The following is a 144179-nucleotide window of genomic DNA, read 5'->3' as shown; positions in this document are numbered from 1 at the left end:
AGGACATGCATAGATGATATAAAAAAGCCCAAAGTGGAAATGTCAAAAGCAACCATAAATAGATCCAAGAGATTATGTAGATTCCTGAGCATGACTAGATTAATGGTAACAACTTCCATGAATCAAGTGCCTAGTATTTGCCAATTTTCAAATATTATTTATACTTCTCACTATAGCCCAAAAATGTAGCTATGGTGTCTATATGAAAAAAATTAAGTAATTTGCCTATGTTCACTCAGGCAGCAAATGGAAGAGTAGGGACTCAAAACCACACTTTCCCTCAAAGCCTGTGATCTTTAACCACATTATGCTGTCATCTCCAAAATATCATAGGGTCATAATTGTAATAGAAAGATGAACCAAGTCATATCAGGTATGTTCACAAGGCATGGCCTAGACTTTCATTTTTAGAAGCTCTTATAAGATAAATGTAAATTACTCATCTAACTTATATTTAGAGGTACATATTAAAAATTGCATGTGGTTGACTAAATTTAATAGTAAGTGGTTCTCTATCTTTGATGGGTGATCAAAGGAAAAGGTGAGAAAGGAAAGAAGAAAGGAGCATTACACAACAGGAACGATGTCTGAAGGGAAATTGAAACTTAAAGAAGAGCTTGAGATTGGTTCTTATAAGATCTTGAGAAAGCATAACTTATCTGAAATTTTGAACTGTAATAATTGTTTCTTTGGCTAAATTATAATGAGAGCACTTATCAGAATTCTATTTTTTTTTTAATAAATCTTTATTCAGATTATTACAATTATTTCTCCTTTTCCCCCCCCATAGCTCCCCTCCACCCAGTTCCCACCCCACCTTCTGCCCTTACCTCCCCCACACTGTCCTCATCCATAGGTGTATGATTTTTGTCCATTCTCTTCATGAACCCCCCATACCCCTTTCCCCCTGAGAATTATCAGTCCACTCCCTTTCTATGCCCCTGATTCTATTATATTCACCAGATTATTCTGTTCCTCAGGTTTTTAATTCACTTGATTTTTAGGTTCGCTTGTTGATAGATATGTATTTGTTGTTCATAATTTTTCTCTTTACTTTTTTCTTCTTCCTCTTCTTTAAGAATACCTTTCAGCATTTCATATAATACTGGTTTGGTGGTGATGAACTCCTTCAGCTTTTTCTTATCTGTGAAGCTCTTTATCTGACCTTCAATTCTGAATGATAGCTTTGCTGGGTAGAGTAATCTTGGTTGTAGGTTCTTGCTATTCATCACATTGAAAATTTCTTGCCACTCCCGTCTGGCCTGCATAGTTTCTGTTGAGAAGTCAGCTGACAGTCGTATGGGTGCTCCCTTGTAGGTAATTAACTGTTTTTCTCTTGCTGCTTTTAATATTCTCTCTTTGTCTTTTGCTCTTGGCATTTTAATTATGATGTGTCTTGGTGTGGTCCTCTTTGGATTCCTTTTGTTTGGGGTTCTGTGGGCTTCCTGGACTTGTAAGTCTATTTCTTTCACCAGGTGGGGGAAGTTTTTGGTCATTATTTCTTCAAATAGGTTTTCAGTATCTTGCTCTCTCTCTTCTTCTGGCACCCCCATAATTCTGATGTTGGTACGCTTGAAGTTGTCCCAGAGTCTTCTTACATTATCTTCAACTTTTTGGATTTTTTTTTTTGCTTTTTGCTTTTTCGGTTGAGTGTTTTTTGCTTCTTTGTATTTCAATTCTTTGACTTGATTCTTGGGTTCCTCTATTCTGTTTCTGGGTCTCTGTATAATATTTTTTATTTCAGTCAGTGTATGTTTAATTTCTAGTTGGTCCTTTTTCATATCTTCGAGGGTCTCGTTATATTTATCGGCCTTTTCTAGGATATTCTTAAAAAGTCTTATAACCGTGGTTTTGAATTCTATATCCAGTCGTTTGTTTTCCTCCATTTCTTTCGTTTGTGATCTGATTCTTTGACCCCGCATTTTCACTGATTCCCTGAGTTGGTAAGGTAGATATTTGTGCTAGGTTTCCAATATGGCCCAGTGGGTCTGCTTCCCCAGTTAACCTGAGGCGGACACTCTTGGTGCACCCCTTTGTGGACTGTGTGTACAGCCTTGTTGTAATTAAGTCTTTATTGTTGTTGGTATCACTGGGAAGAATTGACCTCCGGGCCAGTTGGCTGTAAGGATCAGCTGTGTCTATGCTGGGAGAAGTTCGGTGCTGGAGACAGCCTTATAGGATTAGACTTGCCAAATTGCAATAGCCTCTGTGCTCAGCTTGGATGGGGTGGAGTCTCAGTTTTGGCTTCCTGTCAGCCTTGCCCTTGCGCGCATGTGCGCTTTCAGTCCTCCGCCTTCCCCAGCTCGAGTCTCCGCCTGAGAGTCCAGACACCCCCCACAAGAGTGTGGGTCCCCAGGGGCTCGCCTGGAACTGGGGTTTGCTGCAGTCAGAACTGGGGCTCAGTGCAGTCAGGAGCCTCTGACTCCCTTTCACTAGGGAAAGCCTGTGGCAACCTCCGCAGCCTTTGTGCACACTGGCACGCGCACGCGCGCTTTCAGTCCTCCACCTTCCCCGGCTCCCGAGTCTCCGCCCGAGAGTTCAGACTCCCCCACAAGAGCGTGGGTCCCCAGGGGCTCGCCTGGAACTGGGGTTCACTGCAGTCAGAACTGGGGCTCAGTGCAGTCAGAATCCTCTGACTCCCTTTCACTAGGGAAAGCCTGTGGCAACCTCCGCAGCCTTTGTGCGCACTGGCACGTGCACGCGCGCTTTCAGTCCTCCACCTTCCCCGGCTCCCGAGTCTCCGCCCGAGAGTCCAGACTCCCCCACAAGATCGTGGGTCCCCAGGGGCTCGCCTGGAACTGGGGTTCACTGCAGTCAGAACTGGGGCTCAGTGCAGTCAGAATCCTCTGACTCCCTTCCACTAGGGAAAGCCTGTGGCAACTTCCGCAGCCTTTGTGCGCACTGGCGCGTGCGCGCGGGCACTTTCAGTCCTCCGCCTTCCCCGGCTCCCGAGTCTCCGCCCGAGAGTCCAGACTCCCCCCGTAAGAGCGTGGGTCCCCAGGGGTTCGCCCGGAACTGGGGTTCAGTGCTGTCAGAACTGGGGTTCAGTGCGGTCGGAAGCTTCCTTCCCCCTTCCGCCAGAGAAAGTCAGCCAGGCTCTCAGCCGCCCTTCCTCTCTGCGCACACAAAGCCCCTTTGCCGTACCTCCAATTCTCTGTGAGCTTTCCTCTTTCCTTCTAGTTGTAGAATTTTCACTCAGCCAGCTTTCCTGTGGTTCTGGATGGTGTCCGTTCTGTCTTTTAGTTGTAGTTTTGAAATTGTTGTGCGAGGCAGCAGGTTAGGTGTTTACCTATGCCGCCATCTTGGTTTCTCCTCAGAATTCTATTTTTTTATACTAAATTCATTTGATCAGCAAGCAAATATGCAATACTTATTTAGCAAAGGAAAGGTAGGTGCTCAGTAACTGTGAATGAGTGAATGTCTGCTTTGCTGTGTGTTTTTGTGTAGTGGTATAGGATTTAAACAGAAGTTAAGGAGAGGGACAGTGAGACACTGATTTGGTTTTTTCATGCTGGAATGCCGAATAACCAAGTGTCTGATATTTGATATTATTATGGGTCTATTTCCAAATGAAGCAAGCCAATCAAATAAACTATTTTGGGAAGGTCATAGGGCTATCAGTACCGTGTATATTTGTTGTGTCTAAAGATTCCATGGAACAGGGAAGGGAAAAGTGATGGAGAGGGAGCAAGGAGAATGCTGCTCCTGAATGCCAGTACCTAGCACAGTGGCATGTGGAAGCCATGTGTCTTCAACTCAGCTTTCTGGGACTGCATTTTACTTTATATCCAAATAATACCCTTCAAACCCTCATCCTCCTTGATGACAAGGAAATTCTCAAGAGCAGAGGCCAGTCTCCTTTTGCTCAGCATTTTATCCCCAACACTAACAAGGTACTTGGCATATGACAGGTGTTCGATGAATGTTGTCAGGTGAGTGAATGAACCCTGCAGCATTAACGATTCTGTCTCCGGGCATTTCCGAGGACACCCAGGTAGTCCTGGTTTTCACTGTCATCTCAGATCAAGACTGGTGATCAATCTTTGCTGGGTAGCCATTGCTTCTCTTGGCTGCTATGATCTCCTCTTCAGCTCCTGGATGGCAGCAAGTGGCTGGGGTATATTTCCTCCCACTGATGAGAGTTCCAGTTGACTCTGTCTTTTGTGGGTTGACTAGTACCCTCTCCAAAATTCATGTCTACCCAGACATTTTTTTGGAATAGGGTTTTTACAGATGCAATCAAGTTAAGATGAGGTCATATTTGATTAGGGTAGGTCCTAAATCCAATGACAAGTGTCTTCATAAAAAGAGGGACATTTGGACACAGAGACACAGAGGAAATACAGGGGAGAAGACATAGGAAGACTGAGACAGGGATTTAAGTTATGTTGCCACAAGTCCAAGCACACCCACAATCACTGGCAACCACCAGAGCTATGAAGTGGCAAAGAAGAATCCTTCCCTAGTACAGAGGGAACGTGACCCTGCCATCACCTTAATTTTGAACATTTAGCCTCTAGAACTGTGAGAGAATGTTTCTGTTTCAAGCCACCCAGTTTGTGATAATTTGCTATGGCGGCTGCCTGCTTCCTGATATCCAAGGTACTGACATCTCTCTTGGCTCCAACCAAAAGAAATGGGGGGAACATTAGTTCACATCAAAAGGATCTCTCTAAGATTATTTCCCATCCCTACTACCAACGAAGAAGGCTTTAGCATATTACATAGAAACGTTTTACTTGTTTTCTCAATTCCTCCTTGTCAGACCAGGAGAGGAGTGACATCAAGACTACAGTATCCCCCAGGCATTCTTTAGGATATTACTGGGTTATATATTCTTCATAGCAATACCTGAAATTACCTTGTTCACTCATTTTTTTATTGACTGAATCATCACTTCTTAAAAATTTAAGGTCCATGAGAATTTGCCTTGTTTCTTTGGTTCATGGCTAAATCTAAAGTTCCCAGGACAATGTCTGAAACATAGCAAGTGTTCAAAAATTTTTATTGACTAAATGAATGAATAACATTGCCAAAACAGCATAGTAATGTCAATTTCCAATACAGAGTGGAGATCTTCACTCAGGAAAGAAACTCTACATCTTTCCTAGAAAGGGAATACAGTACTGGTAGTGGGCAGTGTTTGTTTAATAGGCTATGAAATGAGGACTCAGGAAGATGGCTTTCTACCAACACATTGTGAATAAAGTTGATTCTAAAGGATCTCCTTCCTTCCACCTGGCCAGCATGGCTCAGTGGTTGAGCATCAACCTATGAACCTGGAAGTCACAGTTTAATTCCCGGTCAGGGATGTGCCCAGGTTTTGGGTTCAATCTCCATTGAGCTGGTGTGCAGGAGGCAGCCTATCAAAGATCTCTCATCATTGATGTTTCTATCTTTCTCTCCCTTCCTCTCTGAAATCAATAAAAATATGTTTAAAAAATAAAATAAAGGATCTCTTTCCTCCTAAAAGTGAAATGTCGACCTATACACAGCCATCCAAATATATCTTGGGTTTAAGGCAATATGATATTTTAGTTCAAAGTTTATTGTTCCCTAAAATATTAGGCATGTGAAAATTGTCAATGATGTGTTAAATATATGCAGATAATTCAAATGAATTATTAACATTCAGACCTGATATGATGCTGAATTTACTAAGTATTGTCCAGGATCTATTCTTGCTTTTGCAGGTCAGAATTTTAAAAACAATTCTGAATGTAGGGACATTTTTATCCCATAGTGTCTTATAGCATAGGATATCTTATCAATCAGCTCTTAGAGCTCTGTATGCTGGAGTGCTTCAAAAAGACAGAAATAAGCCGAAACCGGTTTGGCTCAGTGGATAGAGCATCGGCCTGCAGACTGAAGGGTCCCGGGTTCAATTCCGGTCAAGGGCATGTACCTTGGTTGCGGGCACATCTCCAGTAGGAGGCATGCAGGAGGCAGCTGATCGATGTTTCTCTCTCATCAATGTTTCTAGCTCTCTATCCCTCTCCCTTCCTCTCTGTGAAATATCAATAAAATATATATATTTTTTAAAAAAAGACAGAAATAAGATGGTTGGCACACCTAGTTGATATGGCTGGATTCATTAGGAGTTAACATCTTATAAGGAGACCCATTCACTTACTTAGAAAACACATCTCATCTTTGCCTGACATGAATAAGATACGTTCAGAGTCACATGAGCTTTTACCTGCCTTTATGTTTTTCTCTAATAAATTTCTGCTTATTGCACCAAAATCAACCTGGTATATTTTTTGAAAAACTGTATCTTCCTAATGAAAAATGATTATTGTATTGCTGAAAACTGGGAAATCATGTACATCAAATGTATGTATTTTTCCACAGCATTTTCTAATATTGAGAAATCATCTTAACTAATGACTATCACATATTACCAAAAATTGAATGAGGGAAAATCAAAGTATGAAGAAGTTAAATGAAAGAAAGCAATACAATTAACAAAGGAGGAAAAGTCACAAAGACTCTGATTTTAGTCAATAGAAGCACACCATTTATTTTATCTAATGACATATAACAAACCATCCTCAAACTTTGTAGCTTAAAACAATGTTAATTATTTATTTGTTTATGATTTTGCAATTTGGCCAGGAGTTGGTAGGCATTGCTTATCTTTCTGTTCCATTTGATGTTATCCTAATGGCTCAACTACTGAAAGATTGGAGAACCCACTTTCAAGATTGTTCATTCACATGAATGTCAGCTGCTGCTAGCTAAGGTTGTCATTATCTTCCACATGGACTTTCCATGTCTGCTTGGTCCAGACATCACACTAAGATAGCTGTGGAAATTCATTCAAAGTTCCATAAGACATGCTTTCTACTTTCAATTACTTGGCAACCTAGTGGAGGTGGGGCAGATACATAAAAAGACAATGTGCAATGATAGAGGGAACTTGGAGTTCAGAGGGATCACAGAGAAAGAATGTTTCATGTAACCTTTTCTGGGGAGGTGGGGGGATATTCTAGGGGATGTGCATTCTGGTCTGAGTCTCCAATGATGAGATAAAGAAGGGATAATGGGAGGCAGATGGGGTCATGCTATATAGGGATAGCTCCTTAGCAAAAGCACCGATTCTAGAAACAGTGTGATGCAGGATGGGAAAGCGGTCCTTTGTAACGGGAGAGAAGAAAGTACCAGAAGATAAAGATGGAGTTGTTTGGTTTTTATTCTGTGATCAGAAAAAACAAATACACAGAAGAAGGGATGCCACTCTTTCTCCCCTTGCCAAAAACAGAGAAAATGGAAGAGCATCAAGATTTATGGAGTGAACAGTAGAAGAGGTCTAAGGTGGCCAAGGAGAAATGGTTAGAAAGGCTTAAGGAGCATCAGGAAAGTATGGTGTCACCAAAGCCAAGGGTTGAGAATGTCAGGAAAGAAGTAGCCCCCAGTATTATATTCAGCAGAAAGATCCACTAAAATAAAGACAAGGAGTGATTATTTCTCAATAGAAGGTTCCCAGTCACTCTTGCAAACCATGTTTTGGTGGAGTGGTTTGGACAGAGCTCTGTTGCAAACTACCAACTGAGTCAGAGGTTGGTCCAGCAAGTGTAGACCATTCTCAAAAGTCTGAATGGGCAGAGGAAGAGAGAGACCTTAAAAGGGAGAAGGGAGGGTACAAGATAAAAAAAAAGGTTTTGGGTTTTTAACACAGTTTTAGTAGGAAACAATTGTTTTCTTCCCAATTTTGAGCAAAGAAAATCAAGTATCACTAAGTAACTCAAAACTATGCCAGTGCATTGTTTCCTTCTGTTAAAAATCTTTTTTATAATCTACACACACACACACACACACACACACACACACACACACACACACATCTTTCTTTCATTGGATTTCACTGGACATGTAAGAAACTCAAATGTTCTTATTATGTTCTATTACATTTTACTAGAGGCCTGGTGCACAAAATTTGTGCATGGGAGAGGGGTGCCTCAGCTCAGCCTGCACCCTCTCACAATCTGGGACCGCTGGCTCCTAACCACTTGCCTGCCTGCCTGCCTGCCTGGTCACCCCTAACCACTCGCCTGCATGCCTCATCGCCCCTAACCACTTGCCTGCCTGCCTCATCGCCCCTAACCACTCTGCCTGCCTGCCTGATGCCCCTAACTGTTCACCTGCCTGCCTGAAGCTCCTAACTGTTCACCTGTCTGCTTGATCGCCCCTAACCACTCTGCCTGCCTGTTTGATTTCCCCTAACTGCTCGCCTGCCTGCCTGATCGCCCCTAACCACCTCTGCCTGCCTCACTATTGTCTGTGTCCACAGGTTATGCATATATGCATATAAATTATTTGGTTAATCTCTTCTCACCCATTAATCCACCATAACCTTTCCTCTGAGATTCATCATAGTTTTTAATTTAAACCAGATAATTCATAGTTTTAATTTAAACAAGATAATACTCAGGTCAGGTGTAAGTTTGGTGTAATATAAATTGTTAGAGCCCTTCTGTATCAGAACCTTTAAAATTACAATTCTTTAACCTAACAATTCTAAGAATTAAGCTAGTGAAATAATTACAAAATTTCACAAACATTTAAGTACAAGATTCTATTGAATCTTGGAGAAACAATCAAAATATCTACTAATGTAGACTCATTAATAAGGTATGGTAAATCTATATGCTATAGCCAGTAAACATATTTTTCAACAATATTTAATAACTTATAATAATGTTTATGATATAATAAAAATCCAGGCTGTATTTTTTTCAGTGTGATCTGAATTTTGTAAAAAAGGAAGCACACACACATTAATATGATATACATTTAAAACTTACTGGAACTAAAATACATTTAATAATGCAGTAAGATGCTAGTAGTTTTATATCTAAGTGGTTCTATTATGGGTGATTTGTATTTTCTTGTGCAGTTTTCTATATTCCTAAATTTTCTTACAATGACATGCACTGTTTTTAATAATCAGAAAAATGTTAGTAATAAAAATGACACTGTATCTGGTGTCTCAATTGTAAATTCTGATGACTATAGGCCCAAACCTATTGAAATATGGTTTATTTTCAGTCAAACAATAGTCTTTGAAGTCTTTTAAAGATCCCCAAAGATCTGAAATGCTATAGTGTCATTCTGTGATTAATGCTTTCCTTGAGAGCAATTCAAGCCATAGTCCAAGCGTTTGGCAAACAGCCTTTATAGGGGCCAACTTTAAGAAATTTAGATTGTCCTGACTAAAAATGGTAGGGTATTGGTATTTCAATTAGTTATGTATACCATGGTCAATTAAAAAAATCATTATGACATATGTTTGCAGTTACCTCAAAACCAGAGACACCTGACCAGTTTGGCTCAGTGGATAGAGCGTCAGCCTGCGGACTGAAAGGTCCCGGGTTCGATTCCGGTCAAGGGCATGTACCTTGGTTGCGGGCACATCCTCAGTGGGAGGTGTGCAGGAGGCAGCTAATCGACGTTTCTCTCTCATCGATGTTTCTAGCTCTCTATCCCTCTCCCTTCCTCTCTGTGAAATATCAATAAAATATATTTAAAAAAAAAAACAAAATCAAAAACAAAAAACCAGAGACAAATCAGGTGTGGTGGTAACTTATTATTGTAAACTAAAGGCCTGGTGCACAAAATTCATGCATGGGTAGGGTCCCTAGGCCTGGCCAGCGATCAGGGTCGATTGGGGCCTTCTGGCTGCCGTCCGGGGCCTTCCTTTGTTCCGTGCTGCCCCCAAGTGGTCTGTGCACGTCATAGCAAGAGGTCAAACTTGTGGTCGGTCAAACTCCTGAGGGGACAATTTGCATATTAGCCTTTTACTAGTATTATATAGGATGTTGACATTTTTTACTTCTATGGGTAGAGTGCTCATGAGTCTGGATATCTGTGAAAAATGGCGTGAATTTCCTTAGAATCACAGCCACTCCCTGTGTCTGATTTTTTCCTTAATCCTTTAAATTTGGGTAGACATTTTTCTCTAGAATTTTATTTCATTTAGAAATCTATAGTGAGAAAGCATGTGTCTCAATTCTGAGACCTATATATATATGGGTGGATAAGCATGTGTTTCTTGTTTCTGAGCCACATTATCGAAGACAAAGCAAGGGAACAACTTTACGGGAGCCCTGTACGTACAAGGCACTGTGCCAGGTGCTGAGCCAAGGTGCCAGTCATTGGCCCCCAAGGCCTGGGATCCCAGCTCACCTGGTGGAAGTGTCAGCCTACAACCTGGAGAGAAGCCTGGTCGGACCAACAGAAGTTGCTTTGATTCAACAAACCTTTTAATCGCCTGGAATCAGGTCCTGATCTTCTGCAAGCCCGGCCCTCCATGGGTTGTGTTGGAAATTACAGTCATCCCCAGCTTGAGGCCACTTTGTAGCATTTTCTCACAGACTACCCTATCCTTGATGATGCCCAGGAACATTCAACGCCTCCCCAATTCTAGATCTCTCTCAGGTCTTTGTCCATTAGCTGCTAGGCCTGCCACTCTACCCTGTTCGTATTAGTTTCCTATTGCGACTGTAACAAACTGCCATAAACTTGACAGTTTCAAAACAACCCAGATTTATTCTCTTATCATTCTGGAGGCCAGACGTGCAAAATTTCATTGGGCTAAAGCAAGGTGTCAGCAGGGCTGCTTTTTTTCTGGAAACTGTAGGGAAGAATCTTGCCTGGAGCTTCTAGAGATGTATTTCTTAGCTCACAAACCTTTCTTCAAAGTTCAATCTCCACTTCCATCTTTACATTATCTTCTCTGTTATAAGAATCCTTGTGATTGTATCGGGCCCAGAGGGCTAATCCAGGACCATCTTCCAATCTTAAGATCCCCAATGGAGTCACATCTGCAAAATCCCTTTTGCCATCGAATGTAACAGTCACAGGTTCCAGAGATGAGGATACGGACATCCTAATGTCCGTGGGAGTGGGGCAGAGGGGGACCATGTAGCCTACCATACCACTTTATGTTTGCCAGCTGCTACTGCCATAAAGCTCCCTAAGTCAACACGCCGGTGCTTCTCAAGCCTGCTTTGTAATAGAATCCATATTTGAGGTGGAATTTTTATCCTACTGTAATAGAGCATGAGAGCAGACCACTTAGCAGGCTCTGGAGTCAGACTGTCTTGATTTCAATCCTGGTCTCTGTCCTTTAACCACTTACAAACCACATGACCCTGGGGAAGTTACTTGATCTCTCTAAATCTAGACTCCTCTGCAAAATGACATCTATCACCCAGAGTTCTCGTGACAGCTAAATGAGATAATGCTTGTGAAGTGATGAGTACAGGGCCTGGCATATAAAAAAAGAATAAGTATTAGCTGATATTAGTATTATTAGTCTACTTCCTTACTGTACAGATAAAAACAAGAGGCTTAGAAATGTTAAATAAATTATCTTTGCCTCACACCCTTGACCTCAGAATCTATAGACAGGGGAACAACAAGTGAGACACTGGAGCTATTTAAGTCTTGTTAAGAACCCCCTTCCCCTCCCTGCCCAAATGCTGCCACTGTCACTTCGCTAGTACAGTCCTCCACACCAGTCCAGAAGGGCCTCTGAGCCTTCAGTCCTCTTCTTTGGCAAAGTGGCTCCTATCTTCTATCCTGCTACTCAAACGTCTCAGGAAATGCTTGCTGCAGTCACAATTAATGTCCCACTATAAATTCTCATTGTTTCTGCCCAGTGGATTTGGATGTGTAATTTGTATTTCAAAATCAACATGTCCAAGACCAAACTTTTGCATATACCCACCCCCACTCCAACAGCTCCTTGCTGAATGACGCTTATCTCAGTGAATGGGGACACCATTCTCCCAAGTTGTTCAAACACTTTAGTGATTCCTCTTTCTCTAACACCTTGTGTTCAACCTGACAACAAGACTTACAACTTCTTCCTTCAAATCCAACTTCTTCTCACTGTCTCTACTGACACTGTCTAAGGCTCCAGCATCTCACATCTGGAGTATTGCCACCTAGAAACTCTCCTAGCTTTCTTTCTTACCCTCACGATCCTTCTACAGATGATTCAGATAATGCCACTTTCCTGCCCAATGACTTATAACTAATCTAAACAAAACCATCGCCTGCAAGACTCTGTGATCTGGCCCTGCCTACTTCTGTGATTTCATTTCCTACCATATTCCCTTACACCTCTGGAGCCACACTCGCCTTCTTGCTTTCTTGGGAACACCCCAGCATGATTCTGCCTCTATACCATTATATATGCTATTTCCTTTGCCTAGAATACTCTTCCCACTAGATAAACTTATGATTTGTGTCCTCACCCTTGCAGATCTTTGTCAAGTATCAGTTCCTCATAGAGGCCTTTCCTTCCCACCCCACATAAAAAAGCATTCTCATCACTTTATTTTCTTTGGAGTGCTTATTATTGCATGCCATTGTATTATATGCTGTGTTGTTTATTGGCTTACTAGAGGCCCAGTGCACAAAATTCGTGCACAGGGGAAGGGGTGTCTGTCCCTCAGACCAGCCTGCACCCTCTCCAATCTGGGACATCCCTCTCACAATCCAGGACTGCTGGCTCCCAACGGCTCGCCTGCCTGCCTGCCTGCCTGATTGCCCCTAACCGCTTCTGCCTGCCAGCCTAATCACCCCCTAACCACTCCCCTGCCAGCCTGATCGATGCCTTACTGCTCCCCTGCTGGCCCGATTGCCCCTAACTGCTCTCCCCTGCAGGCCTGATCGCCCCCAACTGTCCTCCTCTGCTGGCCCCAGTCACCCCTAACTTCCCTCCCTGCAGGCCTGATTGCCCCCAACTGCCGTCCCTTGCAGGCCTGGTCCCTCCCAACTGCCTTCCCCTGCTGGCCTGATCGCCCACAACTGGCCTCCCCTGCTGGCCATCTTGTGGTGGCCATCTTGTGTCCACATGGGGTTGGCCATCTTTGACCACATGGGGACAGCCATTTTGTGTTGGAGTGATAGTCAGTTTGCATATTACCTCTTTATTATATAGGATTATTATATAGGATTATCTCTTATTCCACTGGGATAGTACTTTAAATGCCTAAAACAGCATTTGGTTCATAGTTGGCACTTGATACATGTTTTTTAATTTAAAAATAAAAAGCTTCTTATGTTTTTCCCATTAGTTTAAAAATGTACATATACACGGAGAGTCTTCCTTTCTCCCTACCATCCTCCCTATTTCGGTTGTGTATTGGCTTTGGCTCCAGAGACATTGTGGATTGTAAGACCTCTCAGCTTGGCTAGGATACTCTGGCAACAAAGAAAGAAGCCCTAAAAGGTCAGCAACCATAACGGAACTTTAATGTACAGGGCACGGAAGTCAGGAGGTCAGAACAAGGTGGCTGCTGTGGGGCACTGGTGGGCATGTGGTGGGCAGGCTCCCTGTCTCCAAGATGGCTCTCCTGGGGTTCTGGTTAGGTAGTGTTCTACATGGTTTATAAGTATTAATTATCTTAATCTTCCTAATGGTCTTATGAGATAGGTACTATTATTATCTTTTCTTAGAGACAGAGGGACAGTTACCCTTCCTAACAGCTTGATCTGAAAGCTTCCATCGTTACACAATCACCTTCTCTGTAAGTATGCAGAACAATGTACAGCAGGTCCTTGTGAATAGATCTGTCTGGTCTCAGCCTAAGTATGCTTTCCTAGGGGGAGATATTTGGGGGGTTGTGAACTCTGCTACTTCCATGCTGTAAGGTTCCGCCAATAAACTGTATTTTGCATTTGTGCAGCGTAGCCCTATAGGGCATATGTTCATACCTCCTTTGTACAACAATTAGATATTTCTGTATTGAGTTAGCTTTGTCATTCAAAGAGAAAGCATGACTGCAAACCAACAGAGTGTCATGAGGGTAATTACTGTGTCGATGAAGTTCTCACAATGTATTTCAACCCACTGGTACTTTGTCTCTCTTCTCTATGCCAGAGCCTCTAACCAGCACTATTTTTCCTGGAAGAGTAGCTGGTAACAGAGCCTGGGGCTTGACTCTAAAACCACCTGTCTCACTGAGTGGACCTTGCTGGAAGTTCTAACTGCTTTGCTTCCCACCTGGGGACCAGGGAACACTAACTTTACCAGAAGAAGATGCTATGAGGAAAAGTCAAAACCCCGTCCTTTCTAAGAGACCAATACATCTGAATGAGATACTGATATTCTTTGTCCTTTTCATATATGCTAGAGTTTCCCTTTCTGGAAATTTCTTCTGAAAGTTCCATTCCATTTTGTTGGTTTTTTTTTTCCTCCCACCGTCTTAGATTTTGCTTGAAATCCTTCATTTTTATTTGATGTAAAAATATGGGGCAAAGAATTCCACATTCCAGATATGCTCCCGTCATCTGTTTGCTTCATGGGCCAGTGTATTCTTTTTTTAAGATACCAAGTCTTTTTAGAGGTGATGATGTCATTCCTTGGTTTTTCTGTAGACAGTTTACGTTCTTTGGTATTTCTTAGAACCATTTACCATTTCCTGTTGGGTGGGACTTTGTCCTGCTGGAATTCTATTTATAGTCTTTTTCTCATTAGTTTAAAAATACACATATACACAGAGAGTCTTTCTTTCTCTCTACCATCCACCCTCTTGCGGTTGTATATTAGCTGTGGTTCCAGAGACACTCTAGAGTGTAAGACCTCTCAGCTTGGTTAGGATGCTCAGGCAATAGAGGAAAAAGCCCTGAAAGGTCAGCTACCACAACGGAACTTTAATGTAGGGGGCACAGAAGTCAGGACGTCACAAGGTGGCTGCTGTGCTGGCACTGGTGGGCACGTGGTGAACAGGTTCCCTGTCTCTAGGACGGCTCTCCCGGGGTTCTGGTTTGTCACAGCTGCCGCAGGCCAGGCGGGAGAGTGGAAGTCAGAAGGGGAGGTGGGGGCAGTGACTTGGAAGTGGGGCAATTAGCAACCCAAATCCAGTCCTGACACAAATGATAATTGGATGTTTTACTTTTCTTCTCACTTTTCCTCTACTTGAAACTCACACTGCTTCAGTAGCTTTCTTCTTTAGCATAGAGGACAATGCTAGCATGAAAATACACTATTCAAAGAGTAAAATTAATAATTGCAGCAGAATATCTGGTGTTGGTCAAGGGTAAAAGTGGCAGCATGGCAGAGCTGTCCCCTTGAGTTCTGCTCTTCAAGGAAGGTCATGACCCTGCTCTGCCTCCCTTCTCCTCTATGCGAGTTCTGACCATTGTAAGGAAATAAGAAGTAGAGGGTGAGAAATATTGTTGGGATACAAGCAAGGTTAGTCACAGGACCCATCTCTGCTTTCTCAAACCTCGTCCATGGGGAGGCCCTGCTTCTTTCTTTCTTCTTACTATGTGTCCACTATGTCCCAAGTATGAGTCCTGGGGATTTAGTGGTAGTCAATACAAAAACAGTCCTTTGTACCAGCAAGGAAAAAATGTCATTGAAGTAATTGCAAGTATGATAAGCGTTAACCCCAAAGCATATTAAGGACACCATGAAAACACACAATGAGGGGGCCAATCTGATTCCCTTTACCTACAGGCTTATCCCTGCCTAGGATATAATCCCTTTCCCATCAGTTATGAATCCTTAGAATTAGACTTGCTAAGAATGCGTAGAAAGCTGGATTCCTGAGGTACCTGTGCAGATCTATGAGATTACAGCCATCCCCAGTCATCTACCATGTTAGTCTAGTAAGTTTGGGCTTTACTCTTAGTTGCATTGTCGTGCATTCTAGTTTTTTGCTGGTATTTGGACCTTTTCACCCTGCTTAGTTTTTTCCCAGTGCCTCCCCTATAAGACCAAATCCTTTCTCTTGTTAGCTTCAGTCACTGACTGAGTTCTGCTAGGACTGGACTGCTCTCCATCCACTATGACTTTGATTCTAGCCTGTCCCTGGGGCTCCCACTGTCATGCCCCACCCTTCAGATTAGACCAACCCACGCTGGGCCTGGACCATAGATAGTTTCCAGAGCTAAGTAGGTTGTCCCCTCTGTCCTTATTCTCCTGATTCCTGGTTTCTCCCCCGCTCTATTTCATTTTGTTGTGACCAAGTAGACTGTGTGACTAAGTCCGAGTGTGACATTGTTACCCAGAGTGCCCTGGAATTATTGACAATTGAATACCTATTGATTTCTTCTTTCTCCTTTGCACACAGTTTAAGTACTGACAATTTAGTCAACAAAAATTTTCTGAGAGCTCGCCATGTGCCAGCCACTATTCTGAGCACTGAGGAAATACCAGGGAACAAAGCAAGATCCCCGTCATAAATGTATCCATTCTGTGTATGCTCCCTGCAAATATGAATCTTTAAAATCAAACTCACTCTGATGTGAGATCAATTGGGTCCTCCACTCAAGACACACTGAACTTCCAAACACCCAGATCTCCCCAGATGAAGGAGCCTTGGTATTGCTTTAATTCTATGCCTCTCACTTTCTTCACTGAAAATGAATCCCCATATGGCTGGATCGTTTCCAAGCCACCCTGTTGAAAGTATTACGTTAGTTTCACAAATTGCGTCACCAAGTTTATAAACTACAACTGATAAATGAGTTTGAGGCTTGGAAATCAAATAATTGCTTTTTGAGGCTTGCAGGCTAGACAACACAAGTTGCTCATTGTTGACACAAAGATTCCAAGCTAATGTTTCTCACTTCAGAGACTTTAACCATACTATTTAAGGCAACACAAATTTGACTTTTGCTCTGATTAAAACCTATTGTAATAATAAACTGAATCATTGTTGGATGAATAGTCCCTTATGTCTCCTTCTAAAAGGAATAAAAGCTTGGTGGTAAACACACACACACACACACACACACACACACACACACATACACACACACCACCCCCACCCCCACCACACATTTTATGTGGGGTGGCTATAGCTATGAACTATGTATAATTGTTATGCAGTTTCATTGTTTTCTTCTGTGTTTTGCCTTTCTTTCCAATTTCAGAGTTCACCTATTGACTATCATATTTATGGAGCAAAGGAGAACTATTACCTATCTATCAAGAGCAATTACAATTAAGCAGAGTTTTGAAATCATGCTCTAGGACTGATTACTTTCTTCAGACAAATATCACCACACACTCTAGCTGAGTAGCAGACAAGCTAAAGTCAGAATGGTCTCCCTGGCTCTTCCAGCAAGCACAGGATGTGCCAATGATATGAGGCAGAGTCCAGCAGACATCAGCTGGGTGGAGTGGGTAACTGGCCATGTGGAGTGATGTGACAGATTCCCAAAAAAGGTACTGGATTGAGAAAGCCCTTCCTCTTTGCTACAGATAGGGGCTGTTTTTATTGGAATTACTGTTAGATAAGTCTCACCACTCTGACTCTCCCTCCATCTGCCAACATCTCTTCTCAACAAAGGTTAAAGGAAGCTTAAAGACTTGGCCAAACTGACAGAATTGAGTGTCTGCGTTAAGCAAATGCATATTTAGGTCTGGAGTTCAGCAGAGAAATCTGGGCTTTTTCTGTAAATCTAGGAGTCCTCCACCTTGGCATGGTAATTGGAAGTGTGGAAGTGGATGAGACAACTGATGGAGAATATTGGAGAGCTGTGAACAGCAGCGTTTAAGAGACAAATACAGACACTGAGGGGATGTAGCCAGAAAGAAAGAGAAAACCTAAAAGAATTAGATATCATGGAAGCTCAAGGGTGGAACTAATCTGCAGAGTCAGATGTTGCTGAGAAGGCAAGATCCAATTGCCTGTCATGGACTTCAAAGAATCAATAGTTGAAGCCATCCTTCTGCATCTATATAGATTTACATTATTCTTTTTAAGAGCTGCATAGTATTTCCTGGATGCTGTACCACATGTACGTAACCACTCCTTACCTGGCAACACTCTCCTGTTTTTTCAAAATTATAAACAAGTGTGAATACATCGTTTCAAATTTGTGTAGTATCTCCTTGAAGTAAAGTTCTACAAATAGAATTGTTGCCACAAAGAGTATGTACATCTTATGTCTTAAGAGTTCTTGTCAGATTACCCTCTGGAAAAGTTGTTCTATTTTACAGTGCCCTCAGGAAGAACACAAAGTAGATAGTTCTCCCAGTCTTGTCAATGTGTGAGTCTGAGCAATTTAAAAAAATCTTTGCCATTCTGATAGGTGAAAATCATCTGATTGTTTTAATTTGCCTCTTTCAATATTAGTGTAGTTGAACTTTTTTTTTCATGTATTTATTGACCATTTACATTTTAATTACCTGTTTGTCACTTTTGCCCATTATTTTCTATTGGAGTTTTAATTTTTCTTTATTTGTACAACTCTATTAATGTTATATTACTGTTGTTAATATTTTCTTCAGTTTGTCTTTCAACCTTATATGTGATTATTTTTTTTTTTGCCACACAGAAGTCTTCAATTGTTTTTACTCATCATTATTTATTTATTTATTTATTTATTTATTTTCCTGTTTTCTTTTACTTTTATGTGTTAAAGTATTTGCATTTAAATCTTTGGCCTGCCTACATTTACTTAGATGAAGTGAGTCAAGGATCTAATATTTTCCCTCTAGTTGCTAGTCAATTTTAACAACATTTTTTGATCAATCTGTTCTTTTCTCCAGTGATTTGAATGTCACTTTTTGTCACATACATAACTAGTACCGGGTTCATTTCTATTTCCCCGCCACCTGCAAACCTGGAGCTCCATTGTGGCCTCAGAGTGTGAGACCCCACCCAAATGCTAATTCATACCCAGCCAGGGGAATTGGTGAGCAGTGTCTCAGATGGAGTCCAGGAAGCAGGGGGAGAGCATTTCAGCAGCTCTTGGGGAACAAGAATCTGACTCATGCAGTGACTGGAACATCATGGGCGGCTCCTTGGAAGCACAAAAATAAACGGGGATCTGACAGCACAGTGGCAGGCTGCCTGGGCATTTAGTCCCTGGACTGCAGCCCTGGGATGATGGTTTCTCTATTCTGGCCACTGCTTTAGGTGCTGGCATGGTGCCCACTCACAGGAGAACTGTACCTAACACAGGGTTCGGGGTGATCTGCACCTCCAGGATAAATGCTGATCTCCAACGGGTATGAGAAGGCACACCCAGATTCTGTTGTCCCCTCCCCAGATGCTGACCCCCACCAGTTTCCCTCTCTCTAGTCCTGCTTCAGGGTGCCATTGCTTTTCTTTTGGGCACACACCCCAAATGTACCGATTCCTCCCTCTTTTGAGCCAATGAGGATACGGCTTCTTTTCTGAGAGTGGCTACCCTATGAGTTTGAATACAACCTTATAAAAATGGCATTCCTATGTCCTCATGTTACTTTTTTTTCTTCTTCTTTTTCTTAATCCTCATCCAAGGATATTTTTCCATTGATTTTTAGAGAAAGTGGAAGAGAGAGGGAAAGAGAGAGAGAAATATTGATTTCTGCACACGCCCAGACCAGGTACGTGTCATTGACCGGAATAGAACCCAGGACCCTTCTGTCTGCAGGCCGATGCTTTATCCATTGAGCCACACCAGCTAGGGTGGAACAAACCCTGCTTTTAACTGGGGGAGACAAGCATGGATCCTCATCATTCTGGCTCCTTGAATCGTTCCAGGAGCCTCAGAAGCTGGGGCTGCTTCTGCTCTTGCTCAGCCCTGGGGTTTGCCTTTAGTCTTTCTACTCCCAGAGATGCCCCCATGGTTTCAATCCCTGCAGGATGGGTTGAGTTTTTTGAATTCAGCCATTGTTGTTTCCATTCCTGCTATTGTCTTCTATCACTAAGCCCATTCTATTATCTAAGTCTCACTTTCACTGATGTTGGACGTCCTTGCTTTTGGAGAAGGGATAGCCTGCCTACTCATAGATACCTCTGCAGTTGGGACCCTGTCTGGCTGAGAGGTAAATTCAGGCTGAAATTCAAAGCTCACCACAGGAGTCCTGGCATGGTGCTAGGGAAGTGGGCGGGTGCTGGTCTGCCTTGAGGAAGGCTTGCCTTTCTAAGTTGCACAAAGGCACTGTAGGGGCTGGCAGAAGTCTTGGCTGTGACAGGACTTGGGGAAACCATGAGTTAGTCCAGAGTTATGGCCTTTTGCATTAGGAAAATAGAGAGACTCCTCACAGTATTTACTGGGATGATCCATTACAGGTGCTTCTTGTCAGTTACTCTCAACGTCCTCCAGTGGGAAGCCTATTGTGATGGACTACACTTCAAATGAATGTGAACATTTCACCTCTTCTTCCTTCAGCTTAGGGGTACCTTTGCTACTTTGATGGAAGTCTGTTCTCTGAGGTGAAGTATCCAGGGCGTGGCTCTTCACTAGCCTTCTCTCTTTCCTTCTTTTTTTAATCCTCACCCAAGGATATTTTTCCATTGATTTTTAGAGAAAGTGGAAGCCCCCGACCCCCTTTCTATAAGCTTAGACATTTGTTGGTAAGTAGGACAGACCATGGTCTCAAAAAAAGCAAAGAACATCTGTGGAATTGTCAACCCAATACCCTTCCAATTCCCTTATCCTAGGAACTGTCCTCCATCCTCCCTCTTTCTTTCCCTCCCTCTTTATCACCATGATTATATCAGGAGTGCCATTTTCTTATATGACACATCTCCTGTTAGCCTTGATCCAACTTGGGCCCAAAGGCTATCCCTAGAATTTTTTAAAATTAAAATTGAGAGGGACTGCTTCTCTCTAGGAATAAAGCTGTAAGATTTTAAAAAGTAAAATGAAGGACTTGTATATGGTTAGGTACCCTCCAGGTAGAGAAGGTTGAGCCACACCCAACAAGGGGGGCATGTAGAGAAACAGAGATTCCAAATGCAGAAGGAGAAAGTTCTAGCAGCTTTCCGGCCCCTGGTTCCCATTGTTCCAGAGGCTCAGCTGCATTCCAACTTTCCCCTTCAACGGTTATACACATCCTTCTTGGATTTTGTGACCCAGAAATCTCTGTCTCCATCCCCTTCTTTGGGCTAATTCAAGCTGTTTCTATTACCTTGCCACCAAGAGCTTTATGTATACAAAGGCAAATAAAATATCTTAGGAATGCTTTGCTTTTCCAGTTAAACTTCACTGGGCCTGGACTATAAATATTATTTCACATAGATGGAAACCAGAGGTCTGTTGAATCATCTGTTTCTTGGACTGCTAAATAGGATTCATTTCCCACTGAAGGGTAACAGTGAAGTGCATAGTTAAGGAAACAAAGTCTAGAAGGGGTTTCCGGTTCGCAATAATTCTAATTTCCTGAGAAAATTGCTTGACCCCAGATGAGGCATTTATGAGAATTGCTTTGTTTTAAACTACAGAGCTCTATTGTATAGTAGACATTCCTGAGATGACTTACTTTCTATAACATATATGAGCAAATTAAACAGGGATATAAACAGAATAAACAGGATTTAAAATGTGTATGCGTGAAACACAGTTTGAAGAATTTCTGCCAGGATTTCATAAGATCAATGTTATTGTAAACTTATTTCTCATGTTTGCATTAATGACATTCATTCATTCATACCTGCTTTGGGAAAACACTGTGGAGGCTACAGGGTTGGACAAAAGAGTTTCTTACTACAGGGTGTTCATAACCTTAGTCTGGAAGTACACGCATGAAAGGGAATTAATGCAAGGCCAATTGACATGGATGCATTAACAGAGACAATGAAGTATTCTGGAAGCATTGAGGAAGGAGAGACAAACTCCAGCTGTGGTGAACACAAATGGCAGATTTATATTCTCCAAGCTCACAGAAAATTATCCCTAAGTCTAAAATGTCAGCTTACTATTTTTCAATGATAACTATTGATCTCAAGTTTGCAGACATTTCTTGGGTTGTACATGAGCTTACTACAGGATCTTTAACTGACACCTGATACTTCCCAAACTGAGATTCTATTTTATGATGACTATTTCTCAAAATACTTCACAATTCTAATATTTGCAAATTTTATAAGGTGAGAGGCAAAGCAGTGAGTGGTTTAATGGATTAAGTCCAAGGAGCAAATCTCATTTCCTACTAAAAATGAGCAAGGGTTGGCAAGCCTTTTTTATAAAGGGCCAGATAATAAACATTTTCTGCTTTGCATGCTGTAAAGACTCTGTTGCAACTACTCAACATTGCCGTTTTAAAGAGAGAGAGAGAACAGCTATAGGCAATACATAACCGACGAACATGGCTGCGTCCCAATAAAACTTTATTTCCAAAAACATTTGAACTTTTCAGGAAAGGCCACCATGATGAATTAGCAGTGTCCGCCATGGCTGAAAGGAATGATGAAGAGAACAGTAGCATGTATACCACATATTTGCCATCCCTGCTGTAGACCAAGAGGTCCTATCCTGAGTTGTGTGTGTAGAATGGGGAGGGGGCAAGATGCTGCAGTAGGGCCTCAGGGAGCAGCAGTAGCATCCCCCGTGGGTCTCAGGACCTTCATGTGAATCATGGGTACCTCACCCAGTATCATAAGAGCATTTCCCGCTTGAGAGCCTGTAGAAGGTCACTGGGGTTGTCAGTTGAGATCATTTTGAAATATAATTTAGCAAGATAGATTCAAATAACAAAGATTGATCTTCCCCTCTTAGCAGTTTTATTCCAAGTGGGCCTAAATGCATTTTGTAGCCTAGCATAACCAGAATGAAAAGATTCTGTATTGATATTCTCTCAATATCACCTACTTCTCATAAGTATTCTTGCCCCAAATAACCTGAAATCTCAAATATTAAAGCAAAGGAATGCAATGTGAGAAAAGCTTAATCACTGCGTGAGGCCATAGTCCATAGGAAGCAGGAGAGCTCTGAATTCTCTAGGCAGGATTCCCTGCTGTGCTGAGTGTTTACTCCAGTCCTCTTCTCAGAGGACAGTATTAACAACAAAGGTTGGCTTTATCTTATCATCTACTAGTGACCCAGTGCACAAAATTTGTGCCCAGGAGGGGGTCCCCTCAGCCCAGCCTTCACCCTCTCACAATCTGGGATGGCTGGCTCCTAACTGCTCACCTGCCTGCCAGCCTGATCAACCCTAACTGCCCCCCGCTGCTGGCCAGGTTGCCCCCAACTGCCCCCTCCCTGCCTGCATGGTTGCTCCTAACTGCCCCCCTTCCGCTGGCCTAGTCACCCCTTGCTGCCCCCCCAGCCAGCCTGGTTGCCCCAACTTCCCCCCTCTGCTGGCCCAGTCACCCCCAACTGCCCCCACTGCCAGCCTGGTCACCCCTCATGGCCCTCCCTCTGGCCTGGTCACCCCACGCAGCCTGTTGTTCAGTCATTTGGTCGTCCTTCACTAAACCCCCTCCTGGCCTGGTCGCCACACCAGCCTGCTGTTCAGTTGTTTGGTCGTCCCTCACTAAACCCCCTGCTGGCCTGGTCGCCCCATGCAGCCTGCTTATTCAGTCGTTTGGTCATCCCTCTCTAACCCCCCTGCCAGCCTGGTCGTAGGCAACCATCTTGTGAGGTCATGATGGTCAATTTGCATATTACCTCTTTATTATATAGGATAATAATCTACAATAATAAAAGAGAAACATGCAAATTAACCATCACTCTGCTACACCCACCAGCCAATCAGGAGCGAGTATGCAAATTAACTCAACAAAGATGGTGGCGGCCATGGAGCTGGAGTGAGCAGGAGGCTTAGGTTGCCCCCAGCGATGAGGAAGCCAAGCTTCCCATCCGCCCTGGCCGGCCCTGGCCTCTGCTCAAGGCTACAAAGTTTCAATTATAGAAGATAAATAAATTCCAGATACCTGCTTCCAGCCGGGCCTGGCCTCCACTCAAGGAGGCGCTGAAAAAGAAAAAAAGGAGGGACTGGGAGCCTGGATTGCCGGGGGGCATGGCCAGCCTAAAAACAGCTCTCATCTCCTCACCCAGGCTGGCCACACTCCCATGGGGTGAGGGTCCCCACTGGGGGGCTTGGCCAATCTGCAAAGCACCATCAGCCCCTCACCCAGGCTGACCAGGCACCCCAGTAGGGACCCCCACCCTGAAGGGGGTGTGGCCAGCCTGCAAACCACCACAGGCCCCTCGCCCAGGCCGCCCCATGCCCCAAGGGAACCCCCACTCTGATCCGGGACACCCTTCAGGGCGAACCAGCTGGCCCCCACCCCTGCACCAGGCCTCTACCTATACTAATAAAAGGGTAATATGCTGATGGGAGAACCCAAATGGCGGCGGAATAGAAAGACATGTCCTGAGCCTTGTCCCGGAGCAGATAGAAAGAACAGCTGAGGGTCGCACGAGGAGTGTCTGTTGGAGAGTTAAGGGACAGCTATACTCCAGGAGAAGGTGGGGGACTGCTGGACAGGGTTCCCCTGACCGGGCAGCCCCCACTGCAGCTGGGTTCCCTCCCAGAGCCACCAGCTCAGACGCGGAGACCACTCCATCTTAAAGGGGAAAGTGGATGTTATTGGAAACCTGAAAATCTACAACTGCGGCACCCACAGAACAGCTGCGAACCCCAGAACACTGGTCCCCAATTGGTGCAAACAGGCGGATTCAGAGGAGCTCTACACTCCACCACAGAAAGGTCAGATTTTGCCTGGGATAAGGTGAGGTCTCTGGTCCTGGCAGGACAGAGAAATGCATGCACTGTGGGAGCTGGAGGACCGGGGGAAGTCTGCACCTAGAAAAACCCATGGCTGTTGGGGCTGGCGTGATCCGTGAATGTGGAAGGGGGTCCTCAGAGCTGCTAACAGAAGGGATCTCTAAAAAGCAACCCATTTTGATGTGACACAGAAGGACAGCCTAAAAACTCTGGGAATGTGCCACCTGTTTGGACACAAGGGGGAAATGGGGATTGCACAGGCTTAGGAGCAAACCCGGAGTTCGTACACTCGCGCTTTCTCCTCTTTGAATCCTTGTTTCTGATTACTGAGCCCAATACATAGGATCACCCAGTTGGGGACACCCTAGGAGACTGCAGGGGAAAGTTGTGTTTCTGGAACCTGGGGATCAGAGCAGGGAGTGACCATCAGAGAACCAGCTCTGGGGCAGCCCACTCCCACAAACCGGTATTGAATGCCACAGGGAAAGCAGGATCTAAGCACAGGCTAGAGAGGACCTATAGACCTGGAAGTCAACCCAGAAACACTGCCACCAGGGGCTGAATCACAAATTGACTTCTGTGTAATCACAAATTAAGGAATACAAGAAAGTAAGACACACCACCTGCTTAAAAATCAGGACTGGCTTACAACACTGAGGAGCAGTGGAATGCAGGGAACTGCAATACTGTCCTGACTGGGAAACAGGTGTGCTAAAGAGAACAATAGAGGAAGTGAATGACCTTCACTACTGCACATTTTATTTTTATTTTTTTTATTTTTTATTTTTTTATTATTTTTTTCATCTTTTACTTAAGAAACTAATTTTTTTCTTTTTTCCTCACTTGATTTTACCTTTTTAATTATTACATTTTTATTTTTAATCAGTATTATTACTGCTACTATTTTACCTTTTTTTTTAAAAAAAAAAGTGTCATTTTATTTTCTCTTTATTTGACTTTGAGATTAGTGTTCTACATTCTATTTTCATCTTTCCTTTAGCATCATTCTACTCTATCCCAACTCTACCTTTAGGCCATCACTCTCTTCCTAACTTTTCCCCTTTTGTTGTCCTGTTTCTCTTACCCTTTTCTTGCCTTAGATTTTCCCTATTCTTTCTTTTTACCCCCAGTTAAAATTTCACCCTACTTACATATCTAATTTCCAATCCCATGCTCTGAGTTCATACACACCTCTCTCTTCTCTGTCTTCACTATCCAAAAATTGTTTTTCTCTCTGTCCTTTTGTTGTTATTTGCTCGAATGTTGATTATATCGTTTTTTTATGCCCGTTTGTGAGATTCTTTTGCTTATTCTTTTTTGTTTGGTTTTCTTGTTTGCTTTGTTTTTGTTTGTTTTATGCATCTGTTTTTCCTCGCCTCGCTTGATATTAATTGTGGTTTGTAGTTTGTATTCATCTCCAGGTACTTGTTGCTGGCATTTGCTGGGATTAGTGGCTGTTCTGTTGGAGTTTTTCCCCCCATATATACAGTTTGTTCCCCTTTTCTTCTTATTCTCTTTCTTTTCCCTCTTACTTTTTTTTTCTTTTTCCTTTTCCCAATTTCATTTTGGCACTCCTTTTTTTCTTTTTTTTTCCCTCTCTTCTTCTTTCTCTCCTATCCCCTAATTTGCTTTTCTCTGGTGGTCACCTTTATTTGGGGTTATTAATATTGTGAATACATTTCTGTTCAGTGCCTTGTGTGTGGTACTTGGTTGTGTTGTATTTTGTGCCTTTAAATCAACACAGGAGAGAGAGAACTACATAACCAGACACCAGGAGAAGCAGAGACCATGGGGAGAAAAAGAAACAGCCCGCATATGAAAGAAAACAGGCATCACCAGAAAAGGAAGTAAACGAAATGGAGGCAAGCAACCTGCCAGGGAAAGAATTCAGAGAAATGGTCATAAGGTGGCTGAAAAGAATGGAAGACAAATTTGACAATATGAGTAAGAACCAAGAGGAAATGAAGAAGAACCAAGAAGAAATGAAAAATGACATCGCTGCTGTAAAGAACTCAATAAAAAGCATCAAGAGTAGACTAGAAGAAGCAGAGGACCACATCAGTGAGCTAGAAGACAAGGTAGGAAAAAATACCCAAGTAGAACAGCTTCTAGAAAAAAAAAAATTAAAAAGCAGGAGGAGAGCCTAAGGGAACTTTGGAACAACACGAAACAAAACAACATCCACATAATAGGGGTTCCAGAAGGAGAGGAAATGGAGCAAGGAATAGAAAACTTGTTTGAAGAAATAATGACAGAAAACTTCCCTGATATAGGTAAGAAAAAAACCCACACAAATCCAAGAAACTCACAGAGTCCCAAGCAAGATGAACCCCAAAAGATTGACAGCAAGGCACATTATAATTAAACTGGCAAACACAAACGACAAAGTAAGAACCTTAAGAGCGGCAAGAGAGAGACAGACAGTTACCTACAAAGGAACCCCCATCAGACTAGTGATTGATTTCTCAACAGAAACTCATCAGGCCAGAGGAATGGAATAAAATATACAAAGTCATGCAAAAGAAGGGTCTGAATCCGAGAATACTGTACCCAGCAAGGCTATCAATCAAAATTGAAGGTGAAATCATGAGCTTCACAGACAAAAAAGGACTAAGGGAATTTATTACCACCAAACCAGCAATGCAAGAAATGCTAAAGGGTCTGCTGTAAAAAAAAAAAAAAAATAGGAAGCAAAGAAGGAACACAGGGGTAAAGAATAAAAATGGTGACCAATAAGCACCTGTCAATAATAACTTTAAATGTAAATGAATTAAATGCCCCAATCAAAAGACATAGGGTAATGGAATAGATAAGAAAACACGACCCATATATCTGCTGTCTACAAGAAACCCACCTCAGAAAAAAACATGCACACAGACTGAGAGTGAAGGGATGGAAAAAGGTTTTTCAGGCGAATGGAAATGAAAAAAAAAGCTGGGGTAGCAATACTTATATCTGACAAATTAGATCTCAAAGTGAAGGACATAACAAGAGATAAGAAAAGTCACTTCATAATACTAAAGGTAGCAATCCAACAAGAAGAAATAACTCTGGTAAACATATACACACCCAATACAGGAGCAACCAAATACATAAAAAAACTCCTGGAGGATATCAAGGCAGAGATTGACAGCAATACAATCATAGTAGGAGACTTTAATACTCCACTATCACCATTGGACAAACCCTCTAAACAAAAAATCAGCAAAAAAACATCAATCCTAAATGAGTCACTAGACCAGATGGAATTAATTGACATCTTCAGAACATTTAACCCTAAAGCTACAGAATATACATTCTTCTTAAGTGCACATGGGTAATTTTTTTTAATATATATTTTATTGATATTTTACAGAGAGGAAGGGAGAGGGATAGAGAGCTAGAAACATCGATCAGCTGCCTCCTGCACACCTCCCACTGGGGATGTGCCCGCAACCAAGGTACATGCCCTTGACCGGAATCGAACCTGGGACCCTTCAGTCCGCAGGCCGACGCTCTATCCACTGAGCCAAACCGGTTTTGGCCACATGGGTAATTTTCAACGATAGACCATATGTTGGCTCATAGGCAAAGTCTCTTCAAATTCAAGAAGATAGAAATCATATCAAGCATCTTCTCAGATTACAGTGGCATAAAACTGGAAATCAACTACAATAAAAACAATCCAAAAAAATCAAACACATGGAGACTAAACAGCATGCTATTAAAGAATGACTGGGATACCAGAGAGATCAAAGAAGAAATAAAAAATATCATGGCAACAAATGACAATGAAAACACAACAATCCAAAATCTATGGGACACAGCGAAAGCAGTCTTGAGAGGGAAATTCATAGCTCTACAAGCCTACTGCAAAAAAAAAAAAAGAAACAATGGAAATAAATTACCTAACCTTACAACTCAAAGAGTTAGAAAGAGAGCAACAAGAAAAGCCCAGTGTAAGTAGAAGGAAGGAAATAATAAAGATCAGAGCGGAGATAAATGACATTGAAACCAAAAAAACAATACAAAAGATCAACAAAACCAAGAGCTGGTTCTTTGAAAGGATGAACAAGACTGATGAACCTCTAGCCAGGCTCACCAAGAAGCAAAGAGAGAGGACCCAAATCAACAAAATCAGAAATGAAAGAGGTGAAATAACAACAGACCCCACCGAAATACAAAGGATTGTTAAACAATACTATGAACAACTCTATTCCAACCAGCTGGACAACCTGGAGGAAATGGACATATTCCTAGAAAAATATAACCCTCCAAAACTCAATCAGGAAGAATCTAAACATCTCAATAGGCCAATAACTATGGAAGAAATTGAAGCAGTCATCAAAAAGCTTCCAGCAAACAAAAGCCCAGGGCCAGATGGCTTCACAGGGGAGTTTTACCAAACATTCAAGGAAGAACTAAAACCTATCCTCCTCAGACTATTCCAAAAAAAGTCAAGAGGAAGGAACACTTCCAAGCTCCTTTTATGAAGCCAGCATCACCCTAATACCAAAACCAGATAAAGACAACACAATGAAAGAGAATTACAGGCCAATATCCCTCATGAACATAGGTGCCAAAATCCTCAACAAAATTCTAGCAAATCGGATCCAGCAGTACATCAGAAAGATCATACACCATGACCAAGTAGGATTTATCCCAGGAATGGAAGGATGGTACAATATTCACAAATCAATAAACGTGATACATCACATAAACAAATTGAGAGATAAAAATCACATAGTCATATCAATTGATGCACAAAAAGCATTTGACAAAATCCAACACCTTTTCTTGATAAAAACTCTCAACAAGGTGGGAATAGAAGGATCATACCTTAACATAATAAAAGCTATATATGATAAACCCACAGCTAACATCATACTTAATGGGGAAAAACTAAAACCATTTCCCCTAAGAACAGGAACAAGACAGGATGCTCACTCTCACCACTCCTGTTCGACATAGTACTGGAAGTATTAGCCATTGCAATTAGACAAGAAGAAGAAATAAAAGGCATCCAAATTGGAAAAGAAGAAGTAAAACTGTCCTTATTTGCAGATGACATGATATTGTACATAAAAAACCCGAAAGACTCCATAAAAAAACTAATAGACTTAATAAAAGAATTCAGCAATGTAGTACGATACAAAATTAACGCCAAGAAATCTATGGCATTTCTATACACCAATAGTGAACATACAGAAAGAGAGACTAAAAAAGCAATCTCATTTACCATCGCACCAAAAAAATTAAGATACCTAGGAATAAACTTAACCAAGGAGGTAAAAGACCTATACGTGGAAAACTACACGACACTGGAAAAAGAGATAGAGGAAGAAATAAACAGATGGAAGAACATACCATGTTCATGGATTGGTAGAATCAACATCATCAAAATGTCCATACTACCAAAGCAATCTATAAATTCACTGTAATTCCCATTAAAATGCCAACGGCATATTTCACAGACATAGAAAGAACTCTCCAAAAATTCATCTGGAATAAAAAAAGACCCTGAATAGCCACAGCAATCCTGAGAAGGAACAAAGTAGGGGGATCTCAATACCAGATATCAAGCTGTATTACAAAGCCACTGTTCTTAAAACAGCCTGGTACTGGCACAAGAACAGACATATAGATCAATGGATTAGAATAGAGAACCCAGAAATCGACCCAAACCACTATCCCCAATTAATATTTGACAAAGGAGGCATGAACATACAATGGAGTCAACACAGTCTATTCAACAAATGGTGTTGGGAAAATTGGACAGATACATGTAAAAAAAAAATGAAACTAGATCACCAACTTTCACCATACACAAAAATAAACTCAAAATGGATAAAGGACTTAAACATAAGATGGGGAACCATAAAAATACTGGAGGAATCCACAGGCAGAAAAATCTCAGATATATGCCGAAGGAACTTCTTCACTGATACTGCCCCTAGGGCAATGGAAACTAAAGAGAAAATAAACAAATGGGACTACATGAAAATAAAAAGCTTTTGCACAGCAAAGGAAACCATCAATAAAACAACAAGAAAGCCCACTGCATGGGAGAACGTATTTGCCAATGATATCAACAATAAGGGTTTAATCTCCAACATTTACAGAGAACTCATATAACTTAACAAAAAGAAGATAAACAACCCAATCAAAAAATGGGTAACTGATCTAAATAGACACTTTTCAAAAGAAGACAGAAGGAAGGCCAAGAGACATATGAAAACCTGCTCAAAGTCACTAATCATCAGAGAGATGCAAATCAAAACAACAATGCCATACCATCTTACACCTGTCAGAATGGCTATCATCAACAAATCAGCAAACGACAAGTGTTGGAGAGGATGGGGAAAAAAAGGAACTCTTTTGCACTGCTGGTGGGAATGCAGACTGGTGCAGCCACTGTGGAGAAAAGTATGGAGTTTCCTCAAAAAACTAAAAATGGAACTCCCATTTGACCCAATGATCCCCCTTCTAGGAATATATCCCAAGAAACTAGAAACACGAATCAGAAAGGATATATGCACCCCTATGTTCATAGCAGCACAATTCACCATAGCTAAGATTTGGAAACAGCCTAAATACCCATCAGCAGATGAGTGGATTAAAAAAACTGTGGTATATCTACACAATGGAATAGTACGCTGTGGTAAAAAAGGAGTTCCTACCATTTGCAACAACATGGATGGAGATGGAGAGTATTATGTTAAGTGAAATAAGCCAGGCAGAGAAAGATAAACATCACATGATCTCACTCATTTGTGGAATATAATGAATGGCATAGACTGATGAACAAGAACAGAACCAGAGACTGAGAAACGTCAATCAGAACCTCAAACCTCAGGGAAGGAGGGGCTCGATGGGAGTAAGGGGAAGAGATCAACCAAGGGACTTGTGTGCATGCATATGAGCCTAATCAATGGACACAGACAACAGGTGGGTATGGCATGAGTGGGGGTTGGGGGGTAATGGGGGAATAAGGACACATGTGAATAAAAATAATAAAATAAAAAAATGATTAAAAAAAATAGAAAAGAAATTGTGAGGTAACCAGAACCCCAAGAACGCCTGAGGACATCTTTCTTGCCATGCTAGCAGTCATCAGCTGTACGGTAATATTACCTGGGGCAAAAGGGGAAGTATTTTGGACTTAATGTTCCTGACCCTTCATGGGTAAGAGCCCTTACGTGGGCTGATCCCCCGCCTAATGTAGTCGCCAATAATACCAAACACCTTGGTCATCCAGGAGGACCATGGGTGGGGCTAGGAAGTATAATTACACAGGGGTCACCACCCAGCTTCCCTTTTGTGTGTCACAAAATCAAACCACTGCTCCTTTGTGTGTAAAATTAAAGAGAGGTTTCTGGCTTGCATGGACACCAAAGGAAGGGGCTATCACTACTTGCTCCTGGGAGAGATGCAGAAAATGTAACTAAGACCTTGTCTATACGAAAAGAAATTGACAGCCAGTTTGAAATGGAATTGCCATGGCCTAGAGCAAAGAATATCCTTACATGATATTATTCTACAATCTCATTATAATTTTTTCCCAGATTTGTATTACCCCCATTACCTATAATAGTACCTTGCACTCTTGGGAATCAATAAAAAATCATCTTTTTGGTGCTTGGAGACAAAGGTAACACATCTCTTGATATTTTAGAATTACAACAGCATAATGTACAATTATCCCAAACAAACTTACAAACTAATTCTTTGAATGTCTGGCAGCAATTTAAAAAGGACACGAAGGAATTTAATCCCTTCCACTGTATAGAGGGCCCCCTGGTAAGGCACCAGAGCATTCTATATTGACCCCTCTTGCCCCTTTGGCCAAGAGGGACCCTCTTTTCACAATCCAATTGCCCACAGCTGTTGCCTGAGCTTTCTGTTCATCCTGAGGTTGAAGCCTCGTGGTGGCTGGTACCATGGATCTGTCTCTTGCCCAGTGGGGTGAGCTGGGCCCTCCCCGGAGAAGAAACCTGGGTTCCCCAAGATATGTGATCAGTGCTGGGGCCCCGCCAGCAGGCAAGAGGATCCCAAGGCAGGTGCTGGGTGTGGAGGCCACGGGGGCATAGGCCACCAAGGAGATAGAACTGAACCTCACATCACCCTGCTTGGCCCTGGAGGATGGCTGGTTAGCCAGAGACGGGTAAGATTCCTCAAAGAAGGAACAACCTAAGACAGGCACAGTCGCAGAGGGGCCATTAGGAGAGAACTTGGGAGTCAACAGAGGTGGGGCACAGACCCTCACTCCCCCCCCCAACAACTTTGCAGGGGCCTGAACCCTCAACCCCTTCTGAGGGAGGTCTCCTGCCCCCATGGCTGCTTCGCTTCCCATGCCCAGCTCAAATCGGGACCCAGGTAACAGACAGAGACTTGGCCGACAGCAGCTGCCCTCTCACTGCAACAAGACTTGTTTGAGTTGTCTTGTAACCATGGTATGGGGAAGTGGGTTTTCGATATCTAAATCCAGCCTAGCACCAGGAATGCTCGGGGCCTACTCCAGAAGGCAAGTAATCCTTTCCACTAATATTTACAGGGTAAAATAAGATTGCTGATAGAGTATTAAATTTGACAGTAAAATAGTAGTCAAGTTCTCAGACTAATTTAAATTGGCTAATTGAAATAAGTGAATACTCTAGAAAAATTAATGGTACTGGACAAAAAGCTGTTCCTAAAGCGTTAACTAAAATTCTTTTTGGTAGTTCATCTCATGGTAAAATTGGTAGTTCATCTCATGGTAACATGTAATGTACCTAAAGCAGTTATATTTTAGTGCAAAAGAATTAAAATTTAAAAGCTATCAAGACTACATTATAAAATTTCCAAAAGGCTCCTAATATTTAAATCAAAAGGGGGGGGCAGTAGAAGAATATCATGTAAGGAAAAATATCCTGTAAGTAAATTACATCTAGAAAATTTTTACTTTAGAAAATTAACTTTCATTTGTAATGCTAACAGCAAGACACCCATGAAAAACACACATGGTGTCAAAACAAGCCAAAGGAAAATTGTTTGGGCAAAAAATGAAAAAGGATCCCAAGTCAAATTTATAGAAAAGATTCCTTTATTAATTTTTGGTCGAGAATATGTTTGTATATTTTCAGAAAACAATTCCAAGACCATGTGGATTCCTGCAACAGAGAGGAATTGACAGGACTGCTCCAGCCATGAAGACAGAAGAGAAACAGTCCAGAGATGGAAGACGCTGACGATGCCTTGCCATACTAGCAGTCAGCAGCTGTGCGTCGTTGCAGGTTGCCCAGGACCAAACCAGAGAGGGTCGGACCTGCATTACCACCATTTGTCCACCACCCAGAACTGAAATATCATTGCTGACGTGTACACATAAGGAACTGTTTGACATTGAAATTGGGACTCAAAAGAACTGTTGGCCCAGAAAGAAACTTACTACAGACTAATTCATTTGCCTCCCAGCATAACCATTATTGCTTGTCCCATTTTCGGTTCTTATAAGTGTATTTCTAGTATCACATGATCTCACTCATCTAGGGGAAATAATGAACAACATAAACTGATGAACAAAAACAGACCCGGAGACAAGGAAGCATCGATCAGACTGTCAAACCTCAGGGAAGGTAGGGGAGGGTGGGGGTAAGGGGGAGAAATCAACCAAAGGACGTGTATGCATGCATATAAGCCTAACCAGTGGTCACAGACAACAGGGGGGTTGGGGGCATGCGTGGGGAAGGGTTCAGGAGGGGAATGGGGGGGATGAGCACAAATATGTGATACCTTAATTCAGGGGTCCTCAAACTACGGCCCGCAGGCCACATGCGGCCCGCCAAGGACATTTATCCGGCCCGCCGGGTGCCGCTGCCTGTCCTGGTTAGCAGCAGACTCGTCCCAGGCCCGCAGTGCGCATAGAAATTTGTTCATAGTTTTTTTTTTAAACTATAGTCCGGCCCTCCAACGGTCTGAGGGACAATGAACTGGCCCCCTGTTTAAAAAGTTTGAGGACCCCTGCCTTAATCAATAAAGAAATTAAATAAATAAATCCTATCTAATAAAAGAGTAATATGCAAATTAACCACCACTCCGCTACACCCACAAGCCACGCCCACCAGCTAATCAGGAGGGAATATGCAAATAAACCCAACCAAGATGGCTACGGCCACAGAGAGCAGGAGGGAGGCTTGGGTTTCCCCGGCAATGGAGGAAGCCAAGCTTTCCACCTGCCCTTGCCAGCCTAGGCCTCCACTCAAGGCTACAAAGTTTCATGAAAGAAGATACATAAACCCAAACAGAAATGGCGGCAGCCATGGAGCTGGAAAGAGCAGGAGGCTAGGGTTGCCCCTGGTGATGGAGGAAGCCAAGCTTTCCGCACACCCTGGCCGGCCCAGGCCTCCGCTTAAGGCTACAAAGTTTCAATTACAGAAGATACATAAATCCCAATAGAAATGGCTGCCACCACGGAGCAAGCAGAAGGCTTGGCTCCGCTCCAGGCTACAAAGTTTCAATTGTAGAAGATAAATAAACCCCAGATACCAGGGCCTCTGCTTGGGTCTCCAGGGGGCATGGCCGGCCTGCAAACCACCACAGGCCCCTCGCCCAGGCCACCCCATGTCCCAAGGGAACCCCCACCCTGATCCGGGATACCCTTCAGGGCAAACCAGCTGGCCCCCACCTATGCACCAGGCCTCTATCCTATCTAATAAAAGAGTAATATGCAGATTGACCATCACTCCAACACACAAGATGGCTGCCCCCATGTGGTCAAAGATCCTACCCCATGTGGACACAAGATGGCCGCCACAAGATGGCCAGCAAGGGAGGGCAGTTGGGAGGGACCAGGCCTGCAAGGGAGGGCAGTTGGGAGGGACCAGGCCTGCAAGGCAGGGCAGTTGGGGGTGAGCAGGCCAGCAGAGGAGGCAGTTGGGGGTGAGCACACTGGCACGGGGGGGCAGTTGGGGGTGATCAGGCTGGCGGGGAGGAGCATTTGGGGGCGAGCAGGCTGGCAGGCAGAGTGGTTAGGGGCAATCAGGCACGCAGGCAGGTGAGCAGTTAGGAGCCAGCAGTCCCAGATTGCAAGAGGGATATCCGACCGCCAGTTTAGGCCTGATCCCTGTAAACCAGCAGTAGGACATCCTTCGAGGGGTGCCAGATTGGAGAGAGTGCAGGCTGCACTGAGGGATACCGCCCCCCCCCCCGTGCACTAATTTCATGCACTGGGCCTCTAGTAAAAACATAATATGCTAATTAGACCAGACATCTGAACAACCTTCAGGACATCATTCCAGACATCCTTCCTGACAAAGCCTCCATGGCGGGGGCCGAGGCAGAGGTGGTTAGGGGCAATCAGGCAGGCTGGCTGGTGAGTGGTTAGGAGCCAGCAGTCCCAGATTGCGAGAGGGATGTCTAACTGCCTAAACTGGAAGTCAGACATCCCCTGAGGGGTCCCAGATTGCGAGAGAGGGCAGGCTTGGCTGAGGGACCCCCCCCACACTGTGCACGAATTTTGTGCACCGGGCCTCTAGTGAAAAATAATCAAAGAAATGCATATTAAAACAAATGTGAAATAATTTCAACCACTGAGATGAATAAAGATTAAAAATTTTTATATTAAAGGTATAGGAAAATGTATATTCTCATTTCCTGTTGTTGGGAGCATTAATTGGAATAACTTTTCCAGGTGTATTTTGCAGTTTGTATAAAATGTTTAATGTTCATGCCTTTTGGTTCAGTATTTTTAAAAAATTTATCATTATTATTGAAAGTATTTTAGATGTCCCCTTTCACCCGGCCCCCAATAACCCCTTCACCCTATGCTTGTCCCCTCCCCAGGCCTTCGCCATACTATTGTCTGTGTCCATGGGTTATGCATATATGCATATAAGTTCTTTAGTTAATCTTCCTCCCCCCCCCCCCCCCTCCACCTCACCCTCAACCCTTCCCTCTGAAATACGTCAGTCTGTTGCATGGATCTATTTTGTTCTTTGGATTCCATATAAGTGAGCTCACATGATACTTACCTTTCTCTGACTGGCTTATTTCATTTAGCATAATACTCTCTAGGTTCCTCCATGCTGTCTCAAGGGGTAAGAGATGATTTTTTACAGCTGCATAGTATTACATTGTGTAAATGTACCACAACTTTTTTATCCACTCATCTACTGATGGGCACTTGGGCTGTTTCCAGATCTTAGCTATTGAAAATTGTGCTGCTATGAACATAGGGATGCATATATTCTTTCTGATTGGTATTTCAGGCTTCTTAGGATATATTCTTAGATGTGGGATCACTGGGTCAAAGGGCAGTTCCAGTTTAAATTTTTTGAGGAAACTACACTGTTTTTCATAGTGGTTGTACCAGTCTGAATTCCCACCAGCAGGGTTCCCTTTTCTCCACATCCTCACCAGCATTTGTAGTTTGTTCATTTATTAGTGATAGCCATTCTGGCAAGTGTGAGGTGGTACTTCATTGTGGTTTTAATTTGCATCTCTCTGATAATTAGTGATGTTGGACATTTCTTCATATGTCTCTTGGCCATTTGTACGTTCCCTTTGGAGACGTGTCTATTCAGGTCCTCTGCCCAGCATTTTTTTTTTTCTAAAATCACATCCGACACTCTGAGTCTGTAGGTTGCTTCTTTAATGTCCCTGATTTTTTTAAAAAAAAATTTAATTGATTTTTTTGAGAGATAGGAAGGGAGAGAGAGAGATAGAAACATCTATTAGAGAGAAATATAGATTAGCTGCCTCCTGCTTCACATAGTTGCCTAAAGTGGACCCCAGAGAGTGATTGCCTTACTTTCTCTTGCACCATCCACATCTCACTCCAAAGCCTTTTATTGACAGACACTACCCTGGAACTATCTGGGGAAGAGCATTCTGGGAAATGTAAACCTTGGTTTCTCCTCTTCATTATAGAAGAGCAAAGCAATGATATTGACACTAGACAACCCTAAGTTGGTCACTAAGCTTTTTTGTTTTATTTTTTAAAATATATATATATATATATATATATATATATATATATATATATATATATATTTTAAATATATTTTATTGATTTTTTACAGAGAGGAAGGGAGAAGGATAGAGAGTTAGAAACATCGATGAGAGAGAAACATCGATCAGCTGCCTCCTGCACACCCCCTATTGGGGACGTGCCCGCAACCAAGGTACATGCCCTTGACCGGAATCGAACCTGGGACCTTTCAGTCCGCAGGCTGACGCTCTATCCACTGAGCCAAACCGGTTTCGGCTAAATTATATATTTTTTAATTATATGTTCTATGTTTTAAAGCCTATATATCAAAACTGGGCCATGCATACATTGTTGTTGGCAACAATGGTATAGCCACTCTGGAAAACTGTCAGTTCCTTGAGAAATGAAATAAGCAACTACCACATCACCCAGCAATTTATGCTTCTGAGCATTTACCCCAGAGAAATAAAAATGTATACTAATAGAAAACCCATGCACAAATATTCATAATAGCTTTATGTATTTTTAATAAGTTGTGGTATATCTATACCACGAAATATTACTAAGCTGTAAAAAAGAAGGAAATATTGCTCTGACCAGTGTGGTCCAGTTGTTAGTGTGTTAGCCTGCTCACTGAAGGGTTGCAAGTTCGATTCCTGGTCAATGGCATATACCTGGGTTGCAGGTTCAATCCCTGGCCCCAATCTGGCACATGCGAAAGGCAACCAATAGATGCCTCTCTCTCACCTCTCTCTCTTTCTCTCTCTCTCTCTCTCTCTCTCTCTCTCTCTCTCTCTCTCTCTCTCTCTCTCTCTCCCCCCCCCCCCACTTCTCCCTGCCTTCCACTCTCTTAAAAAAAATCAATGGAAAAAATATCCTTGGGTGAGGATTAATAAAAAATAAAAATAAAAGATACATGCAATAATTTGGATGGATCTTCAAGAATTATGTTGAGTGGAAAAGGCCAACCTTAAAAGGTTACAAACTGTACAATTCCATTTATATGCCATTATTAAAAGGTAAAAAATATGGAGAGAACAGATTAGTGGTTACTAGGGATTAGGGCAGAGTTAAGAAAGGTTAGGTAGGGTTAGACATGAAGGTGTCTGAGGCCATAATAGAGAGGCATGGGGGATCCTTGTGATGGAACTGCTTTGTATTTTAACAGTAGTGGTGGTTACATGTCTATACATCTGATAAAATTGCAAATAACATACACACACACACACGTAAATGTAAAACTGGTGATATCTGAATAAGGTCAATGGATTGTATCAATATCAGTTTTCTGGCTGTGATACTGTGCTGTAATTATGGAAGATGTTACTATTGGGGGAAACTAAATGAAGACTATATGAAATCACTCTATATTATTTCTTACAACTGTAGGTGAATCTACAATGATCTAAAAAAATTTAGGTAACTCTAGGACATAGAACCCTGAGTACTGGATTTGAAATAAAGATCTAACACTGAGCAGAATGTGGGGCTAAATAAATGCCAAGGTTTCTTCCAACTCTTAAGATTCTTGTTTTTCTTTTAATCTCTCCTTTTTTTCTTTCTTCCTCCCTCACATTTCCTCCGACTTTTTACATATCAAGATAAGCCTTAGACTTCCCATTGGAATCTATTGCCATTACTTTATTGATGAAAACCAAAAGCTCCTCAGTTTGGCTCCAAGACACTCTAAAAATCTAATCTCTGCTTACTTCTCTGGTCTGGAAGTCCAACAATTCTCCTTCTCAGTCCAGAAAAGCAAATTCTGGCTACTATACTGTCTTCTACTCCCAAACCCCATCCCCAGTGCTCTTTTTGACTTGCCTTTCTCCAGAAGACTCCATACTGGTCCTTGATTTTACTTGTTCCACTTTCAACTATCCACTCTCAATGTTGAATTAGCCAGCCAGCTACACAGGCATGAGTGTGAGTAGCATACAGCATACCTGAAAAAAGTTAGGAATTTGGTGCTGGTAAACCTAGATTTTTAAAGGCATCTTCTCATAGAAGTAAAAAAAATTGAAATTAGTCCAACTCTTACTTGAGTGCATGTAATAAATCTATTAGTTTGAATTAGAACATGTAAGAGGAAATTTTATTTATTATTAATGCACTTTCACTGACTTCTAAGGTAAATGGATCCCAATTAACTAGTAGATGAGTCTAACTGGAAGACAGGAAGAAGTAGTAAGAAAGGGTTGTTGTGCAAGTTTGGAACAAGAGGCTGGGGCAGAGCTAAAGTGTTTGGCCTAAGAGAGCTTGGGAGGCAGGCGGGGAGAGATCCAAGAAGGCAGAGGTAATTGTTAGGAAGGCTTAATGGTGGAGGGAGAAAGAGCGGTTTTAAGGCCAAATACAGAGATTTGAACAAAGAGATATAATAAACTTGTCGTCTTTCTTCCTCCCTCCCTCCCTCCCTCCCTCCTTCCTTTTTATTTATTTATTTATTTTTGCTTTTTGTGAAAGCTGTGTACTATTACCCAGTGGGATTTTTCAGAAAAAATTCATGTGAATCACTAACATTATTGTTAAATGGAGTTTTGTTTTTGGGAAACTTAAGAGCATGAGTATACTCCTGGCAAAAGGTTTAGGACATGAAGAAAAAAAAAGCATGTGATTTTAATGGTCAGAAAATCAGTTTTTCCCTTCAACTGCAAAAAGAAAGTTAAGGAACCATCTTTAAGGTATTGGTTGGAAGAGGCACCAAATGAATAGCTTACCTGGAGCTCGCAGATCCCTTAATACACCTGGACAGTACTTTTTGCACATTACTCTGTAACGCTCTCCCTTTCATACATTAAATACATCCGAGGAATGAAGGACTTTTCATAGTGCTATTGCCTGCTGGTTTGAAGACACTGTTATTTCTGTTAAACAATAGTTTGTGTAACTATCAGAATATTTTATTTGTGCCTTATCTATAATAATAAAAGTGTAATATGCTAATTAGACAGGACATCCTTCTGTTTGTCATTCCAGACGACCTTTCGGACGAAGCTGGGGCTGTGAGGGAAGCCCGGGTCCCTGGTGCCAGAGGGAAGCCGGTGCCGGCAGCCAGGGGAAGGAAGGCCTACTCTTGCATGAATTCCATGCATCAGGCCTCTAGTCATTTTATAAAAGCGAATAGAAAACAGAAAAATAGAAGCACTGATACTTGTAAAAAGTTGTAAAGCTATCAACTTAATACAGTTTAGAAGTAAGAGCTAAGAAATAGAGGACCCAACATAAGAAAATGGCTAAATAAAGTCCCTGGATGTCAGCCTGTGTCTGAAGACCAGTCATGATTGGAGCAGGGGGATGGGAGTCCAGAGTGAAGGACTAAGGGAAAAATGAATTTGATTAAATGACTGATGTGTCTGGCATTTGGAAAACAACTATTGCTATAAGTGCAGCAGATTGATAGAAAAAATTAAAGATTATGAACATTGGAAATTAAGCAAATGAAAAAATGAAGCAGTGGTTAACCCCAGGAAAATAAAAATATGTAAAAGCAAAAATGATAATAATTAAAAAATGATAATAATACTTATCTGAATAGTAAGCAACAATTACATAGTTATAATAATAGTGTACTATTACCCCCATATTGATAATAGGGAAAGTAGCATTAGAGTTCTATCCCCTGTAAAAAGAAGTCAATAGATTTCTAAATTTAGCTAACTCAAGAAATAGCCATATAGATATGTTATTTAGAAATATGCCAAAATAAGTGGGTAAAAATGGCCCTGGCCTGGTAGCTCAGTTGGTTGGAGTGTCGTCCCATACACCAAAAAAGGTTGCAGGTTCAATTCCTAGTCAGGTTCAATTCCCAGTTGGGACCCGTTCAAGAGGTATCTGATCTCTCTTTCTCTCTCTCTCCCCCCACCCCCTCACCCGCCCCTCTTTCTAAAAAGCTATAAAAACATATCCTCAGGTGAGGATTTTAAAAAATCTTAAAAAAAAAGAAATAGATTAAAAAATGAAGAGTTGTCTATTATAACATGTATTGGGGATTGGTAAATGGTGAAACAGTAACTGCTGTTTTTTATTTTAAACCTTTTTTCACTATTTGATTGATTTAACCACATGTGTATTGTTTTGATAAAGATTTATTGCCCATATCACCTCTTTTACACCTTTCATCTATTTTAAATAAGTTTTAACTATCATATGCTGGTTTGTTCCCCTTGACATATACAATACATGATATTGATAGGTATCTTGACCAACTAAGATACCATGCACCCCAGGGCCAGGATCAGGGATTGAGCCTGCAACCTAGGTACATCTTGACAGTTGATGATGTTTAACTGCTGGGAATCTGTTAGTGGATATTTTAAGATCTGTCTGTGGGGAGCTATGTAGCCGAGCAGCCCATCTGTCAGCAGCTAATTTTCATTTCTGCTACTACCTGAGGACTTGTGCTCTTCTGTTCTGACTCTGGCCCTTGAGCGTGGATACGTCTCTTAGCTCCGAAGTCCAGTATTTTTTCAGTTCTGTGGAGTTTGGCTTGACACTGTGAAAGTCTATATCCTTTCTTGCTCAGTCCAAGCTAAGTTTGCTTTCTCATTTTTCTGCAAACCTGTTCTCCTTTCCAAATTTTCTTAGAAACTGTACTTTTTCTTTGTTCTTTTTAAACATGCTTTATTAATTTGTCCAATAGCGTTTATGAAGCCATTACCCTTGTTCAAATCCTGGAGACATAGAAGAATATCTGCTTCCACCTAGCAGAGGAAATAAACTTTCTCAAGTTACAGTTTGGATTGCTGTGAGAGGATTAGGGTGCCAGCAGCCCTCTTCTCTTCCAGGAACACACATGAAAAGATTACTAGGCAAGTGAAAAGGATACGTACCACTCTCTTAATCCATCCTCCCTAACACAAGGCTGTGATAAACTGCAATGTTAGAGACTGAATTTTGAGTCTGGCTGTACTGGAGTTTCCTACTTTGTACACTGGTTAGTAAATCTTGGTACTTATATATTCAGGCAGGCTGATGTGAAGTTATAGGTGGGACCTTCTGAACAGACCCTGCAATTGCTTATCCAAACAGTAGACAAAAGGCAAGATCATAAGCATTTATTTATTTATTTATTTATTTATTTATTTATTTATTAATCCTCATCTGAGGATATTTTTCCATTGATTTGTAGAGAGAGTGGAAGGGAGGGGAGAAACAGGAGAGAGAGAGAGAAACATCTATGTGAGAGAGATACATCGATTAGTTGCCTCCTGCATGCACCCCAGGGCCAGGGTTAGGGATTGAGCCTGCAACCTAGCTACATGCTCTTGACTAGAATTGAACCCAGGATCCTTTAGTCTGCTGAGGCAAACCAGCTGGGGCCACAAGCCTCTTTTTAAAACGTGGACTTCAGCCCTAGCTGATTTGGCTCAGAGGATAGAGCATTAGCTGGTGGACTGAAGGGCCTGGGTTTGATTCTGGTCAAGGGCAGATACCAAGGTTGCAGGCTCCTCCCTGGCTCGGGCCCTGGTCAGGGTGTATGCAGGAAGCAATCAATTTCTTTCACATTGATATTTCTCTCTCTCCCTCTCTCTTCCACTCTCTCTAAAGAATCAAGAAAAAAGTATCCTCCGGTGAGGATTTATAAAAACACACACAAAAAAAAGTGGACTACAAGCACTGTCCACATGTGCTTGTCACTCCAATAGGAACTGATAGTCTGTTGGACCTGGGCTCAGAAGTGAATGAGAGAACAAGACAGTCATGAGCACTGGCTTTTAGCTTCAACAGAGATCTAGCCCACCAATGAAACTGGTCCAACAAACGTCCCCAACTCTGCCCAATCATCTAAGTCATTCCAGTAAGGAGGAACAAAGAAAGGAGTGAAGCTAGAGAGGACAGAAGTGCAGCTCTTCTTTAAGCTATGGCAAACAAATGAGAAAAAAATGAAAGAAAGTCCCTTCCTCTTCAACAGCATTCCTTACCCATGTGTCTTCTTTTCTTAAAAATAATTAGAAGCACAAAGATACAGGAGTAGCTCAATGTTCAACTAGATCATAATTAAACACATATCCTGTTATTTATTAACATGCAAAAATACTAATGAAGCGTATTTGTTACCTATAAATATGGCCACCTATAAAATGTAAACATCAGGAAGAATTGACCTCAGGAGATTTTGGGGCACATTGTTCTGGGTCCCATAGTCACATCACATAAAATCATTGAGTTGTTTCAAGGACTGAATGAGTTAAAATGTGGAATGTATATGGAATAGTGCGTGGCATGCAGACAGCCTTGGTGCTGGTGGTTGTTATTATTACTATTACATTTATACTTATGTATCACATTATAATAATTATCTCATTTGATTTTCACAACATCTTGTGAAGGAAGTAAGGCAAGTCATGTTTTAAAAACTACCTTTGCAGATGAAGTTATCTGTATATATAAAAGCCTAAACAATCATTAAGACGGCACAACCAGAATGTGCTATGATGCACACTGACCACCAGGGGGCAGACGCTCAATGCAGGAGCTGCCCCCTGGTGGTCAGTGCACTCCCACAGCAGGAGCGCCGCTCAGCCAGAAGCCGGGCTCATGGCTGTTGAGTGCAGCAGCAGTGGCGGGAGCCTCTCCCACCTCCGTGGCAGCACTAAGGAGTGAGTGGTTAGGAGCGCCGAGTGCCGAGCCTGGCTTGGGCTCCTCCCTGGCTGTCTGCCGCTTTGCACACTGCTACATCCCTTGGGGGATGTTGGACTGCTGGTCTAGGCCCAATCCCTGAAACTGACAGTCTGACATCCCCCGAGGTGTCCGGATTGCGAGAGGGCACAGTCCAGGCTGAGGGACCCCAACCGGTGAACGAATCCATGCACTGGGCTTCTAGTTTAGTATATTAGGTCTACAATTCAGATTTTCTGATTGTTAGTTTATAACCTGTGTCCTGTAGTGGAAGGGTCTCAAGGAACAGAAATGTCACCTTAAGTAGAGAGCACCCTGTAGTACATCTTCCCATGGCATCAAGCTACCTCTTCTGTTGGGTAATTAAAAAAGAAATTGGGGAAATCTATGCCAAGTATGACAGTGGTTGAGAGTGGACCCAGGAACCAGGAGGTCATGGTTTGATTCTGTCAGGGCCATGCCCAGATTTCGGACTCAATCTCCAATAGGGGTAGTGCAGGAGGCAGCTGATCGGCAATTCTCCCATCATTGATGTTTCTATCTCTTTTTCCCTCTCCTTTCCTCTCTGAAATCAACAAAAATATATTTTAAAAAAAAAGAAATGGGGGAAAAATAAAGAAATGAGGTTAGCTTCAAGGTAAAATGATGGACCCAGGTAATGGTAAAAATAAGTGAACATTGAGTGTTGCTTTTTGTCCTCCTAATTTTGTACTTCTCTAAAAGTCCCTGACATAATTATGGTTTTCCCATTGGGCTTATAAAGATTTGGCTTATTGATATTTTTGGTTGGTAAACTGGGGAGATAGATACCAATGATTCAGTCTCTTTCCTGAGGTCAGGTAATGCAGAGGCTCTTGGATGATGCAAAGTCTCATTAAAAAAGAAAGTTCTCCAGGGAAATCTAAAACAAGTAGAGTAAGCAATTTGAGAGGCATAGGTTTGTTCATTTAGGATGTTTATTGCTCTATGTTTTGCTGAAGTAGTTTCCTCTAATCTGAATATTTCTAATGCTATCAAGAAAAATGCCCTGTCTCTAGCAGCAGGAAATATATTTTGCTTTCTCCAGATATGTTCAAGGGTAATTATGAAGTTTAGAAAAGATACCCTGAGCCTGTGTTTTGAGCATTGATCTGGCTGGTTGATTAATTCTAAAAAAAAAAAAACACAACTTACTAGTGTGCATACAAATAAGGCCTCAAAATATGGAAATGTGACATAATGGAGAATACTTTTGGGTCTTAGCTAATCTTAGGGAACTAGTGAATAATTTATTATCTTAATTAGTTTTCTTAAAGTCTAACCAAAGACTGCTATTTACCAGTAATTAGGATCTCCATTTCAGCTTCTTCTTTCAGAGAAATAGCATGATGAGTTTAAGTTGGTAGTGTTGAATGAAAAGCTTTTCAATAATGTTTTTAAATTTAACAATATGTATTTACTGTAGAAAATAGGGAAAAGTACCAGAATGATTAAAATTACTCCTAATTTTGCCAACTAAAGTAATCAACATTATATATTTTTTCAATCTTTCATAACACTGACACATTATTTTATATAGATGAAGTGTGTTTATGCATAAAAATGTGTATAAATTGGAACCATGCTTTTCACACTGTTGTGCTCAACAACATACCGTGAACATTTTTTTAAATCATTAAGTTTTCTTCTACAACACACTCAAAGACTTCATAGTATTCCATTGAATGCATGTACCATAGTTTATTTAATTAATCCTTCTTATTCAACATTTCAATTTCTTATGGTTTTGCATTATCTATATATATAAAAGCCAAGTGACCGGAACAGCAGAGCAACCAGAATGACCGGAACAACCGGTCGCTATGACACACACTTTGGCGGCCAACTGGCCTGATCAGCATGCCCCAACCTCCCAAAGCCCCTCCCTCTCCCCAGTCAGCCCCACCCCCAATCAGTACCCCTAACCCCGATCAAGGGCAGGGCCCCCTGGCCAACTTCCTACGTCCCCTTCTCCCCACTGACCCGGCCCTGATAGGCCCCCATTGGGGCAGGCCAGCCGGACCCCACCCATGTAAAATTCGTGCACCGGGCCTCTAGTCATAAATAATTTTGTGGTGAAGAACCTTGTAACTCTTGATACCCCTGATTATTTCCTAAGGGTAAATACATAGAAAAGGGTAAACATTGAATATAGATATCCCTTATTTCTGCCTGCCCAAAATTCCTTTCCTTTTTCAGATGACAGAACTGACCTTTGATGCCACATATCCATTTCCTTTCAGGAATTACTTCTCCCCCACCTGGTGGAACTTTTTGTCACATGGCTGAGACTAATCAGGATTAACTCTGTGACTGATCCAGGAGGGGGCATGTGATCCACTCAGGGCCAATAAGAAGGAATTTTTCTAAGTCTGAAATAGTACTTGGAATAAAACATCTCTTTACCTCTGAAATGCGGGGTGCCAAGGACCATTTAAAATTGAAACTGACAGGGCCATCTTTGCCACAGTGGTGCCAACACAGAAGAAAGCAGAGCTGAGAGATAGAGAGAGAAGGGGGATTTCTGATGACACCATTTGAGTTCCTGGTTTCAGCCATGTCAGAAGCAAGATGTTCCCCTAGACTTTTCCAATTACTCGATCTAATAAATTCCCCTTTTTGCTTAAAATAATTTGAGTTAGTTTTCTGTCTTTAGGCAACTGAAACTCTTAACTAACATTGATACATATTTTTTTAAAAATATATTTTTATTGATTTCAGAGAGGAAGGGAGAGAGAGTCAGAAACATCAATGATGAGAGAGAATCATTGATTGGCTGCCTCCTGCACACCCTACAGGGGATTGAGCCCAGGACCCAGGCATGTGCCCTTCACCAGAATGGAACTTGGGACTCTTCAGTCTGCAGGCCACACCAGCTAGGGCAACATTGATATTTTTAAGGTTTTAATGCATATTTCCAGATTACCTCCCAGGACAATATATTGCCAAATTTATTTGTGAAAATTTAAATTTAATTATAGTTGATATTGTTGTACTTGGTCAGTGTAGAATTACAGTATGAATCAATCTTACCTCTTCTTTCCATACCGCCCTTCCCCTCCTGACTAAAGGAGAGAATCCCAGTCAAATCATCACACTCCAAGTGTGTGGAAGGGTGAAGGTTGTGATGAATATAGATCAAGCTGGCAGGGTTATAGTATGCCTATATGTCAGGGTGAGTAAAAGCCCTTGCTATCAAGGAAGGGAAAATAGGTCATTGTACTCCTTAGTCAATTATATTGTGAGTCTCTAAGACTTTTACTTCCTTCCCACTCTCAAAAGTGAAAGTTAAGAGAAGTCTTAAGAGAAGACAGTTCCAAGAAAGGACTTAAATTATTCAGGAGTAATTTGTCAACTTCAAGTCAGTGAACCAAGGAAGAGTATTTTGGAAAGAAACTATGTGACTGGACTAGGAGGAACCAAAGTTTTGGAGTCCGATGAAAGAGTCAGGCCAGTGGGCAGCTGTGGGAGGAGGTGGATGGGGTGGGGTGATTTTAAAAGGATGCTAAAAGAACACTGGCAGAAACAAGTCCACGCTAACATTTCACTGGGATGAATTGGAACGCAGTGTCCTTTAACTGTGGTTTTTCTGTCAACTCCTTATGTAGCTAAGGAAATGAAAATGGGTTCCAGTCTCACTGAGGTAGACACCGCCCTCAAAAGGAAAGACAAACAATACTCATTATTAGCAGCAGCCCACCTACTTTGTGCACTAGTGATCAGCTGAAACTTCTGAATCAATTAATGTGTGGCCTTGGCTGGTTTCTTGAGAGTAAGTGGTTTGTTTTACTCAACCTTTCATACATCTCCCAAAATGTTTTCTGGCTCATAAAATCACGAACAAACAAAGCTGAATAGAGAAGAGAGTTTTAGGAAATGGGAACCAGTCGTTAAATTTTTTAAAAAGGAGATTTCCTGTCCTTTGCTGGTGGAAGCGAATTAGTAAGTAAATCTGTTTCTTAATACACATTTTATTGATTTAAAAATAATTTTATTCATATAACAGAAATCCTTATTCATTGCTGGTGGGAATGCAAAATGTTACAGCCCATTTGAAAGACATTTTGGCTGTTTCTTATAGCACTAAAAGTATTCTTACCATATGATCCAGCAATCATGCTCCTTGATATTTCCTCAAAGGAGTCAAAAACTTATGTCCACACAAAAACCTGCACATGGCTGTTTATAGCAGCTTTATTCATCATTACCAGAATTTGGAAGGAACCAAGGTATCGTTTAGTAGGTGAATAGATAAATAAACTGTGATATATCCAGACAATGGAATATTATTTGTCGCTAAGAAGAAATTATTTACCAAGCCAAAAAAAAGATATAGAGAAGCTGTAATGTGTATTACTAAGTAAAGAAGTCTGCATGAAAAGTCTACATACTGTATGATTCCTACTACATGACATTTTGGAAATGTAAATACTTAAATTCTTCATATCTTTGCTTTCTCATATATACAAATAATAGAGGGAGATTAGATGATGTCAAGTCTCTTCCAGGTTTAAAATGTTATGATTTTTATACTTTAAATACAAATGCAGCCCTACCTGGTTTGGCTCAATGGATAGAGTGTTAGCCTGCGGACTGAAGGGTCCCGGGTTTGATTCTGATCAAGGGCACATGCTCGAGTTGCAAGCTCAGTCCCCAATAGGGGGCGTGTAGGAGGCAACTTATCAATGATTTTCATCATTGATGTTTCTATCTTTCCCTCCCTCCCCCTTCCTCTCTGAAATCAATGATTTAAAAAAAAAAAAAAAAAAGCAGATGATGACTAAGCCAATACAGTTTCCTCCTGTATCATGCTTCTCTCAAAGTGAAACCTAAAAGCCTAAATAAATGTACATCTACACAATGGAATACTACGCTGCAGTAAAAAAGAAGGAGTTCTTACCATGTGCAACAGCATGGATGGAACTGGAGAGCATTATGCTAAGTGAAATAAGCCAGTAAGAGAAAGATAAATATCACATGATCTCACTCATTTATGGAATATAATGAACAACATAAACTGATGAACAAAAATAGATCCAGAGACAGAGAAACATCAATCAGACCATTAAACCTCAGAGGGAAGATAGGGGAGGGTGGGGGCAAGGGGGAGAGATCAACCAAAGGACTTGTATGCATGCATATAAGCCTAACCAACGGACACAGGCAACAAGGGGGTGAGGACATGAGGGGGTTGGGGGGGTAATGGGGGAATAAAGACACATATGTAACACTGTAATCAATAAAGAAATTTAAAAAAATTAAAAAGGCATAAGCACATAAAAAAACCCACCTTACTTTAAATGGCCACATTTCAGATTTTCTCAACTCCCAAAAGAGATTGTCTATGGCTCAGAAAATTCTCATCTTGAAAAGGGGCAAGTCCTAACTCATACAGATGTTCTTTCCACTCAAATGCAGACACTGTTTTTGTGGAAATAGTAGAAGGGTTGAGCCAGCCAGAGGCCCCTGACTGAGGAGACTGAAAGGTCTCCCAGTGCAACCACTCCCAAAGGCGGGTCCAATTTCTATGAGCTGTTTCCTGCCTGAACAAACAGTCCCTCCCAAGCCTTTGATGCTGAACTGGTTCAGAGACTACCCTCTGGGATCAGGTCCACTAAAGCGGCCAGGGAGCCTTGGACAAAAATAAGTGTGAAGAAAGTGGTCCCTGGGATTTGACACTATGGCAGCCCCAGAAACAACATGGGTTCTCAGTCTGGTCATAAATAAGGTGAGCCTGTGCCAAACTTGGAACTCATTTCTTGGTCTTTCCTGGCTTATGTCAATGTGACAGACAGGACTGGCCATGGGGAAACAGGAGCCAAGACTCTATGGGTGGAAGTTTGGTTGTTGACCAAATTGGGAGGCTGTTTGTCTTGGAGTTCTCCTAGTTAGTTCCCTTTTTAATATCCTCTCACCTCCTCTTTTGAAGCTTTTCACTCTCCTAGCAAATTGGCACCTCTCCTCATCTCAGCTGCCTACTGTGATGCCTTTGAACTTAGACAAGGATCAAGGTCGAAAGGATTTGATTAATTCAAACAAATTTGGAGCAAATGCGAATTTAAGATGTCATTCCTCTCAAATTAATTTTTACTTCGTAGGGGACTCTGAAAGATTGTAGTCTTCTATAAAATCTCTAATAATGGAATTTCATATATACAGGGGACAGAGATGTGGATGAAGCACTTTTCAATGCCTTCATATCATACCATGTTTGATAATACAAGGAAGCACTCATTTAATGCCAGCCAGGGGCAAACACTGTTTTATCTACATTACAATGCCAACTCAGTCACTCCTTACAGCCATATGAGGTAGGTGCTTTTATTATCCCCACTTTATAGGTAAGAAAACTGAAGAACAGAGAGGTTAAATAACTCTCCCAAAGGTTGTGTAATAATAAAGGACAAATTTGGGATTCAAATTCATTCAGTCTGCTTCTAGAAGCCATGCTCATAACTACTGTACTATTCTGCTTACTCTGTTTAACACTTCCTCCAATCGCATTCTAAAAGTTGAAAGTCAATAAAATTACTTATATTTTTATGTTGAGGTAAAATTTTTCAACAGGGAGCCCCATGATGTGCTAGGATTACATTTATTTTCTTGTACCACCTATTTTCCCTGTGGTTACAGATTGCCTTTCAATTTTTTCTTTCATTCTTTGCCTCAATCCTTAATATTTTCCATTCTTTCAACCCCATCTTCTAGCACACAAAATCTTCCTATTACTCCATTGCCCTACTCACTTCATTCTCTCTGTCAAAACCCTCCAATGACTTATCCTTTCAGTTAACACTAAAGCCCTCGTGATCTGGCTCCTGCATGTTTCTCTGACATCATCTCCTACCACTCTTGTTTCACTCCCACTCTTCAAACATACAAAGCTCATGTCTACCTCTTTGCCCTTGTACTGCTCCTTCTTCTTCCTGAAATACTCTTCCCTCTGAGTTTCATAAGACCCAGTTCCTCTTTTCTTTCGAGCTTCCCCTCCAGCTCACCCAGTGGAGAGTCTTCCTGTCAACCCTGACTGAACTAACACACCTCTCCTTTCCCTGCTATATTTTCCTTCATAGCATTTAGCAGTTCCTACAATTAGTCTGTGTACATATGTATTACTTCTTTTCTATCTCCCTCATTGGAATGTAACCATTATTATGACTTTTTTATTTATGGCTGAATCCCTAGCACCTAGAAGAGTACCTAGCACACACACAAGAAGAATAAATCTTGGAAGATAAAGCAAGGAAATTTGGCAAAACAGAAGATAAAAAGACATTAAGGTAAAAACAAACAAACAAAAAACTAGGTGTGCCCCAGTTGAATGAGCATCATCCCATGTACTAACACAGTGGTCGGCAAACTAATTAGTCAACAGAACCAAATATCAACAGTACAACGATTGAAATTTCTTTTGAGAGCCGAAAACCAACTTCTGCGCATGGGCCATGAAGTTTCAGTCGCACTGTACGTGCATGCCCGCACGAGGTATTTTGTGGAAGAGCTACACTCAAGGGGCCAAAGAGCCTCTTGTGGCTCGCGAGCCGCAGTTTGCCGACCACTGTACTAGGAGATTGTTGGTTTGATTTCCAGTCAGAGCACAGGCTCCGGTTGTGGGCTTGATCCCTAGTAGGGGGTGTGCAGAAGGCAGCCAATTGATGTTTCTGTCTTATTGATATTTCTACCTCTCTCTTCCTCTCCCTTCCTCTCTCTGAAAGCAATAAAAACATTTTTAAAAAAACTAGGAGGGAAACTTAAGAAATAAGGAATTATTCCATGAAGTCCAAACTGGCTAAAAAGCATTTGAGAAAGAAAGAACAGCAACATGATTGAAAAAACTAAATGGAGAAACATACTATCTCCATAGTGCAAAAACCACTGATTGCAAAACAGGATCAGTGTGTGTGTGTGTGTGTGTGTGTGTGTGTGTGTGTGTGTGGCGGGAGTGGGAATCCAGGTACATCACTGGGAATGTATAAAGATAAAATCCTAAAATCTTCTAGAAAGAAAATTCACATACACAACATATACACAATAGGTGCACAATAAATATTTGCAGAATAAATGAAGGTTTCTCTCTTAAACCTGCTAAGTAGATGCCATCTCGTACTGCCTTCCTCACTCTCCTTCAATGGGCTTATTGATTTCTATATCTATTTTGCTGGAAACTATATTCAAGTAACCTCCTAACAAAGAATGCACTGGGAGTAAAATTTCCAAACTCTTACATATCTGAACATGTCTGTATTTTGCTTTCAACCTAATTGATAGTTAGACTGGACATAGAATTCTAGGTTGAAACTCATTTTCTCTCAGGTTTTTTACAGCACTACCACTGTGAGAAGTCTGAAGCATGCCTGCCTTTCATTCCTTTGTTCATGACCTGTGTGTGTGTATATATAATCATAGCTATTCATAATGGTTGTTTCATTCATTTTGGTGACCTTTAACTTCATCTTTACATATAAAATATGAATATTTTAAAAATCTCTACAGTACTAATTTATGGTGGGATGATGATTGATATAACTGTAGGAAGCCATTCGTTTACTTCTTACTTCTATTTTTGCCAAAGTCTGTTTTTCCTCACAACATCTCTGAGAGGTCTATGGATGTGTTTCTTAACATTTTACATTTTTCCTAGTGAGCCTTCCTATTATGAAGCTTCAAGCCCCCAGAACCTTAATGACTTCTGTTTCTCAGTGTTATACATTTTAAGATTGGTCTCACAAAAGGTTAGGAACCACATGTAATTCTGTCTTGTTCTGTTTTGTTTTCCCCATATTCACATCTTCAAAAACAAAGTCAAGTTAAAATATTTTGTGGGGAATGCAAAAGTCCATGTTTGACTGAAGGGTCACTCTTATTACAGAGCAAAGTGAGAACTTAAGTGCATAGGCCCACAGGCCAGTCTACAATTTATTGCTTAACTAGTGGGATCTCTGACTTTAATACTCAGTTTTCATTCATTTACCTTGAAAGAAAAGTTGGAAGGTATACTTAGAATGACCAATTGTTCTGGTTTGCCTACTATTGAGGGAGTTTCCAGGACACAGGATTTTCAGTGTCCAAACTAAGAAAGTCCTGGTCAAACTGGGATGAGTTTTATGCCTTGAGTGTGTGTGTGTGTGTGTATGTATGTAAAGGGGCATAGGTCTATGTGGTAGACATTATTTTCTATTAAATTTTATATCCCATATAATAACTTAAATAGATGTAGTATATATGCACATATCTATCCATCTATTTTTCTCCTTTTAATTTTAACTTAAATATACACTGAGTGGCCAGATTATTATGATCTCTGAACACATAATAATCTGGCCATTTAGTGTATATCCTATATAATAAAAGGCTAATATGCAAATTGTCCCCTTGACCAGGAGTTCAACCAGCAGGCAGGCCAGCCAACCGTCCATGTCCCCTCCCCCTGGCCAGGCTGGCCGGACCCTACACATGCACGAATTCATGCACCAGGCCTCTAATATATATATATTCCTGTGGGTATTTCTTAGGAACAAGGATATTCTATTATATAACCACAGGATAATGATCAACATTAATATATATACTGAGTGGCCAGATTATTATGCGTTCAGAGATCATAATAATCTGGCCACTCAGTGTAAGTAGTATATATATGTGTGTGTATATATGCATATATCTACCCCTCATTTATCTATCTCCTTTTACTTTTTCTTTAGTTGAGTCATCTTTAAAATGAGAAGGATAGTATGCATTGTGCTGACAGTAGTGTTCAGTTGCTTAATTAATGCCTGTAAATTGTTTTGGGATCCTTTGATGAAAGCACTAAGTAACTGTAAATGTTTATAATAATATTATTCTTATCTTATTCAGAGGAACTCAGCAGGATTCAAATACTGCTTGAACATAAAGGGATTACTTTACCATTATTTAGATACTATAATTCCCATGGAGACTCACTAACTGTATTTACATAATATGGAACTAGTTCCTAACAAATTGTTCTTTATAAATTATCAAAGGAAAGATAAACGATACAGGGTCTTTGGACCTAAAGAACAAATACATAGTCAAGAAGGAGGTGGCTGCACAAGTCTGAAATAAATGAAGCCATTTTGCAATGGCTTTTGTGAAAAATTATATGAAGGGGCTCCTATAAAGAAAAAAAGCTCTATTCTCCTTGTATGCATTCTAGGTAAACATATTTCTGTGAGATGTAATTAGTCCTAGTTACTGAAAATGTCATGTTCTCCATTGACAGATATGGTAGTTTTACTGGGGCTAATTTGGGAATATTTGAGATAAAAATAAGTGGTACTATTCAAATGGAACATTTTATCATTTTATGCTTACATATTCCTGTGGGTATTTCTTAGGAACAAGGATAGTCTATTACATCACCGCAGGATAATGATCAACATTGGAAAATATACATTAATATTTTCTAATTTACAGGTCTTAATCATATTTTTGCACTGGGCCTCTAGTCAATAAGAGAGAATCATTGATCAGGTGCCTCCTGCATGCCCCACATTGGGGATCAAGCCCACAACCCCGGCATGTGCCCCGACTGGGAATGGAACCGCAATCTCCTGATTCATAGGTCAACACTCAACCACTAAGCCTTGCTGGCCAGGCACATATATGTTCTTTGGGTAATCCCTTCACCTCCTTTCATTAAATCCCTGCCTCCCCCTTCCCTTATAGGCCAGTTATTTTGTATAATATCCCTCACTTTTTGTTTGTATGTTTCTTCAAGATTAGATTGAGGGCAAGAGGGGTAATATAGAAGTGATGTGATCTAAGTATATCATATCAAGAGGCAGTACAGAACATTTTTAAAGAGCAGTGTTTAGTGGTACATGAATATAACAAGCCTAGGGAGGACAAAGCTTTCAGTGGGCTGGTGGTAGATGCTATGGGGCACCACCCAAGTCCACAGCTGCTGGGAGCACTGGATTCTGACAACCCACAGCTGAGTCCCTCTCCAGTTATTCCCTCAGCCTAATGAGCTGTCTCTCCCCGATTCAACAGTTTGTTGAAGTTGGGGTGCAAAGGCCTGGTTTCTTGCCTCAATTGGGACAACTCTGAAGGGTCATCCCAACTCCAGAGCTCCCTGCGGAATAGGCTGAGACCTCTGTTACAACTGCATCTTAGTTCAACATCTCCCTCTGCCTAATCCTGCTGCCTTTTCTCCCTCACCTGAGTTGTTCCAGAGATCACGCCACAATAACTCTCCTGTTCATTAATCTGAGAGCTTCGAAATCTTTTCCCCAGGAAATCTGACCTACAACTGGGCCATTTTACATATGTGAGTGAGTCTTGTAATAATTATTTCAAGTATTAAAATAGGTCAATTTAAAACATATTGACATTATTAAAGTAGTATGCAAATTAATCCTCTTACATGAATTTTACTGTAGCACAATTCTACCATAAGAACTGCGTAGACAGAGACCAACAATACAAAGATGTCAATAAGAGACTGTCTAGATTGCTTAGAACCGTGGTCGGCAAACTGCGGCTCACGAGCCACATGCGGCTCTTTGGCCCCTTGAGTGTGGCTCTTTCACAAAATACCACGGCCTGGGTGAGTCTATTTTGAAGAAGTGGCGTTAGAAGAAGTTTAAGTTTAAAAAATTTGACTCTCAAAAGAAATTTCAATCATTGTACTGTTGATATTTGGCTCTGTTGACTAATGAGTTTGCCGACCACTGGCTTATGATAGTCAGAGCTTGATCTTAGCTTTGCATGTCCAGAAATTTAACTTTGTCAGGGGTGATCAAACTCAGAGAAACTAATACAGAGTAAGGGTAATCTAACTCAGAAAAGAAGATATAGCCATTTATAGTGAGGAATGTAATTGTCAAACCAAAAACGTTTGTTGGCTCATTGGCATACTCTTATTCCATAAGAAAATCTACATGGGAAGCCAAATCAGAAATTTACTTGATGCATAAGATGATTTATACAATTTTAATTTCTCTGATTTATCATGATCTGATCACCTTTGCAATATTTAGCCCTACTGAGACATACTTACAAGTAGATCTGATATTCATTTCTGCTTACCAAGGTACTCTAGCCCTACTAGACAGTTTACAATATACAAGTTAATACTTAAAAATATAACACAGCCTCCTAAAGGTCCACTGATATCCATTCTGATTCCTCACACACCAGTTCTCCACATTACTAATAGATGTAGATTATTTTTTAGGTGCAAATTTGATGTCACTCCTCTGCCTAAAACCCTTCAATAGCTTCTTATCGCTATTAAGTGAACATAAATCTCCTTAACCTTTTGCACAAGGCCACACGTGGCCTAATCAGAAAAAAAAAAAAAAATTAGTTCTTTGAAAGCTCTGTGTGGGTTACTTCCTCCAGGAAATCGAGTCAGCATAAAACGCATTAGGCCAACCCTGTGAAAACAACAACCTGACACACAGAGAGGTTGGAAAGTGTAGCAGATGAGAGGCAGATCCAGTCATTTCATCCCCACAGTCCCTATCTCTAGATTTATGAAACCATCCAGCAAAAAGAAAATGGCCTTGCTTGTCCCGGAGGCTACTTAAATTCTCTATGTTCAAATAAGCCACAGGTTTTGTGACTTACTTCCCTACAGAGTCTTGCCCTTAACCTTAGCCCCAAAGCTGAAAGGCAGAAGAGGAACTTAGATTGTGTGCCTATGAAGCCGCTGTCACCTTACAGACTGTAGAGAGCCGCCTGGGAAGGCACATGGGCATTTCTTTAAATTGTTGTCAGCTGAGTCCGAGGCAACTGGCAGAGCCGCGTCTCAGATACACCCTCCCCAAGAAGGTGGAGAGGGTTATCAGCTTGGCCTTCATATCAGCCCAGGTGTCGGCCTAGCGGACTTTGATATGTAAATACAGGAAAGCACCAGGAATGCTAGGGCTTACTCAAGAATGCAAATAAGTTCCTTTGATCCTAAGTTTTGGTGATACTTCCTGGTATTTGGGGGTATAAAATAAATGCGCTGCGTGAGCTCCGGGGTCCCTGCCTCTCCATCAGAGAGGATGGCGTCCCACCTGGCTCCCAGCTTTGTTTCTATCTTTCTATCTGGTCTCTTTCTTTTATTTCTTAATCCCCAGCTCCTCCACTCAGAATCGGACCCGTTCCTTTTCCATGCTGATGCGGAAAAGAGGGAACACCTCTGCAACAGACCTTCTTGAACTTAATTTTTACAACTCTATCAGATGCAGGGAGAGGGTCCTCCTTATCCAGTATTCATTCCCTGAGTCCCCATTGTTATAAGATTATTCAAGGATGCAAAAGTCATCAAAACATGAATATAATTACTAACCAATTGATCTATTACAAAATGAGTCCCTATACAAACTTCCCTTTCTGCTTAACACTAGGGTTTATCTGTAATATCATGCCAAGGTCTCAGTCTCTCTTTATTTGGCAAGATTAAAAACATAAGGCCTAGTGCATGTAGGAAAATGGGAATTTTCTTGTATGGCTTGCTTGTAACTGCGGAGATGAGTGAACCTCTGCATGGTAGTTTGGCAATAGGTTTGGAAATGTAAAATATGCATTCCCTTTGACCCACTTCTAGGAATTTGCCCTAAAGTTGACATTGTCTAGTAGGAAGCAGTAACTGAAAAGGAAGTTCAATTGTTTTAACTATGTTAACATCGTGGAAACTGTTGCAAACAATGGTTTAACATAGAAAAATATAAACATTAAAGTATTTTAGAAAACATTTTTTTCAAGAGCAACACTCTATGATTGTGATGTGATGTCATACGTAAACTGAGGGATGCCAATCCATATCATCTAAATGTGTCAGAAAAATTAGGTTTAAAAAAATCTCTAATTTGAGTTAGCCTTTGCCCAGACTAAGTACTGCATGGCAGCAATTGTAACCTAAATATTTTTTCAGTTTTTAAAAATTATGGTAAAATACAGGTCTCATTTTTTTTTTCTACACTTGATATAAAATACTGACCCTCCTTCAGATATTTCATTTTTTTTCTGGTAACAATAATCCTCTGATAATGAGGACTTGCTAAAATTTCCCCATGTGGATTAGTAAATTGAGGGTTAGAAAGTTTAAGAAATGTGGCTCAAGACCACAAGACAAAGGATTCAGTCCTTAGTCCAAATGCAGATCTGCTAGTTGCCCCTACATCTTACTTTCCCTTTAAGGAGCACGGTAAGAACATCTAGTAGTACCTGGGGCTGCTATGTAGGTATGAGTTAGAGCCATGGTCGGCAAACTGCGGCTCGCGAGCCACATGCGGCTCTTTGGCCCCTTGAGTGTGGCTCTTCCACAAAATACCACGGCCTGGGTGAGTCTATTTTGAAGAAGTGGCGTTAGAAAAAGTTTAAGTTTAAAAAATTTGACTCTCAAAAGAAATTTCAATCGTTGTACTGTTGATATTTGGCTCTGTTGACTAATGAGTTTGCCGACCACTGAGTTAGAGACATTCCTCCCCTAGTCTATTCCTCCAGTCCCAGGAATTTCAACACTGAAAAATAAAATAAAAATAAAGAAAGTATATAATTGAAGGAGTAGAACCTGCACATAGAATCACTGAATAGGGTGGCTGTAAGAAAAGGAAAGAAATTCCCACCCACCAAGTTGGAAGGGGTAAAAATAAATCCCCTCAAAACTTTTTTAGTTTATAGAGTTTCTGAAACCTGCAACCATCTGTAAAGAGCTAATCCTAACAATTCAAATAGACTCTGAAGTAAAGTCGTAATCATATAAAGATATCAACTTTTTTTACATATTCTATATTAAATTAACTAATAAATTGTAGAGGAAGAACCAAATAAAGTACAGGAATTCTCGTTCAGATCCAAAAGCAAAACTACACACACACACATGCCCTAGAGTTAAAAATAGGAGTGTATCATTAAAATTCCTTTTAAAACTGGAAAGTAATTGTTTTTTTAAAGGTATAATAATTTTGAGTGTTAGAATCACAAGATATGAATAGATACTCTACCACAAAACAACTATAATAATATCCTAGAATGTATCCAAATTATTTTAGCTTTTCTTGGGCTGCCTAGACTAAATATCAGAGATATTTTTGTAGTTGAATTCCACTATTGTGATGAAAATAGTATTTTGGGGTCTGCTTTCCCTTACTTGAGAAAATGAGAGAAAGGCAGTGAGATTTAAGGAAAAAACACCTTTTTAGCTTTAAAGAGGAAAAGTCTTTTTAAAAACTTGACTGTAATGTTAGTGAATTTTTAATGTCAAGGAACATCATTTTGGGGAGAATGAAGATACCAAAAAAACATTTTTAAAAATTTGGTATTTAAAAATTTACATCAATATCATATATCAGCACAAAATATTTCAGTGTTTTGCATTTTTCTTTTGGAAAGAGTTTAACTACCAGAAACCAAGATGGCGGCATAGGTAAACACCTGAACTTGACGCCTCGCACAACCACTTCAAAACTACAACTAAAAGACAAAATGGACATCATCCAGAACCACAGGAAGGCTGGCTGAGTGGAAATTTTACAACTAGAAGGAAGGAGAAAAGCACACTGAGACTCAGAGGAGCTGCGGAAGTAAAATGCAGAGGTGCGGAGGCATGCGTGTGGAGAGGGCAGGCAACTGAGTACATGGCTGGCTTTTTCAAGCTGGAGGGAGACACTAGCTCCCAACTGCTCTGAACTCCAATTCCGGGCGAGACTCTCGGAACCCAGACTCACATGGGGAGAAACTGGACTGTCTGGCAGCAGGCAGAACTTGAGGGCGGCTTTCTCTCAGAGGTGCTTGCAGCGATTACCAAGGGACACTGAGACCCAGGGGCCTCTTAGGGCAGGGCTGACGGGAAGCTGTTGCTGTTTGCTCTGCCCTGAGACTCTGCCCCATCCAAGTTGTGCACAGAGGCTTTTGCATATGAATGGCCTGGTCCAGTGGTTGGCAAACTCATTAGTCAACAGAACTCAAACTGTGGCTCATGAGCCACAGTTTGCCGACCACTGGCCTGGTCCTTTGAAATCTAAACTTACCTATCAAACTGCAGCTGAGTCAGAGAGACCCAGAACATCCAAAAGAAGGCCTAAGGCCCCACAGCAGCTTGCATTGCTTCACAGCTGGGCCTCATCTGGGCACCTCCAAAACCCAAACAAAGAAGACGAATCTGCAGATCTCTCTGTAGCTCCTGCTGGGTGGCCTCAGGCAGAGGCTAAATTAGCACCTCCTTGGAGATCCAAGAGCCATTGTACCCAGGGGTCAGAGTAGGACCATCCAGATCACAACTCCTCAGATCCATAAGGGACACACTCAGGGGGCAGACTCAGTGAGCACCAAAGCCCCACTGAAGCAAGTCTTGCCTCATAAGGGTGTCTCCAGCACAGAAGTTCTCCCATTGTAGACACAGCTGATCCTCACAGCCAACTGGCCTGGAGGTCATTTCCTCCCAGTGATACCAACAATAACCAAGGCTTAACTACAACAAGACTGTGCACACAGCCCACAAAGGGGTGCACCAAGAGTGTCCACCTCAGGTAACTGGGGAGGCTGAGCCACTGGGCCCCATAGGACACCTAGCACACAAAGCCACTCTATCAACTCAGGGAAGCAGCCAAAATGTGGAGACAAAGAAACAGGTCACAAATGAAAGAAATGGAGAAAAGCAAATGACTGGATATAGAGTTCAAAACCATGGTTATAAGGTTTTTCAAGAATTTTCTAGAAAAGGCCGATAAATTTAGTGAGACCCTCAAAGATATGAAAAAGGACCAACTAGAAATTAAGCATACACTGACTGATTATAAAAAATAATATACAGAGATCCAACAGCAGACTAGAGGATCACAAGAATCAAGTCAAAGATTTGAAATACAAAGAAGCAGAAAACACCCAACTGGAAAAGCAAAAAGATAAAGGAATAAAAAAATATGAAGATAGTGTAAGGAGCCTCTGGGACAACTTCAAGCGTACCAACATCTGAATTATGGGGGTGCCAGAAGAAGAGAGAGAGCAAGATACTGAAAACCTATTTGAAGAAATAATGACAGAAAACTTCCCCTACCTAGTGAAAGAAATAGACTTATAAGTCCAGGAAGTGCACAGAACCCCAAACAAAAGGAATCCAAAGAGGACCACACCAAGACACTTCATCAGTAAAATGCCAAGAGCAAAAGACAAAGAGAGAATATTAAAAGCAGCAAGAGAAAAACAGTTAGTTACCTACAAGGGAGCACCCATATGACTGTCAGCTGATTTCTCAACAGAAACTATGCAGGCCAGACGGGAGTGGCAAGAAATATTCAAAGTGATGAATAGCAAGAACCTACAACCAAGATTACTCTACCCAGCAAAGCTAACATTCAGAATTGAAGTTCAGATAAAGAGCTTCACAGATAAGAAAAAGCTAAAGGAGTTCATCACCACCAAACCCGTATTATATAAAATGCTGAAAGGTATTCTGTAAGAAGAGGAAGAAGAAGAAAAAGGTAAAGATAAAAATTATGAATAACAAGTACATATCTATTAACAAGTGAATCTAAAAATCAAGTGAATAAAAAATCTGATAAATAGAATAATCTGGTGAATATAATATAATCAGGGTCATAGAAAGGGAGTGGACTGACAATCCTTGGGGGAAAGGGGTGTAGGGGGTGCGGGAAGAGACTGGACAAAAATCATACACCTATGGATAAGGATAGTGGAGAGGGGGGCTGGTAAGGGCAAAGGGTGGGGTGGGAACTGAGTGGAGGGGAGCTATGGGGGGAAAAAGAGGAACAACTGTAATAATCTGAACAATAAATATTTTTTAAAAAAAGAACTAAAAGAAATATATATATATATATGTGTATATATATATATATATATATATATATATATATATACTAAATAAGGGTCCCTGGAAAATGTACCCCACTGGGGAGACTGAGTGTTGGGAATGCTAGGCGATGCTCTTTTATCCACGGTACCTAAGAAGCTAAAGCAGAATTCTTTGAAATTTTAGTGGACACTTAAACTGGCTCAACTCTACAGAATAATAAAGCAAGATTTAAAACTTAAAGAAAAAAGAGTTTAACTACCAATTTTTCTTTAACGGGTGGAGAAAGGGAATTGTAATATCTAGCATTTGGACAGTGTTTTTCACATGTACAATATGTAGTCATCATTAGTACTATTGCCAAATAGTTCTGGTTTTCTCTCCTTCCCAGGATATCAGAAAATGGTATTTCCCCTGGTTCCCTTTTATTTGTACGAGGCCATGCAAACACTTCTGGCCAACGGGTTGTGAGCAAAAGTTTCTACTTCAGACCGTCGAATCTTGTCTTTTCCTCCTGGCATGAAGATTGGCAATGTTCAAGATAGGGCTGCCTGGAACTCTGAGTGATTCTAAGAGCAAAGACTTTGCTGACCTGCAAAGGACATAAAGCACAAGTAAATAAGTCCTCACTAATTTAAGCCACTAAAATTCTGTGATTATCTGTTACTGCAGCATCACTTAGTCTCATCTTACTTATGCACTATATTTCCTATTTCACAGATGGAAATTACACTCTGCCTACTAGTATATCTGTTAGTATCAGAAATTTGTAAAAATGAATAGAGAGTAGATAAGAATCAAAGCAAGAAAAGTCTGACAGGGACTTTTTCTCTCCATGAATGTGAATTTCACACAAAAAATGTTCCTTAAATGCAGAGAAGGCATTCAATTTGCAATTGACAAAAAAAAGGGTTGCATTCAGAAACGTATTTTTGTTATATCACTAATTACTAGTATTAGTGGTAATAATAATAGCTACCTTGAATTCAGTGTGAATATATTCTGAGTCCTGTATTAGGTGCTTAATTTATATTACCTCATTTTATTTCACTTAATCCTCACAGTGATCCTAAGAGGTAGCTATTATTTAAAAAGATCTATCTTCAAACCAGCATTATTCCCATTACTGCAATGGTGTTTTATGGTTTGCAAAGTATAAAATCATATTTATCTTTGCAGCAACTATTGGGTTGATATTCTTCCATTTTACAGAAGAGAAAATAGGTCTTCAGAGAAGTTTTTTAAATCTGTGTAAGGTTATACAGGTGGTAACCGAACTAGGTCCTTGGAAAACAAATCTCATGTGGTATGTGTTACACTTGACAGAGTAGTAAACATAATGCAAAGAGATAGACATATTTTTCACCTTCCCTTAATGCTTTTCTTCAGGCTTCTGATTTACATGGGCAATTTTTCACTTTTGAAGAGAAATAGCCTAAATCTTGGAATGCTTTAACTCTAGGTGATAAATAGTTAGCAGTTTGGTCAAGCCAGTTAAAAACTAAAGCAGGGATCTATTAGAAGTCATTGTTTCCAGGTTTATAAATTGCTTTGCAAAGGCAGTCTGGTGAGAGTTCTGAATGGATTGTCATGTGTTCGATTAAGTGGTCTAATGAAAGGCCCCTGAAGCTTGCAGAACAGAGCTTTGTTTTCAAACAAACAAACTCAATTGTATTTAGCCTGGTTTGACTAGATCCCCTTTGAAAATCATGGCTATGAAGAGAGGAACCGGGAGTCAAGGACCCTTAGTGTCAATCAGAAAAGGCCCATTCAATTGTTTTTTTATTCCATCAACATTCTATTTTTTTCCATAGCGAAAAAAATGGGTGGAATTCTATCAGGAGAGTCTCCAAGGAAAACTGAAAAGCACCTATTCTCATTCTCTCTCTCTCTCTCTCTCTCTCTCTCTCTCTCTCTCTCTCTCTCCTTCTTCTTCTTCTTCTTCAAAATCTATTGGCATAACAATGTACATCATAATCTTTTTGTTTTCATAATCACATTAGAGAAAACTTTTATTTTAGTGTTTTACTTTTCATTCTTCAAATATATATACAAATATGTATGCCATATTATGAATATATATATACACACACATACTATTTTCAAGTAATTTTTATACAAAGATCTTACTCTATTGGTAACCTGCTTTAAAAAAACTCCCAAAACTAACAGTGTATTCTGAACATCTGCCCATGTCATTAACCATTTATTTACATATTATTTTCAACACATTACATTGTATGGATTCATGATTTATTATATTAATTCCTATGTTTATACATCTAGATTAGTTCCAACTTTTAAAAAATATATTTTTATTGATTTCAGAGAGGAAGGGAGAGAAAGATAGAAACATCAATGATGAGAAAGAACCATTTATCAGCTGCCTCCAGCATGCTCCCTACTGGGGACTGAACCCACAACCTAGGCATGAGTCCTGACCAGGAATTGAACTGTGACCTTCTGGTCACTCAATCACTGAGCCATGCCGGCTAGGCAAGTCTCTCTAATTTTAATCATATTTTTTTTAAGCTTTAAAAATCTTCAAAAGGACACATGGTTCTAAATTTGTTTCAATTCAGGCACCTTCAACAATCTCCTGTGGGAATGTTTAGAATGGTCTCAATTTAGAAACTGGAGGTCAAAGTCTTAGCCTATCTCATGTTATCCTAATCTGATACTTGGAGTAGTCCATATTACTCTAGCTAAGTATGACACATTTGAAAACGATTTTTTTGTTGAACATTCCATAAACTGTTCTCAATCCTACCCACTGTATTAGTATACGCACACACACGGAGGGAGGTGTACAAGTCTCTGTCAAGCATGTTTGATCACTATTAAGCCTCTTTATGGTTGTATAAGGCAATTGCCATTTGAGCCTCCAAATGATCAGATGATATAGGTGTAACTGATTTCCCCAAGAATACAATACAAAAAGCATAATGTATAGCTACCTAGCTATGTATGAGTGTAAAAAAAAAAAAAGAGAGAAAAGTGATATCATGATTCTTCACTTAGTCTTTTTTTTAAACATATATTTTATTGATTTTTTACAGGGAGGAAGAGAGAGGGATAGATAGAAACATCAATGAGAGAGTAACATCGATCAGCTGCCTCCTGCATACCTCCTACTGGGGATGTGCCCGCAACCAAGATACATGTCCTTGACCAGAATTGAACCTGAGACCCTTCATTCTGCAGGCCAACGCTCTATCCACTGAGCCAAACCAGTTAGGGCTTCATTAAGTCTTTTGCAGGGTCACCTGCTCTTGGTGAAACTAAAGATAATGGTTGGCATCTCTTAATTATATTTTTTGCAAGCACAGGATCAGCTTTTTATATTATCTTAGTAGTCTAAAAGCTAAGGTCTTTTATAAAATCTCCAGTATTCAGATTAAGATAAGTTTGTCAACGATAATTGGGAACTATTCTCTTGTTTTTTCCAATAAGTTTTCTACTAAAATTCCAATGCCTCATCTTCCCAAAGCCATCACTTCTACACCACACTACAGGGAGGTGATTTTCCTCTAGTTCTCTGATCCTAATGAAAAAATAGGTCAGCATTGTCAGTTATTTTAGATTTTCCAAGATAACGCAGGCAAAATTTTCATGTTTGTCACCAAATATTTTGTGGCTTTTCCAAATCTGACCCCCTCTCAGGTCTCTGGAATTGAGCCATGATGAAATAGAAGAGTCAGGGAATCTTGGTGGATCCCATAGCTACTGACTGAAAATGACTTGACCAGCCAATCCATCATGGTTGATCATATTTTCCTCATCTGAGAAATGTACGGATTTGTGGAGATGTATCCCTCAGCCTTTCTCTTCCTTCCTTCCTTCCTTCCTTCCTTCCTTTTTCTTTCTTTCTTTCTCTTTCTTTCTTTCTTTCTTTCTTTCTTTCTTTCTTTCTTTCTTTCTTTCTTTCTTTCTTTCTTTCTCTTCCTTCCTTCCTTCCTTCCTTCCTTCCTTCCTTCCTTCCTTCCTTCCTTCCTTCCTTCCTTCCTTCCTTCCCTCCTTCCCTCCCTCCCTCCCTCCCTCCCTCCCTCCCTCCCTCCCTCCCTCCCTCCCTCTCTCTCTCTCTCTCTCTTTCTCTCTTTTTTCCAGCCCCTATTTCTAACACTCTTTGCATTGCATTGTGCAAATGCATTGTGAAGTCTTGGAAAAAACTCTGACCACATTCAGGACATGTGCCTAATGTGACCACACACTGGGCCACTCTCAAGAGAGACCTGAACCAGCTCTGGGTAGAGAAGAGAGAAATGAAGTGAGGTTGACAGGGAGGCAAGTGCTGACTCTCCAGTCAACCCCTCCGGGGCCAATCAGAAATTCACCCGGAGCAGACGTGTGAGGCTGAAGGCCATCGCTGACGACAGAAGGCTACTTCCGGCTGTGGTGCGTGTGACGTCAGGGCCGAGTGGCAACAGCCTTGCCACCTAGAAGCCGAGGAGGGAGAGCTCGCGAGAGTTGAGGGAGGCCGCTTCGAGATTTTGGCGCGGCCGCCAGGCCCACCTCCCGGGGGCGGGGCGAGGGCGGAGCTGGCAGGAGGGAGCGGACGGGCGCGGGGCCGGCTGAGGTCCGTGCGGAGGCTGAGCCGGCCGCTGGCGCGACCGGAGACAGGTGAGTGCGCGGATGCCGGGGCTGCGAGGGGGGCCGGGCCGCCGCACCTGCCCTCACTCTGCGCGCAGAAGGGAGAGATCTTGTGTGTCTTAGGGTGTCCAGGGAAAGCCGGGTTAATTTCGGGGCTGGTAATGTCTCTGGTGAAGCTCTAGTGACGGCCTTGGCCCTCTTGATCCCCGGGGTGATACCGGCCCCGTGTGTCCGGAGAGGCAGCCTCGAGCCTGGGAAGGCATCTTTGTCCTTCCCGGCTCCTCTCCCCCTTCCACTCCTCGGCCCTCGAGCCCCCGGCTCCCGGTCCTGCCTGGGCTTCGTAAACAATAACAACCGTGGTGGATCCTCTCCGGCTACCCCCCGCTCGCCCGTCCGGTGCCCTCCAGCCGGTGTCACCGAGAGGAGGGGTTCTAGGCGCGGCCCCTACGTCGTGGGGGCTGTTTGGGTACCATTCCTAAAAACTGATGCGTCAGATTGCTAAACATGCCTCAGACCCGGCAAAGTCGCCCCGCTCCCAGGAGCACGGAGCGCGCGCGGCCGGGCTCAGAAGCCGTCCCCACCGCTGGCCCCGCAGACCCTCCTTTCCACATCATTTTCTCCCTTTTTGCACCTTTCCCGTCGCGGACAGACGAGGGGTTGTTTAGTATGCGAATCAAAACGGTTATCCCCGATCGAGTAGGAGACGTTTCACCTTTAGAAAGTTGTCAGGTTGACAGCCAAAGAGCAAACTTTATTTTCCCCAAACCAGGAGCCTCCCGTTTACTGCTGCTACTTTTGTGGATCGCTTTTCGGGGTGTAGTTCAGAGGAGAGATATAAAAAGAAATGGGGCGGGGGGTGTTGAGCTGGTGGTGCTGCTGGAAGTCGTGGTGGCTTGACCAAAAGTGTGATTCTGTTCTTCACGAGATAAAATGCAGAACCAACGCTCTTGTCTATTTCACGTAACTTTTGATAAGTTTTGGGAGAAGGCAATTGCTCAGGAAAGTCCTTAGTATTAGCTTTATGACGGCTAAAATCCGAGGAAACAACGTGATTTTAATGTATGACTCCTGGTTGTAAGATGCGGATTGGCCAGGGAGACCTTGTCCTTCGGCGGTTGGGGTGGATGGAGGCTTAAACTTGCCAGGTCTCCCTACCTTAAAGGCAGGGTCTGTGATTTAAAGCCAGTGAAGGTCTTTGAAAGTTCATTGTCTCAATCATATATGTATGTGTATGTAAGACACTGGAAACCTCTTTGTGTTTGATTTGCTTTTCTTTATATACCTCAGGATACATAAAACAATTAAGTTTATTTTACTCTCTACCCAGTAGCTGAGAGGTATTGTATGTGAATTAGCCAGTCTTGTTACTATTTGAGGGGAGGGAAGTTAGTTTAAAATATTATTAAATTATGATGACATTTGTCATTGTATAGGTTCAAAGTACTTTCATGTGAAAAATTCTGATCTGAAAAGGAGTACAATGAATAAAAAATGTTTGGTTTGATCTGTCTTAGCTTTGCACTTTCCATTCTTCTTATTAAGATGGCCGATAATGTTTCCCCTTGGTTGGGATGTGTTTAGAATGAGAAACAAATAGGGTGTACTTTTGGTATTCCTTTGAAAAGCACTGCCACCGCGGAATGAAAAAATTAGAAAAACTATGTTAAGTGGGTGCAATTATTCTTTAGCCTTTTGTTTTTGCATTTGTTTTAAAGTTGAGAATCAAATTAAAAGAATCAAGACTAGGAATATTTGTGCAGGTAAATAGGTGTCCTCAGCAGTTTTTATGCGGAAAAATTAATTTCAAAAGGAAAAATCGAACTTTGTTGAAATTGGTAACAAAGCACTGGGTTCAGTTCTGCCATTTGTTTTCAGAAAAGTTCTCTTCTCTCTAAGTAAGAGCAACACTTCATTGTGTTACCAAAGTTGGATACTTGAAGGTGCTTTCTCAGGTAATCCTAGATAAATTGAAGGCGTGTGTGTGTGTGTGTGTGTGTGTGTGTGTGTGTGTGGTAAATGGCACATTGTTAAGAGGGAAAAGGGAGCAGAAATCAAAGCCAGAAAGATGTACATCTTGATGTCAAGTTTAAATCATTTTATTTTACATATATAGTGTAGGGTGAATCAAGCAAGCATATTGTCATCCAGCATCCCATGATTACATTCAAATCAGCAGATGGGCAAGTTATGATTAGGTTAGACATGACATATGCAGAAATTATGCTACTGTATTTTTATATTAAAAGCATTATGGGCTTTTTGAATGAGATAATGAAAGTAAGCTTTTAAAGCATAAGAAAATTTTAAAAATAAATTAATTTTAAAAGATATTCTTGACCAGTAGTTTAAAAATATTAAGTGAATCCTTCTTGCCTCCTTTCCCCCTCCTCCCAAGTTTTTGTTTAAGTCTTAAGAGAATATTTATCAAAGTATGATTAATATTTAAGTTCACTGGTTACATAAAGCTCCTGTCTCCAGGTAAAGGTTTGCTGATTAGCAGGGTATTATTATTCAGAACCTTTAGAAAGAGAAATGAAGGACAACAATGAGCAATATTTGCTGCCCATTGTACTCAGATGTGGTCTCTATCTTCAAGGAGATATACTCTAATTGGAGGGAATTTTACCCAAATAACTATGAAACACAATGCATATTGTGGAGAAGTCAAGGAGGGAGGTATTAAATTCCACTAGGCCAGTTAAGGAAGGCTCTGAGTAGGGCAAGGCATTTGTGTAGATGATTGGATGATTAAGTCATATGATAATCATAATAAGCAAACACTTTAGGTAATGCTACTTGCTGATAAACCCTTACATGAAGTGATTTACCTGGGTTTAAGCCATACAACAACAATATGGAGTAGATATTTGTATTATTCCCATTTTGCAGATGGGGTAACGAGGTACCAAGGTCAGATAACTAGAAAATGGTAGAACAAGGATTACAACCCAGGCATTCCAGCTTATACCTGTACTAGAGGCCCAGTGCATGAAATTCACACACGTGTAGGGTCCCTAGGCCTGGCCAGCAATCAGGGCTGATCCGGGCCTTCCTTTGCCCTGCTGCTGGCTGCCAGCTGCTGGCTGTGGCCTTCCTTTGTTCCGCACCACCCCCTGGTGGTCAATGCACGTTATAGCAAGCAGTCGAACTCCTGGGAGTTTGGTCTTTCGAACTCCCCGGGGGACAACTTGCATATTAGCCTTTGATTATATAGGATCCCTGTGCTTATTCACTCTCCTTGTTTTCTCTCCCATTCTTGATGATCTTTCTAAGGTCTCTAGTTTCAAATAATTGATTTGGGAAAATATTTTTTTCTGGCACCTAAATTTAGGGCTCCATTTTCTAGACAGAGCTCCAAAATAATGTAAACCCAGTAAATAAATTGTTTTTGGCATGTTAGATATTTAATCAATTTTTGGAAGTTGCTCTTTGTGCAATTTAAAGTTAACCATTGAGTGGGACTTCTGATAAATTTGACTTCGTACCTAGTAGCATACCTATAAGGATTTAGAAATAAGAAGTTATAACTATATTAACTCCTTTGCCTAATGGAATTTCTGAATCATATAATTTGTCTTGTAGTTTTTAAAAATCACTTGGCACTGGGTATTTTTTTTGGATTAAATTGTGAAGTTGGAATTTAATGATCGAATGCCAGTCTAACCCTTTTGGTTTTTATTTCCACAAATTGCTAAACTTATAATGCCTGAATCAGGATTTTGAATAGAGTGTTTTACATGTATAAAATGAGAGACATTCAATCACTGATACTTTATTTTAAGGAAACTTTGAAAGCTTTTTTGGGATTGTGAAACAAAAGGTGCTATAGAAATACACTGTGCCTAGCATAGGCCTACTCAGTAAATACTGCTTTGTTGAATGAATAGTCCAATTGATTTTACTTATGAAATTTCAGGAATAGTTCACATTTGTTATTGGTTATCTAAGTATTGGCATCACAATAAACTCAAGTGGATTTAAAGATTAGGAAACAAAATATAGCTAGGCAGTGGTAAAGGTACTGCCTGTCCTTCCCTATCCAGCAAGATGCAGACCCTTCAACTCCTTTGTCAGTGCCCTGAGTGACTCAGTTTTAAGTAGAACTCCAGAGGCACAGTCTCTGTGAACGAATATAATAACTGCTCTCTCTTGTCTGAATGGGGTAGTTCTAGTAAACTCCCACAGCAGGATAATTTATGGTTGATGAGCTCAAAACCTACTGGGAAAAGTAGCAGAACTAAAGTCAGGATATAAAGTCCATATATTTATGTTACTATTATAAGGTAAAAGTGGCCAAACAAAATTTTTAAAAAGATTGTTTTATAAACAGTTTAAATTAATAGGTGATAGTATATTATTTTCATTTACCAACCCCCGATTGACAAAATTATCAGTATCTAAGCTGGTAATTTCATGGAGATGTTTATAAGTCAACTGTAGTTTGTTATAACAAAGTTATGTTCCTGTAAGTACAAGTTTGGTTTTGAACAGTTATTCTTAGTAAAAAGCAAACAAACACACCAGACATACTCTCACCTTTTCACTGATAGAAATTTTGGGGGCATCCTTTCCCATAACAGACTAGTTTTGTCTACATTGAAAATCCATCGAGACAGGTAGCCCCCCTCGTAGATAGTCTCTGCACAAATTTTAAGGAAGACCTTAGCAATTACATGTCATGTAGTGAACCTGACTATTCACACTGGTGTTGTGTAAATTCAAAAGGGCCTCAAACTTTGGCAATTTGTCTGTAGCTTATGATAGTAGCACCTGTATTATGCTCAGCTTTTAAATTCTTAAATAAGCTCCTTGCTATCCCCTGAATTAACATTGACCAGTTGACAACCCGAAATGATGTTGATTCTCTGGCCACACATGCAGAAGGTTTTCTGTTTTCCTTGTCTTTTGCTGAATCTTATTGATTCCACCGTTATGGATTTTTCGTGTTACAGTATATAAGACTCTGATCTCATATGCACAGGCAGTATCCACTGTTTTCTTACCTTTTACAATTATTTGCTCTCTCTACCTCTGATTCAGGAGAGGATTCTTTTCTTCCTAATTTTGGAACACTTTTACTGCTTTTCAGTTACTTAATATGATGGAGTTAATAATGTTTAATACCTCAAAATCAGCCACAAATACAACAATGTGCCCGGAATAAAGGACAAGATGGCAGAAACTTAAGTGGCTGTGCATGATAGTTAATACGATCTATTTTTTGCAAGCAAGTTGTCATCCTTTGCTGTGGGGCCTAGCTTTCATTCTGTGAAAACTTAGAAAATTGAAAGTATGGCAACAAAGAAGCTTCTGTATACATCAATAAGCAAATTTTAAAGTTTTTATTTTGATTTTTTGGTCCTGTTCTCCTTCCATACAGTCATTGCTATTCTGCTTTTATGACTTGGAGATATTGGCTTCGGTTCTCTAGATTCTTCAGCAATCCTGGAGACACAGTAAGTAATTTGCACATTTATATGAAAATGCGTTGTGTAATCTATGTTTCTCAAACTTTGTCTCCCTACAGTAATATATAAACTTAGATCTCTGTATATCAGCTTCCATTCTGACATGTTCTTGGCACCTTTTTCTTCTTGAATGTCATCAGTTAGGGTATGGGTATAATATTAATTTAATCAGTAACAGTAACCATTTACTTATCACTTACTATGTAGCAGACATAGTGCTAAGTACTTTATATAAATATAAATATTATCTCATTTAATCCCCACTTACAAATGAGGAAACTGGAGTCTAGTGAGGTGAAGTGACCAGGGTCACATAGGTAGATAGTAAGTGGAAGAGTTAGAAATTGATCCCTAAGACCCAGGTTTGATTTCTCTTGTACATCCCCCCCCCCCCCGCCCCCCAGCTTTCCCGCTTCTTCCTTCCTTTTTTAGGAGTTATTTACAGTTTTGCATGTCAAACATAAGTTCTCTTGGAAAAAATATACATAAATAATTCAGCTCTATTCAGATTTCCTATCGGGGGGACTTGCTCTTAGGGAGAGCTTCTTGTAATAATAATACTGGTATCACCTTACATTTGTATTATGCTATATAGTTTTATAAAGCATTTTTATATATCTTACTTAATTCTAATAGCAAACTTAAACTCAGGTCTGTAGATTAAAAGTTGCTACAGGCAGCTTGCTAAGGACTCCATAAAATTAGTGTATGAAACACAGTTTTTGCCCACAGCAATTTTAATGCTGAAATAAATGATATAATCAGATGTTCTGATTTCATTCAAGTCAATTAGGAGCAGATAAATATCATTATGACATAGCATTTTCTTAAAAGGTGTTTTTAATTTTGAGCTTTGTTTTTGGCCAAAATTGAGAAGTAGAAATTTTAGTGCTGCGTTTTAAATCATGAAATGTTAGAAGTCTTTAATTCTTGTGATTCAGTGAATGATAGTTGAGTTGCTATCTACCTCATTCTGCACATAACTGTTGCATTTAACTAAAACAATTATGGGGAAAGAATGGGGTAGAGGTAGGACAGACATAATTTCAAAAGTGAAATTAAAGAATTGGGGATCCTAATAAGGAGAGGTATCTTATGGTAGCACTGTTGCAGGAAATTGGGTGTAGACTTTAAAGAATGGATAAAAGCTTTAAGTATTCCCCTCTGGAAAGTTGTGTTATTTGAGAGGTCAAAGATCTTATTTAATGATCCACTTTTGAAGTATTTTCTTGTCTCAATGAATTTGATTTTTACTAAGCTGTGGGCATTTTTACTTAGTTAAGCATTTGCTCATTGACTTGCCCCCATTATGGAAACACCACACCATGTTTGCCCTTCATAATTTTTCTGTATTTGTCACAGAGGCTGGCTGCCTGGCTTGTAGAACTAGGGAGTTGCCTTTTGTTGTGTTTTTATAATAGAGGTCCATTTCGTTTGGATACATCTTTCAAATCTGGTTGAGGATATTCCCCATATGTCCACTATTATCTAGCCAAACAGAATAGACTTTTTCTATTTTAGTGGCTAAAATGGAAAAATTTCAGTCTTGAATTGCATATATTTGGCCCATTGGTATTCTTAATAGTAGCAAATCCTAAAGGAATCACAAACTCATAATGTTTTAGTGAGGTTAGCTATCATAATTCAACATTTATCAGCTGTTTGCATGGCACTGTATTAGGTGCCATGGCAAAATAGAGACATGTAAAATATATTGCCCTTCCATTTAGAAAGATTTCATCCAGTAAGAGACATAACATGGGCATAAACTCAAATAGAAAGTGGTAAGGGCACTGTGGGAGCAGAGGAAGGAGAGATTGCTTCTGGCTGGAGAGATTAGGAAGGCTTCCTATATAAAATGAAATATGGATTGACCATTTAAAGTAAAGGACATGCCAGGCCAAGGAATTAGCATGAGTTGGATATTTTCTATAACACCTGATAAATTATTTACTTATTTACTTACTTATTTACTTCTCTCTGTGTCTATTGGATTTGAGCCCATTGAGCTTAGAGAACAGGTGTTTTTCAGCTTTTCATTCTCTACATCATCAACTGCTCAACCTGGTACATTTAATTAAAGTTGTAATTTGGTAAGATTACAGTGGCAGGAATGAATGTGGAATGGATTTCAGGGAAGAGGGCCCAGAAATTGGAAGACCAATGAAGAGATTGATTTAAATAATCTAGGAGAGTCTGGCCAGTGGCTCAATTGATTGGAGCATTGTCCTGTACACCAGAGGGTTGCGGGTTCCGTCCCCAGTCAGGGCACATACTGGGTGGAACCGATCAATGTTTCTCACACTGATGTTTCTCTCTTCCTTCCTCTCTCTAAAATCAATAATAGCATGTCCTTGAAAAAAAAAGAAATTATTAAAAAATAATAATCTAGGAGATAGATAATGAAGTTCTAAATTAGGTTGGGTTGGAAGAAAGAGACTCGGATGGATGTGTGTTGAGACCTATGGGATGACCGATAAGGTACGTCCTGTGTACCAGGAGATGCAGTGATGGAAAGACGCGGTGCTCCCACAGAGCTATACTCACAGGTATAGAAGTAATTGCACTAGCACCCTGCTGCTGTAGTGAAGGAGCAGTGTGCGGAGCACTTAACGGAAAGGAGCACGGGTTTGGGAGAATCAAAGAAGCTTTGCCTGGAGGTGGTAGTGTTAGAGCTTAGACTTGAAGGCTGAGTTGGAGTTTTTTCAGGCCAACAAGCAGCAGGAGGACATTATAGCATAGAGATGTAAAGACTGTTTAGGCAGCCACGAGAACCTGGATTATTTTAGGATTGGGACATGTGGCTGGATAGGATAGATGAACTTGCTTTATAAAATAACTTTTTATTTGCCATTTTTAAAATGCTTATTTTATCCAGCTTTAGAACTCTTGAGTTTTTGTGTTTCTGTTGTTTCTTGCATCCTGTGCTGTGTTTCACCGCCCCCCCTCCCCCCCCGCTATACCTCACCCCTGCCCCAGCCTGCAAGTATACTGCCAGTGATAAATTGTCTCTTGTTTCCTTTCTGTGAAATTAAGCAGAGAAGATAAGGATACCATTAGCCACAGAAATAGAGAAAGAAATCCACAAAAGACCTTTTTTCTGATAGTTGTGTAGAGCAACTAGGGTTGTGTAGGGAGAATGCAGCATCAAACCATAGCGCCAAGAGCATTTGACTGAGAGAGGGGATTGTGGTAGGAACATAATTATGTGCCTTTCCCATAAAGTTTTATGGAACCCTTAAGAATTTCCCAGGACTGTAGTATCTCGTGCTAAAGTTCTTTAATTTTGAGTCTAGCCTTGATTTCTTTCTGTCTTCTCTACTTAACCCTTCCTATATTTTAACAGCTTAACATGACTCCAACTTCAAATGGTGTCAGACATTGTCTCTAGTTTGCCCCCGTCCCACCTTTTTTCGTCCTTCAGAAACTTGCACCTGCAAATCATGATTCTGAACTTTGTATGTATAATCTGTATTAGACTGTTGGAGCTGAAAAGCATTCTAGGTTTTTTCTTCACATACGTTTACTTTCTACAGCCTTTTTTTTTTTTTTTTGTCTTGTGGATTGGGCCACTGAATCAGAATATGGTTAAGTTGTTTTCTAAGGACAACCAAAAAGTTAATTGAAGACTCCAATTAGAATTAGATCCATTGTATTATTTCTAGGCTTGTTGGCAGCTGTGTTAGCTTTAGTGCCATTAGTGGTAATAATAAAAGTTTATGGGCACTACAGGAAGGGAAGTGAAAGACAAGAACAGGAAAAGAAAAAAGAAGGCTTGCAGACTGGCGGGAGAGGCATAGGGTGGGGGCAAGAGAAGTGCATATGGTTAAAAGATGTCAAAGTCCTCTACCACCTGTTTTCAGGTGCCACCAGTGGGACCAATGCCATATTTTAAGATTAAATCAAACTACCAGTAATCCTTTCTAAAAATACACTGGGTGTACTGTTATGCAAAAATTGACAGTTTGTCTTAATAAAATATTTTTGGGTTTAATAAAAAAATGTGTATGTACTTCCTGTGTTTCCCTGTTTTTAGACTTGAGCAGAAAGGGAAATAGAAACCGATACACTGTAAACATTGGTGAAAATTATAGGTACATTTCTGAAATGTTGTAAAACCTTTAAGACTTAAACCATAAATTTTGGATAGTCCTAATTAGGTAGAAGGTGGCAGAAAGGGAAGGGAAGAATAAGTAGGAACCTGTGTTTGGATAAAATTGCATTCTCATACTAACCATATAATGAAATATGTGTTAGATATGAACTCTGTTTTAAATGATACTTGGTGTCCATTTCACCCTGTATTTGGGAAAGGTCAGATAATAAAAGATCAGGTATGTAGAAAGCCCTTTGAAGACTCCAAAGAAATTCATAAATATGGGCACTCCAACTGTGCATACGAAAATATTTCTCATCAGTTGGCAGTTACTATCACTTAAACAATAACAGCATGGCCCCTCTTGAGTTAAACTGAGGCTCATTGAGATTTGGTGACTTATGAATAAGCAGGACTCTCTATTCAGGTCATTTGTTTTAATATGCAGTTCTCTTTGACATTCATTCCAATCAAAGCACTCTTTCAAAAGACCTAGTGCCTGTTCTCCTGGAGGTTGGAAGGTGTTTATACTTAGAGGACACCAAGTATTATTCCCTAGAACTTTGGGAATAATATGGGGCATACCCCCCTGTCATCACTACAGAATTATACCTAAAAGGACTTCATGAGAATGTGCTTAAGAGTCTCCTATGATATCCTTTAGGATGGTGCTCTACCTGCCTAAACCGCTACATGCATGTTAAAGAGAGGCTGGGACTGAAGTTGATAATTTCTTGCTGAATCAATTATCCAATATTGAGTACTTTCTATGAGTTCTGCCTCTTGCTAAATATTGTGGGGGACAGAATAAGGTATGGCTCTTGTCCTCAAGAAGTATGGAATTTAATAGATGACTAACATATATAACAGTAAGTCCACTTACACGAGTGTGGAAGTAAATGCCTAATTGTGAGATTCGTAATAAGTGCTAGACAAATTCTGAAAAGGGAAGCAAATGAGGTTGGGTTAATCAAGAAAAGCTATGTAGAAGAGGAAAATTCATTAAGTTCTTTAAGTATGAATATAGGGGAATGGAAGGACTGTTCTTTTTAAATTCAGATATCCCAAGGCTTGGTGGTAAGATTGATTATGGCATGTCTGTTGGTTGATGAGGGAGGAGACTGGTGTATAACGGAAAATCAAGTTAAGTAGTTAGGGTGGATCCAAATTATGGGGTTTAATAAAAGGCAGGTATAGATTGGAGTGGTAGAAAGAGGAAGGCTTTAGTAGTTTTTGAGCCAATGGGTGACATCTTCCAAGTTCTGCATAAGGAGCTGTGACTTAGAGATGGGAGAGCATGGCATCAGGAAGACCCACGCGAATGCTGGTGCAGTAATGTCACTGACAGTGCGATCGGGGCCTGGACTGACAGTGTGGTGGAAGTAAGAAGGAAGAGTAAGGTGCACTGGGAGAGAGATTTTGACACCATTTATTAATGAACTGGAAATGGGAAAGGGAGAGATGAATTTAGGCTGATTTCCAAGCTTACTGAATGGGAGAAAGGTTATTACCATGGACAGTAATGTGGTTGCTAGAAGGTTTGCAATAGGGAAAAGTTAATGCATTTATTTTTGGACATAATTAAATATGAGTTATGTGAGTAAGGCATTCAGTTGGAATATTCAGCAGACAGCTAGAAATAAGAGACTATGTTGGATGAAAACATAGGGTGTGTTACTCGGTTGTATTGCGCATTCTTGTAGAGTATCCCTTAAAGCAGCTGTCGGCAACTGGTGGTCCACGGACCACTGGTGGTCCGTGAGGTCCAAAAGGTTGGCGACCACTGGTTTAAGGAAACCTTTGGAGCAGCTGTTGCCAACTGGTGGTCTGTGGACCACTGGTGGTCTGTGAGGTCCGAAAGGTTGGGGACCGCTGCCTTAAAGGCCTAGGAAAAGATAAGCTCTCTCTCAGAATTCAAAGGCAGAGGTTCAAGGACTGGTATTGCTGAATAGCTTCTAATACATAAATCTGAAGAGTTCCTGGTATTGTGTTGATTGAAATTACTTTGACAGGTGTTTTTTTCCCCTTTGTGATAAAAGGCAATTAATACTATTTTAGGAATTAGGAAATTAAAGAAGATATAAAGAAAAAGTGATCATTTACAATACTTGGATGACTTTTGGATGTATATAAAGGGATAGGAAATGCATGTATATATGTATGTACTCTGTACACTTTAATAGCCTGCTTTTTTCACTTAACATTGTATCATGACAATTTCCCATCATGAATTACTGCTTAAAAATACTGTTCATAAAGATCTACATTTTTAAATCATTTGGATTTATCATTATTTAATCACAGCTCTATTTTGAACATTTTGATTGCTTCCAGAATTTTTTGCTTTTAATAATATTATAGTAAATTTCTGTGAAATATATACTCTTTAGCTGTTGCTTAGATATGAGCTCTCTGTAATGAGTGATCTCTATATCTCTACCACCTAGAAGAGTGCCCGGACATAGTAGTTGCTTAATTAAAAACAAAACAAAACAAAAAAAATTATGGGCCCTGGCTGGTGTGGCTCACTTGGATGAGTGTCATCCTTTGCACCAAAAGGTTGCTGGTTTGATTCCCAGGCAGAGCACATGCCTGGCTTTCAGGCTCGACCCCCAGTAGGGGATGTGCAGGAGGCAGCTGATCCATGTTTCTCTCTCTCCCTCTTCCTTCCCTTCTCTCTAAAAATCAGTTTAAAAAGTATTTATTTTCAAAACCCCACAAAAATAACAATTTTTCAGTTCTTCTTACTTCCTTAATTTTGATTACAGGCATACCTAGGAATCTTCTGATTATAATTGGGCTATCCATATAAATCTGGCTGTAATTAAAGTATTGGTCATGTGTCCATGAGCAGGCATCCTTTCTTCTGTCACAGTTATATTTTTCATTCTATATTAATAAATTTATATTCTGATATCTGTTGAAGTTTGATTAATTTTTGTTTGCTTCTAAAAGGTGGAGCTACCTTATTGATGCTGATAAAATCAAATTGCTGTAAGGCTTCAGATTGGGCCAGGGTTGTGGTTAATCAGCAAGGTAATGAATATCACTCTGTCAAGAACCCTCTAAAAAAGATAGCATGCTAGCCTTCACCTGGTAGAAATCCATGGCAGTACCACTTTTTCTAATCTGAATCTTTGTGGTACCCTGGATAGACAGATGTTTGACTCTTTTAAAATAATATTTTAACATATTTAAGATACGAACACATTGTGTCTGACAACTTTTTCCTTAAGTGTGTATTTCATTGCCACCCAGAAGTTAGTTTCCAAGAGGATAGTGGTCTAATCATAAGCAGTTTTAAAAATAAATGTGCAGTGTGTATATTTTCTTTCAGAGAGCATTATCATCTTACTTTCCTATGGAAATAAAAGCATATTCTAAAGAATTTTTATTTCAGGTTCACAGATTCATTGTACTTGGAGAAAACGTCAGTAGAAAATTAGAGAATTTCTAATTTTATTAGGGGAAGACTAGTGGGAAAACCTTTTAACTGAAAGATCTGATTTGAAACAGATTTTTGTGATGGAGGCTTCTATTGCTCTGCCTAAATCAAATAAGACCCTCTGTCTATTAGTCTACCATGACCCTGAAAGCTGTAGAAATATTTCTTTATATTCCATCTAGATCTTTTCTGTTGCACTTTATGCCTACACTAGAGGCCCGGTGCATGAAATTCGTGTATGGGGGGGTGGGTGTGTCTCTCAGCCCAGCCTGCACCCTCTCCAATCTGGGACATCCCTCTCACAATCCAGGACTGCTGGCTCCCAACTGCTCGCCTGCTTGCCTGCCTTCCTGCCTTCCTGATTGCCCCTAACTGCTTCTGCCTGCCAGCCTGATCACCCCCTAATCACTCCCTTGCCAGCCTGATTGCCCCTAACTGCCCTCCCCTGCAGGCCTGGTCACCCCTAACTGCCCTCCCCTGCAGGCCTGGTCCCGCCCAACTGCTGTCCCCTGCAGGCTTGATTGCCCCCAACTACCCTCCCTTGCAGGCCTGGTCCCTCCCAACTGCCCTCCCCTGCTGGCCATCTTGTGGCAGCCATCTTGTGTCCACATAGGGGCAGCCATCTTTGACCACATAGGGGCACCCATCTTGTGTGTTGGAGTGATGGTCAATTTGCATATTACTCTTTTATTAGATAGGCTAGAGGCCTGGTGCATGGGTGGGGGCCGGCTTGTTGGCCCTGAAGGGTATCCCGGATCAGGGTGGGGGTTCCCTTAGGGCGTAAGGTGGCCTGGGCGAGGGGCCTGTGGTGGTTTGCAGGCCAGCCATGCCCCCCGGCGACCCAAGTGGAGGCCCTGGTATCTGGGATTTATTTATCTTCTATAATTGAAACTTTGTAGCCTTGAGCAGAGGCCAGGGCAGGCCAGGAAGCTTGGCTTCCTCCATTGCCAGAGAAACCCACGCCTCCTGCTCGCTCCGTGGTCGCAGCCATCTTGGTTGGGTTAATTTGCATACTCCTGATTGGCTGGTGGGCGTGGCTTGTGGGCGTAGCACAGGTACAGTCAATTTGCATTTTGCACTTTTATTAGTGTAGATCATGTTTTGCCCCCAAGGGAATCACAATAAAGCTGTGTCTATGTTCATACAACACATAGAATGACCACTTATTTTATAAAGGGTTCTTTTTGATTGTGGGTCTTGATCTCAACTGTCCAGGGTTTGTCTTGGATAGGTCAGCTACTGAAGACTTAGATATCTGAGTATCTTTTACTGGAGTATCTCTCTCCTGCTCTCACATCAGTCTTGGGTGCAGTGCTTGGTTGAATATGGCCTCTGTGTTATAAAATGTTTCCCAGCTCTGGCTGGTATGGCTCAATTAGTTGAGTGTCATCCCAGGTACTGAGTGGTTTCCAGTTTGATTCCTAGTCAGGGCACATACCTGGGTTGCAAGTTCGATCCCTGGTTGGGGCACAAATGGAAGGCAACCAGTTGATGTCTATCTATCTATCTGCCTATCTATTTACCTACCTATATCTCTCCCTTCCTCTCTCTAAGCATGTCCTCAGGTGAGGATCATATCTAATAAAGATGTAATATGCTAATTGACCATCATGCCCTTACAAAGATGGTGGCACCCACAGCCAATAAGGAGGGAATATGCTAATTGACTGCCACACCCTCAAAGATGGCAGCACCCACAGCCACAAGATGGTGGAGCCCAGTCCCTTCACCCCCGCCAGGGTGGCAGGTGTGTGGCACGGCTGGGCCTGCCGCTCCACAGGCCTGCTTCCAGTGTCCTCCAGTCCCCTCAGCCCCTGAGCCGCCCAGGGCTGGCCTGAGGCGCAGGCAAGCCTCGGATGGCTGGTGCCCAGCCACTCAGGGCCACCCGAGGCTCAGGTAACCTGGGCCAGCCAAGGCTTGCGCTGCGGGCAGTGGCAGCAGCAGAGGTGTGATGGGGGCGTCGCCTTCCCCTGATCGCCAGTTTGCCTCCTGCCCCTGAGGGCTCCTGGACTGTGAGAGAGGGCAGGCTGGGCTGAGGGACCCCCTCCAGTGCATGAATTTTCATGCACCAGGCCTCTAGTTAATAATAAAAAAAAGAAATAGAACTTTACCAATGTCCCAGCAGCTCCCTGTGTGCCCTTCTTCCTCCCAGTGGTAATGACTGTCTTTAATTTTATAGTAAGCATTCTCTTGTTTTATACTAATTTTATCACCTAGGACAGTGGTCGGTAAACTCATTAGTCAACAGAGCCAAATATCAACAGTACAACGATAGAAATTTCTTTTGAGAGCCAAATTTTTTAAACTTCAACTTCTTCTAACACCACTTCTTCAAAATAGACTCGCCCAGGCTGTGGTATTTTGTGGAAGAGCCACACTCAAGAGGCCAAAGAGCCGCATGTGGCTCGCGAGCCACAGTTTGCCGACCACTGACCTAGGAATATATCCCATTGATTCGATGTTATTTTCTAGGTTTGCTTGTTTTGAACTTTATTTCTTTTTAAAATTTTTATTTATTTTTTTTGAATTTATTGGGGTAACACCAGTTAAAGGGAATCATACAGTATGTATTATATACTAGGACTTGCTTTTTTTTCAGCTTTGTTTCTGAGTTTATCCATGTAGTGGTATTTTGTTCTTTTTCACTGCTGTGTAGTTTTCAGTTATATGAATATACCACAGTATATATATTACTAGAGGCCCAGTGCACGAAATTCATGCACGGGGGTCCCTCAGCCCAATCTGCACCCTCTACAATCCAGGAGCTCTCAGGGGATGTCCTACTGATGGCTTAGGCCCTGTCCCATGGTTCTCTGCTCTCTGCGGGGCCTGGGGGTTTCTCTGCAGCCATGGAGATGAAGCCCCCATGCCCTGCTGTCCACTCTCTGCCTGCCGCCACCATGCACCATGCGAAGGAAGCCCCAATGCCCTGCAGTGGGCTCTGTCTGCCAGGCCTGGGGGCTTCGCCGACACCGACACACTAAGGAAGCCCCCATGCCCTGTTGTCCGGGCTCTGTCTGTGAGCCTGGGGGTGTTCCCGATGCCACCTTGCTAAGGAAGCCCCCATGCCCTGTTGTCCGGGCTCTGTCTGTGGGGCCTGGGGGTGTTCCCGATGCCACCTTGCTAAGGAAGCCCCCAAGCCTTGCTGTCTGGGCTCTGTCTGCCATGTCTGGGGACTTCCCCGCCACTGCCGCGCTAAGGAAGCCCCCACACCCTGCTGTCTGGGCTCTGTCTGCTGGGCCTGGGGCTTCTCTGCTGCCGCCATGCCAAGGAAGCCCCCAAGCCCTGCTGTCCGGGCTCTGTCTGCTGGTCGTGGGGCTTTCCCGCTGTCACCATGCCAAGGAAACCCCCAAGCCCTGCTGTCCGGGCTCTGTCTGCTGGTCGTGGGGCTTCCCCGCTGTCGCCATGCCAAGGAAGCCCCCAAGCCCTGCTGTCTGGGCTCTGTCTGCTGGTCGTGGGGCTTCCCCGCTGTCGCCATGCCAAGGAAGCCCCCAAGCCCTGCTGTCCGGGCTCTGTCTGCCATGTCTGGGGGCGGATCCAGCCTCGCCGCTTGGTCCCTTCGAACCCGGGTGGGGCTGACAGGCCCAAACACTGCAGCAGCGGTGGAGCAGGGTGGCTGGATCCGCCCCACTGCTCCGGCAGACAGGCCCGGACACTCCAGCAGCAGGGCTGAAGGGACTGGGTGCCGCCATCTTGTGGCTATGGGGGCTGCCATTTTTGTTGCAGAGTGATGGTTAATTTGCATATTACTCCTTTATTAGATAGGATTCCATTTTTGTTGGTGGTCATTTGTATTGCTTCCTATTTGTTTGTTCGTTTGTTTTGTCTGTAGGAACAATGCTTCAGTGACTTTGTTAAGCACTGCCCCCTATTCCACATGTGCAGGAGTATTCTTATGGTAGATACCTACAGCAGAATTGCTTGGGCATTGAGTATGTGGATGTGCATGTTCAGATTTACTGATTAATATCAAACTGTTGTCCAAAGCAATTGTACAATTTATACCTTCACCAGCAGTGAATAAGAGTTAGCATTGTTCCTCAACAAAACTAGATATTGACAGCTTTTTATGTTTTAACCTATCTAGGTATGTGAAATCATGTCTCATTAGGGTTCTAATTTTAATTTCTCTGAACATCTTTAATTTTGTTTATGGGTGTTTGTGCTTTCTTTGAAATTTCTATTTGGGATTTTTGCTCATTTCAAATTTTGTGGTTTTTTTTATTGATTCATAGAAATTCTTTATGAAGGTAGGACACTTTATGTTGTTTAGAACAGTGCCTAATACATAGTAAGATCCAAATAAACATAGCTGCTAATTCTGTATTACTGTTGTACTGGTATTTAACTCTTTGTTTTTTTTTTTTTTTTGTTTTGTTTTTTTTTTTGTTTTTTTTTTTTAAATATATTTTATTGATATTTTACAGAGAGGAAGGGAGAGGGACAGAGAGTTAGAAACATCGATGAGAGAGAAACATCGATCAGCTGCCTCCTGCACACCCCCCACTGGGGATGTGCCCGCAACCCAGGTACATGCCCTTGACCGGAATCGAACCTGGGACCCTTCAGTCCGCAGGCCGACGCTCTATCCACTGAGCCAAACCGGTTTCAGCTAACTCTTTGTTTTTAGGTGTTGCAAATGTGCTATTTGTGGTTATTTTTTCTTCTGATAGTAATGTGTTTTTTACCTTAGTATTTTAATATGTATAGATTAGGTTTTATACAAAAGCTTGAAAACATAGTAATAACTATGGCATATTCATTTTGCATATGTTATATTTCATAACATATAACTTTTCAATCTTTATTATTTCTTGTTGTGGCTGCTGATGTGTGTGTTTTTTAATCCCAGGAAAAATGAACCCATTTAATCCCCTGTTCAAATTAGTTTTATTTTCTATGTTGTAGCCTAGTTGCAGATGCATCTGTCTCTCCAAATGTATTGTGATTATTTTTAGCTTCATGATTTCTAAAGTTTAATACTCATAACTTAGGGACTGAAATCTGTAACAGTTGCCCATAAGAGATTCAAATGAATCCTAAACTGCTATTATAGTTGAGTCCTTATGATGTTAAATCACATACTTAAGTTCATTAAAATGTGTAATTTGGTGACCAAACTATCAAAGTATCATTTTCTTTAACTTAGGAGTAGTGCAGAGATCTAATTAACTTCTGATAGATTTTTCCACATTCTGGAGGAATGGCAGAGGGACAAGCTAACAGTATAATTTTCAAATTAACAACAGTGTTGATAGCAATGATACTATCTAATAAAAGAGTAATATGCAAATTGACCGTCACTCCAAGACACAAGATAGCTGCCCCCATGTGGACACAAGATGGCCACCACAAGATGGCCTGCAGGGGAGGGTGGTTGTGGGCAGTTAGGGGTGACCAGGCCAGCAGAGGAGGGCAGTTGGGAGTGACCAGGCCGGCAGAGGAGGGCAGTTGGGGGAGACCAAGCCAGCAAGAGAGGGCAGTTGGGGGGGACCCAGGCCTGCAGGGGAGGGCAGTTGTGGGGGGGCCAGGCCTGCAGGGGAGGGCAGTTGGGAAAGACCAGGCCTGCAGGGGAGGGCACTTAGAGGTGACCGGGCCAGCAGGGGAGGGCAGTTGGGGGAGACCAGGCCTGCAGGGGAGGGCACTTAGGGTGACCGGGCCAGCAGGGGAGGGCAGTTGGGGGAGACCAGGCTGGCAAGGCAGGGTATTTAGGGGTGACCAGGCCCACAGGGGAGGGCAGTTAGGGGTGATGGGGCCAGTAGGAGAGGGCAGTTGGGGGCAACCCAGGCCTGCAGGGGAGGACAGTTAGGGCATTCGGACTGGCCGGGGAGCAGTTAGGCGTCGATCAGGCTGGCAGGGGAGTGGTTAGGGGATGATCAGGCTGGCAGGCACAAGCAGTTAGGGGCAATCAGGCAGAGGCAGGCGAGCTGTTTGGAGCCAGCAGTCCTGGAGATTGTGAGAGGGATGTCTGACTGCCCGTTTAGGCCTGATCCCACAGGGCCTAAACCAGCAGTTGGACATCCCCCGAGAGGTCCCAGATTGTAGAGGGTGCAGGCCGGGCTGAGGGACACCCCCCCCTCCCCCTGTGCACGAATTTTGTGCACCAGGCCTCTAGTAATAATAATAATTGTTTCTTTAAATTGACCACTTATGGTGTGTCAGGTACTGTTCTAAATTTTTATTAACTCATAAGAATCCTTTTGATTGATGAGAATATCAAGGCTTAGACAGATTATTTGACTTCTCTAAGATCACACAGTTAGCAAGATCAGGAATTCAAACTCAGGCAGTCCAGTTCAGAGTCTTAGAAGTAGATTCATTATCAACTTGGTATCCAAAGAAGTATTCATTCATTTTTAGCTTCAGGAGAAGAGTTCACCTAAAACTCTGTTTTTGTTTTGTTTCCTTTTGTTTTTAATGTGATGGGGAAAGAATGGGAAACACATTTTCAATGTGGTAGGTGGGATCAAGTACTTTTAAGGTAGGAAAAGCTTAGAGCTGGAGTTGCCTAGTGCAGTGGTTGGCAAACTGCAGCTCGCAAGCCACATGCGGCTCTTTGGCCCCTTGAGTGTGGCTCTTCCACAAAATACCACAGCCTGGGCGAGTCTATTTTGAAGAAGTGGCGTTAGAAGAAGTTTAAGTTTAAAAAATTTGGCTCTCAAAAGAAATTTCAATCGTTGTACTGTTGATATTTGGCTCTGTTGACTAATGAGTTTGCCAACCACTGGCCTAGTGTATCAAGCTAACATTATGAACAGCTTTGGATCTTTGGGAGTGGATCATGGCCTATGAAAGATTTCAGGAAATTCATCGCCTTTCATTCAGTATCCCATATGCCATATACAAATATTTGGATAGTAGTCAGTGGAGATGGTTTTTAAAATACCACAGAGGAGGGTTCCAACTGATCTTCAAGCTGGATAGTTACTATTCAGTTGAGATAGACCCTTCCTAAAAGACTGTGGTATACAACTCTTATACAACTAGCTGATAAATAGCTAAACATATTTGAAAAATGTCCACATATTAACTAGTTTCAAAGAATTTTCCTCCTAATAATCTTAATTTTGGATTTAGAACATTCTCATTGATTCATGAAACAGTTTTCTTTAGGTTGCCTCAGTGCTTTGGCTATTTTCAGGTATAATTTTTGCTCAGCTGTGGTTTCTTTATTCATTTAGCTATAGATTAAGTACCTAAGTGAATTAAGGGCAGTGCATTTACTCTAAAAATTACAGTGTTAAATGACTAAAGCAGTGGTCGGCAAACTCAGAGCCAAATATCAACAGTACAATGATTGAAATTTCTTTTGAGAGCCAAATTTTTTAAACTTAACTTCTTCAAACGCCACTTCTTCAAAATAGACTCGCCCAGGCTGTGGTATTTTGTGGAAGAGCCACACTCAAGGGGGCCAAAGAGCCGCATGTGGCTCGCGAGCCGCAGTTTGCCGACCACTGGACTAAAGGAAAAGAATGAAACAAGTTATAGCTTCTTAACCACACTGAGTAGAATTAGCACAAAGTTAGAACAATCATGTATTGGAAAGGTAATTAGTATTGAGATGATACACTTGTAGAGTATTATGCTGATGACTCAACTAGGGTGTGTATCTTACTGGAAAAGTTTGAAAACTTTGCTATGGGATTTAAATGATATGTTTTTTCCCCCTGTTGCTTCCCCCTTAAGGAGGGACTAACGAGGTAGCTCTTTTCCCTCCCATGTATGGTCATAATAAAGGATTGCAAATTAATTTGCTGCATTCAAGGCATCACACAGATTGAATTCCATATTTGTCTTGGAGGGAAGTCCAGATTTCTGTTTGGAGTGATTGAAGCTGGGCTTTGTGAGACTGGGTGCAACTTCCTTGTATTCAAGGGCAGGATCATCTTGTCAGCCGCCAAATGCCTAAGAAGATGTAAGGCCCTTAGAAGAAATGAGTCCCCCAAATGTGGTTTGTTTTTAATGTTTCTCTCTACCCTCTTTCACCCCTCTCCACTGCCCGGGCACACACACAGTGCATCCGAGAAATAATGCACCTGATTGCTATTTGGCAGTAGAGTCTGTGAGGATTAATTGTAGACATTGTTTTCTCTATGGGTTGGGGACACAAAATTGCTCTTTAACCTTTACCCAAGTCTCAGATAAGTACTGAAAACTTTGGCAGTGAATGTGGACTCTAAAAGAAACACATAAATATTGGGAAAACAAAAGCACACATCAGAAATCTGAAAAGCATTATTTTCTAAATTAGCTCTTTTTATGACTTGAGTTAAAGGTGGCCTTGATGTGTCAAAAAAGAAACTTCATTAGCTCTTTTTTTAGAACCTCATGATCTTTATGCTATGTTGACAAAGCCATTTGGTGTTTGATTTTTTTAAAACAAGGGTGGGACTTTATACTTTGCTAATTCCTGTGGAGTGGTTATGATTTGTTTCATTGAACAGGTCCAGTATCGGAGGTAGAGTGGTAGAGGCCCTGAACTAGGAGCCTGATGCTGGCTCCATTTCTAAGTGTGTGACCTTTTGCAAGTGTCAATTTTCTGAGTCTCGGATTTTTAAAGAAGAGATAATAATACCTGCCCACATACCTCATATGGTTTAGGAGCGGCAATACTACATAGGTGTGAAGAGTCCTGGCCTACTGAGTCTGACAGGCTTATTTTGGTTGTATGTCATTGGACAAGATACACATTTTCTCTAAGCCCCCCATCTTTTTGTACTGTAGAATGGCAATACTTTATGTACCATTTCTTAGGGTTAATACAAAGATCAAAATCAAATGAGGTAATATATGTATAAAGTGTTAAGCATATTACCTGGCACATGATCAATGTTTTGTTAATTATTATGAACTAGAGGCCCGATGTACGAAATTTGTGCAAGGGCCTTGGCCATGGCCCCCACCCGCCGCCTCTGCTTCACCCCCACCCCGCTGCGGCTTTGTCCAGAAGGAAGGATGTCTGGGAGGACAACTGGTCTAATTAGCATATTATGCTTTTATTATTATAGATTATATACAGGGTAGGGCAAAAGAAGGTTTACAGTTGTTTGTATGGAGAATAATACAATCATATCTAATAAAAGAGAAACATGCAAATTGACCGTACCTCTGCTACAAGCCACACCCACCAGCCAATCAGGAGCAAGTATGCAAATTAACTCAACCAAGATGGTGGTTAATTTGCATATCCAGGCACAGAGCAAATACTGAAGACAGCATAGAAGGAAGCCAAGCACTGCAGAAGGGAGTGAAGCTGCGGAGAAGCAAGCAGGGTGGCGGAGAAGGGAGGGAAGCAGGTGGGGCGGCGGAGAAGGGAGGGAAGCAGGCAGGGTGGCGGAGAAGGGAGGGAAGCAGGCGGGGCAGCGGAGACCACTGCAGGAAGCCCTATTCTTGCAGGAATCTTCCTGCAACGGGCCTCTAGTAATTAATAATACAAGAATACTCTGTTTCGCATACTCACAACTGTAAACCTACTTTTGCCCCACCCTGTATTGCTGTTGTCAATAACATTTGGGGTGGTATTACCATTTTATAAAGTTATGGGTATAAAATCAAATGATCAGATTTCAAAGTTTTGATGTTTAGTACCATAGGCCAGCCGTAGGCAAACTACGGCCCACGGGCCGGATCCGGCCCGTTCGGCTGTTCTATCCGGCCCGCGGAGCTGAAAGAGCGGAGGGTTCTCTTGCTCTCCCCTCCACTCCTTTACTTTGAATTTATATTAGTTTACACAAACACTCCATCCATGCTTTTATTCCGGTCCTCCGGTCCAGTTTAAGAACCCATTGTGGCCCTCGAGTCAAAAAGTTTGCCCACCCCTGCCATAGGCTCACTACTGAGAAAACCTGACAGTGTAAGGAGGTAATAATTAAAAGATAGGCAGAATTTTCTAATTTCAGACGAATAGTCATTAATAACAGGACATTGTCTAGATTATCTAACTTTATGTACTTTACTTTTCCTCTTTATTCAAATGAAGATAATAGTTTTAAGGGAAAAATATTGCTGTTGTTTTGTAAAAATTAGGACAAAAGTCCTTATGGTTTTGTGGCACCTGAGACTGACTGAGCATTTCTAATACTTCTGTTAGAAGTGCCCTTTTGGGGGCTCAGATAAAAGGTACTATATCATTTATAAGAAAAAAATATCTTATAGACTACATATGAGAAGTAGTCTAACTCTTAATAACAAGAATTCAACCATCTGCTTCATTGTTTTAAGACATAATAGTTTAAAAACCTGGAAGGTTTAATGGAAAAATTGCAGAGGGGCATAAAATCACCTGATAAAGAATTTTCATCTTTCCTTACTTTTACTTGTGCTTTTTATCACGTCATTGCTAATATGGCCAGTGAGCAGGGAGTTAACCTCCCGCACCATGTGGCACTGTTTGTTTCATTTGTTTTTTAACTTATCACATTAAACACAACCCACATTTATTGTTCTTTTAATAGGTTTTATTGATCTTAGAGAGAAGGAGACAGAGAAGCATCCATGTGAGAGAGAAACATGGATCAGCTGCCTCCTGCACTCCCCTACTGGGGATCGAGCCCACAACTCAGGCATGTGCCCTTACCGGGAATCAAACCCGTGACCTTTTGGTGCATGGGATGACACTCAGTCAACTGAGCCACACTGACCAGGGCATAACCCACATTTATTAAGCACCCACTCTGTGCTAGGCACTGTGTTTGAAGCTGTAATGATGATGAATAGATGCTATCATTCCATGCTATTGTTTCTATATTATCTTGAAAAATGAGGGAATATAGCAGAGTACCTAAAATCTGCATTTCTAAAATCTTTGCTTTATTTATCTTTGAAGAAGGAACTGATTATTGTACATTAACAACCATTTATTCATGTAACTCAGTGTACTTTCCTCTTCCTAATCTAGAACCCAAGGTGCTGCTTTAACAGTATCTCAGGAACCTCCACTAATACTGCCTTGATTCCAGCCCTCGTCATATCCTGCTGGATAATTTTAGGTATCCTAACTACTAGATAAACTTCCCTTTTCTTCTTTGTTTCTCTCCTCTGTTCTTCAAACACTGCCAGCCACCACCAAATCCAAATTCTTGTTGCAGAAATTCATCTAAAATGTAAATTGGATCTCATCATTTCCAGGCTTAGAATCTTTAAAATGCCTTCCTTATCACTTTTCAAGATACCATCCAAATTCCTTGGTATCACATTCATAGTCCTCAATCTGATCCCTACTTTCCTATCCAGTCTCATCTCCTGATACTTTCTTTCACTGTCTGCATATGAAAATGGAAGCCTTTTGGTATTTTCAACTCCCTTATTTCTGTCATTATCCCTTGCATTGTATTGTTTTCATGTGTTTAAACATGTATCTTCCATGATTAGATTGGATCTTGAAGGCAGACTTCTATCATTTAACTTTGTATTCTAGCTACATGTAACACTGCTTGGCACATAGTAAACATTCCCTAAATGTTTGTCAAATAAATAAATAAATGAGGGATTAAATATATTTGCATGTGGCCGTAGTCTGTTATCAGTAACATTTGCAGTTCTTAACTGTATTACACAATAACTGTGTTTTATAATTCTAATAATAATGTTGTAGTTAAATGGGGACTTATATATCATCTCATCCAACCATTTCATTTTTTCAGATGCATAAACTCAAAACAAAAGAGACTAAGTCAGACCAAGGCACATAGTTGATTAGTGGTAGCAGCATGACTAGCCCTGGCCTGGCTACCTGATCCTCTTGTCATAAATAGGACTAGCAGATTAAAATGAGGCAAGACTTTTAATGTGATGATGGTTGAATCATTTATTGTAGTTTGGGATTAAAAATAATTTTATTATAGAAAAACTTAAATATACACAATATTAAGTAGGATAGTATAAAGTGTTCCAATGTACCAGCTTAAGTGGCTATCAAACCATGACCAGTCTTGTTTCAGCTATATTATTTTGTAGCACATCCTTGGTGTTATATTATTTCATCCAGAAATATTTTAGTATGTGTGGGATATAATTTTGATCTTTTAAAAGGGGTCTCTCTTGTATTTTGGATAGTCATGATGCTTCAAACAAAATAATGAAGTCTGATAGAAGACCTGGCTGCCTCTCGCACTGGGCACTGGTCTTCTGTCCAGTGCTCTCCCCTCCCTCTGCCAGCTACTCCCCAGAACCCCACTTCACTGAGCCCATCTCACTGAGCTTCCTTTGTCTGTATGCTCCAGAGAGAGGTGTGCTTTTTTATTTCAATTCTGTTAGATGGAAGTGTAAGGGGGAAAAAAGAGATGGTAATTATATTAGTAAGGAAAATAGATAGTGGTTAGTAGAAAGTGAGATACTCTATGTATAAAGTTAAGTAGCCTTAACAAAATTATGAGAAACCTTTAAAAGACAAAGATTCCTTGGATCTTTGTCATTTTATTTTCTTAAGATTATATTACAAAACTTACTATTGCAGGTTTTATTATGAATTATTATAAACCTACAGAGTTATAGAGAAAAGTATAATGAACATTTATGTGTCTGCTGCACAAATGTTAATATTTTACAGTATTTGTCTTGGATTTTATTTAAGTCACAAAACATTACAGATAGAGTTTGAGAAGCCTTTCTGGTTCTTCCCTTCCCGCCCTCCTCAGAAATAACCATTATCCTGGATTTAGGATTTTTATTGTTTCAATGCATTTATAACCTTACGTTGAGCAGAGTGTTGTCTTTTATAAAGCAATTTTACCTCTTCCATTTGACCTTCACAGCACTTGAATTATGTGAGGAACTACATAGAGTTTTTATTTCACTTCTAAAAATGTATGGCCCACCAAATTATCCCACTTTCACTTAGTAAAAGCTATCGAGTGTGGAGTACTGTTTATGATTTACAGTGTATCTCATTACAAATAGAGTTCTGAGGCTTGTGTGTGAAAACTATTCAACCCTGCTGTGCTCTCTCCTTAATTTAAAGTGCTAGTAGTTACCTTTAAAAGTACAAACAGTATAATAAAACTGGCAGGATCCTCAGAAGGTTAAATAGTCTTAACTTCCCGATTTTAGTGAAAATGCCTTAAAACCAACTCACAGGTAAGTTTTCTGCTCATTTCCAGAGAAGATACCCTCCCTGAGTAACACTTCCTGGCGTGACAGATTGGTAAAGAAGTCACTGAAACGTCTTGCTTTGCATTCTCTAATAAAACTTTAAAAATTAAACTGTAGAGTTTGCATATGATTTAAATTTTTTAAAAAGTTTTTACCCTGTTTCCTACCAACCAGTATTCCCAGCTATGTTTAGCATTAGTTTTTGCTCCTTGGAAGGAGAAACAGTACTCATCCTGTTTATTCAATGATGACCAAAAAAAGTACCCCCCCCTTTTTTTTAAAATAAAAAAAAACAAATCTAGTGCTGTTAAAAATTTCTGACTCAGTTATTTTGGAAAGAATTATCTCTTTCCACAAATAGATGAGCCCACATACTAGGTTTTCTGAGTGAACTGGTACATTTCCATGATGTCAGGAAGCTGGGTGGAGTTTTTGTGGATGCAAGTCCAATGGAATAAGGACTTTTTAGGCCATGTGTAGGGGAGTAGGATCAGGTTCTGGTTTTGAATAGCCCCTCAAGCCACAAAGCATTTAGAGATTTCTCATTGGGGTAATCCAATGCTGATCACAGTTGATGTATATCATCTGTAGTAGCTGCTGCAAGAACAATGAGAGATGCTTGCTTATAGGATCGCTGACCTTTGATTAAGGTGCTGTAAGTGTGACTCAGTCTTGATTTATAAACCATGTTGAAATCATCACTGTTTTTCTTCTTATGGGCTTCTCAATAGCTGTCATTAAATTTTGATGACTGCCAGGCATTCAGTTAAGTTAAAGCTGACCTACCCAATTTATTAGTTTTCATTGAGCACTGCACTACAGTCTACATGGATCTTTCCCTGTTCTGAAGCCCTGCTTATGAAAGAGCGACCCACCCACGCTTTTTTTTTTTTTTTCATTGATTCCAGTGAAAGAGAAAGAAAGAGGGGGAAAGAGAGAAACATCGATTGGTTGCCTCCTGCACACATCCCGAGTGGGGGTTGAACCTGTAACTTGGATATGTGCCCTGACCAGGAATCGAACCTGAGACCCTGCAATGAGCAGGACGATGCTCTCACCACTGAACCACAGCAGCTAAGCTCACCTAGGCTTACTTGTCACACGTACTGATTATTTTTGTAGGTTACTCTTGCTTTTTCAAAAGTATTATAGGATAGTAGAGTGCTCATGTCATCTCTCTTACTACTTGGGTTTCTTCCTACTGGTATACTGTCCAGTGTATGACAGTATGCTAATGATGCCAATTATTTGATCAGCCTTACCTAGAACCAGTGAAATGATTAGCTTAGCTAGTGTCTTCCTTCTATTTTTCTATCTTTTGCCAGACTGAAGCCCCAACTGTCTTGCAGGCATCTCCTGATAGTTATTGAATTTCTTATTTAATACAGGCATTATAATTTTGGATGCAGCTTTTTAAAAGGGACTTTTAAAAACCTTAACCTTGAATTTGGATACTTGTTCCCCGGGTTGAAGAAATACCTTCACAAAGGAACTGAAATTAAAATGGTAATTTTAATCACGAATCTGAGGCTGGGTTAGTTTAAATCAGGGGTCCTCAAACTTTTTAAACAGGGGCCAGTTCACTGTCCCTCAGACCGTTGGAGGGCCAGACTATAGTTTAAAAAAAAAACTATGAACAAATTCCTATACGCACTGCGGGCCCGGGACGATTCGGCTGCTAAGCAGGACAGGCAGCAGCACCCCGCGGGCCGGATAAATGTCCTCCGCAGGCCATAGTTTGAGGACGCCTGGTTTAAATCATGCTTTTTTCTCTTTTCAAAAAGGTATTACCCAATCAAAATCTCAACATTATTTTTAATTGAACTTTGCAAGCAGATTCTAATCTATAATAATAAAAGCATAATATGCTAATTAGACCGGACATCCTTCCAAGCGTCCTTACAGACAACCTTCCGGACAAAACCTCCGCGGCGGGGGCCAAGGCAGAGGTCCCCACCCACCGCCCGGCTGCCATGCCGCTGAGGCAGAGGCAGCCGCCATGGTAGCAGGGGCTGAGCCCCTTGCATGAATTTCGTGCATCTGGCCTCTAGTCCTAGCTAATAAAAGAGTAATATGCAAATTGACCATACCTCCACTATACACACAAGCCATGCCCACCAGCCAATCAGGAGCAAGTATGCAAATTAACCAATCAAGATGGCTGCGGCCACAGAGAGAGCAAGAGGCTTGGGTTTCCCCAGCAATGGAGGAAGCCAAGCTTTCCACCTGCCCTGGCCTGCCTTGGCCTCCGCTTAAGGCTACAAAGTTTCAATTATAGAAGATAAGTAAATCCCAACAAAAATGGCTGTGGCTACGGAGCGAGCAGGAGGCTTGGCTCTGCTCAAGGCTACAAAGTTTCAATTATAGAAGATAAATAAATCCCAGATACCAGGGCCTCTGCTTGGGTCACTGGGGGGCGTGGCCAGCCTACAAACCACCACAGGCCCCTCACCTAGGCCGCCCCACGCCCCAAGGGAACCCCCACCCTGATCCGGGACACCCTTCAGGGCAAACCAGCCAGCCCCCACCTGTGCACCAGGCCTCTATCCTATCTAATCCCATCTAATAAAAGAATAATATGCAAATTGACCGTCATTCCAATACACAAGATGGCTGCCCCCATGTGGACACAAGATGGCTGCCACAAGATGGCCAGCATGGGAGGGCAGTTGGGAGGGACCAGGCCTGCAAGGGAGGGCAGTTGGGGGCGATCAAGCCTGCAGGGGAGGGCAGTTAGGGGTGACCAGGCTGGCAGAGGAGGAAAGTTGGGGGTGACCGGGCCTGCAGGGAAGGGCAGTTGGGGGGGACCCAGGCCTGCAGGGGAGAGCAGTTGGGGGGGGTCCAGGCCTGCAGGGGAGGGCAGTTAGGGGTGACCAGGCCTGCAGGGGAGGGCAGTTAGGGGTGACCAGGCCTGCAGGGGAGGGCAGTTAGGGGCAAACAGGCTGGCAGGGGAGCAGTTAGGCATCAATCAGGCTGGCAGGGGAGTGGTTGGGGGGTGATCAGGCTGGCAGACAGAAGCGGTTAGGGGCAATCAGGAAGGCAGGCAGCCAGCAGTCCTGGATTGTGAGAGGGATGTCCGACTGCCCGTTTAGGCCCGATCCTAGGATTGGGCCTAAACGGGTAGTCAGACATCCCTCAAGGGGTCCCAGATTGGAGAGGGTGCAGGCTGGGCTGAAGGACACACACCCCCGTGCATGAATTTCGTGCACTGGGCCTCTAGTATTCATATAAAACAGTGTGTAAGAATTTGGGGGGAATACAAAGGAAAAAGAGAAATTTGCCCCACCCGATGCCAAAATATATTTTACAGCTCTAAAGATAAAATAGTTTGGTTTAGGTGTGAGAATAGATAGATGATATAGATGGATATTGGATAGATGGATAGATAGGTAGATGGAAAGAACAGAGAAGTTATTTAGTGCAAAAGTATTATAGTTTCTAATCATGCTCCTAAATCTTGTATAAATTTTTTTGCTATATTGGTAAGTATGACACTCCTTAGTTTTGTAAACCCTTGGGGTTGCTATATTTCCACAAATTTTTATAATGGGAAGAGATGAGGAAAGTAAAATCTATATATGTAAAACCCTAATATGCAAATAGACCGAACAACCGGTTGCTATGACGTGCACTGACCACCAGGGGGTGCGCACGGAACATGGCAGGCATCGGCAGCAGGCAGCAGAGCACAGAACATTGTGGGCATCGGCTAAGGCGGGATGGTGGAGCAAGTGAGCGGGGGCACCAGACCAAGGCAGGGCGCTGGTTGCTGTCATCAGTGTGAGCCTCTGGAGGTTACTGAAAATTCTTTGCTCCCACATGCTGCAGTCCCACTGGGTGCTCGCACCTGCTGCTGGCACCTGCACCTGCTGCCGGCACTGGCCCCACTCACACCCGCTGTCAGTGCCAGAGCTGTCACTTGCACCCACTGCCAGCACTTAGTGCCGGCCCCGATCGCTTGGTGCTGTCAGTGGGTGCAAGCAGTGGCTGCCGGCCTCAATTGCCCCTCAGGGCTTCTCCACCTCCCCCTGCTCCTGAGGGGTGATCAGAGCTGGCAGCCGCCATTCGCACCTGCTGCCAGCGATGGCCCCGCTCACACCCGCAGCCAACACCGGAGCCACCACTTGCACCCGCTGCTTCTGCCTGGTGCCAGTCCCGATCACTCGGCATGTGTGAGCAGGGCTGGTGCCATCAGCGGGTGCGAGTGGTGGCTGGCAGCCCTGATTGCCCCTGAGGGCTTTTCTACCTCCCCTTGCTCCTGAGGGGCGATCGGGGCAGCAGCAGCCACTTGCTCCCGCTGATGGTGCCGGCCCCAATTGTTCCGTGATGTCAGTGGGTGTGTGAGTGGGGCTGGTGCCATCAGCATGTGAGAGTGGCGGTGTCAGGGGCTGCCGGCAGATGGGACCAGGGGCTACGGCAGGAGGGGTCAGCGGCAGCATAGAGGATGAGCCAAGATCCTCCCCTGTGCCCACCGCAGCCTCACAGCCCACAGTTCCTTTCAAAGTGCACAGATTTGTACACTGGGCCCCTAGTTCTATATAATAAAAGCCTAATACGCTAAGTGTCCAGTCATCTAGTGACCCATCGACTGTTCAACCAATCAAAGCATAATATGCTAATGATATGCTAAGGCCACTCAACTGCTCGCTATGATGTGCACTGACCACCAGGGGGCAGACAGTCGAGTGGTCGACCAGTTGCTATGACATGCACTGACCGCCAAGGGGCAGACGCTCTGACCGGTAGGTTAGCCTGCTGCTGGGGTCTGGCCGATTGGGACTGAGTGAGACGGGCCAGACACGCCCTGGATCCCTACCACTGTCCCTCCCCAGCTGGCCAACCTCTTGCATCCCTCCCCAGCCCCGATTGTGCACTGGTGGGGTCCCTCGGCCTGGCCTGCACTCTCTCCCAATCCAGCACCCCCCGGGGGATGTCAGAGAGCCAGATCCCACAAGCTACTCCCTTTGGGAGGGCACCAAATGCAGGGCTCACGGCCTGCAAGCGCTGCTGAGGTGGCGTGACCCTCTCCTGATCAAGACCGATTGGGCGTGAGCCTGCGGCAGGTGCAGTGGGGCCAGGATGAGTGGGAGAGGCAGGTAGGAGCTGCAGGGGACATTGGGTGCGGGCTTCAGCCCCATCCCCGCAGGCCACCCAGAGGGACCCCACCTGTGCACGAATTCGTACACCAGGCATCAAGTTTATTATAAAGAACTTATTGCTTTAAGGAACAAAGTCCTTTATGAAGGAAGGCTTACCCACTTTAAAATAAAGGTCAGATGAGAGATGATGTAGCTGAATTGGTTATGAGCTGTGAAAATTGAAGCATGTCATGCATGCTAAACATTTAACACTGTACCTGACACAGAGGTGTTTGATAAGAGTTACCTGTGGTGTTATTGTTATTATTTAATATATTTTTAAAATCCTCACCTGAGGATATTTTTCCATTGATTTTTAGAGTGAGTGGAAGAGAAAGGGAAAGACAGAGAGAAACATCGATGTGAGAGAAACACATGGATTGGTTGCCTCCTGCACATGCCCCAACCAGGGCCCGGGCCAGGGAGGAGCCTACAACCAAGGTACATGCCCTTGACCAGAAACCTGGGACACTCTGGTCCACAGTCCAATGCTCTATCCACTGAGCAAACTGGCTAGGGCTGGTTTTATTATTAATAGACCTTTAAAAGCACTATGAAGGGTTTTTGTTTTTTAAGCTCTCAATAGTTACAAGTCATGAAGACTTTAGAAAAGCTACTTTATTTTCAAATCAGTTTTATAGTTTTCTTGGGAGACAAGCAATTCTTCTCTTTACAAAATGGACTGACTATATATAAGAACGTTTGATTTTCTTCAGTGAAGAGAATTAAAGAATATCAGTACTGATCCCATCTACCTTTTTCTTGTTTTCTGTCAGAATTTGAGCATGTTAATTGCTACAGTGAAATTCTTCATTTTTATGGAGAATATGAGAAAAAGAAGTGAGTTTCAATTGCAGTGAAAGAGATTTAGGTTAGATGTAAGAACTTTCTGATTGTAAGGCTGCCAAGCAGATAAGAGGGACTCCTTTGTGGACTCCTGAGGTTATTTCAGGGCTCCTGAGAACCCATCTAGATGCACATTAAACATGGACTTCAACCCTAATGGAGCATCTTTGCCTGGATTCTGGCTGCCACTCAGTGTTGGTTAATCCTCCTGCACATACAGTAAAGCATTCTGATACTTTTTGTCTATTTACAAATAACAGGACAGCATAGGGTAGAAAATATGTATTTTAACTAATCTGTGAAATAATTGCTAAATTTCTAACAGATTATACAGTAAAACTCTTCTAGCAGTTATAGAGCTGTTTTGGACAAGAGGACAGATTAAGTGGGAAGAAAGTTAACGCAGCCTTGTTTCTGATAGAAGGTGGGGTGAGTTGTGTCTTTAAAACCAGAAGTTATACAACAATTTAAGATTTATTAAGAGTAAGTAAGGTGATCATATAAAAAAAGACCAGTAATTTTCTTGACTTGCCTTTAGGAAGGCATAGATTTATTTTTGGCTTTAGCTTTGTTAAAGTAATTGAGTCTGGTCCATAAAGGGTAGGCATGATGTTAGAACCATGTGAACAGTAGTCCTGTACACATGGTTCAGATCCCAGCTCTGCCACTTTCTAGCTGGCCTCTGGCAAATAAATTAACTTTTCTGAGCCTCAGTTTCTCATTTGTAAAATGGGGAAATAGTACCTTCTCATATGGTTGTTATGATGTTTGAGATAATGCACACAGCACTGTGTGGCACAGAGAAAGTGCTTAATAAATGGTAGCCATGATGATGACAGTGATGGTCATGACAAGAACAAGGACATTGATTAGTTGCTTTAAAAAAGGAAATTATAGCCTGGCCGGTGTGACTCAGTGGTTGAGTGTCAATCCAGAAACCAAGAATTCACTGGTTCGATTCCCCATTAGGGCACATTCCCATGTTGTGGGCTCGATCCCCAGTAGGGGGTGTGCAGGAGGCAGCAGATCAGTGATGTTTCTTTCTCATTGGTATTTCTATCTCTCTATCCCTCTTCTTTACTCTCTCTAAAAAGCAGTAAAAAATATATTTAAAAAAATTATATATGCTAGTCCAAATAGATAGGATCCAAACTATACTAGTAGGCTCTTAATGCCACATCTGAATAACAGAAAATTTTAGTTTGGGAACCTATGTTTTTACTTATATTCTTTTTTAAAAATTTCTTTATTGATTAAGGTGTTACATATGTGTCCTTATTCCCCCATTACTCCCCACCTCCCCTCCCACTCATGCCCTCACCTCCCTGTTGTCTGTGTCCATTGGTTAGGCTTATATGCATGCATACAAGTCCTTTGGTTGATCTCTGCCCCTTACCCCCACCCTCCACTACCTTCCCTCTGAGGTTTGATGGTCTGATCAATGTTTCTCTGTCTCTGGATCTGGTTTTGTTCATCAGTTTATATTGTTCATTATATTCCATAAATGAGGGAGATCATGTGATATTTATCTTTCTCTTACTGGCTTATTTCACTTAGCATAATGCTCTCCAGTTCCATCCATGCTGTTGCAAATGGTAGGAATTCCTTCTTTTTTAGCGCAGCGTAGTATTCCATTGTGTAGATGTACCACAGTTTTTTAATCCACTCATCTGCTGATGGGCACTTAGGCTGTTTCCAAATCTTAGCTATGGTGAATTGTGCTGCTATGAACATAGGGTGCATATATCCTTTCTAATTGGTATTCCTAGTTTCTTGGGATATATTCCTAGAAGTGGGATCACTGGGTCAAATGGGAGTTCCTTTTTTTTTTTTTTTTTTACTTATATTCTTAATCTTTTGAGTTGTGTGACAATTTTTATTTTATCCTACTGATTTATGGAAAAGTACCCTTCTTCTAATATAGTAACTATAGTTCCTGCAAGAACTAAACGATATTCTGACTTTTTTCTTAAGTTGAATAAATTGAAATTATTTAAATATTGGCATATGGTATGATTTCAGCTACTTAAAATACCTCAGAATGGGCTGTGATATTGTTCAAATATAGTCTGAATGGTTTAAAGAATTTCTTCAATATAAAAGTAGGCAAGAGACTTAAATCAAGCAGCTTATAAAGGAAGAAATAATACTTTAAAATATATTTAACTCATTTTAGTCAAAGAAATGCATAAGCAAAACTAAGACATCATAGGTCCTTTTTAATCTGGCTGTTGAAGATGAAAAAGATAGACAGTGCCCTGTGTTGGCTCTTAATGACTTGATGGTCAATTGTGACTGTCTCTCTGGAAAGCAGTCTGGCAGTGTGTATCAGAATTTTAAATGTGAATATTCTCTGACTTAGCAATTGCATGTCTGGAAGTATATAATAAGGAAATAGGAGAAAGAGTGTACAATACATGATCTAATCACCTTCACTGTGGAATTGTTAAAAATACCCCCGCAATGGAACCCATCTTAACATCTATTAGTGGGCATTGGTTTATAACTGCAGCACTGCAGAAGATGGAGTGTGCCATGTTTGCTTAGTTTCAGAGGGACCTAAGTCCAAATCCTGGCTCTATCACATTTAGCTGTATGATTTTAGGCAAGTTACATAATCCAGTTGAGTTTCACTTTCCTCACCTCTGAATGGGAATAATAATGGCACATGCGTTTTAGGATTGGTATAAGGATTAAGTGAGATGATACACATAAATCACTATGTCTATCCAAAAATAATTCATGTTAGGAAATATTATTACTATGTGCTTCTTAAAAAGGATAAAAAGGATCTATTTGTATTAATATTAAAGGATGTCTGCAAGATTGTAAGGGAAAAGCAAGTTTCAGAACACTTTATATGAGCCCATTTATATTAAAACGGTGTGTGTGCCCTTTTGGCCGGAACCGCCATCTTCCAGTAATTCACCAAAATGACTAACACACAGGAAAAGAGGAGAGGCACCCACTATATGTTCTCTAGGCCTTTTAGAAAACATGGAGTTGTTCCTTTGGCCACAGACATGAGAATCTACAAGAAAGGTGATACTGTGGACTTGAAGGGAATGGGCGCTGTTCCAAAAGGAAGGCCCACTCATGTTACCATGAGTCTGCAACGTCACCCAGCATGCAGTGGGCATTGTTGTGAACAAGCAAGTTAAGGGCCAGATTCTTGCCCAGAGAATTAGTGTACGTATTGAGCATATTAAGCCCTCTAAGAGCCGGGATAGCTTCCTGAAATGTGTGAAGGAAAATGGCCAGAAAAAAGGAAGCCAAAGAGAAAGGTACCTGGGTTCCACTGAAGCTCAGCCTGCTCCGCCCAGAGAAGCTCACTTTGTGAGAACCAATGGAAAGGAGCCTGAGCTGCTGGGACCCATCCCCTATGAATTGATGGCATGATAAGTGGGAAAAAATTAAAAAGACTTCTGTGCTGATAAAAATGTTTCTCTTAATTGAGTAGAAGTGTGGCATCCCTTCCCCCCCAAGAATAATTAAAGAAAACTTTGTATCAGCCTTAAAACAACAACAAAAAACATACGTGTGTGTGTGTATGTGTGTGTGTGTGTGTGTGTGTGTGTGTGTGTGTGTGTGTGTGTTTATATATGCACTAAAGTTTTGGAATGACATAGCAACAGTTAACATTTAATGAGCACTCTACTAAGTCTCAGGCACTATTTCAAGTGCTTTAACACATATCAATCAATCAGTTTCTTAAAATTAGTTAATATATTTTAAGTGCTTGGAACAATACCTATACTTTATAAAGAGACTTAATAAAATCCTAGTTATTAATTTTCACATGCTGTCATTATCTTTACTTTATAGATAAGGACACTGACACACTGCAGTTTGTAAGCGGCAGAGCAAGAATTTAAACCCAGGCAGTCTAATTCCAGTCTATCGCCCAGCAGTTAAAACAATATTATGACCCTGACCGGTTTGGCTCAGTGGATAGAGCGCCGGCCTGTGGACTGAAGGGTCCCAGGTTCGATTCTGGTCAAGGGCATGTACCTTGGTTGCAGGCACATCCCCAGTGGGGGATGTGCAGGAGGCAGCTGGTCGATATTTCTTTCTCATCGATGTTTCTAGCTTTCTGTCCCTCTCCCTTCCTCTCTGTAAAAAATCAATAAAATAAAATTAAATTAAATTAAAAACACTGAATATTATGGGAGGCAGGATTGCGAGGTCATTTTTATTTTGCATTTTAATCTACTTCTGGATATTTTCACATTTATACATGAAACACTTTACTTTCATAAATACAAAAAAAAGATATTTCCAGTTTGGAAAGAAAAAAGTGTATTTTTTTATTTTAGAAAATTTATTTTATCTGCTATAAAATAATGATAGCAAATTCCATACATTTGAATATACACTTAGGTTTGACCTCATGCTTGGTTGTCATGAACAAGGAGTGCCCGTGACCCCATGCAATGTATAAGATTTTGAGACCCTCACTTTGGGGCACATTTTATAAGGAAATAATTATAGACAGAGTTAGGATCCCAAGATAAATCTACATCACTTAATGGTGTCTAGCTTCTGTAATTAAAATTCTAATAGCTTTCAAGAAGCTTTTAGTCATAGTATTTCGGTTTCTACAAAGTATAGAGTAAAATGTCATTCTTCAGCCTTCTGAGAAAAGCAGGTAGAAGCCAGTTATCTGATCCATAGATCTACAATCATAAGAGGAAGCAATGATTTAGTGTCAGACATGGACGTCAGTGTTAGAACTAATAGATACCATGTCATCCAGAACTCAGCCATGGCTGTCAGTGTTCTGATAGCCAGTTTCTCTGCAGGGTCCGTACTGTGTCCTACAGCTGCCACTGCACTGTGCTCTCTCCAGCTAGATTGGGAGCTCCTCATGAGGGTTGAGTGTTCTAGTCCAAGCATTTCCACCAGATAGCCAAATGACTGTGGGCCTCACTTCGGTAAACTGAGGGACATGGACTACATAATAGAGTTGCTGTTTTCAAGTTCTGTGATTCTAATAGTCTTACCAGCTTGTGAACTAAATTTACAATCTTAGACTTATTGTGGATTCTAGAAAAATGCTGAACAGACCTGGCTGGGTAGCTCAGTTGGTTAGAGTGTCATGCTGATACGTCAAGGTTGTGGGTTAGATCCCTGGTCAGGGCACGTACAAGAATCAACCGATGAATGCATAAAAAAATAAATGGAACAGCAAATCGATGTTTCTCTCTCTCTCTCTCTCTCTCTCTCTCTCTCTCTCTCTCTCTCTCTCTCTCTCTCTCTCCTTTGCCCTCTCTGTAAAAGTCAAGAACAAAAAAAAAAAGCTGGACATAATTAAACTCATAAGCTGATTTATGGAAGGGCTTGCCAGTATACTCACTTGAATTACAGGATATCCTTGATAACAACCAACTATACAATGTACTTTTTGTTCCATTTTAGGTATTTTTTCTCTCCTATACTTTTTTACAAATAAAACCAGAATTGTGTTCTAGAGATCATAAGACAATAAAATGGTATGGCCCTGTTTGATCTGATTTTAGATAACCAGCTGTTCAGGTATGTATTACAAAGATCACTAGCACTAAGAAATGTTTTTTCTGCCTTTTTGTACTATGGTGTTTTAATGAGGTGGATGCCTTCTGGACTTTCTCACAGTTACAGTAGTCAAGTAGTGCGTGTTTTTAACACAATGTCTGAGTTTGATGAGTCACATGGTATATCTGCTTTTAGCTGGGAACAGAGTTCTTTGGTCACTTGTGATGGTCAAAAATTCTCTTGGGAGAGTTGACTCAAAATAACTAAAAGTTACTCATAGCTACTTATATCTTAAAATTATAAACTTGATGATACCATGTTTTAATTTTAGTCTAATCTAATTTTTGCCCTCAAAAAGGACTGCTGCTTCTGGCTTTTAAGTTGTTAAATTAGTGTGATCTCTTTCAGCAAGTGGTTTTTATTTGAAGAGGAACCATAAACAACATAACACAACAATTTTCAAATTAAAATTAAGAAATATAAAAGAAATTTGTACAGTGGCGGGCTCCACATAGGTCTCTTCTGAAGCTATACAGTGATGAAGAAGCTTTGAATATTTTGAATGAATGGGAAATTAAAATAGGAGTTTATATTTTCAATTAAAGTCATGTTTTAGAAATTTGCATTTTACATTCTCCTTTAAACTCATCTATTTTCAAGTTTAATTTTGTGTGAATGTCGGTCTGTTTCTCTCTCTCTCTCTCATTTCAATTAGAAGCTCACTTTTAAGATGAGCACATTTGTTTTAGTTGAACTGCTGAGTGATTTATGTGTTCAGGCTGCTTCCCAAAGCTTGCTCCTCCTCTTTCCTTAATCAGCATGTCACACCACCTCTCACCACTCATCGTTTTCCTGCCCTGTCCATTTATTGGTTGTTCCTGGTCACACCAGGTCTTCACCTTTTAGCACAAAATAGGCATTTTTGGCTATACTGGTGTTTTGAATCAGGCACTATCTCATTTAGAACAGACTAAGTAGTAGTAAAGGAAAGGGGGGATATTCTTTAAAGCTAGAGCATTTATTTAGTCTCTTCTTGATTTTGGAGTAGTTTTCTTACCTTGAATAGGACTTGAAGTTAACTTAGGTAAGTAAGATTTATGCTGCCTGCTTTTTTATTTTGATAAGGACCTTTGAGTTACCAGTAGAAAAGCTAATTAGAGAAGAGAGTGACAGTTTGTGAATACCAAAAAACTCTCCCTGAAAAGAGGTGTAAGAGATGACTGAAAAAAATAATAATTCCCATTTGTCTCATGGTTTGTCTTTAGTTTTAATCCATGACTTCAAACTCTTTTTGCTGTTCTTTATAACCCTCCACAAAACCAGAACTAAGAATTTGGCTCATAGGAAAAAAATCTAAGTTCAGTGGTACCTAGAAAAACAAACAAACACCTGTCACCCTGGCTGGGTGGCTCAGTTAGTTGAGCATTGTCCCATGCACCAAATGGTCCCACGATTCCTGGTTAGGACACATACCTGGCTTGTGGATTCTATCCCTGGTTGGGGTGCATATGGAAGGCAGCCTATGTTCCTCTCTCCCTCCTTTTCCCTCCCTCTCTCCCTTCCTCCTTCCTTCCCTCTCTTTCTCCTTCCCTCTCCCTCTCCCTGTCCCTCTTCCTCACCTTCTCCCTCTCCCTTCCTGTTTCTCTGAAGTCAATAAAAACAAATCCTAGAGTAAGAATTTAAAAAACAACACCACTCCGCTGAAAAGTACAAATTGATTCTCTTTTACTGTTCCTATGTCCACTCACACACAACTACTCTTAAATACTTATTTCTTATTATAAAAATGATTGTTTCCCTCATGGGAAAATTAAAAAAAACAACGATAAAGGACAAAATTGAAATAGTCTATAATTTACTCCCTTTTTTCATATAGTAGAGTGCATATTTCACATAAAGATAGAACTTTGTATCTTGTTTATATAGCATTATTTCTCAGGCTGTTAAAGTTTTTTGAGGGATATTTTTTTCACTATTATTTCTATGTCATCTCTTGCTGTCATCATCATTTCATCAATCATTTTACCTAATTTTAAACATTTGTTTTGCTTGTTATTTTAAACAATGCATTGATTAAAATATAAATCTATGCTGCAATTTTGATTACAGTACATGTTAGGATAGATTCCTAAAGGTGGAATTATTATGTCAAAAGATAAAAAATCTTTACGTTCCTTGATAGAAATTGCCATAATCCCTACTAGAAAGGATTACATCTCTGCCAGTTAACATAAGCACAGGGAGTGATAGTATCAAGATGGTGACATAGGTCATTCCCAACTTTAACCCCCCTCACAGAAGATGAACTAGCAACTATCTGTGCAAGACACCACAATCCAGGGCTGATGCTGACACACCTCCCACCCCAGACCTCCTACAGCCTTGCTTGAATACTGATAAGCAGCCTTTATAAGTACAGTCCCTATCCCCCCATAACCAGGGAGCCTGACATGACTCTGAGCAGCCTTGGAGTCTAGTCTGTGTTACCACCCAGCTATGGTGCCTACCCTATAGCCCTTCTGTGCAGCAGAACCCAACTTATGGCCTTGCCCAATTGTTGAACACAGCCTGCGGCCTCATTCAGGCAGAGAGCCAGCCAGTGACCCCACCCATTTGCAGAATACAACATGTAACATCACATGATGTGGAGGCTTGGACAGCAACCCTAGCCCATCCATGGAACACAGTCTCTAGACCATTAAATGCAGGATACAACTGGAGGCCCTTCCCAACCAAAGAACCTGGCTAGTCTAATAGTGGAGCATAGCCAATGGCCTACCTGATCACAACGCCCAGCCTGAGGCCCTGCCCAACTTCAGAACACAACCTGTGACCCTGTTTGATTGCATAACATAGCCAGAGGCCCCATCTGACCTCAAAGCCCTGCCTGCGACCCTGTCTCAGATTGGAGTTCAGCTAGCAGCACCACCTGGTCAGGGAGCACTGCCAGGGATCCCACCCAACCAGGTATGATTACAGAGATCAGGCCATAGCCATGTCCATTCATGGAGTCCAAACAGTGGCATCATCCTACCCAGGAACACTGCCAGCTTCCCCACCCGATCAGGGAACCTTTCCAGTGGCCTTGTTTGAATGTGGAGCTCAGCCAGCAAGTTCATCTAACTGCATAGCCCAGTCACAACAATCCTCCTGACTTTAGAGCATGGGCAGTGGCCTCACCCAAGTAGAGAACCCGATAGAAAGTCCTGCTTGCCCACAGGCACTACCTGTACCCCAGGCTGAGCTGTCTGGTGAAGGTCTTTCTCTGCCAACGCAAACCTGTAAAGTTTGGAGGAGGAGACCACTTACCTAAATGTGTAGATAACAACACAGGGAATCAAAAAAACACAAAAAATCAGGTAAACATGATACCATTAAAGGAAACTAATAAAACTCCAGTAACTGACCCCAAAGAAAGGGAGATCTATAAACTATCTGACAAAGAATTCAGAATAATCCTCTAAACAAGTCCAGCGAACTTGAAGAATATAGATAACTAAATAAAATAAGGAAAGCAATGTATAAACAAAATGAAAACTTCAATGAAGTGATAGAAACTATAAAAAAATCAAACAAATCTTACACGTGAAGAATACCATGAAACTGAATTCAGTTAAGAGCTTCAACAGCAGACTTGACCAAGCAGAAAACAGAATCAGTGAACTAGAAGATATGTCATTTTAAATTATCCAGTCAGAGGAGCAAAAAGAAAAGGAATGAAAAAAAAAAAAAAAGTAGAGAAAGCCTATGGACTTATGAGATAGGATTAAGAAATAAAAGTGTGCATTATGGGAATCCCCAAGAAGAGAAAGAGAAAGCAATATTTAAAGCAATAATGTATGGGTGGTAAATATACAATGCAATATACAGATCATGTATCATAGAAATGTACACTTGAAACCTATAGATCTTATTAACCAATGTCACCCCAATAAATTCAACTAAATAAATAAAATAAAGAAATAATGACTGAAAACTCCCCAAACTTGGGGAGAGAAATCTATATCCAGATTCAAGAGTCCCAACAGACTTCAAATTGGTTGAAGCTAAAAAGGGTAATATTTATGTGTGGAATCTTAAAAACAAACGAACAAACTTTAAAGTGCAGAAGAATTTTTAGTAATTATTTGGATCAACATACCCAAGTCATCTGCCATTAATAGCATTACTATGGCCAAATAAGCTTTTGGAAACTCAACCATTAAAGTATATTTTGTCTGCAGGAAAAATACATCTCTTTCTAAAACAATACTGAAAATAAAAGTGATAATGTTAACTTCTGCACCATTGCACCATCGCCACCAGGCTTATGACTCACACAAAAAGAAAAGTATCTATGAATTCACTCTTCTTGACTAGTGAATAGGGCACACACCAAATGTAGAGAGTCACATTAACTAATTGAAAACAAAACAAAAGCTTTTGATACTAAATGCAGTCACTAGATTATAAATTGGATGTCTGTTGCCTCATAAGAATTGCAGCATCTTGTGAGAACAGTGATTAGTTCTTCTCCAGAACACTTTTCTACTCTATTTATACCCCCAAATCAATATTAACTTCTAATACAACTTCTACAGATACCTCTTTTTTTTACTTCAGGTCTTTCAGTTTAAGAAACTGCTATGCACTTTTTGATACATTTCTCTCCTCCCTCCGTTAAAAGCAATCTAATTTGTCAACTCAAGTAGGTATAAGACTAGGAGAAATAGGGAATATGCACTAGAGACAACATTTATAAACTAACTTAAGATAGCAGCCCAAGGCAGGAGGGGTGATCCAGGAAGACTGGGCAGGGAAGGGAAGAAAATTAATCATTTTTGCCATTTAATATGAGTCAAGAGATATTTTAAAATACTTTCTCACATAATTTATTGATTTATCAAACACCTCACATTTTTCTGTGCCAGGCACTAAGTCCTTTACAAGTATTAACTTTCCTAATTCTTAAAAGTCTTGTATTAGATAATCAGCATGTGCACAGTTGACCATTGTTATCTTTATTGTCGTCTACAGAAAAGTGAAGCATAGATCTTTTAAGTAATTTGCTTAAAGTCACACAGTTAGTGAGTATCTGGGCCAAAATTCAGATCCATGCATTCTGGCCCTGCATCATTGTGCTCTGCCACCATTGAAGCATCACATCAAGGCTGTACAGTTGGCATGCATTATCTCCATTTTATTTTATTATTTTTTAAGAAATTGTTGTTGTTGTTAAAATATACTTTTATTAATTTCAGAGGGGAAAGGAGAGGGAGAGAGAGATAGAAACATCAGTGATGAGAGAGAATCATTGATGGGCTGCCTCCTGCATGCCCCCCACCGGGGGTCGAGCCCACAACCTGGGCATGTGCCCTTGACTGGAATCGAACCCGGGACCCTTCAGTCTGCAGGTCAACGCTCTATCCACTGAGCCAAACCAGCTAGGGCCATTATTTCCATTTTAGAGATGAGAATCCTGAGTCTAGTTAAATAACTCAGACAAGATCAGCCTTAAACTTACTCTTCCCCACCAATTTTGCTGTTCTGATATTACCTATCCTTACCAAGAAATGATAGGACCATTTATCCAGTCGTTCAAATCTGAAACCCAGAGGTAATTTTAGATTTCACTCTTTCCAGCTGAGACCTTCTTTTAGTCTCTTCTGCTACTATCTTAAAAGGACCATAGTCTCAGTGTTTACAGGAAGCAGATAATAAAGCTTACAGGTAATAATATGAGTGAAGGAAGGTGAGCATGAGGGGGTAGAAGGTTGGTGGACTGTGGCTGGATGTGGTATTGCTAGGAGGCTGATACTTCTCTGTTCCAGCTATTTCCAGTCAAGAATGTGGGCTCATATTTGATAGATGTGATTGTTTAAGAGGAACCAGAAACCTGAATTTTTATATGAAATCTTTCCATTTTTAAATCATAGTGCAAGCCAAACAAAATAAGGCTTCAGGCTTTCAGTTTGTAACCCATGACTATTTATTATTGAGTCCCCCTAACCTCATTTACATTTCTCTAGCCTAATCTACTGCCTAACTGGCACCTGCCTTATAATAGCAGAGTCTATACAAGTGGTAATCAGATAGGATTTTAGGGTTGGTTAGGAGGATTAAATGCATTAAAACATGTAAAAGAGATCTTGGTACTTGGGTAAGCACTCAATAAATGTTTTTATGAAAAGCCTTATCTGACTCCCATTTATGCTCAAGATAATTTTTTAACATGGCAAAAAAAAAGGGGGAGGGTATTTTAACATGATTCCCATCTCACCTTCATCTTCTGCTGTTTCACTAAATGTACTTAAGCCATTCTCTACACTCAAGTGTGCCAGTCTACTTCATGCCCTTACACCTCTCCTCTGGAGAGCTGATTTCTCCCTTTTTTGTGTTCCCATAAGATTATGAACTTCCTTAAGAGAAGAGACCATATATATATATATATAATATATATATATATATATATATATATATATTATATATATATATATATATATTTTATCAGTCTTCCTATTCTCAGTACTTTGTGCAGTGCTAGCACATAGTGTATATGTACAATAAATGTTGGATGGGAGTCATGCAACTAGTAAAAGTTAGGACTGGGACTGGAACGCTCACTTGGCTGTGAATTTCTTCCTCTTTGCTTTTTTATTTATTTATTGATTTTAGAGAAAGGAGAGAGAGAGAGAGAGAGAGAGAGAGAGAGAGAGAGAGAGAGAGAGAGAGAGAGAGAGAAACAGAAACATCAATTTGTTGTTCCACTTATTTATGCATTCATTGGTTGACTCTTAATATATGCCCTGACCAGGGATGCAACCACAACCTTGCTGAATCGGGATGATGCTCTAACCAACCCTAGCTCCCTTACCAGATCTTCTTCCTCTTTGGATTGCACCTCAGAGAGGAAAGAAGTTGTGGCTGTTCTAGCATTAGGGACCAGCATATATGGTATTTAACCTAAAGACCTATTATAGCCTATGACATAATGGTTACAACTAATGATGAATTTAGGCAATTTTTTTTATAACCCAAGGTAGTATAGTAGCATTAAAGATACTCTTTCATCTGAAATGTAATATGTGAAAACTAAGGTGAAACCACCAGTTTCATAGTGTGTTTTATCAGTCAGGTAAAGCAGTTGTTTTCCCACTTTAGAAGTTTGATGGTAAATGGTTAGAGACACCACCTCTATTTATAGATGGCCTGAGTGCCAGATTTTTTATCGCCTTTCCCCAGGCTTGGTAAACGAAAGAATGTTGGACTTAACTATTATTGGTAGTGTCTCCATTAATGAATAGGGGAGTCTGGAGAAAACACGTGAACAGGAAATTCAAGGGCACCTGGTGTTGTTTTTATCAGTCCAGGAATTCTAGACTTGCAAATTGTATCCTGTTCTTTTTCTGGCTAAAGAAAGGGCTTTAATAAAAGACAAAGAACAGTATTAAATCCACTAGAGGAATAAATTTGCAATATAATAAGTGCCAGTCATCTAGATCATTCTTTGTAATAATTTGGTCACTTTTGTTCTTAGTTTTGTTAAATTAGAATTTTTGTAAAGCCTATTTGTGTCTGGTAACAAGAAAATATTTTTCCTTAATTTTAAAGCTCATCTCTAAAAGATGCTATTCATTCAAGAATATGGGTAGAATTTTCAGCCTTTTCTGTAATTGTATCATTCAAGTAGGGTTTGTTTCTGAAGTTTAACATAATACTAAGTGATTCTCTAGTTTATAATCCAAAGGAAATTATTATCTGTGAAACATTATTGAAAATCCATTAAATTTAAGTTCAGTTACTCACCATCACTTATTTATAAAATGCATACTGTGTGTTCAGTACTTTGCCAGATGCTGTTCATTACAAAGATAAATACACATAGGATTTGCTGTGATTTGGTTTTTAAACAAGGCATATACACTTGCATGTATGTGTAACAAGAACGGAAAAAACATACTGATCATGGTTAAATTATAGACTGTCTAGAAGTTGTTTCATTACTTGATATCCACTTCTGGATTTGGAGTTGAACTCATTACATCTTCCTACGATGGGAGAAACCTGATCTTCTATTTCTCCCTCTTTTATTCAGGTTCATATATTTTTATCTAAAATAATTCTTATTTATTTCTGTATTATTAATGCAAACAATTCCTAGTTGTTTGGAATTATTTTGAATTCCCTAACTTTTTTTATGTTTCATAAAATTTTCCCCAAATTTTTGCTCAGTAATATTTCTGCCTACCTCTAGTCCCCCAATATTGTTTCATCCCTTTCAGCAGCAGAGGTTAATATTGGCCATCTCCAACTACTTTAAAGTAGGCAAAATTGCCCAGGCTAGATAGCGAGTAGTCTTGATAGCGAGTAGTCTTTTTAAAAATTTATTTTAAAGATTTTGCCTTATCCTGATGCCATGAAACATTTAAATTGAATAACAATTTTCTTTTTTCTGATGCATGCTCACTGAGCAATCTTCTGACCCTCATTATGGCTTTGCATCCAGCTTGTCTACAAGGACAGAATGCATTTGCGAGAAGATGAAAGGATCTGTTCCTTGTTACTCAATTTCTTATTGTGTAAATCAGTCAATTGACATTGTGTCTTGTATATCAGTCTCTCCTGAACTCTCTTAGGATAAAGTAGCTTCCAGAATTTGATTGCCCTGGGATACTGACAGCTGAAGGCCAGACCTTGCCCCTTGGCAGACTGAGCAGAGCAGCCTGTTCTAAAAGGCTCCTTGGCAGCCAGTCAACTGCCTTCCAAGCTCACACCCTGAGTTCATTATATAGCTTTCTTTTTGACTTCTGAAATATTTACTTATGGGCTATTTCTTTGCGTGTTTTTCTCAAAAGGCATTATAAAATGTTTTGTTTGCTTTTCCATCATAAAATTTTTGAAAGGAAAATATAGTCCTTGGACAATTAGAGTTGGGTCTTGACCTTTTTCCTCCTCATGACTGGCAAACCAATTTTATCAGCTACAGATCTGGACAAATTAGAAAGCACTCTAAAATCCCTAGGTATTGCTCTTTATTAGAACTTCTATGCCCCCCCCACCCCAATGTTTGTTAAAAAATAAAGTAACAGGCACTTTTTTTTACTAGTGTTTGAGGAGAATTATGTATGAACTCAAATTTTATATGCCTAAAGAAGGCTCCCTAGAATACTATTGCAAATTGTATACCTTATCACCTTTTTGAGGATTTAGGGTGAATAGTTACATATTAAAGATGCTGGGATGCCTTGCAACAAGAAACTTGTTTAATTTTGTATAATCGGGATTTTCTCAAATTATTTGAATTCCTCAAATAATTCTATCCTCCCCAGCTTCCTTCCCTGCACCCCCAACCCCCAAATCCCAATTAACAAACAGGCTTTAGGATGTCTGCTAAACACCATCCCTGTTTTATTTTCCTTCTTTGACTTTTCTGCATCTGATCCTGATACATAGAACATGAACCCAGTGATTCTGATATTTCAAAAAGTGGGTTGATGGTGTTATCATCATAATTAACTAGTTTATCAATATTAAAAGGGAAAAAAGAGCAAAGGGAGAGTCAGACATTGTAAGCATGGTCACTGGGCAGCTTCATCAGGAAGCTACAGCTTCACGTTCCCCAGGGAACCACCGGTCCATTCCTTGCAGATCACTGGGGGAAGGGATCGAACAAAGGGGGAGGGGAGCACATGCATAGTGAAGTCAGGGTAACATAGGGAAGGTGCTTGCTTGTCAGTCTAGCTGGGGAACAATGGATTGGCTAGGGGATGGACCACATCAGAAACACTCAAAATCTTGAATAGTTTAAATCCCTAGACAAAAGTTCTCTCTTTCTTGCTCAAGCTTGGTCTCTTGTTCTCTTTTCTCTGTGACCTGCACTCACCCATGGGCTCACCTGTTCTCTCTCCAAAGCCATGTGTCTTTAAGCAACCGCATGACCCATTGCTGTGTGAACACCACAGGCAATGGACTACAGCTGGGAACACAAGCTATGCTAGCCAGATGCTGGATTATACTGTACTTTGATATGGAGCAGAAATTCTGGACAATGGCCTTCATTCTGGCCCTGCTGAAGACAAGATTAGACTTTTTCCATGGCAAGACAGACAGAGATGGGATCTTGGCGGGAATCCCATTAATTTTACATCATCAATAAAGCTTTCCATGAAACTCCATCCTCCTGTGGGGGCCTCAGGAAATTCTTTTCCTCGTGGCACCCTAAGAACTCTACTTCCACAGATCCTGAAACATAGAATATGAACCCAGTGATTCTGATATTTCCAAAAATGGTTTTATAGCATTGCCTTAGATAGCATTCCAAGAAGAATAGCTTAGCACTTAAAAAGCATTTGGCTGTGATAATTCTTGGGTTTCATTTATTTTTATTATTTATTGTTTTTAAAAATAATACTATTATTTTAAAAGCATTTAGCACATTTAAAATATTAAACTAAGTGCCTAAAATAATGTCTTACATTTGTATAAGCCATTATGGTTTTGTTGTGTATTATCTCAGATGGCCTGTGAACTCAGCAGAACAAATACGTAATGCCTGTCTGGGGAAAAGTGACTAGTTCAGAGCGTTCTGGTGATTTGAACAAGAGCATATGATCCCTTAGCAGCAGGGCCTGGATTAAATCTCTGAATTTCTGGCTTCTAGGTTCAGTAATTTCTCACAGTTGCTTATTAATCAGTCTTTATTACTTTTAGCCAATTCTTTCAGCTCTTTCCCCTTCCCCATTTGATAGGTTGAATCATTCATTCATTAATGCCTGCTATGTGTCAGATACAGTGCTGTTGTGGTAAATACTCAAAAAATGAATCAGGAGAAGTTTTTGCCCAGAGATGCTCCTAGTTTAGTGGGATAGAGAAGTGGAGTGAAAAGCACCAGTACCTGAGATATATTGGTGCAAATGCTGGAGACCTAATACAAATGTTAGGTCTCTTCTGGTAGGGCATGTTAGAGAAGTCTTCACAGTAAGGCTGTGCCTTAAAGAATCAGGGATCCTGTGAAGAGAGGCCCTGACCAGGTACCTCAGTTGATTAGAGGGTTGTCCCCCCTACGCCAAGGTTTCAGGTTCAATCCCCAGTTAAGGCACATACAAGAATCAGCCTATGAAAGCATAAATAAGTGAAACAACAAACTGATATTTCTCTCTCCTTCTCTCTCCCCTTTCTTTCTCTCTGGAAGGAAGGGAGGGAGGGAGGGAGGGAGGGAGGGAGGAAAGGAGTAGTTCCGGACATAACTGATTCAGGGATGGGTCATGTGAGGCCTTGGAGGCATGAAAGAGCCAAGTATGTTGGGAGAAGAGTAGGCAATGAGCAAGTGGAGCAGCTAAGGCTGGAATGGCAAGTTGGAGATAGCATTTGTAGTTGGAGTTCTAACTCCACAGCTCACTAGCTATGAGACTTTTCTAAGCTTTAGTTCCTTACTTTACAGGGCTGCTGTGAGGATGAAATGTAGTCATGCATAAGAAGGTGCCACTATCTTAAATCCTCAGGAGGTAAAAGGGAAATTCAGTAATAAAATATCATAAAATTCCTGATATCTACCAGCATTCAATGTATGTGAGTTATCCTTATCATGCTAAGTTAATTTGATTTGCTATAGGCAGTGAGGAAACTGGAGCGATTTTAAACAAATAATGTGATCAGTAGTTAGCAGAGGAACAAATTTATGATGGTAAAATAATAGATTGATTGTGTATGGATTTGCAGGTCCTGAAATACTTTGAGGTATAAACTCAATAAGATGACTGTGGAACTGGAGATTGTTTACTTTTAATCTGTATTTGACATTGAAGCACAGGAAAGGTTTTTGGTTCATTCCATTATCCCTGGATTCTAGTACAGTTCAGGCCCATATACAGGGTTGGTATCTTTATGTAGTTAAGGAGAGGTGGGTGTTGGGGAGTAGATAGCAAGTTTGGGGGAGTATGTTGTCGCTAAAAATGAAATGTTGGATGCTCACTCTTTGCAATCTGGATCTTCTCTAGGTTGTTCTTTTATGATCCCATGCAAATAAGCAAAAATCTCTTTAACATATGGGAATATTCTCGTTTTTTTGTCCAGATGTAGACTGTGGTAGGCAAATCTCTTAGGGTCAGTGTTCAGCAGACAGCCACCAGAGTTCAGCAGTCCCCCTATTAAGCAGCCTTTTTATTACATTCCTTATCTTGTCCAATTGTACAGATTATCTTCTTCAAACCAGTAGTTTGGCTGTCCCAGTGGTTTTTCAAAGTTGGCACTTGAATGGTGTTAATTAGACATACACAAAACTTCCGCGTTGTCACCTGGCTTAATTCACACATTTGTGTTTCCTGCGTGGTTCCTATAGACATTTGAGTGTCTTTTGAAAATGAAACGGACCTCCTAGTTTGGAGAAGTATACTACACCTTGGTATAGTACTATCTGAAATGACAGAATTCAGAATGAAATAGGGCAACCGTGGCCTCTGTCTAAGGAGCTTCTTTCTAAAAGTATTTTCCCCTGTAAGAATTGCTTTAGACTGATGTTTGTGTGCTTATTGATCCAACACTTCATGTTTCATAACATTTATATGGAAGAAGCTATTTCTTACTATTTAATTAAACTACATTAACTCTTAGGAGACTTACATTTATTGAGGACATAAGTATTATCAAAATCTTGTGGATTTTATTTAGTAATCAATAAAACAACAACAAAATAGATTGACCCTTTCTTGTTTTGAATGCTTGTTGAGTACAACCTTTTGTGTGTGCATGTATTTATATTGTGCATGGACTCGCACTGGTGCTTCTTTACTGTTATTCAGCCCTGGTTTTGCCAGTACAAAATTAATTTCTATTGCTTAGGAATGGAGCATCTTTCTTTCTTTTCTAGCATTGTATTGTTTATAATGTGAAAGATTTGGATATATTAATTTTTAGGGTCAGTTTTGCTTAGTAGAAATCAAACCATTTCTAGAGTCTTTTATAAGGGATAAAAACTTTTATCTACTGAATAATTTTTGTTTATATGTTATTTCAGTTTCTGTTACTATGGCAATGACGGCAGGGAGTACCACCACCTTTCCTATGAGCAACCATACCCGAGAAAGAGTGACTGTGGCCAAGCTCACATTGGAGAATTTTTACAGCAACCTAATCTTACAGCATGAAGAGAGAGAAACCAGGTATAGTAACAATTAGTCATAATTTTTTGTTTAAATAAGCTGTTATGCTGCAAGTGGAATGTAAATATGTTGCCCATTAATAATATAAATATTGGAGAGCCATCCCTGTGTGTTGTTTTTAACTTTCTTATCCTGACAGTGGACCTAATTATTTGTTTTATTTTTGCAGAATAGTTTCTTGTCCTGTGAACCCACATACTTATTTTAAATGAGATGTTTTAAACAAAACATTTTCAACCATGAAATTATGATATAGCTTTTTACTTTCTTTTAGAGGGATGCATTATGAATAATTGACTTTAATCCAAAAACATTTATAGTGTTGAGTATGTATAAGTGGGTATAGAACAGTGGTTGGCAAACTGTGGCTCGCGAGCCACATGTGGCTCTTTGGCCCCTTGAGTTTTTAGCAAAGGCCAGCTTAGGAGTACCCTAATTAAGTTAATAATAATGTACCTACCTATATAGTTTAAGTTTAAAAAATTTGGCTCTCAAAAGAAAGTTCAATCGTTGTACTGTTGATATTTGGCTCTGTTGACTAATGAGTTTGCCGATCACTAGTATAGAAGAATAAAAAATGAAAGACATGTTGTTTTGCTTTCAGGAAACTTAGAGTAAAGGAGCTAATGAACATAGATACTATATGAAGAGTGAAAAGTATCACTAAGAGAAGGGCCAAGAAGAGAGAGATTGCTTTTGCCTAAGGCAACTGGGATGGCATCATAAATGGTGATGGTGTTTAAACAGGGCTCTAAAGAAAAAGTCCTATTTATACACACATAAAAGGGAGAAGAAAGAAATAAAAGAGCAAGAGGAAGGGCATTAGAAACAGAAAAAATCACCTTCAGTGTTCAGTTAAGCTCAAGCTAGAGGTCAACATTTCCTGGTAGTCTTGAATGCTTTGTTAGTGTAGCTTCTCATGGTGGTAGAGGGCCTCCCTGAGTTTGAACAGAAGAATCAAATGATTGCAGGTGTTTCTCTGGAAGAGTACTTTAATTGTGGTACATAGAATGGACTGTGGGAGGAGGGATTAGGAACAGGAAAGGCTAGTGATGTAGTCCAGGCAAATAGAAAAGAGGTTTGAATTAGGATTGTGACAGCAACAAAGAGAAGAATTGACGGGTGAGAAAGATTAAAAAACATGGAAACTAGCCAAATATGAAATGTGAGAGAAACAAGTCAATACTGGCTCTGAAATATCATGCCTGGGCAAACGGGTTGGTGCAACTTAGTGAAACAGGACTCGAGAAGAAGAATCAGGATTAGAACTTAATTTTGGACAAGTCTCACTGCAGATGAGACATAGCTGAGGTGAGAATTGGGACTAGAAGATAAAACAGTTATTCAGAGACAGAGTAAGAAAATATGAGAGGAAAGAAACATAGAGACTAGTGAGAAAAGCTAACGTACCTTTAATGAAAGTTCTCAAAGGAAGAGAGGAAAGAGAATGGAGCTGAGGCAAGTTAAACTAAGAGTTCATTATCAGAAAAAATTCCAAAAGATTCAATTTAAACAGAAGGAAAGTGACCACAAACAGAAGGTTTAAATGTAAATAAGTGGATAAATCCCAACAACAGTTGACTGTATAAAAACAATAATAATGACAATGTCTTAGGCATTTAAAAAAAATTAAAATGTTTTCTAACAGTGGGTCTCAGTCAGGAGGGAAGTGGAATGAAAATGTTCTTAGATATCTTTGTATTTTTAAGAATAGGAATACAATGTAGACAGTTTAAAGATTAATTTCAGACTTTGACAAATTAACTGTACATGTTATTTCTAGGGTAGCCACTAAAAGATCAAAAATGAAGTTTGTAACTTCCAAACCTGTAGAATGAATGAGGAGGGCAATCAGTTCAAAAGAAGGCCAAGAGAAAAGAAAAACTTGAAATACCAAATAGTAGGCATAAATAGAAACCACAGAATAAGTTAGAAATAAATCCAAATATAGTAGTTACACTAATTGTAAATGTAATGGAAGCCTCTGGGAGTGTTCACATCATCAAGGGAGAGTGAATAAAGTATAAGAGAACCAAGGAAAGAAAGACCTATATTTTCTCAGGAGGCAGGCATGAATTATTTGTCAGAATTTTAAAGGTTCATTGTCTTTTCTTGCTGAAACCTTAAAGTAATTCAATTTTCCCCTCTATTCCTAAACAAAGGAGAGTATGAATAAAAGCATCTGCTGTTATTAAAATAACACAAACCACAACAGTCTCAGCTTGGTGGTGCCATGGAAGTCATATTAAACAGTGTATACTACACTTTGTAAAGTATATGATTGTCCAACCATTATGCTGAACACCTGACACTAATACAAAATAATATTGAATGTAAACTGTAATTGAAAAAATAAAATAAAAAATTATTGCATTATTAAAATAATAATAAAAATAAATAGTAAAAACAGTTTATACTTTAAGAAACCATGTGATGAATTTTTAAGGTTTAACTCAGGGGTGGGCAAACTTTTTGACTCGAGGGCCACAATGGGTTCTTAAACTGGACCAGAGGGCCGGAACAAAAGCATGGATGGAGTGTTTTTGTGAACTAATATAAATTCAAAGTAAAGGAGCGGAGGGGAGAGCAAGAGAACCGGATAGAACAGCCGGATCCGGCCCGCGGGCCGTAGTTTGCCCACGGCTGGTTGGATAAATACATAACCTAAATAAAGCACCAAGCAAAGAACAAAATGCCAGAGCATTTGAGGAGAAAAGCTATTTTTTTAAAGGTACAAGAGAAGTCATAGGTGTTCCATGTAGGCATGGTGCAAATGAATGAAAATTAGTGCCTCTTGCTCCTGAATGAGATATGATTCCAAGAAGTGTTAGTCTTGGCAAGGAAAGGGTGCAGTAGAGGTCTGAGAAGAATAGAGTTGCTTGTATGTGGCTATCCCTCCCAGATTAATGGTCCTCTTACTCTTTGGATTCTTTCAGCAGAGGAGAAAACTCAAAATCATTCAGCAAGCAGCTCTGCAGGCCCAGAGGTACACGATGGCAGGCACAGAATCCGATGTTAGGCGCTTGTTCCATTCTAAGGTTGGGCTTAGGGGAATAATATGTAAGCAAAAGATAAAAATCAGTATGGTAAGCACTAAGGTACCTATTATAACTGCTGAGGAAGTAGGTGAAGAATATGTTATTAGGTCTCATCTCCATTTGGGTGCTCATTTAAGATATTTTTGCTTGGAATTTTCCTTAAGAAAGAAAAAGAAGTGATTTTGATGGATTAGGAAAGAGCTTACTTTTGGACATCCCGTATAATAAAAGGATAATATGCAAATTGACCCTAATGGCGGAACAACCAGTCGCTATGATGCACACTGACCACCAGTGGGCAGACGCTCAATGCAGGAGCTGCCCTCTGGTGGTCAGTGCGCTCCCACAGGGGGAGCTCCGCTCAGCCACAAGCGGGGCTGACAGCTGCGAGCACAGCGGCAGTGGCGGGAGCCTTTCCCGCCTCCTCGGCAGCGCTAAGGATGTCCAACTGCAGCTTAGGCCTGCTCCCCGCTCCCTGCCATCAGTCGGACATCCCCCAAGGGGTCCCAGACTGCAAGAGGGTGCAGGCCGGACTGAGGGTCCTCCCCCCTCCCAAGTGCATGAATTTTTGTGCACCAGGCCTCTAGTACTGTTATAAATAACAAATACTAAACAATGTGGATGGTAGTTTCAATCCTCAACCCCTATACCCATGTAGATAAAGCCTGGGAAGTTCGTCTTCTAGCATACTCCAAAACTAACTAGGAAAAGCTCTCTCGAGTTTATCTTTAAGAAAAGCCAATACAATAGAAATATTTGTTACAAAATATTTGTTATATTTGAGAAAGAAAACTATACTTAGTGATTATTTTAATTCAACTTGAAAGATTTTTTTAGCATACCAAATTGAACAAATAAATGTACATTTAAAAAATGGGAGTAGTTAGGAATGTATTTAAAATGTAAATTATTTTTCTTTTGTTAAGGCAGAAGAAATTAGAAGTGGCTATGGAAGAAGAAGGATTAGCAGATGAAGAGGTACTGTTAGCTATGATTACTGTGACTATAGTTAACAATACTGTATTATGTGCTTGACAGATACTAAGAGAGTGGATCTTAAATGTTCTCACTCCAAAAAAAAAAAGTTATGTGAGGTGATGGATACATTAACCTTATTGTAATCATTTTGCAATATATATATGGATCAAATCATCACATTATATCCTTAAAACTTACACAATGTTATATGCCATTTCTTTCTTTTTTTAAAAAAAATTTTTTTATTGATTTCAGAGAGGAAGGAAGAGGGGGAGAGAAAGAGAAAGAAACATCATGATGAGAATCATTGATCCGTTGCCTCCTGCATGCCCCCACACTGGGGATGGAGCCTGCAACCCAGGCATGTGCCCTGACCGGGAATCAAACTGTGACCTCCTATTTCATAGGTCGACGCTCAACCACTGAGCCACATTAGACTCTAAGAATTAAAACTAATATCATGGAATAGATTTTTTTTTTAAAGTAATGTAACAACATTATAGGTGATGTCCCATTTCTGTAAGATTATATATTCCATACTCTTGGGATTCTCCTTTTTTGCTAATAGCTGTCTCCAACACATAAACATTGTTAACTTGCTGTACTGTACAACCTATAAAATATTAATAAACATTATTTCTTTAGCTGCTTCTCCCTTGTCTATCAATTTTGAACATAACTTATGAAACTGTTTAATAAGGTTATCTTTTTCATTCAGATTACACAAGTTTGTGAAGCTAAATCCAACTGCACTGTTTATTCTATAACTCATATTGTTAGAAATCTAGAATGTCTTTCAAAATTCTTATATTTATTTATTTATGTAATTAAAAGGGGGTGGGGAGGAATGTCTTTACTGCTTTGAAAGTCAGTACTACAGTGCCACCATGTGGACATTTTTATTTAGTCTTAAAATCTAAAACAGCTTTTTGATCTTTTTGTTTTACTAGTAATGCAGTTTTTTAAACTGTTATTCAAATGGCATTTTTGATTCAAAAAATAGTCATCACCGTTTTCACTATTGATGTGCTGAGTGTATAACTTCACTTAGCTGTCTAAAGATATTTACATTGAAGACATCATTCTTTAGAGAGAGAGGAAAGGAGAGGGATAGAGAGATAGAAACATCGATGAGAGAGCATCGATTGGCTGCCTCCATCACGCTCCTGGGAATCAAACCGGTGATATCTTGGTTCATGGGTCGACACACAACCACAGAACCACACCAGCCATGTTGAAGACATAATTCTTAATTTGATCCTCTTAGATTAACTTTGTTAGAATTATCAGAATTCCATTGCATTGATGATACACATTTACATATTTCTAATTAATAGTTTACCTAACCCTCTTGAAAGCATAAACGGAGGGGTAGGGAAGGACTATTTAGTAGTTATACCGTGAGCTGCATGTCAGAGCGATGTTTCTGAGCTGTTATGGTCATTTTGACTTGTCTCCTCCTCAGAACTGAACCGCTGAATGCTTGATAGGGTTCAGTTGAAGATGAACAGGGGTTTAATTTTTTCATGATTATTTTCATTTCGCACTTTATGTTACCTCTACTAGGAGCTATGTCAAAAACAGAATTTTGTTTGGTGAGGAGAAAAACGAAATACAGAATAATGAAACAAATGCCCATTCCAAATGTAACCTTCAGATATTTCATAATGTTTCATATTAATGTTAGTTATTTTTGTGATGGAGAATGAAGTATGAAATTCCTGACTTGAATATTTTAATGAATTCTTCATGTAATTATCTTTATTGCAGCTTAATTTTTTCAGGTATTTGTGTGCCAAGTCTCAAGCAGTTTATTAAAATCTTTCCAAGAATAAATTCTACCATAAGTACATCCCTATGGAAACACTCTTGTTTTGTTATTTTGGTGACATAAGTCTCAGTAGTTGTGATAAGAGCAACCTTGGGATTTAAGGAATTGAAGCAAAGTAGATTTCTTGACAGAGTCAAAATCAATATCAGAATACTATTAGCATTGCCTAAAGTTTAACTTTTATTTTTGAATTAAGTTAGCATATAGATGAAAGAATATCATGATATAGTTAAGATGAAATATTGAATGGGGTATACTTCAATAATAAAGATTTTTCAAATTGTTAAAAAAGTATTTTAAAGTTTTCTTTAGATTTTTTTATTCGTGCACCGGTGGGGTCCCTTGGTGTGGCCTGCAGGGATCTGCTGAAACTGGCAGTCCAACATCCGCAGAGGGATGTAGTAGTGTGTGAAGCGGCAGGTGGCCGGGGAGGAGCCCAAGCCTGGGCTGGGCACTGTGCACTGCTCCCGCTTATCCCAGCCGCTGGCTGCTCGGTAGGCTTATTGCTGCTCTGCTGCGGGCACAGCCGCTGCAACTCTGCTCACCAGCCATGAACTTGGTGTCTGGTGCCCATTGGTCAGCTGTGTGGAGCTCCTGCTGTGGGAGCGCACGGACCACCAAGGGAAGCTCCTGCATTGAGCATCTGCCCCCTGGTGGTCAGTGCGCGTCATAGTGACCGGTCTGTTGGTCAACCGGTTGAACAGTCGATGGATCGCTTAGGCTTTTATATATATAGATACTTCACCTCACTTGTTTTGTTGTTGTTAATCCTCACCCAAGGACATTTTTTCTATTGAGTTATTTTGTTTGTTTGTTTGTTTTTAGAGAAAGAGTGGAAGGGAGGAGTGGCAGGGAGAGAGAGAAACATCAATATGAGAGAGACATATCTATTGGTTGCCTCCCGCACGCTCCCTGATTGGGGCCTGGGATCGAACCTGCAACCCAGATATGTGCCCGTGATTGTAATCGAACATGAGACCCTTTGATGTGCAGGCCAACACTCTAACCACTTAGCCACACTGGCCAGGGTTTCACCCCCATATTTATATATCTTGTCTTTTAATACTGTAGGTTTCCTTTGAAACAATCTGATTTTAAAGTCTTCTTTTAAACTGTCTTTTTTTTTTTTTTTAATAGAAAAAGTTACGCCGATCACAGCATGCTCGCAAGGAAACAGAGTTTTTACGGCTCAAGAGGACCAGACTTGGCTTGGATGACTTTGAGTCTCTGAAAGTTATAGGAAGAGGAGCATTTGGAGAGGTGTGGTTCTTTTTAAAAGTCACTGTTACTGAATATATATCTTTTAGATTTAAAATAGATATGTATTAAAATAATTTAATTTGAATAGAATTCCTAAAATACCATGAATGGCAAATTGCAATACTGTTTTCTTTAAAGGAACCTACCATTTATCCTAAATAAATAGTAGTGACTGTTCAACATCTACATTGTGGTCAATTTTCACATTCTAGGTGCGGCTGGTCCAGAAGAAAGATACAGGCCATATCTATGCAATGAAGATATTGAGAAAAGCTGACATGCTTGAAAAAGAGCAGGTATGTTCTTTAATACATGCAACCAAAGAAACATCTGCTGGCTGATGTTGGAATTTTTAAAAAGAAATCTATGTATCTTACTATATAATCTAGTAATTTTTGATAGCCTGTGCCATTGCTTCTCAATTCTTATAGTTAAAATTTCTTCTGAATTTATAATCTAAATATGTATTAGTCTGTTCAGGCTGCCATTACAAAATACCACAGACTTGGTGACTTAAACAACAGAAATTTATTTTCTTAGAGTTCTGGAGGGTCAAAGTCTAAAATCAAGGTTCTGGCAGGCTTTGGTTTCTGGTAAGGGCTCTCTTCCATGCTTGCAGGCAGCTGCCATCCCTTTAAGGCCCCACATAGCCTTTCCTCGGTGTGTGCACACAGAGTGTGAGCTATCTGGTGTCTCTTCTTATACGGATACCAATCCCCTCCCACCCCGCCCCCCCTACTCCCAATGACTTCACTTAACCTTAATTACCGCCTTAGAGGCCCTTTCTTAAAATCCAGTTATCCTAGACCAGTGGTCGGCAAACTCATTAGTCAACAGAGCCAAATATTAACAGTACAACGATTGAAATTTCTTTCAAGAGCCAAATTTTTTAAACTTAAACTTCTTCTAACGCCACTTCTTCAAAATAGACTCGTCCAGGCCGTGGTATTTTGTGGAAGAGCCACACTCAAGGGGCCAAAGAGCCGCATGTGGCTCGCAAGCTACAGTTTGCCAACCACTGTCCTAGACCTAGGAGGTTGGGAATTATCATGGGAATTTGAGGAAAAACATCCAGTCGATAACAAAGTACCCTCTTTTCTGACTTCAGTGAAAATAAAGGATAGTTCTCAGTACCCTTAATCCCTGTCACATATCACAAAAGCAAGAACAGTCTCCTGAGAATTTGCTATTTTATGTATTTACAAAATCTGTAACCACTTCTGTGACTTAACGCAGTTTCAGTGGTAGCCATAAATCTGAAAACATTACTAGTATTATTTTATGTATTCACCTGTGTTTCCAGTCTGGGTAGACACTCAAATGCTACATATGCTAGTGAAGGCCTCTACAGTGGAGTAGAAGGGGAGATGGCACCTCTCTGTACCTAATGCTTTACTGCAGTCTTCCAGTGCCCACCTGAAGCTTACTTTGTTATTATAGCAATATAATATTAATTTTTCTTTAAATATGGCCCACTTGAATTTTTACTGCATTCTTCCACTTTATTTCTATTTCATTCATCCAACAAGTATTCACATGTTCTAGGTTCTGGGAATACAGTGGTTAACAGGACACACCTGATCCTTGTTCTTTTATAGTAGTGGGGAAAATAGGCAGACCGCTATTCCAAACAGTCATGATTGATAAGTCCTATGAAGAAATTAGTTTTTTGTTTTTTGGTTTTTTTTTTTAATATATTTTATTGATTTTTTTACAGAGAGGAAGGGAGAGGGATAGAGAGTTAGAAACATCGATGAGAGAGAAACATCGATCAGCTGCCTCCTGCACGCCCCCTACTGGGGGTGTGCCCGCAACCAAGGTACATGCCCTTGACCGGAATCGAACCTGGGACCCTTGAGTCCGCAGGCCGACGCTCTATCCACTGAGCCAAACCGGTCAGGACAAGAAATTAGTTTTATTTTTTATAAATATATCTTTATTGATTTCAGAGAAGAAGGGAGGAGAGATAGAAACATCAATGGTGAGAGAAAATCACTGATAGGCTGCCTCCTGCACGCCCCATACTGGGGATTGAGCCCACAACCCAGGCATGTGCCCTGACCAGATATTGAACTGTTACCTCCTGGTTCATAGGTCGATGCTCAACCACTGAGCCACACTGGCCAGGCAAGGCTTTTTCTTTACCATTTTAGAATGCTTTGTAAAAGACAATAGGTAAGAATTTTGAAACAGATCCATAGAGATTATAAAGTACTCTAATGCCAAAAAAAAAATTTCTTAATTTTCAATTTTTATTATTGTGCTTTGATCTCAGAGCAGTTAGCATACTAGAGATAATACAGTAATCTGAAATATGATATTTTAAGCAGGTCATATTTTATTATCATAAAAAGGTTTATAAAATATATGTTCTCTTGTGCTTTGGGCCAGGATTCATAGTGATGCACAATGAAAATAGCAAAAGCATAAAATCAAATCTTATTGGTAGTCTTTCAAGAAAGAATGCAAAAACATCTGAAAATTGATTATATGAACTCCACAAATTACTCAGTTTATAAAATATTCCAGCTTATAAAATGGATCCCTAGTAATTGTGTATCTGACAAAAATCAGTAGCAAAACCCCACAAAATTACATTAATTTGCTATAGATTATGTTTATAGATGTTATAGAGGTTGTATGTTACAACAAAAGAATATAAAGTTATTATAAACGTTTCTGCTTCTTAGAAAAAGCAAGCCAAATGGTTAAAGACCAAGTCAAGTCCTTTGACTACTAACAGTTAAAAAGTAGTTTGCTAAGGACCCTGACTTAGTCAAACCGATTTATAGAGCATCGCTTACTTCTTTTAACATTTAAAAGTCAGACTAGGGCCCTAAATTTTTAAGACAAAGCCAGGATCTTTGCCTAGGTGGAGAATCTGGTCAGAAAGGTTTGAGACTAGTCATTTTTCTACCTTAAAGGCCTCAGCTCCCCCAATATACCTGTGGATCCCACCTTTTTAGGCCTAAAGATAAAAGCTAAAATAAACTATTTCCTGAGGTTCTCTGTATTTAATGAGAATATGAACATGCATATATGTTTTAAATTTTTTCTAAAACTCCAGCTTTCCTTCATGACTTCTTAGGAACTGGATGGATAATTGTAAGAGGTAAGCTTGAAAATGTGTAATATGTTACAATTATTTTTTCAAAATACATTCATCTAGGTGGCTCATATTCGAGCAGAAAGAGATATTTTGGTAGAAGCAGATGGTGCCTGGGTGGTGAAGATGTTTTACAGTTTTCAAGATAAGAGGAACCTTTATCTAATCATGGAATTTCTCCCTGGAGGTAAAAGCAAATGTAACAGCAATGACAGGCTGAACACAAGCAAATCACTATATGTAATTACAATTTTATTGATTAGGTTTACTTTGGTATTCCTAGCTCTGAGGTTTATATAGTCAGTCATGGTTTTCCAATAGTTCCTCCCAGAATAATGTTAATATTGACAAATCAGATTATTTTGAAGAAAGGAAAACAAATCACTAAAGAAAAACAACCCAATGGTCAAATGATAGCGCACTGAAGAACTCTGGCTAGTCTGTAAAAATATAGGAAAATGTTCAACTTCACCTGTATTCAGGGGAATGCAAATTAAAACAAGAATGAGATACCATTTCACACTCATCTGATTAGTAAAAACATTAAGTCAAATGAGGCTGCGGGGAAACTGGCCTTTCATATATGTAAATTAAGCTGTAATCCTAATGGGAGAACAATTCATACATAGCAATAAAGTGGAAAATGCAGTTGTCCTACAATCCCACATTTCTACAACCAACTGTATTCCCTAGAGATCCTCCCTGACGCCCATGTACAAGAGACCTGTAAAAGGATGCTCATTGCAGCATTGTCATAACAGTGAAAACCTGAATGCAAGATAAATGTCCATCCATAGAAGGATGGACAAATAAAATGTGGCATAATTATGAGATGAAATATTTTATAGTAGTTAAAAGTCAGGAGCTATATCTGTTTCAACAGTAATATCTCAGAAACAGTGGCGTAATAAAGCAAGCTGTGTAATTATATGTACAACTGATACTATTTGTATAATTGTTAAAAAACATGCAAAAGACTATAAATCTATAGATTAATATATAAGTACATGAAAACATTTTAAAAATAAGCTGGAAGGATACACATCAAACTAAATGCACGGTAATGGTTACTCAGCAAAATGGGAAAGAGGAATAGAATGGGAATGGAGGACAAAGAATACTTCTACTTTATTACTATTATGTTTTTAATCTGAAGCATCATGAAAATATATTTTGTCAATTTTGAATGGTAAGTTCACCAGTGTTTGTTCTTTGCCTCCCTTTAAAGAAAAAAATCTCTTCAAAATAAAAGAATGTCTGGCCCTAGCTGGTTTGGCTCAGTGGATAGAGCATCGGCCTGAGGACCAAAGGGTCCTGGGTTCGATTCTGTTCAAGGGCCTGTACCTTGGTTGCAGGCTCCTCCCCGGCCCGGGCCCTGGTTGGGGCACGTGCAGGAGGCAACCAATCGATGTGTTTCTCTCACATCGATGTTTCTCTCTGTTTTTCCCCCTCTCTCCCACTCTCCTTAAAAATCAATGGAAAAATATCCTCAGGTGAGGATTAACAAACAAACAAACAAAGAATGTCTGGAGGTAAGTCTTTTAGTGGAATGATGTCCTATTTTTGCTAGCCCAAAGAGCTCTGAGTGTTTTTGAAACTTGACTTTGAAAGAATATATCCCATTTCCAGGTGTGCTTATTGATTCATTTTCCAGTTTGGTATGTTTTTCTCAGCAACTTATTCTGGATGTTGAGTGGTGGATATTACTTCATTATTAGCTCTGCTTTGATTTGATTTCATGTACTTTCTATCTTAAACCCATTAAATGTCATAAAACTTTTGCCTATTCAATGACACTTTTTTTATTTGGCCCTAGAGATGGTTGGAGGTATACTGGGTGGATCATAAAATTCAAAAATCAGGCATACATTGTGTAGATACAAAGAAAGCATTTACAAGGTATTTCCCTTTTGAGGCATTTCAATACATGATACTTTCCTTTAAAGGGGACATGATGACATTGCTAATGAAGAAAGATACCTTGACAGAAGAGGAAACACAGTTCTATATTTCAGAGACTGTTCTAGCAATAGATGCGATCCACCAGTTGGGTTTTATCCATCGGGATATTAAGCCAGACAACCTTTTGTTAGATGCAAAGGTATGTGAATAAATTGGTGAATTATTATGTTGCTGGTTATTTTATGGAGTAATAGAGCTAATTTTGTGATTGGAAATGGACAACTGCAATTTATATTATTGCTTACCTACATTATTTTATAGAATGATGCAATCATTATCATCAAACATACTATTACATTTCATTTGTATGGAGTCTAAGCTAAGAACTTTTATAATAAGTTTATAATAAACTTATTATAATAAAAAGTTTATAATAAAGCTTTTGTTTCAAAGTTAATATAATCCACTGATTTTACTAGTTTGTTTTTTTTGTGTGTTTTTTTTTTTAGGGTCATGTAAAATTATCTGATTTTGGCTTATGCACAGGATTAAAGAAAGCTCACAGGACTGAATTCTACAGAAACCTTACACACAACCCACCAAGTGACTTCTGTAAGTTTGATGTGTTTTCGGTTAAAGTGGTACAGCTGATTTAATTCAGTACTGTTGAGAACTAACGGGTCTCTCTCTTCCTCTCCTTACTCCTTAAACCAGTGCATTTCAAATGTGTATGTGTGTGTATTTGTTTTGGGGTGAGAGTTTTTCTCACGATAACAATTCTATCTTGTTGAAAATAGCATTTCAAAACATGAACTCAAAGAGGAAAGCAGAAACATGGAAGAAGAATAGGAGACAACTGGTGAGTTAGCCATGTTTTTAAGAACAGTTTGATGTCCTGGTTCTAAAATCTCCTTTGATTTTTTTGCTTGATTATTTTGTATCTTTCACAATGATTGGCACTTACTTTATAGCAATGATAAAGCTTGTTCCAGGATCACACAATTTTCTTAGTTTCTCTGTAGTGTTCCCTTGCCTGTAAAGTGAACAGCTGATTTTTACTTTATGATTTAACTTTAGAGTAGTTTATAAAGCATATCTATAATTAAATAATTTTCTGTTTACTAGTGATTAGCAGTTTATATAAAACTCACTGTAGTAAGTGTAATTTAGTGACTGCCTGATGATTTCCATTTTTTCATACCTGTCCCGATAAAACAAATATCAATCAGCACGTGTAAGATGGTTGTGTATTTCTAAGAACTTTTTTAATGACAAAATAAACAGGAAGCTTAGGGTGTTAACAGTCTTACAATGAATAAAATTAGAAAGCAGACTTTACCACAGATAAATTACTCCTTTAATGTACAATAAAATAACACTATTTTTAAATACATTTTTTTATTGATTTTAGAGAGAAAAAGGGAGAGGCAGAAAGAGATAGAAACATCAATGATGAGACTGAAAGATAATAGTCTGATACCCTCTCAAATCAAATAAAATGACCTTGGCATTATTGAGCTCATTCTCTTATTAACCCAAGTAATTGCAAGCTTCCTGAGCTTGTAAAACATTTCAGTGTTTTTAAAAAATGTTTAATAAATTTATTGAGCTAAGCATTAACAAGAAAAACTTCTACTTTTAAGTGAAGATTTTAGATCAGATTTTACAATGGAGAAAAGATTTGCAGTATTTCCTACTTTAAAAGGGAAAAATGAACATTGCTTAAAAATATGGTGAGGATTCTATAATCCCCTATTTACAGAATATTTACAGAAGATTACTTATGTGCATGTTTTACTATTCTTCTGGCCATCATCATAACTTGTATAGTGTTTCCCAAGGGAGAAGTAGAGGGGACTCTATGTATTCTGGACAGGAAATCCTTCTGAACCTGTATCCCCTGCCCACTAAATGCCAATCATATCCTCCCCCAGTTCACTGAGATGACAAAATCTGCTGTCACACATTTTCAAATGGTCCCTAGAGTACTACCTTTAGTTGAGAACTACCTCTTTAAATATATTTTTGGTAAGACTTTATATGAATTAAGAATGAAAAACTGCATTGCTTCCTAATGGATGAGCAGTGGCCTGGAATTAGGTTTATAATGAAAATACCTGATGATTATATATATTGTAGGCTGTAGTAGTTTACAAAGCACATTCCTTCCCTTATTTCCATCCTCATATCAATGATGCAGGCAGGTATTATTACTTCAGTTTTATGTAAGCAGAGGCTGAGGCTCAGAGAGGGTGATGAACCTGCCTAAGACACATTACTTGTGAGTGGGAGAGCCAGGCCTACTGGCTCAACCTTTTTTTTCTTTTTGAAATGGATTTAGGGCTAAATATATAAATAACTCAATTGCACTTCTTATGGGACAGAAATCATGTCCTAAATAACATATTATTTGACTCAGTACCTATCACTTAAGCCTTATACATGATAAACATGCAAAACAAGTATTAAAAAATAACTTCTGTATACATTGCTTTTTACAGTAGTGAACCATATTCCTATGTTTCAAGAAATATATTAAGAATGTTGGTATGACAAGCTGTTCCTTTGCAGGCATATTCCACAGTTGGGACGCCAGATTACATTGCACCAGAGGTGTTCATGCAGACTGGTTACAACAAATTGTGTGACTGGTGGTCTTTGGGAGTGATTATGTATGAAATGCTAATAGGTATGTTTTATCATTTATTTATGTACATACCATATAAATTTCCTTGAGTTGACTGATTGAACATATGCAGATACCATGGGCTAACATATCAAAACTCTTAAACCAATTTCTGACACCTGCCCCCCAATGTTAAATACACAGTGATAGATAGCAATGAGCTCTCTAGGGATCTGGTTTCAGGAAGCAGGTATTTAATCGAATTTCCATGTTTCAAAATTGTATCTGCATGGCCTTTCAGGAAAAAGAGGGAGAAGAATGCTTTAAGTCCTTTATTTTATTGACTTCATTAGGAATCCTATATAATAAAGAGGTAATATGCAAATTGACCCTCACACCCTCGCACAAGATGGCTGCCCCCATGTGGTCAAAAATGGCCATCACAAGATGGCCTGCAGGGGAGGGTGGGCAGTTGGGGGGGACCAGGCCTGCAGGGGAGGGCAGTTGGGGGCAACCAGGCTGGCAGGGGAGGGCAGTTAGAGGCAACCAGGCTGGCAGGGGAGGGCACTTGGGGGTGACTGGGCTGGCAGGGGAGGGCAGTTGGGGGCAATTGGGCCAGCAGGGGAGGGCAGTTGGGGGCAATCAGGCTGGCAGGGGGGCAGTTAGGCCTTGATCAGGCTGGCAGGGGAGTGGTTAGGGGGTGATCAGGTTGGCAGGTAGGCGAGCAGTTGGGAACCAGCAGTCCCAGATTGTGAGAGAGATGTCCCAGATTCGAGAGGGTGCAGGCTGGGTTGAGGGACACCCCTCCCTCCAGTGCATGAATTCTGTGCACTGGGCCTCTAGTTTAATTATAAAGTGATGACTGGTGGCATTTTTTTATTGTTAAGTAGAGCACTCAGAGCTACTTTGTTTCTTGTGACACTTATGTAATAGGTTTAGCATATCTATATAAGTGACCATTAAGGCAAAACGACCAGAATGACTGGTCGCTATGATGCGCACTGACCATCAGGGGGCAGACACTCAACGCAGGAGCTGCCCCCTGGTGGTCAGTGCGCTCTGGGAGTGCCGCTCAGCCAGAAACCGGGCTCACAGCTGGCGAGCACAGCAGCAGTGGCGGGAGCCTCTCCCGCCTCTGTAGCAGCGAGCTGAACAGTAAGGAGGAGCAAGCAGGCAGGCAGTAAGGAGTGAGGGGTTCCGGACTGTGTGGGGAGCAGGCCTAAGCTGGCAGGTGGACATTCCCCAAGAGGTCCCAGACTGCGAGAGGGCACAGGCCAGGCTGAGGGACCCCCCTCCCCTCCAGTGCATGAATTTTGTGTACCAGGCCTCTAGTTTGAGCACAAGAGCTGATAAAACTTTTTTCTCTGATACATAGGATATCCACCTTTCTGCTCTGAAACACCTCAAGAAACATATAGAAAAGTGATGAACTGGAAAGAAACTCTGATATTTCCTCCAGAGGTGCCCATATCTGAGAAAGCCAAGGATTTAATTCTTAGGTTAGTGGTTAAATCCCTAGAGGAGGTTGTCATACCTTAAAACTTCACAGGTACCCAAAAGACTCAATTGGCCATTTCACTTTTGTGGGAGGGAAAGGACTACCACTGATATATATAATCAAGGAGATCAATAAAGAAAAGGTGTTGTTTTTTTTGTTTTAAAGCAAACTCTAAAAAGGACGTATGCAGGAAAACAACAACAACTAAGAGTTAAGAAGATGGAAGAGGTCTTGTATTGTTTCAAACATCACTCCTGTTACAATGCAATGACCCTATCCCATTAAAGAGGAAGGGAAAAATAAATTGTTAGGAGCAGTTCCTATCACAAAAGTCTTTATATGAAATCTTATCTAAGCAAAGGATTCCATTCTCTTTCACAATTAAGATGAAGTGTTTTGATTCTGTTGTGAATGGCTGGAAGGAATATAAATTGGGACAATTTATGGGAACAGCCATTGGCAGCATATTATGAAAAGTCTTTATACTGTATATGACCTTTGACCCAGCAAATGTACCAGGAATTTTGCTTATGCAGATAATCAGATGTGTGTAAAGATTTAGGTATGATATGTTTACTGTGATACTGTTAGTAATGAAAAATTGAAAAAATCTAAATGTTCAATAGTGGTGGCTAAATAAATTATATTTGCATATACAAATTTTAGAAAATGAAGTTGTAGAAAAATCTTTAATGATTTTGGGAAATTTTCTCAATAAGTTAAGTGGAAAAAAAGTCCTAAAATAGTAACTATTGGATCAACATGTTTTTTAAATTACAGAAATGGCTTCAACCTGTTTATAGTAGTTATCTCTGAATGATTCAATTACAGATGACTTATATTTTCTCCCACATTTCCCACAATAAAGAGTTAACATCAATAAGCATAAAAGTGAAATGTTTGGAATAGAGTACTTTAGATGTAATTTGCATATGATAATTTCTCTGTTTACTTTCTAGATTTTGTATTGATTCTGAAAATAGAATTGGAAATAGTGGAGTAGAAGAAATAAAAGGTCATCCTTTTTTTGAAGGTGTAGACTGGGGGCACATCAGGTATGTTCATAGGCTTTGAATGGGAAAGGTCAGAGTAAAAAATGATTTGGTGATTAATTTGTCTCTGATTCTGCTAGATTAAATACAAGAAGTAACACTATTATAATGTTTTCCGGATTATATAAGTGAGTGAGACTGTAATGACTATAGCTAAATGGCTGGTTTTAACTGATGTATGTTGTAGGGGAAAAATCATATATTGTACACCTGTTTGGATTTTGTATCCAGTTATACGATGAACGGTTTTAGCACAACCAAGATGTACTTACATTTCACTCTATAACCTTTCATTTTTACCATATTTTGTCTCCTTTATTAATGTATAAGATACAGTCCCTTTTTAAAACATTGTGGGAGAAATTAAATAATGTGACCTATAAGAATTTGCTTATAGCCCTAACCAGTTTGGCTCAGTGGATAGAGCGTCGGCCTGCGGACTAAAAGGTCCCAGGTTCGATTCTGGTCAAGGGCATGTACCCTGGTTGCGGGCACATCCCCATTAGGGGATGTGCAGGAGGCAGCTGATCAATGTTTCTCTCTCATCGATGTTTCTCACTCTCTATCCCTCTCCCTTCCTCTCTGCAAGAAATCAATAAAATATATTTAAAAAAAAAAAGAACTTCTAATTCTACATCTACAGCTATGCTCATTCCAAGCCTTAATTTCTTAAAAGAAGAGAAAAAGAATTTGCTTATAGTTGTTAATTGTGAGCATTAGCTTTTACTCAGTTTATGGCCAAACTACCTTCAATAGTACTCCACATAGCAACAGTTTAGAAACAAATCTGATCATGACATTTTCTTCCTTCCCCTTGCACTTAGAATAAAATTAAGGATTTTTTACTGCATTTCAGGACTGTGGGGTATGGCTCTTACCTCATCACTACAGGTTGCATCTTGTGTGATGTTTCCCACTCTTCCTACCTCACCGCTCTGTCATTTGCTATTCATTCTGACTGAAATGCTCTCCTCCTCCCTGCTCTTGTTCCTGCCCCTGCCCCTGCCAACCCAGCTCCTTTTCACCTTTTAAGACAGCTTCTGTGTAACTTTCCTGGGCTTCTCTAATATCTGTAGAACAGCATGAAGAATTCTCAAGTAGAATTATTTTTTGGAAAATTAAGAGTTCAAGAAAATTTATCATGGTTACTCAATACCTTTTTGTAGGGAAAGGCCAGCAGCAATCCCTATAGGAATCAAAAGCATTGATGATACTTCAAATTTTGATGACTTTCCCGAATCTGACATTTTACAACCAGGTAAGACAATCGACAACACAACTAACACTATTAAAAATCTATGAAATGATGACATTTTCACTAATGAAATTCTTTTGATCTTGGTTAATCTTTCTATCTTTCTAGTGCCAAACACCACAGAACCAGACTACAAATCCAAAGACTGGGTTTTCCTCAATTATACATATAAAAGGTTTGAAGGGTTGACTCAGCGTGGCTCTATCCCCACCTACATGAAAGCTGGGAAATTATGAGTGAAGATCATACTCGCCCACAACCAAGAGAACTCAGGTAGCTGCATCATAGGCTTGCTCTGCGTAGGTAACAATACATGGAAATTCTCCCGAAGACGGTGGTGCTTATGACTACAGAGGAAATTCTACAGGATTAGGATTTCTGAGACTACTATAGGAATTGGTTGGCAGTGCCAGCTGGCATTTTTGGGTTTTTAAAAATATTTTATTATTTTTGTTAACTTTATTATACGAAGGTACTGGAATAAAAGAAACGTACATCCCTTTCTAACTGCACTGCCTACATGCGTATTAAGGTCCATTCTGCCTGTGTGTGCTGTGGCTTCATACTGTAACACCTTTAATCGATTCAGGAGAAACACATATCATTTAAAGCAACATAGGCTAACCTGTAGGTAACACTGCAGTATTGCTGTTTTACTGCAAATCTTATGGGTCTAGATAATCAAGCCATCTTGCATAGTTGATGTTAGAACACTTGCCATATTGGTTTGGGCATCTATAGAATACATATGAAGACATTTCTATAATGCTTTTAAGAAATTTTAAAAAGGAAATACACTGGTTATTTAAAAAATAGAATTTATCATCGTATTATGACACAAACTCCACAGTAGGGAGTGACAAGTTTATAACAAGGAGGAAGTTTAACACCTTCACTCAAGCACTCCACTAATATATTTACTTTGCATTCAGAAATACTGATGACCTTTATATATGTAGTCTGTGTACTCACAGGGGAGATGTACTATATTATATAAAATGTAAAGTTGCTTTTATTGTGACAAGAGGACTTCTTTTTTAACAAGAGGACATGACATTATTTTAATTTGATTATAGTGAGTTGAATATAAGAAATGACCAAGAAGGCTGCTTGTAGAACTAGTGTATTTTTATTAAACTATTTTTTTAAAGTCAAACTTCTGATCATGTAAATGGACTTGTAGAGTACAATGAGTTATTTACTTTGGTTTTCAGAAAGTTGTTACATATCATGGCTGGTTAACTTTTATTTTTTTTAATGAAAAAATTTCTTTTGGTAGTACTTGTATTATTGTGCCATTATTTTCTTATACTCCAGATGTACCAAAGATCCTGAACAGAGTGGATGTTCACAACTAAGTAGAATTTTACTTTCCTGTGTGAATGTTGTAGTCAGACATAACAGATCTTTGATAGAAATCAGCTTATTGAGGGGCAATATTGTTCATGTTTAGCTACATCACTGTGGATACTGTAAATGGAATTAAGGAGGTAATGCAGGCCAGAAGGGTTGTGATTAAAGGATAAGGGAGACAGTGTCAGCATCACATTCTTTGGGTATTTCCCTAAGAATTAAGTTATCTTTCTAGCTCATTTAGAATTAACATTTTAATTCTAAAACGACTCTGTGGTTTTGATTTCTTAAGTACTAAAGAATAAGTCTTTATTAAATAATGGCCTAATGTACCTCTTAACTGTTGATATAAATTTTTAAAGATATAACAATTATAACCATTACAAATGATATGTGATCAAAATCTAAAATGATGATTTATTTTTAGGAATATTCTTCTTAATTGGGAAGAACTGCATAGGATTATTATGCAAATCTACAAATGTTTTTATAAATATTGCTGCTAGGTAGTTCCACAATGTTTCAAAAGGCCATAATAGGGGTTCCCCCCCACCGCCCCCCCCCCAATTCTCTTCCCTCCTTCCTTCTTACCTTCCTTCCTTAAATTGTTTCATTCTAGTATTTGATACTTGTTATGGGTTCCTCTAATAGTTCATATCTATTTTCTTATTTGAGTCATGTGGCTGAGTAGGAGAGAGAACTATTAAAATTCTGGGGTTATCTCAGTTGTACTAACTCGGTTTTTCTTATTATAACCACCTTTAACTTCTGCTCACATTTATGAAATTTCCCTCACTCCCACTCACCCCCCTCCTTCCTTGTTAAAGGACCGTTTAGCTGGTGTAGTAGTGAATGGGCAGTATATGAGGAAATTGCAACATTCTCTAGTTCTAATATGGTAACTATTCTAGTACAGAAATATATCATTAATTCAAGTTGACAGAGAGTGAGATAAAGCAGCTGAATTGTCTAAGTTTACTTCTTAATTTACTAAAAATAGAGCATTTTAATTTCCTCCTTCTTCATTCTTGTTAACTGGCAGAACTTGGAAACAGTTGTGATTTCCTGGCGGTGAAAGGCAGTTCTGGGAGTTCACTTTGTTTAGTTTCTTATTTTTCCCTGGAGTCAACAGAGTGATTCACAATCTTTGGGGTTTCCTCCTCGTCAAAAGCATTTCTTAAGTGCCTATCTAAAAGCAATTAAAGACTGTGTCTGCCCTTTGGAAACAAGAATTTGATTCCTGATGCAGGTTAGCTAGATAATTTGTGAAGTATCTTTGAGACTGAATTTTCTCTATTGTACATTTCCCATATTTCAGGTGAACGATTTAATTTAAATGACAAAACCCTATCTACCCAACTGGGCATAATGATATTTTCTTTAAATTAGACTCTATTTTGAATTAAAGAGTTTTATTATAAACTGTGTGTTTTTGGTTTTTCTAAATATATAGAACGCTTGTATAATTCAGATTTATTGATTTCCTGACTTAATGTAGACCAACTTTTTTATTAAAAAACCCTTTGTATTAAAGCAAGTTATGTTATTTTTCTTTTATGCTTTTCTTACTAACATAGCTTTAAATCTTTAAATGTGTTGAAGCATAGTTAGTGCTATCTGAATATAAGGAATTTCTTATAAATCAACCTTTTCTGAATTAAATATATAGCTGATTTAATAAGCTATTAGTTGAATGGAAAATAACAAATGTGGAATATTCAAAACTTTCTTTGGTTGCTAAGGCTTAAAATTGTGTTTCATTTTTATCTATAAAAGCATACTTTTTCTGTTTTGTAAACACCTGTATATCTGTGTAAATTTGTAAATTTTAAAATATTTTAAGTACATTTATTTTTGGTGTTTCATTGTGGAAAACCCTTAGACAACCAATCAATCAGCATGTACTGGTAAGAGACACAGCTGTTCTTCTTTTGATGATCTACAAATGAATGAATTGAATTGAAATTTTAATCAGTAGAGAGGTCCCTGGCTACTAAACACATTTTCTCTTTGAATTGCTAAGATTCAGAACATTCAAAATAACTGTTTTGCTACAACTGTGATGATTTCCTCTTGTCTTTAAATTTTATTTTCTCTTTAGAAGTGCACTTATTTCTGAGAAATTTTAATGAGACAAACACTTAGAACAAATGTAAATATAAGACACTTGGGACTACTAGAGATATTTTAGATTTTTATGAAAAAAATGTGAGGGGATATTGCTACTTTAAAAAGAAATAAAGTAAAATAGATCTTAGTTATTTTTTAAAAAGCAATATAAATTATTCAGCAGTTGTCTAGAAAAATAATCATCAGGCCCTTGAGTTCTGTATTCATTCAGTTACTGAGTTTCAAAAAATGTTTTGGTGGCATGAGGCCTTTTTCAATGAAGGTAAGAAAAGAATAAAAACTATGTTTATAATACTTACGTTGATGAGGGTTTTTGTTGTTGTTGTTGTTTCATTTTTGAGTTTTGAGATAGGTGTTACCCAAAACTCAAGAAAGACTAATCTGTAAATGTAATCAATTTTTACACTTAAAGATCACATCAAGAACAAAATAAAATTTTGACGCTTCATTTGTGTTATGTTTAAATAATCAAGATAGTTGTACAGGTTTATATACAACGATCCCACTAGGCCAAAACCAATTAGCAAGTAGAATTGAAATTGAAAATATTTCAAAATTAAATTGAAAATGCCTCAAAATAGCATGGAAACTAATAATATAAGTGGCCCAAGTACCCAAGTACCACTACATTCTGTCCCATGAAAGACACCGATAATCATGATACTCTCTCTGCAGAGGTCAGAAGGAGCCAATCAGAAAACCTACATGTTCTCTGGCTTACATCATCTCAATAATGCGATGGTGAAGGCAAAACTGTGAAAACACAATGTCAAAATTTGGACAATGGCACAAACTTGGAGACTAAATTCATCTTCTTTTGAAAGCATCTTGTGATAGATAAACTTACATTTGTATACAAAATGCTTTCACTTACATTATTCATTTTAGATTTTACTACTCTATGAAATAAACATAATTGCCATCATTTTACAGATGATGAACATGAGGCTGAGTATGACTTATCCAAACACAGGTAGTAAACTGCTCTTGGACGCCAGTCCAGGGCTCCTTCTGTTTCCCCAAATCATATATCATGCTTTATTGACAAATTACCTCACATGCTTCTAAACCTCAGAAAAGTATGTGGGGAGATGGTGACAGTTGTCACTGGGTACTTCTGAAGGCAAATGTCAGAAGACAGAAGTAAAAATACGTTCAACAATAAGGAAAATGAATGTCTTATGTAACATTAAATCCTCATGCAACATGTAGGTCCTTAAAAAGAGAATTATTTCTTGTGTGCCTCCTTTTTAAAGAACAAATAAACTCTTTCCCAGAAGCATTCTAAGGAAATTAACCCCCAGGTTTTATTGGCCATGATTATGTCATCCATCCATTCCTACAAAGGTACCTGGCCTGGATATGGACTTAAAACTAATCAGGATTCACATTCCTGGTACTTGAGTGAGGCTAACCCAAATCATATGGCCACCTGATACCAGAATAAAACTGGCTTGTAGTCATGGCTTTTACTTGAAGCCACTGCACCTGGATTTTGTTGCTGGTTCTGCCATTGTCTACGTAGAACTGAAGGGCTGGTCCACCTAGGTCTTCCCTGACCTATCTAAAACAGGAGTACGTTACGCCACTGTGCTAGACCAGGGCTCAGCTACTGGGATCCTGGGGTGCTTGTCCTTCAGAGAACCAGGAGTAGGAGTGGATCTGTGGATGACATCATACAGGATGGAGAATGGTCTTTTGCCATCCCTCCCAGCTCCTATTCATCTCTTCATTGGTCCATCTCCCCCCACAGTTGTTATATTGCTGAAAGGGACCCTCATCAACTGACTTCCCGCCAAGACCCAGACAGGGTGGGGTGGCCTAATTACTACTGACTGACCTGCTTTGTCTAACTCTAACTGAAGGAGATGGGCTCTAATAGAAATCGAAACAGGTGAGTTTGTGCTGATACCACAAAGTCATCTCTGAATTTCATTACTGTTCATATTAAAGGATTAGTTATCAAAATCTAAACAGGATGACTTGTCTTTTTCACAGGGAGAAACCCATAAAAGGGAAGGGAAACTGTCTTTTGACTTTCTTGTCCTCTTGGGTAACATAATCACAAAGAAAACTAGAAGAACTCCTGTGAGCAGAGGGGGATTAAGGGGGGTGGGGGAAGGGAGACATCTGTAATACTGTCAACTATATATATATATATATGTATATATATATATATATAACTTGAAGAACTCTCCTGTAGAATGCTAATCAAGTCAGGAAGGACTAAAGAGGACCTGGAACACCATACTTGCTTTAAGAGTGTCCAAAACCTGCAAAAGTAAAAATTAGTTCAGCTTCTGACATATAAACACACACACACAAACACATAATCTCCAAGGGAAAAATAACCTTAAGCAATAATTCCATATATAAGCGATGTCAGCACAACCATTCCCTCATTCTTGTCCTAATGCATCTTGTTCCTCCCTGTATTTTTCTTGGATTTTTAGTTTATTGCTACTCCTGTCCTCTAGCTAGTAAAAAAAATCTTACATACACATACATGACTTACTCCCTGCAATAACCCAGGCTTAACAAAACTCATTTTTAACAAGTTGAAGCAATATTTCCTAAAGTAGAGCACTCAGAGCAACTGTTTCAAAATCAACTAGGGTGCTTATCCTATATAATAAAAGGCTAATATGCAAATTGACTAGGTCGCTATGATGCGCACTGACACCAGGGCGCAGACGCTTAACACAGGAACTGCCCCCTGTTGATCAGTGTGCTCCCATAAGGGGAGCGCTGCTCAGCCAGAAGCCCTGAGCTGGGTTCACAGCTAGCAAGCACAGCGGTGGTGGTAGTAGGAGCCTCTCCCGCCTCCCTGGCAGCCCTAAGGATATTCAACTGCCAGCTTAGGCATCCCCGAGGGCTCCAGGACTGCAAGAGGGCGCAGGCTGGGCTGAAGGACCACCCCTCCCCGCCCAGGCGCCAGTGTAAGAAATTTGTGCACTGGGCCTCTAGTTGGAAATAAGGATTTAGCATTTCTCTCCCAGTCCTACTAAATCAGAGTCTCTGGGGCTGGGGCTGAAATTCTGCACATTCTTATGCACATGCGACTTGGGGAACCACTGAACTAAGGGGGGCAAAGGGCACTGGTTGGACTTTTCCAAAACAAAATAGCACTGCCTCATTAATTGTGAGAACGTCTGTAAGAAGTAAGGGGTTTACAGTGGGTGAAGTACAAAAGTCAGTGCTTACAGCAGTGCCTGGCACATTGTAGGCGCACCATAAATATTTGTGAACAAATGAATGAAATCATCGCATTTTGTGGGTGGCCCTACTTTCCATCTAAGTTCAATCTCAAAATGTTTTCACTTTTAATAAAAACATAAATTCTAAAGACATTGAAAAGGGATGTAGCTTTTGCTAAAGCTGTTATTTTCTAGAAAAATAATGTAAGAGGCATTGTATTACACAATGAAGTTCCCTAAATACCCTTTCAAAAGATCTCTCAATTCCCACTCCCTCTGGCAGCTGCCACCACAACCTTTCCTCTTTCTTATGAGTATACCCTCCTAATAATTCTCTGCTTCTCCCCTTCATAGGCCAAGCTCAAACTGATCCTTCTGAACACATTTGGCCTCCCTGTTTCTCCCAATTGCACTCCCACTCATCAACCTGCTCAGCAAATCCAAGAATCCTCCCCAGTATTCACCCTTCATAGAATGCTTGGGGTGGGTTGGGAGCAGTGGGAAATAGGGTAGTTTAACTATTAATAATTTAGTTACTTTCCTCAGTCACTTAGGAGCTCATTAATGGATAGTTGTTATTGATTTTTATTTGTATGCATCATTGGAAATACATAGTGTTTTCCTTCAATTTAACTACACTCTGAAGCAGGTGGATTTTTTTTTTTTTTTTTTTTTTTTTTTTTTTTTTTTTGCCCTGGACCAACTCAAATATCTAAGTGGCCTTAAAGGAACCCCCAAACTAAATAACCCCAGCAGGAGATTGAGGAGTGTAGGAATGTGTAGTTTTCAAGACAGTGATTTCTAATTCCAGTTCTTATCTGAGCATTTACTTGGCAGTGAAGCAAAATTAATGAACAAACTGGGTACTTCTGTAAGTTCAGTCTAGGATTGGCGATGACTCCTGAAGAGCAAGGCTGTCCCTAGGCTTTTGGCAAGGAAAGCACATTGACCAGAAGCAGTATATGTATATGCACATGTGTATGTATACCTACATGCATTCTGCTTATGTTTCAAAACACTTTTTTTTTTTCTAATGCCCAAGGATATGCTTACTGATTTGAGAGGGAGGAAGGGGGGCAGAGTGCGACAGAGAGGGAGAGGGAGAGAGGGAGAGAGAGAAGGGGGGGGGGGAAGAGGGAGAGAGAGAAAGAAAATATTGATTGGTTGCCTTCTAGACACAACCAACAACCTTTTAGGATATGGGATGACACTCCAATCAACTGAGCCACACTGTCCATTTGTTACATTTGCCCACGGAGAAAATATGAGGAAATCACTAGTTGCAAACGAGAGATCCACCAGTGAAGATATTGCGTGGCTCTCTGTTTTATCCTATGCGGGACAACAGAACTACTCTTTTAAAATAAAAAATCATGTAGACTTCCTTGAACAGTAAGGGGAACCCTGTGAGAGCAAGTGCCCTGCCGAGCCCGATTGGTCTCTTCTTGGGCACACTTCCTATTGTCTTATTTAAGTTCTGGATTCTTTCTCTCTAGCTTTTAGGCTGTTTGGTGCAAGTGAATCGTTTCTTAGAAATAAGGACTGCGATGATTCACGGCAAGCTTATTGGACACCATAGAACGAACTCCTAAGAAGGAGATCCGACTTTTACCGCCTGGCTTCTACCAGCTACTGACTGATCTTGGCCAAAATACTCATCACCTCTGAACCTCTGTTTGCCCACTAATCAGACAAGAATTACAAGTGATCAAACACCTCACAAAGGTCATTTGTAAGCAAACAATGTTTACATAGTCTGTGCTGTGTATTTTAACCAGGGTCCTAGCAACTCCCCTTCACCATTAAGATACCATGTGACGCATGCCCAGGTCTAAAAGTATCCTCCCACCCCCCACCCACGTTGGAAAAA

The 144179-nt window shown here is 40.3% G+C and overlaps 1 protein-coding gene and 1 pseudogene across 3 annotated transcripts; both read left to right on the top strand.

Annotated features, from left to right (window-relative positions):
- Positions 1-66282: 66282 nt before the first annotated feature.
- On the top strand, positions 66283-139406 carry STK38L (serine/threonine kinase 38 like). 2 transcript variants are annotated; one of them, XM_080661461.1, is made up of 15 exons: positions 66290-66381; positions 71732-71807; positions 116939-117083; positions 121048-121099; positions 124068-124190; positions 124403-124486; positions 127360-127483; positions 129243-129397; positions 129708-129810; positions 129996-130057; positions 131770-131887; positions 133200-133323; positions 134282-134377; positions 135541-135632; positions 135738-139406. In XM_080661461.1, the coding sequence occupies exons 3-15, from the start codon at positions 116950-116952 to the stop codon at positions 135863-135865; spliced, it is 1395 nt and encodes a 464-aa protein (XP_080517587.1). In that variant the 5' UTR covers positions 66290-66381; positions 71732-71807; positions 116939-116949; the 3' UTR covers positions 135866-139406. The 2 variants fall into 2 exon arrangements, with proteins under 2 accessions (XP_080517586.1, XP_080517587.1); XM_080661460.1 differs by lacking the exon at positions 71732-71807 and having other exon boundaries at positions 66283-66381.
- LOC308244991 (large ribosomal subunit protein eL21-like) lies at positions 101367-101832 on the top strand (annotated as a pseudogene). Its single transcript has one exon. The product of its transcript is annotated as a large ribosomal subunit protein eL21-like (transcript).
- Positions 139407-144179: the final 4773 nt, after the last annotated feature.

This window comes from Plecotus auritus (assembly GCF_963455305.1).
Source record: "Plecotus auritus genome assembly, chromosome: 3".
Taxonomy (NCBI): Eukaryota; Metazoa; Chordata; class Mammalia; order Chiroptera; family Vespertilionidae; genus Plecotus; species Plecotus auritus.
The sequence above is the reverse complement of the archived record's forward strand: the minus strand, read 5'-3'. Positions and strand labels throughout refer to the sequence as shown.

What these genes read in the sequence shown, in the direction of transcription:
- STK38L (XM_080661460.1), top strand. Translation starts at nt 116,950, where the DNA reads ATGGCAATGACGGCAGGGAGTACCACCACCTTTCCTATGAGCAACCAT. An exon ending in CAACCCACCAAGTGACTTCT is followed by an intron (nt 129,811 to 129,995) that starts GTAAGTTTGATG and finishes TGTTGAAAATAG; the next exon opens with CATTTCAAAACATGAACTCA. An exon ending in TATGTATGAAATGCTAATAG is followed by an intron (nt 131,888 to 133,199) that starts GTATGTTTTATC and finishes TCTGATACATAG; the next exon opens with GATATCCACCTTTCTGCTCT.